At 39.4% G+C, this 144,179-nt stretch overlaps 2 protein-coding genes across 3 annotated transcripts; both read left to right on the top strand.

Annotated features, from left to right (window-relative positions):
- The first annotated feature begins 7,840 nt into the window (after positions 1 to 7,840).
- Positions 7,841 to 10,336, top strand: LOC139450933 (uncharacterized). Its single transcript, XM_071232758.1, has 3 exons — positions 7,841 to 7,861; positions 8,451 to 8,516; positions 9,524 to 10,336. Exons 1-3 carry the CDS (start codon positions 7,841 to 7,843, stop codon positions 10,334 to 10,336), a joined length of 900 nt encoding a protein of 299 aa, XP_071088859.1.
- A 26,683-nt stretch (positions 10,337 to 37,019) lies between these two features.
- Positions 37,020 to 126,314, top strand: LOC139449707 (dachshund homolog 1-like). 2 transcript variants are annotated; one of them, XM_071231218.1, is made up of 10 exons: positions 37,020 to 37,516; positions 69,314 to 69,435; positions 82,491 to 82,683; positions 89,888 to 89,964; positions 90,737 to 90,865; positions 103,177 to 103,395; positions 120,931 to 121,014; positions 121,814 to 121,966; positions 122,525 to 122,590; positions 122,718 to 126,314. In XM_071231218.1, the coding sequence occupies exons 1-10, from the start codon at positions 37,053 to 37,055 to the stop codon at positions 122,831 to 122,833; spliced, it is 1,623 nt and encodes a 540-aa protein (XP_071087319.1). In that variant the 5' UTR covers positions 37,020 to 37,052; the 3' UTR covers positions 122,834 to 126,314. The 2 variants fall into 2 exon arrangements, with proteins under 2 accessions (XP_071087319.1, XP_071087318.1); XM_071231217.1 differs by having other exon boundaries at positions 82,473 to 82,683.
- Positions 126,315 to 144,179: the final 17,865 nt, after the last annotated feature.

The following is a 144,179-nucleotide window of genomic DNA, read 5'->3' as shown; positions in this document are numbered from 1 at the left end:
ACATTAAAATGTCAAGCAACTTCTTTATTTCATAATTAAGGACAGCGTACGTGGTAAAAAACAAAGATAGGTGATAGGTGGCTCCAGACGAAGCTATGGGTGAGATGCTCAAATATGTATCTCGTTTATTCAAAGATTTTCAATTGCTAATAACTGTAATAAAAGCCAATTGTAAGCGTCATTACATCATATAATCCGTTTAGAATTGAACTGTGTATTAAAATCGCAAAGTCATTGAAATGAAAGAGATAGTGCTCTTTTATCACCCAGAATTGTCATATATTGAAATAGATTTGATGAGTGAGGTGTCAAAGTGAAATGAACGCCATAAAAAAGTGGCCATAATTCTCAGTTTTTCTCGCCTCATCTCGCGCATTTGGGTAAAAGATAACAGTTATTGCTAGAAATTTATCAAGAAATCTTATCAATGACTGTGTCCGGTTTATCTGACAACATAAAATCGCGGTAGAAATCTATACAACATTAATCCCACAGTAAGGGAAACCACACGCTTGCCGTGAGGGAAATAACATTAGAACAACTCTTGGTAATGGCAGCGCCATTTACACAAATTGATTTCAGATTAATAAACTTGGGCTGGAATTGCGCACAGGTTATGCCTTCATTTTGTTTTCGTTAGATGAATGCTATAGCCAAATGGGCTCGATTAATGGGCGCGATGTGGACAGTATGGGATTTTGTCGGGTTAAATAACTATTTTCATTTTAATTTCAGTTCTAATGCCATGTAAAATCTGTTCTGTTCAAGTTATGTTATGATCGATCTGGAGGACCAGCTGATTCCGAAGAGATAACTCATACACATCTGTGGGATGCTGGACTTCATCTGAAACTGAAGTCGATGTAAGCAAGGTCATGGTGGTGTTGGAACGACCTTCACCATCGTAGTTGAAATATGGAACCAAAAGCTGCGGTGTGTGATCGAATCTGGACCAGGCACACCACCCAATAGAGACACCTAGTACAATGTCTCACAAATAACGATGCAATATTGAATGTACTAGCAATTTATGAGTATTTCTCCGTTAAACTGACACGTCGTACCTGTATAGGCGACTACATTTGGGTGGTCGGGCTGGGGTCGATCTTGCTATGTCTCATCGTCACCTTTTGGGCGGGAGCGGGGCATGGGCGGGGGGTGGCGGGTGTTTACGGGGGGGGGGGGGGTGTGCAGTCGTCGAAGGCGCCGCGATTCGCGGTGCAGAGTTGCGTCCCTTGGGCACGCCAGAAACCTATGATTGTCGGTTCGAATCCCGGTTCGCCCCGATTATGTTTCTAGGTTTGTCAGCACCATACCCGTGCTCGTGGGTTTCACTGAAGTGGTCAACGTCTGTGACCTGCATCACTTCGGGCTTTCCTCCCACATTAAGCTGACACACCGCGATATAACTGGAATAGTGTTAAAAGCGGCGTTAAACCCAACTCACTCACTCGTCACCCTTGACGTTGTTCATGATATCAACCACTGAATTGTATGGCCAAGACACGATAAGCCAAAGCTTTACGTGATATAGTTGTGATATTGATAACTGCGGCATTGAATAACATTCATCTAGTACAGTACCGGGCGAAAGAAGGTTATGCTTATCCGATGGTGATGTATTTGATACAGGTACAAGAGTTGTGTTTAGACCTCACGTTTACAGTGTTTCAGCCTAGTGACATTTTTATAACGTTTGTAAGTTTTTGATCAAATTCAATTTTCAAATGTATACTTTCTTTTGTCCGGTAGTGTACTGTCCACAATCAGTTGCCATTCCGATCCCCATATTAATCGTATTACAATTATTACGATCCTCATTGGGTACATTCCACAAGTATTCTCATTGTGATGGTATTCAGTATTCAGTAATTCTACGAGCAGACTTCCCTAACATAATCAAGATCTATTCAATTTAATCGTGTGTATCGCCAACGTGAACTTAATGCAGGGTAAGTTGATTGTAAGTGTATATATGAATATATGAGCAAACCTTCCTGACGCTATACAAAGTTATACTCCGCTGATAAATGCACTCTGTGTACCCACGCGTGTAGCTTTTTTAAACAACGAACACTCTTGACGCCCATCTGAGAGGCGGTTGGTCCAGTATTAGAACATTTCAGCGTTATGTATGGAGTCCAAGTAAGGAAATTGTGTTATTGTCGCGCTTTGGTTAATTTAGACACTTTTTGCTTGTTTTTGTAGGGACGACAATACTACGACGCTACAACGATGTCCCAGGATTCCATAGTTATGAAAGCATTTAGCGTTTCTAGTGAGTGAGTGAGTTTAACGGTTTAACGCCGTTTTTAACAATATTCCAGTTATATCACGGCGTGTCAGCTTAATGTGGGAGGAAAGCCCGAAGTGATGCAGATCTCAGACGTTGACCACTTCGGTGAAACTCACGAACACGGGTATGGTGCTGACAAACCTAGAAACATAATCGGGGCGAACCGGGATTCGAACCGACAATCATAGGTTTCTGGCGTGCCCAAGGGACGCAACTCTGCACAGCGAATCGCGGCGCCTTAGACGACTGGGCCACCCGTGCCCCCTTTAGCGTTCCTAAATTTCTCAGATCACGTAGATTTTATAATCGCACTATTTCTCATTTTTAACTTGTCTGTTCGTCTGTCTTCCCCTCTCTCTTTATAGATATATATACCTATCACTCGTGGAACCTATTTCATTTGACACGATGGGCGGTCGGGGAGCCTAAGTTCGAGACCCGGGTTCGATTCCCGACATGGGTACAATGTGTGAAGCCCATTTCTGGTTTCCCCCGACGTGATATTGCTGGAATATTGCTAAAAGCGGCGTAAAAGCACATTCACTCACTCAGTTAACGCGATTAAAAAAGTGCATTAAGAATTAGGAACGCACACAAAAAAATGCGAATGATTTAGTGGGGATCAAACAAAGTTCCACCTGGTCAGTCTATCAGTCAGTGTCCTAGTGGGAGATAATGAATATGTCTGTCTGGTGTAACACCTGAATACTGAATCCTTCTCATGTTTTTTTCAGCTTTAACTACATATATATCACTGACGTAAAAAGGTTCAATAGTGGGTGAAACATTCGTCTTTTCGGGCTCAACAAGCAAACAATATGGCGGGAGGTCTCAATATGATTTCAGCCGAGTTGTTGGCCACTCAACTGGGCTCTTGTCTAGCAATGGCTTCGGTGCGACCGCGCATTCTATTTGCAGTGCTAGTTTCATCTGACAGTTAGCGCTCCTTCGGTTGCAAAAAGTTGTCAGAATCACAATTTACAAATATTGATCTGATACTGAATGTTTCTGAACACAAATATACTTGCATGACACACCTTTTTTTCTACACTGCTAAGTATTAACACACTGAAACACCTTCATGTCAAAGGTCAAAATACCAGAGGGAAAGCCTCCCCACATTTCCATTGTTTAAATCTCAAAATTAATGCGTCTGTATTTCGGCTTCTGAAAAAAGCTTGAAAGAAGTGTTACGTTTCCTGAATATTTGGTAGTTTTTATCACCAAACGTGCTGTTTTATTTGCACTATGCATAAACTCTATTGACACAGAGTGCACAATCCGTACAAATACCTATTTACATAATAATGGTGTGTGATCGTCACGTTCAAAAGCTTCTATATGAGGCTATTGCAGTGATATGCTGTATTAAAGGGGTGATACTTTGACCTCGCCGACCCCGTTGTATTATCGTCTGTAATCGCAAAATCGATATTCCATTGTATCACACTCAAATCATCCATGTGTGATAACTAATATGGTCGTCGTTACGGGTCAGAAAAAAATCAAACTGTGTCAACATACATCACAAATGTCGGATGAAACATTCCAGTCGACTCAATCCTATGTTCACATCCGCCATATTGGATAATCACTAGCTATCCCGCAATGCGCGAGACTTTGCGAGATCTTGAGATGCACTTCTATCTTCATGTACATACCGTCATTGTACAAATAACGCAATGTTTAATACAGTGCATGAAGTACTACATACATGTCTATTTCAGTCGTAACAGAATTATCACCTAAGGTTGGTTTGATATGTTAATGCATGATTTCATACATCAGATAAGGAATACCATTTAACATGTTTTATGTATGAATGGTACTGTTAGCAATGTGTATCAGAATACATTTCCTTAATCGCACGATACCATCATCAAAAGCCAGTGTGCACGCGCGACAGTGTAAATAATCACACAAAGGAAGACAACAATATAATAAAGGTGCGATTGAAGGTTGTTTGGGGTTTGAGAAAGTGTGAATTAAACTATTCTTCTGTCATCACGCGTCAATTAATTTTCTCTTTTGAAGTGTGTTTGTCAATTTTGAAAGTGCGAATCGATAGTGTATTTTAAATATGCTTTTAAGAACTGTGATGAATGAACTAACAACGTAAGCAGTCATTCGTGCCATGGACAAATTAATAAAGAAGATCAAAGGAGATGAAAATATTTAATTAGTTTTTACAAATAAACAGGTACGGTAGGCGTTGTATAGACACATGATCGCACAACGCAGGCTTAAACATTGGCATAATATAACTCCGGTAGATACCCGATATATATGTAATAACTTAAAACTGCAAATATTTCTGGTTTATTTTCTTTCTTGTTATTCTAAATAAGGAACACATTCACATTTTCTTCCCTGAACAATAGACTAAAGCATGGTTAACGCAGACGCGCGTCTGAATTGGCTGTCTGTTCTGTGGTTTTAGAATCATTTAGTTTTTGAAAGTTTTAGATCTTTCCCGTGCATCCTTGAATGATACATTGAATGTTTGACTCGCTGTATGTAGTGTGAGTCAATTTGCTAAATCATCCACAGGTTTTTACATCCAGATTCGACAAAAGCGGCTTGGTCTCGCACAGATTTGATAGATTGCTGACAAGATAGCCTCCAGGCTAAGAGGGATTAGAGACACTTTTCCCGGGTGGTGAATATTGACACCCCGACCCAGCGAGGTAATGATAGAGCGGTAGAGTGAGTTGTCTTTACTGCCTATAATACATTTAATCTGGTTTATAAATCGGTTTACCCTTTTTTCATTCATTGGACAGCACTGCAAAGCTCGTATCAGTGATATCTTATTATGCTTTTTCAACAACTCTCAACTTTTACTTTACTTAAAATGTATAACAGGATGCCTATAAATAGTATTAAGCATCGTCCAACTCTATCTTCCTTTAAAAGTTTAAACGTGTTTAAGATCAGTGACAAAAATTATGTCGGATGCAATTCCCTATTTTGACTTGCACATACTTTCTCGTTATTTTTCAGGTGACCTATTGACTTGCCCTTGCATGTGTTAGTGATAGGCGTCACCCGCTGGGCACGATACGCTGACCTTTTCGCGAACACCTGTATCATTTTTATATGATAAACTCATAAACACATGCTCATCAAAAAGTCGGAATCGTCCAATCGACTCTACTTTTAGCCGATATTTCTTATGAATGTGGATGGGGTTTTGTCGCTTTTAATAAATTTTGTAATAAATTGTATATATGTGTCCCGTAAACCAGGACACTCTTATCTGTATGTGACATTGTTATTGTACTGCTGTGAGCATATTGCAGTACTAGAAATAAACTATTTATCGATTTCTTTTTTATCTCTATGACATATAGGACAAATCCGCTGCCATCTTAAGTCCCAGGTAGTGAACGAATTGATGGCATGTAGCTAAACGCCAGCATCAATGGACACCTACCTGGAAACAGTACATCAACGAAACTCAGAAGGTTGACACAGTCTGAGATCGCTCTACAGAGGGAATATTCCTTGGCATCGGTGAAGATCATATTTACATCAAAAGTGGATCACGGCAAAGCGTCAATGCCGAGTGAGTGAGTGAGTGAGTGAGTGAGTGAGTGCGTGCGTGCGTGCGTGCGTGCGTGCGTGCGTGCGTGCGTGCGTGCGTGCGTGAGTGAGTGAGTGAGTGAGTGAGTGAAGAAAAGTGGTTTCAAAGCACTGTGCGACATTACCAGAGCAGGCAACAGGGGTAAATACATAAGTGATGGACAACATGAGCAACGACATTCGACGTCTGTGAACGATGACATACCATCAGCCAGGTATCATCCGATCATATATAGTCGATTTGTATGACAACATGGGGGTCTATGGAGGCCAAATCTGCCTCAGAATCCAACCGGGGCAATACCGGCAGCACATGCAACGACGTCAATACCTCCGCAGACCCATTGGTGTCTCTGTGACTTATATAACCCTCTCATACCACCCGTCGCTACTCTGTGGGAGATCTACGTCACTGTTACATGACTGCGGTGTCATTTCAATAAACCATCAGACAGATCGGTCGATAGTGTTTTATTGAATAACTGCAATAAGAGAATGCATTGACTAGTTTCACGACATATAGGAAGGCACGATTGCTTTCAATCACATTAACACTTGGCCCATGGGTGAGTAATTATACAATCTCCGTTTGCTGCATTCAGCTCGTACACCAATGTGTCCACGTGGGTACGCCAGGGGATCGAACCCGGGAACCTGGGAACACGACTCTGGCCATTGAACTATAGCATGGTGTATCGGCAAACGGCTGTGCTATAAACTCAAACAGACTTTTGTTTGGTTAGTTTCTCGTGAACGGAAAGAAACTGCCACCGTCAAAAGTGTGTCTGTTCATAAACTGCCGAGCAAAAGAAATTATACACCCGTGTTTGATGGTAGTTAAACATGAAACAAACAAGAAATGGTTCTTCGATAGCGATGTGTTTGATACGGGTATCATAGCTGTGTTTTGACATTAAGATTGCAGTGTTTCGGCGACTGTTTTCAACCTACAGACGTTTTGATAGTGTTTGTAATTTTTTTATCAAATTCAGTTTTCAAGTGTATATTTTCTTTTGTCCGTCAGTTTACTTTATAACATATGACAAAGATATAAAGAAATGTCTAAACATTTTCTAAACTCCTCCTCCTCCTCCTCCTACTACTACTACTACTACTACTACTACTACTACTACTACTACTGCTACTGCTGCTACTGCTACTACTACTACTACTACTACTACTTCTACTACGGCTACTACTACTACTACTACGGCTACTACTACTACTGCTACTACTACAACGGCTACTACTACTACTTATCTTATATTCATCATCGTCGTCACCGTCATGATTAATGCTTAACTCATATTGGCCATAGTTATCATTAACTCGTCATATTCGTCAAAATCGTCGTCGACATCATTCATCATCGTTGTTGTCCTCATCCTCATCCTCATCAATATGAAACTCGTTTCGATCACAAAAGCCGTTAATTTGTCATCTTCTTCCTACTACTACTACTACTACTACTACTACTACTACTGCTGCTACTGCTACTACTACTACTACTACTACGGCTACTACTACTACTACTACGGCTACTACTACTACTGCTACTACTGTTGTGGTCATTATTATTATAATCAATTATTATCATCATCATCATCATTGTTATTGTTGTTATGGTTATTGTGAACTTTTTTTCCATCCCCATCTCAAAGCCTTCAACAACATATCATATCTATGCAAACAAAGACCGCGATAGTCCCTCCTGCTATCTTCAAACGACCATGACATAGTTACAGAAGTATTAACCAACTCCACCATACAGCCTAATATCTTCATTTGTATCTGGCGATATGCTTGCATATTGGACCGACACAATACACACCACTTTACACCTCTGTCACCTGTATCAATGTTTTATCTGTATGATAACCATCCCTTTGTCACAAACTTACAAAATACACAGTGTGGAACAAATAGGGTGATTAGCAAAAGAAACGCCGACATTACACAATGCCGAGACGGATGGGCGAGGTAGGTGATAATGACTATAGCTCTGCTGCAGATACACAGTGGCTCTATCTACCTGTGTTATGTCACGCGGTGAGTACACTCAAGCAGGTACTAGATATGGATCAGGACTGTACATGTAGTACGATAAGACAAATACTTACTGCTGGTATTTATGACGAGGGGATACTTATTGTAATAGTTTTGTTGTTGTTGTTGATGATGATGATGATGATGATGATGATGATGATGATGATGATGTGGTGAAATTTGAAATTATTTACATTAGCGGAACAGATTTAGTTGGCCAATAAATAGAAAAAACGAACGAACGAACGAACGAACGAACGAACGAATCACATAGATCCGACTTTCACATGAATTACTACAGTGAATATTATCAATAATTTAGCATTCTGTAGTTTTGGTTCAAGTACTCAATTTCTCAATTACTCCGTTATTCCTCATCTTTAATGTTTCTAATTGCCTTTTCAGAATCAATTGACCTACCAACAGAAAATACCACCATCACAAAATATCTGTTTCAAATTATTTTGTCCGAAGGATCATGTCCTATGTCAGGATTGTCTGTCAAATCTGTTGTTCCTGGCAGACAACGGGACAACCCCCAACCGGGGAGCGCATCCGTCTACCATTAAACACCAATACAAAACCAGTCGTTAGTAACGCCATGTAGCGAGCGCGGAATAATTAAAGCAGTCGACCCATTTCGAGTGGGACATTATGATTAATAAAATGAATACTTGAGTATCCCAGCCATAGAATTGATTAAAAGACGGGTCTGGGGTGATTTATAAATGGGAAATATGAGATAAACAATTACTGCCAATGCATCTTATCAGAGAGAAGACATGGGGGATAAACTCGGCTTAGCGCCACCCTAGTTTTCCGCTGTAAGGAGTTTTATCTTCATTTGATTTGCACCGGACAATAACGATAACAAACAGGTAGCGCGGCCATCTTGAAAAGACGACCCTCCTTCTGAGCATTGAGAACACATTGATTAAATCTTTGATTTGCGAGCTGAAATAAATAAACACGTGTATCTATTTGACTAGTCCATTGTCGCCTCGCTTTGAGGCCTGGGGCGGCACTGATAAGCCCCGGCTAGTAGCCTTAATTTTCTTCCAGGTAAATGTGATATTGGAGTATCAGCAAACTTAGCGATATGTTAGGGACGGTCTTTATTTGTTATTTGGGACTTTGCGAGAGGCGTCATGTTTAACGCGAGAATAAGACAATCATTAGAAATATAACTTTTGAATAGAGCAGCTGTAAAGGGCCGAATGAGAGGAAGAGACCCTTCTTTATTAGCCTGTGTCTGTGTACATTGTGTATAATATTGTGTTTATATGTTATATGTGTTGTAGGATTGTTGTAGCATCTACTGTTGTCTTAGGGTTTTACGTAAAGCAGTCTCTACTCTCATGAGTTACGTCCTTTACACTACCATGAGCACACATACCAGCACCATCATCAACTGTGCAATCAGCATGAAACAAGATGAGCATTATCAGAAACGGTGAACACTACGACCAACACTACCGTCAGCATTGACATCAGCACTACAACAAACACTACATCAACACAACAATTAACTCCACCACAACACTACCATCAGTTCTACAACAACACCATCAGCACTACAATCAACACTACCTTCAGCACTACAATCAACACTACCATCAGCACTACAATCAACAACGCCATCACCACTACAATCAACACTACCATCAGTTCTACATCAACACCACCATCAGCACTACCATCAGCACTACAATCAACACTACCATCAGCCCTACAATCTGCATTACCATCAACACTATCAACAACACTACAATCACCATCACCATCAACACCACCATCAACACTTCCATCAACCTTACTATCAACACAACAATCTGCTCCACCATCAAAACTACCATCAACAACACAAACAACACCACAATCAACGCTACCATCAACACTACCATATCCACTGCAATCAACACTATCAACACAACAATCAGCGCTACCATCAACATTACCATATGCACTATAATCAACACTGCCGCCAACACTACCATATCCACTGCAATCAACACTATCAACACAACAATCAGCGCTACCATCAACATTACCATATGCACTATAATCAACACTGCCGCCAACACTACCATATCCACTGCAATCAACATTATCAACACAACAATCAGCACCAACATCAACACTACCTTCAACACTACAATAAACAACACCCTCAACACTACCATCAACACAACAATCAGCACCGCCATCAAAACAACAATCCGCACCACCAACAACAATACCTCGTGCACTACCATCAACTCTGCCACCAACACAACAATCTGCATCACCACGAAAACCACCTTCAACACTACAAACAACACCACAATCAACACTACCATCAACACTCTCGTCTGCACTACCATCAACACTATCATCAATACCACCATCGGCACTACCATTAACGTTTAACACTAGGATCAGCACTACCATCTCCACTACCAAGAACACTCCCAGGAACACTACCATCAACACAGCCAACATCACTGATATTAACACGATCACCAACAATTACATGGACTCTTAAAACACCCATGCCTACGAGTACCAATGATTTTCCTGCACTTCTAGTGATGGGTACCTTCCAGACAAATATTAGATTCTGTAACTCCCAGGCCCCAAAACTTAAACACACACTCCTGAAAACCAGGAAACAGATACTGAGATTCAATACAACCAATATTGTTCTAATGTGTTGCTTGAGAACTATAACTGTATTAATCTCGTTCTATGAAAGTCACTCACTAAGTTATAAACCAGTTTTGACACTCTAGATGCAACTAGTCGATGTCGCCTGCTGTAACGGCACGCGCAGCCTAAGCCTCGTTCTGATCTCAACTAATCTGCGGGACTGTCTTTACAGACGGATGCGCCCTCTAGCGCCGGTGAATAATGGCTTTCGATGCTCTCAGTTCGACCAATGTCATTTGTTTTCTCTCGTTCGTAAATTGCCCTAAATGAACATGCGTCCGTTGCATTAGGGTTTATGGACCCTCTTCACAGATTACATTCCATATGCCCGCCATAGATAATGGGAAAATGGCTTGTCAGCCTCGGATAGCCTTTAATACAGGGCTGAGCAACATTAAGAATACAATCTATCGCTGCTCGCCAAGTAATAGGGAATTTCAATTTATTGCCATGTCGACAGAATAACTTCTGACATTGTGGCGTGTACATTAGTAAAGGAATTACACTAGCCAATTGAAGTAGCAGTTTGTGATTGGTAAGACTGGCTTGTTACGGCAGCCTCTTGGTCTGAGCACTGGTTTTTCTGAGAACGTGGGTCGAGTCCCACTTTGATGAGATGGAGTCATTGCCACAAAGGACTGGGTAATGTGGTGAAGGTCTGAAGATAAAAGCTGATCTGAATAAAAGAGAGGCCACATGATATGTTGGAGAGGAAAATTAGGAATCAATTCATCTTTAAAAATGAAATGTCTGGATTGTTGAAAGAAGTAATGAACAAGTCTATTGACAAACGATATATTACGCGAATCCTTGACAAGCGTGGAACGAATTGCTAGCAAGCACGGCTGAAGTCAATCGACATTAAATGAATTATAATGATTACTATCTGTATACAACAAAGCGTAGCTACGCTGGCTTCTGCAGGGGTAATGTAGACGAGTGAAACAGAGGGGAAATAAGTCACGCTAATGAACTGAATAGAGTTGAAACTGACATCTTGAATAGCAGCAAAGACAATCTTGGAACATTCAATCTGATCTGAAGCAACAGTGAGCTTTAAATCAAGTCAATGTCATTGATCACCTTTAACTTGAAATGTACATTAGTGTTAACACATTACATCAACGATGAGGACTGGAAACTAATGACGCCACGACTGCTGCTGAAGAAAGGTTCAACTGTGCAAACTGTAGCATGGTTATAGACAAAGGTTCTGTTGTTCTTGCAGTTAATATTACACGGGAAAATGGGTAGTTGGGGAATGAATACGAGGACGTTCTAATAATGTGCATATTTACAATATGCCAAATTCACACCCAAAACATGATCAATGCATGACATTATAACCACGATCGATGGATCAGTGTTAATATTCTCAGCCCCCTTGGGTATACAACCCAGGCTGTCTTATGAGGAGCTAGAACGTTAACAGTCACATTACCATCTAATCCTACCTGGTACCCATTCAATGGATGGTGAACAGAGCATTTTGTTAACAAAGTCTCTTGCCTAAGGAGACCCCGCGTGTAACGTGCTTCAGTGTGGGGAAGGGCCGAAGCCCTAAAAACGGTCACCCATCCACCTATTCTAGATTAACTTGGCCTGATTTGAGGTCCGGGCGCTGTCCACGGGACCACGTGGCACCACATCTCATTACGTCTGACTGCTCATCTTTCCCATCCTCCCTTCTATCTATCTATCTATCTATCTATCTATCTATCTATCTATCTATCTATCTATCTATCTATCTATCTATCCTATCTATCTATCTATCTATATCTATATTTATCTATCCATATCTATCTATCTATCTATCTATATATCTATCTGCTAGTATCTATCCATCTATCTATCTATCTGCTAGTATCTATCCATCCATCTATCTATCTATTTATCTATCTATCTATTTATCTATCTGTCTGTCTGTCTGTCTCTCTTCCATGATATCCTCCCACTTAACGTTATTCTCATCAACCTCCCTGTTTCATTCTAATCCCCTTTCCTATCCATCTAGCACCAGAACCATTTTCCTACCTATTCATATATCGATCTAACTCCTTCTTTATACTTATATTCTATCCCCGCTCCGTACCGAACCTCCCCTCTACCCACCTAGCCGCCTTCCAACCTATTCGTATGTCCGCATCACGCCCTATTTATATGGTATTGTACCCTACTCATCTACCCGCTACGTTTTACTCACACCATCCCACCCGACATTCAGCTGTACAACCTCCATTCTTACCCGATGTCCATCCCCATCCCCAACCTTGCCCCTACCCATATTACACTCCACCTACTCCCCTCGGCCAACCCCATCGCTAACCCTACCTTCGCTTCATTACACATGAGGTCTTATAATGTCCCACTGGCATTCACTGTCTAAGGCTAAACAGCAGCCCACATAGGTTAAGGCTTTACAATAACAAGAAGCGACGAGGTAGTGTTATGTCTAAATAGACGAGGCTTCATGCAAGGCTAACCTTTCACCCTGAGGCTTTGGCCTCCGGAATATGTTTCATCCTTCGCCTTAGCGTTTAGCCTTTACTTTCCGTGTAACCTTTGGTCGTAACGTCGGTCCATGTCTAGAAGAACGCGTGAGCCAATGGTAGAGATACCTTTCCGTAGCGTCCTTGGAGCAGGAGCTGATGTCCTTGCTGCGCTCAAGAATGTAACCACGGTGTTCCCGTCCATGGAGAGGACGTTTTATATTTCTGTGAACACAGATGGATGATAACTAGGTCAAAAGAGGCACACACTCTGTGAGAATTTGAAAGAATAAATTTACGACAGATGTAGAAATTATTTATGATGGGATAATGAGTGTTTAATGCGTATATGCACTGATGGTGAATTGATTTTTCGTTGATGGATTGGTGGTTGAGGGATTGCGTGATGGATGAATGATGATGTGTGGAAGGATTAGTTATTGGTGGATGGATGGATAGTGGATAGATGTCTGATGTGTGGATTGATGGTTGGTGGATTAGTTGGTGATTGATGGATGAATGGGTGATGGGTGGGTGGATGGTGGATTGATGTCTGATTATGGATAGGGGGAGGGGGGCGTGGTGGTTTGTGGATGATTAAAGGACTGATATATTGATGGTTGATGCATGGATCGATAGTTGGAGGATAGATTTATGGATGGATTGATGGTAGGTGGACGGATTAATGTTTGGTTGATGGATGGGTGGATGATGAATTGATAGTTGGTTGTTGGATTGGTGATGGGTGGATGGATTGAACTGCTGTGGATGGATTTATGGATGGTGGATTGAAGTTTTACTGATGTTTGATTGATGAATGGTGGATGGATGATGGTTGGTTGATGGATTGATGGTTGGTGAATGGATTGAACGTTGTGGATGGATTGATGGATGGGGATTGATGTTTGGTTGATGGCTGGTGGATTGACGGGTGGTTGATGGATTGATGGTTGGTGGATGGATTGATGGTTGTCGATAGATGTTTGGTTGATGAATGATTGAGTGAATGAATGGTGGGTGAATTGATGGATGGTGGATTAATGAATGATGGGTGTGTTGACTGATTGATGCATGGATTGTGGATGTTGGTGGATCGATTGTTGGATGGTGGATTAATGGGTGATGGATTGATTTTGGCTGGTTGATTGTTGGCTGGTGGATTGTTGGCTGGTTGATGGATTTTGGATGGTGGATTGATGGTTGATGGTTGATGGATTGTTGGATGGTGGATTGATGGATGGTGGATTGATGGATGGTGGATTGTTGGATGGTTGATCGGTGGATGGTGGATGGATTGTTGGATGCTGGGTTGATGGATGGTGGATGGATTGTTGGATGGTGGATCGATGGAATTGGATGGATTGTTGGATGCTGGGTTGATGGATGGTGGATCGATGGTTGGTGGATGGATTCTTGGATGGTGGATTAATGGATAACCGATTGTTGGATGGTGGATTGATGGATGATGAATGGATTGTTGGATGGAGGATTGATGGATGGGGGATGGGTTGTTTGATGGTAGATTGTTGGATTGTGGATTGATGGATGGTGGATTGTCGGATGGTGGATCGATGGATGGATGGTGGATTGTTGGATGGTGGATCGATGGATGGTGGATGGATTGTTGGATGGTGGATCGATGGTTGGTGGGTGGATTGTTGGATGGTGGATTAATGGGTGACGTATTGTTGGATGGTGGATTGATGGATCATGGATGGATTGTTGGATGGTGGATTAATGGTTGATGGATTGTTTGATGGTAGATTGTTGGATTGTGGATTGATGGATGGTGGATTGTCGGATGGTGGATCGATGGATGGATGGTGGATTGTTGGATGGTGGATCGATGGATGGTGGATGGATTGTTGGATGGTGGATTGATGGTTGGTGGGTGGATTGTTGGATGGTGGATTAATGGGTGACGTATTGTTGGATGGTGGATTGATGGATCATGGATGGATTGTTGGATGGTGGATTAATGGTTGATGGATTGTTGGATGGTGGATTGATGGTTGGTGGATCGATGGATGATGGCTAGATTGTTGGATGGTGGATTGATGGTTGGTGGATGGATTGTTGGATGGTGTATTGATGGATGACGGATTGTGGATGGTGGATTGATGAATGGTGAATGGATTGATGGTTGGTGGATTGATGTATGGTTGATGATGGATGGTTGGTGGTTGTAGGTGGATTGTTGCAAAGTAATGGATTTATGGCTTGTTGGTGAATAGAAGATGAATAAATAATTAGCATATGCGTTGTGAATTGATTGAAGAGTGATTAAATAAATGGCTTGACGATGAGATGAAGGATGAATGGTTGTTGATGGATGGGTAAACGGATGGATTGATAGTTGATCACAATATCGTTTACGCCAAGCAACATAAAGGAACACGTCATTTGCATCTCATGGCACAATTAAGGAGAATGTTATCTGTAATCCAATAATACAATGAATGGGGAACCTCGTTTAATCAATAAGCACAATTAATGGAGAAAGTCATTTATATATAAATAAATTGCAGGTGATTCCGTGAAATTGGATTGGCTTACCAAGCAATTGTTTTGGCGTTTAATGTTTCCATACACCGACAAAACCTTGATAACATCTACTAACAATCTGCTGCTTCCTGATTAGCTTAAAACATAATAGATGTGGCTTGTGTTGCATCATTGTTGTCATTGTTGTCTACAGTTTTGGGGGCACGGGTGGCCCAGTCGTCTAAGGCGCCGCGTTTCGCTGTGCAGAGTTGCGTCCCTTGGACACGCCAGAAACCTATGATTGTGGTTCGAATCACGGTTCGCCCCAATTATGTTTCTAGGTTTGTCAGCACCATACCCGTGCTCGTGGGTTTCACCGAAGTGGTAAACGTCTGAGACCTGCATCACTTTGGGCTTTCCTCCCACATTAAGCTGACACGCCGTGATATAACTGGAATATTGTTAAAAGCGGCGTAAAACCCAACTCACTCACTCACTCACTCTACAGTTTTGTGTTAATGATTCAATAAGCCGCATGTGAGGGTATTACTCTTGACGCAATTATTTACAAGACTTGACATTTGTTTGTTAATCCGTCCAACCAACCAACCATTCATTCATTCATTCATTCATTCATTCATTCATTCATTCACGTAATTATTTATTGATATGCACATTACCTAGTGTGCATACCGGTTATTACATTTATTTCGCAATAAACGCAAACACTATTTACGTCAATTCTTAACTAAAAGTACCATTAAAGGCACTGACATATAAATCTAACCGAACAATGAAAGAAGACGTTTACATCTAACAACACACTTATAGGAGAACGTCATCCCGGAAAATTCAAACTAATACATAACGTAAATCTCACAACGCGATCCCATGAGAACGTTCTTGAAGCTGTATGTCAGTCGCAACCAGTTCAGCTTGAAAGTGAATTGAATGTGACGTCACCATGAGAGACTACGAGAGCAGCACCGGGGCTGGATATTGATGACGTAGTGCGCATGAACGTAGCAGTGAATCGGATATGATAAACAGAATCATCAAATTATGTCACACGATATGAAATCCATCAACACTCGTTGATAAAGTAATGAAACTCCTCTGCAAGTAGCAGCTTTATTTCTTTTATCTGCTTGTGATGACATGTTTCATAGCAATAAACAAGTTGGAGAGATCCTTAATACAAACAGATGCAACCTATTTGGCAATCCTATTCGGGTCTTTTTTTCAAAAGATTTTAATGAATTGATAAATATTTTTTGAAAGAAACACATCTGCCTTGTGGATCCAAAAGATATATTGAAAACTGACGTTTCATCCCCCAAAGTTTAAGAAAGTATTCCACGTATATTCAAAATATATTCAGACCAGGACTGAATATACTACTCTTGCAACTGAGCAGAAAGTGATGAGAGCAGTACGATGGACAATGCGAATGTTCATATTTCAATGAATAGGAAAATTAATAAAATTATTAACGTTGATCCTAGAATATTCATATTCTTCCCAAGCCTCCACAAGAGTTGGTATTGTCAATTCAATGGTTGATAGAAGCCTTGATATATGTCACAGCCCAGCTTTGTGTTGTAATTCATCCGGCAGGTACCATGTTCATTACTCTCCAGCAACATATATATATCATCCTTAACAACCAGATGCATGTTATCATTAGAATGCAGATGTTCGTTTTCAATGACAATACACAATGTCCAACCTGTCAACAAATGGTGAAAGTGGCGAGAGGTATCGGTGGAGCAGAATATGCGTACCTGTTTCGCGAACACGTGGTGTCATAACTGATTTTCAGTGACCCTTGCATGTGTCCATTTTCACCACGAATTTGCCTTTTACGCCCCTTGGGAACTGTTTCGGCAGATGATCGAGACTGACTATTCTCTGGTGTTAACATTTAATATTTACTTGTTGTCCAAATGACATTATCAAACGAGGCGAGTCCAAACTTGCCACCTCCTTTGAAGGGACTATGCTCCGACAACATGGCAGCCCCAGCATATTCGATTCAAGTCGTTCAAACATCACTTTCTGGTTCCTTTCACTCACATGTTATGATATATGTCATTCCAACTGTTAATAGCTACCCTAGTGACAATGAAGCAATGTTTCAGTTTTACAGAGGGTGCTAACTGCTTCATCACCAAGACTGGAACCACCGCCCCTTTAACGTTGGTAAATAAACTACCGGACAAAAGAAAGAATACATTTGAAAACTGGATTTGACCAAAGCATTATCGACAGTATCAAAATGTGCCTCGACTGAAAACAGTCACTGAAATACAGCGAACGTAAGGTACAAAGGAACTATGATACCCATATTTGACATCACCATCGTATAACCATTTCTTGTTTGTTATTTTAAACCACCATCATGGGTGTTTACTTTAATTTGCCCAGCAGTTTACAGGACAGATTCGCGTCCAAAACTACAACAGCAAACGATTAGCATACAGCGCCATAGGTTTTCAATGAAGAAACAAAAACCTATTTAATGTCTCAATTTGGACGTTAAATTTACCTGAAGTCCTTGACAAGGGCTGATAGAAAATGCATCAACGCCCTGCCAATGGATGGCAGAACAATTCATTTCGCCATCGCAAAGGTCATTCCATAAATTGCAACTCGTGTTCGCCAAACATCGAGAAAAGGCTCGCTACGTTATGATATCAATCATATCTGTGCAATCAGCCGCTTTATTTCCATCGAGCCTATTTCCTTTCACTGCCTAAACGCAATAATTGTCTAAGACAAGAAACCATTTGTATAGTAAATCCACTCAGCACCATACAAACCATTGATGAATTCATCCAGACAGAAATATCCATTTTCCCTTCGAGGCAACAGACCACTGGACTCTGTTAAGTGATATTTGTTCTCTAGGGATGACAAACACTTACAGTTATTTCTACCAATTTCTACCAATTTCTACCAATCAACGCCGCATGAAACGTTGCATGAGACGGCATGTGACGTCAACGTCCTTCCCGTAAGAGGTCAAATCTGCCTTGACAATTGAGATGGAGGAGACTCGACCGCTCTGTTTGTTTTGTATGCAATTATATGTCTCTATCCTGCAATTGCTATCAAGCTTGACAAATCAGCTGTGTAGCGGTTGTTGAGATATCTCTTCCAGTAATTGACCACGATTGGCCTAGCGGATGATCATTGTGTGTTTTGACTGTCTCGAGGCTGGTGTGGAGGTATTGGCTCCTTAATGAGGGTTATTTCAATAACTAAGACGTGGCTCTGTCTTCTGAAGGGTTGCTATGCTCTATTAGCCCTTTTCATATTTGTAGGGAAAAGTGAATTATCTGAGGGTTTGTACAAGGTCGTGTTTGGATAATGTTGATAACAGGACACAATACCGAGGAGATGAATGCTGAGTTAAATACAGCTGGACAGACAGAATGTAAGATGATGGGATTGACAGCCAGACATAAAGGCAGACATCAATACAGTAACAAATATCAGACTTACGCCATACGAATGGACACGCATATAGTTAAAACGTGATTGAATGAATTGATGGTATATGGGTGGATTATGGAATAAATTGATGAATAGTGGTGGATGAAGATATGGAATGTGGATGGATGGTGGGTGGATGAGTGGATGGTAGTTGGATGGATCGATGGTGGATTGTTGGCGGATGGGCGGATGAAGACAAGTTAAGAGCATGGATGGTGGATGGATGGATTGCAGTCCGTATTAATGCCAGTTTTATAGTGCCAGCCAACTGAAACACCAGTGTAACAACAGTTTAACATGGATACTCAGCATAGACAGTATATACCAGGCAGGGTAACAACACGTACCATCTTTTAACCTCGTTTGGTATGACTCGGCCGTGGATCGAACCACAGACGTTTATCATACTGGGCAGACACTCTATCCATTACACACCAAAGATCCACAGTGATCCATTACGTTACAGATGGCCGATTATGAACTGTGAACAATGTCGATATTGACTGTAACAAAATACACATATCTAGATCGATAGAGTCAAGCCAAACGACCTTGAGGTCATTGCATGAAGAACAGTTTTTAAAAATAACCCTTTTAAGTCTGGTAATTTCGTTTTTAGATCGACTGTTATCTGCCTAATGACTGTGTCTGATTGCTCATAATATTGTCTCATCAATATGTCGGACTGTCTCCGGGGCCGGAACCGGAAATATCACTACCTACAATTACTACAGATTTAGTCAGCTGTGAGCAATTCTCTAAACAATTCAGACTTGCGCCATGACGTTTTCGACATTTCAGAATGTTGAGCCCATAGAACGTCTTTATTCCATAAATAGTGTGTCCCACTATTAATAACAAAAATATAAAAGTGTATTACAAAGTTGCATTATTATTCTTCACGTTTCCCTTGCCTACCTTTCAGATCAATATTGGTGGTTCTCAACTATAACTCGTTGTACCAGTGGTTATATACGTGGATGTACACGTGGTTGTAAACGTGGTTGTAAATGTGGTTGTAAACGTGTTTATCCCATGGTCGTAAACTTTATTGTAAAGGTGGTTGTATCCAGGGTACTAATCGTGGTTTGAATCAGCGGTCGTGCCAGCGGTTGTAAACGTGGTTGTATCGGCGGTCGTGCCAGTGGTTGTAAACGTGGTTGTATCAACGGTCGTGCCAGCGGTTGTAAACGTGGTTGTATCAGCGGTCGTGCCAGTGGTTGTAAACGTGGTTGTATCAGCGGTCGTGCCAGTGGTTGTAAACGTGGTTGTATCGGCGGTCGTGCCAGTGTTTGTAAACGTGGTTGTATCAGCGGTCGTGCCAGCGGTTGTAAACGTGGTTGTATCAGCGGTCGTGCCAGTGGTTGTAAACGTGGTTGTATCAGCGGTCGTGCCAGTGTTTGTAAACGTGGTTGTATCAGCGGTCGTGCCAGTGGTTGTAAACGTGGTTGTATCAGCGGTCGTGCCAGTGGTTGTAAACGTGGTTGTATCGGCGGTCGTGCCAGTGGTTGTAAACGTGGTTGTATCAGCCCTCGTGCCAGTGGTTGTAAACGTGGTTGTATCGGCGGTCGTGCCAGTGGGTGTAAACGTTGTTGTATCTACGGTCGTACACGTGGTTGTAAATATGGTTGTATCGATCGGTTCTCGCACCCGTGGTTGTAAACGTGGTTGTATCAATCGGTGGTCATGCCCGTGATTTTAGAAGCGGTTGTATCAGTGGTCTCGCACGTGGTTGTAAACGTGGTTATTTCAGTTGTCGTACACGAGGTTGTAAACGTCGTTGTATCAGTGGTGTCACATGTGGTTGTAAACGTGGTTGTATCAGTGGTCGCACACGTGGTTGTAAATGTCGTTGTATCAGTGGCCGAACACGTGGTTGTATCAGTGGTTGTATCAGTGGCCGAACACGTGGTTGTATCAGTGGTCGCACACGTGGTTGTAAACGTTGTTGTATCAGTGGTCGCACCTGTGGTTGTAAACGTCGTTGTCTCGCACGTGGTTGTAAACGTGGTTGTGAACGTACTTGTAAATGTAGTTCTAAACGTGGTTGTACATATTGTTGTATTAGTGGTTGTAATCTACAACACAGATCAATGTTCAAGCACCCTGTCACTAGTTTCTCCACTCTAGAGGGGCGGTCGGGTAGCCTAGTGGTTAAAGCGTTCGCTCGTCACGCCGAAGACCCGGGTTCGATTCCCGACATGGGTACAATGTGTGAAGCCCATTTCTGGTGTCCCCCGCCGTGATATTGCTGGAATATTGCTAAAAGCGTCGTAAAACCATACTCACTCACTCACTCACTCACTCTCCACTCTAGAATCATGTACAGTTAGTTGGAAGATGACAACGACTTAGATTGCAGAATGGACCTTCGCGCACCAATGCGGTAGCACCAATGCGGTAGCACCAATGCGGTAGCACCGTGGCACCAATGCGGTATACATACTGAGACAAACCCATCACCAGACCTATGATCTATTATAAAGGCGCCTCTGTTTAAATATATCTAAAAGTACTGTATTGCCTTCCGGTGCTGTCTACCTACTTCTTTTAATTTAGAAATTGGTATATCTATAGATTGCCCTCATCAGTATAAGGACACGACTGAATTTCAGCGTCCACGGTTGTTAGATTTTTAAGTATACATACTATAACATTTTTGTTGCGATTTGATATCAATTGTTTAACTTTCATGATACGAGGTAAATAAAAGCGACACAACCATTTTCATAAAATAAAAGACAAAATCCTTTCCATGTTCATGAGAAATCTCTGCCAAAATCGATTGTACGATTCCGACTGAATCATGAGCCTGTGTTAATGAATCATTATCAACATAGTCATGATACTAGCTGTTCGCGAAAAGGTTGCGTTTCCTGCCACATCGGTGGCACCCGTCACAAACACATACAAAGGCAAGTCACTTATTCGCCTGAAAGAACACGGGAACATATGGTACAAGTCAAAATAGGGAATTGCATCGGACATAATTTTTGTCACTGATGCGTCAAATTGGAAATGTCCTCCACATGTCTACCAGAAACCTTTTTGAAAGCTTTACTGAGGCCTTGAATATTGTAACCTTCATCAAACAACTTCAAGAGCTGCATGACTCTCTTTGAAATCTTGGTAGAAAGAGCATGCTCGATTGTACCTCAAAGGTTGTGAAATGTAGACACAAGAGCTGGAGTTTGAGGAATATTGCTGATGCAACATATTGTACCAAATATGCAAAACACCATATGACACAAGTAAAACGCTATAATTTGGTCTGCTGACTGGTAATACTATGCTTGTCCCAAGCAATAACAAAGGTCCTTTGAACTTCCTTGTAAACTCGCGGGGAAAATAGGTTCCCAGTGTCCCAGCTTTGTTTGATTTGCCTTTGTGTCACTTCGTAATCTTGGATTGTTGCACATGCTGCCTGAGAAAATAAAACTAATATGACGAAATTATGCCCTCTTAACCACGCAGTTAATATAATAATAGTTGTCCGTTTTAAAGCTCATAATTCCACAGGTAATGTATACTCTACGCGCTTCATTAATATTAGCCCGGTCACAGGATCTGCGTGCACACGATCTTCATTCTCAGCTCCCTGGTGAGTATACAACGTAAGCTCCTGAACATTAACAGTCACAATACCATCTCATCCTACTAGTTACCCATTCACTGCTGAGCCAACAGGTTATTTCGCCACTAGCCCTAAGAAACATCACATGTGCTGCACGTGCTTCAGTGTGGGGCTGGACCGAAGCCCGAAAAACTCCCAAGAGCTGCCGAACACGGTCACTGATCCACGTATCCCCCAATAAAATATATAGAAAAGATGAATGTCTCCAAAACGAATATATACATAATGATGGATATCTCTACAAAGAAATGTATAAATGGTGTATATCTCATAATAGAATAAATACAGATGATGGATATGTCCACAGAGAATATATGCAAATGATGGATATCTCTGCAGAGAAATGTAAAAATGATAGATATCTCATCATAGAATAAATACAGATGATGGATATGTCCACAGAGAATATATGCAAATGATGGATATCCCTGCAGAGAATATATACACATGATAGATTAACTCAGAGAGACAATATACAAATGATGGATACTTTCCCAGAGTATATATACAAGTGATGGATACCGCCCGGAGAATATATAAAAGTGATGGATAGGTCCCAAGAGAATATATACAAACGATGGATACACCCACAGAGAATATATACAACGATGGATTATCCTCTGGAGAATATATACAAATGATGGATATCCCCCGAGAGAATATATACAAATGATGGATATCTCTACAGAGAATATATACAAATGATGGATATCTCCACAGAGAATATATACAAGTGATGGATACCTCAACAGAGAATATATACAAATGATGGATACCTCCACAGAGAATATATACAAATGATGGATACCTCAACAGAGAATATATACAAATGATGGATACCTCCACAGAGAATATATAAAAATGATGGATACCTCCACAGAGAATATATACAAATGATGGATACCTCCACAGAGAATATATACAAATGATGGATACCTCCACAGAGAATATATACAAATGATGGATACCTCAACAGAGAATATATACAAATGATGGATACCTCCACAGAGAATATCTACAAATGATAGATACCCTCCCCAGAAAATATATACAAATGATGCATATTCCCACAGAAAATATATACACATGATTGATATCTCTACAGAGAGTTTATTCAAATAGTGAATACCCTCACAGAGAATATATTCAAATGATGGATACCTCAACAGAGAATATAATATTTTACAAATGATGAATATCTCTACAAAGAGTATATACAAATGATGGATACCTCCCCATAGATAATATACAAATGATGGATACCTCCCCATAGATAATATACAAATGATGGATACCTCCACAGAGAAAATATACAAATGATGGATACTTTCCCAGAGAATATATACAAATGATGGATTCCTTAGTAAAGAATTTATTCAAATAGTGAATACCCTCACAGAGAATATATACAAAAAATGGATACATCCATAGAGAATATATACAATTGGTGAATACCCCCACACAGAACATATACAAATCAAAGATACCTCCACAGAGAATATATACAAGTGATTGATAACCCCCACAGAAAATATGGAAATGATGCTCCCAAATCCACATAATGACTACAGACAAAATAGTGCCCACTTAAACTTCCCCAGATACACGTTAGAGTCACAGAGACGCCCATTGAATACAGAAAAAACTTCACGTCCACAGTAAATACACAGAAAACGATGCCCTCTTACTACAAAGGGCTCTGGCCCAGCCACTGACAAATTATAAACACTCAGACAGCATGGACAATATATTAAATCTAAATCTAAACCCCGAGCAGTGTGAATACAAACATGCACCATAAAACTTTACACGACTATGTGTATAAATTCGTCATTTTAAACAAGGCGTTTCCGCTACTTAATAGCTTATGAATGAGTTGTATTTATTAAATCAGGGTTTAATTAAATATACTTTGTCGTATCCGGGCTCGCAAAAGAACATAATTGCCCTCACTATTTGCAGATTTCGCTACCACCTCCCAAACCATACAGTGAAAATTCACATATCATTTCTTCAAAGTAAATCATCATATCTTTATGTCCTGAAAGTAAACTAATTCCTACAATTTCCAATATATTTGCAATAAAATGACAACAGTATTCAACTGTCGCCTTCATCTAAATATATAGCCATACCTTAAGCTTTTATTCCAATACTAACTCGTCCTCTACTTATGATTTTGCACTGAAGTGATAACACACGGAGCAAACCAATATACATTCATGAAGGAACAGTGAACGGACGCTATTATTGACCTGAGTAGATATATCAAATGTAATAAGAATGTCAAATAAAAACAGGCCACGACCTTATACCTTTCTAAAGGGCTTGTAATAAAATACCTGGCGAATGTTCTCGTGTTTTCACAGCAATGAAATTAATACTTGATATACAATTATCATTTATTTGCAGCTTATATCCCAGTAATTCCTATCTGTAATTGTGAATATTTCATATATCCTTGATGTGCTGTATTGGTTGGGAAGATCCCAGTGTATCGGTAACACCGACTTCAAATGGAGCAAGCATCGAATTATGAACATAAGTCCCGATTTATCTTCATCTTTAATCAAAAGATTCAGGGTTTACATGAAGGACTCTCCTTATGTTACTGGCCGATGTGCTTAGAATTCACTCGTGTATATAAACAGCGCTTCGCAATTTGGCTTGGTAGATTAAAGAGCGAAAAATACAATGTTTATTTACTAGTCGGAGAACAAGTCAATATTTGTTGAGTGTCGGTGACACGCAGCTCTCACGTTGTCCATGAACAAGGTTTCAAGAGCGATATGTCAACAGTTGAATATACACATAAAAGGTCGAAGGAGTTATAACGTGGGTGCCTCTCTGCTTATAACGACCCTCCCCACCTCTAAACACCCGTCCAGACCCCTGTCCACCACTAAGCACACACCTATATCCCCGCTCACCCCAGAACATTACTCGGCTCTTATATTACAAGCTAGCGTCTATAACATGGGCAGGAAACTTTGGATGTCATCTGATATTTTTACACCAAGATAAACAATTAGATACACAACTACGGGGAGTATGGGTACTGATCGTCCTGAAAGATATTGAGGGAATATAGAGAGAGTATATACACTAAACTAGAGGCAGTATAGACACTAACTTGTGGGAATATATGGATTAAACTAGAGGTAGTCATTTTTTTAAACAAGAGAGAGTATAAAGACTTACCAGAGGGAGTATAAACACTCCACCTCCAAATCCCTCTCTATATCCACCCCAACCGCCCACTCATCTTACCCTCCCACCTCTCTCCATCATCACCCCCACCGCCCACTCATCTTACCCTCCCACCTCTCTCCATCATCACCCCCACCGCCCACTCATCTTAATCTCCCACCTCTCTCCATCATCACCCACACCGCCCACTCATCTTACCCTCTCACCTCTCTCCATCATCACCCACACTGCCCACTCATCTTACCCTCTCACCTCTCTCCATCATTACCCACACCACCCACTCATCTTACCCTCCCACCTCTCTCCATCATCACCCACACCGCCCACTCATCTTACCCTCCCACCTCTCTCCATCATCACCCACACCGCCCACTCATCTTACCCTCTCACCTCTCTCCATCATCACCCATACCGCCCACTCATCTTACCCTCTCACCTCTCTCCATCATCACCCACACCGCCCACTCATCTTACCCTCTCACCTCTCTCCATCATCACCCACACCGCCCACTCATCTTACCCTCTCACCTCTCTCCATCATCACCCACACCGCCCACTCATCTTACCCTCTCACCTCTCTCCATCATCACCCATACCGCCCACTCATCTTACCCTCCCATCTCTCTCCATCATCACCCACACCGCCCACTCATCTTACCCTCCCACCTCTCTCCATCATCACCCACACCGCCCACTCATCTTACCCTCCCATCTCTCTCCATCATCACCCACACCGCCCACTCATCTTACCCTCCCACCTCTCTCCATCATCACCCACACCGCCCACTCATCTTAACCTCCCACCCTTCTCTCCCTCCAACACATCTTAACCTCCCACCCCTCTCCACCTCCAACACATCTTACCCTCCTACCCCTCTCCACCACCACCTCACCACACATCTTAACCTCCTACCTCTCTCAATCACCACACCACCTCCCACTCATCTTAACCTGCCACTCTACTCCATCACCACCTCACCACACATCTTAACCTCCTACCCCTCTCCACCTCTACCACCACCTCCACACATATAAACCTCCCACCTCTCTCAATCACCACCCCACCTCCCATTCATCTTAACCTCCCACCCCTCTCCACCTCCAACACATCTTAACCTCCTACCTCTCTCCATCATCACCCACACCGCCCACTCATCTTAACCTCCCACCCTTCTCCACCTCCAACACATCTTAACCTCCTACCCCTCTCCACCACCACCACCACCTCACCACACATATAAACCCTCACCCCTCTCCACCTCAAACACATCTTAACCTCCTACCCCTCTCCACCACCACCCACACATATAAACCCCCACCCCTCTCCATCTCCAACACATCTTATTCTCCTACCCCTCTCCGCCTCCACCTCCCACACATATAAACCTCCCACCTCTCTCAATCACCACCCCACCGCCCACACATCTTAACCTCACACCCCTCTCCACCACCACCTCCCACACATATAAACTTCCCACCTCTCTCAATCGCCACCCCACCGCCCACACATCTTAACCTCTCACCTCTCTCAACCTCCGCCCACCCCTACACTTCTTAACCTCCCACCCCTTTTCATCTCCACCTTCCCCTTCCACATATCATAACCTCCCACATCTCTTGATCACCACCCCAACACATCTTAACTTCCCACCCCTCTCAACCTCCACCCACACCCCGACACATGTTAACCTCCCACCCCACTCCACCTCCACCTCCCATACATCTTAACCTCCAACCACTCTCCACCTCCACACACCTTAACCCCCCACCCTTCTCCACATCCACATCCACATCCACATCCACCTCCCACCTGTCTTAATTTCCCACCCCTCTCCACCTCCACCACATCTTAACCTCCTACCCCTCTCTACATCAACACCCCACACATCTTAAACTCTCACCCCACTCCACCTCCACCTCCACACCCACCTCCACCACATCTTAACCTCCACTTACCACTTTTCTCCACCATCTTCCCTCTCCTGCTCCCATCCCTCCCACTCACGTTAACCTCCCACCCGTTTCCACTTCATGAACCTCACACATCCGCCCTCCTCCCCCCCCCCCCCCCCCCCCCCCCCATCTCCCCTTCTCCACCTCCCATAACCATACCCATGTTATCAATAACCTAAATGATATGGGTGGGTGGTCATGGAGGGGTGGGGTTTGGAGTGGGGGTTGGAGTGTTGGGTGAAGGGGTTCAAACACTCACAGGTCCGGGTCGATAAGGTTAACACTACTCTCTCAAGTGGTTGTTCATGTAACTGATATATCATTTATATTATTGATAACGTTTGACACGCTACATTTCCTGTTTAAAGACCGGTGCATTCAAATGTTAAAGACTGAAAGAAAATTAGAAAATTACCTTTCTTTAATGTGCCACATTTGCCGAAAGTTGAAGTGAGAGCTGCACCCTCATCGCTCACTCACTCACAAACATGAGCTGAGGAATACCTCTCCCCTCACAATTCAACTGTATTAATTGCCGTCGTCCTCCTTATCATCACGTGTTCATCGTCAAAGTCATCGTTGCCATCACAATCGAGTTGAAACTTGCTATCTTCTTCCTTGTCATCGCCTTTTGATCGTCACAATCATCATCTTATTTATATTTTACCCAATATTCATTACTACTACAACGGCTACTACTATTACTGCTACTACTACTACAACAACTACTACTACTACTACTACTAGTATTACTAATACTACTACTACCCCCCACTACTACAACTACTACTACTACTACAACGGCTACTACTTATCTTATATTCATCATCGTCGTCACCATCATGATCAATGCTTTACTCATATTGGCCATAGTTATCATCAACTCATCGCTGTAGTCCTCATCCTCATCCTCAACCTCATCCTCATCAGTATGAATCTCGTTTCTATCACAAAAGCCTTTAATTTGTCATCTTCTTCAGTCGTTCTTATCATCATCATCAACATCATCGCCATCTTCTGTATCAGTCACCACCGTCCTTTTCATTGTTATCATCATCAGCAGCAGCAGCAGCAGCAGTAGCACCATCATCATCATCATCACCAACAACACCAACAAAGTTATAAACTGGTCATCACCAAATAGTACCATGATCATCGGAGCATTAACTAATCATCATTATCATCATTGGCAAACTGATAATAATAATCAATATCATAACCATAAAAGGGCGTCGCCCTGCTGCGAATATTTTTATTAGGAATTCATTATATTTAATACCATTAAGTCATTATCTTCATCACAATCACCATCAGCAGCAACCTGATCGCAGGTTGCTATTTAAGGAATGCATGATTTTACCATTTTATATTTTTTACCAGTGCAAACAGTGGATGACCTCCTCGCAACATTTCCCAGTCTGTAAGCTCGCCCGTTCTATTAACAACCATGATTTCTTACAAATGTTGCAAAATAAGTGAAAAATAGAAGGGTTTGTACCTAACCACCTCAACATAAACTCCATCCGCCAGTTTCCTCCCAAAGCCTGGAACTGCCTAACACATGTAGCGAGCTTTCTCCCCATGTCGCACAATGGATTCGATATTAATTTAATTGTCTTTTGATGGGGTTTTGACGAAGATTTCCGGTGACGCCGATGAAGATGAATGGTGGAGTGGAGGAGTTTGCAACATCGCTGTGTGGAGTTCACTGGATCCGTTGGGGCGAAGGACAGTTTTATGGCTGTTTATTTTTCGCCCATGAAAGAAAAGTTCTGTCCATTCAGACATAAAATAGAAATAAACTGATCCATCGCGTCAGCTTATGATTTGCCGATGTGACGAAGTGAGAAGAGTCGTGGGGGTTTTGCTCTAAGGGCAGAGGAACGACATTTGTGGTCAATTTATACACCGAGGAGATTTGATAGCGATGTTCGGAGCTCTTTACAAAGCTCGTTACGAGTGATGTATGATTTTGCCCTGACAGGGAAATAAAAAAAACTATCCATAAGTATTAAGATTAAAATGCGCATATATATACTTTCATAAAACGATGTGTTTGTCGCATTCCTCTGAGAGTGACAATACTCATTACCATTCAATCCCAGTCGTTAGCGTAAATCACAGTGAGACTCGGGTGGGGTGCGAGATAAAGGCGATACGGGTGAGTGATTTTGTCTACATTATCATTAGAACCGTAATTATCATACATTCATATTAATTCATATATATATATATATATATATATATATCATTATTATTATAAATATTTCATTCAATGTCGAAAAAAAAACATTTTAATATGTTTATACAAAACTGAAAAATATTTTTTAAAGTATATGATTTACGTTTTATATACCAACCTTGTTGTACAACATTTTACTTGCATTTACAGCTGCCATGGCTCTAAAACATTTGTCAATGTTCTTTTATAATAGACTTTAAAACGGCAAGATACCTCTAATTATCTCATGACATTACAGACAAATGTCATTTTTTACTCAGTGGTCTTGGTTAGAGCGTCCGCCCGGGGAGCGGAAGGTCCGGGGTTCGATCCCCGGCCGCGTCATACCAAAAGACGTTAAAAGATGGTACTTGTTGTCACCCTGTCTGGCGCTCGGCATTAAGGGGCTAAAACAAGGACTGTATCCTATGTCTGAGTGGGATATTCATGTTAAACTGCGGCATGGTATCTCAGTGAGCTACCACTATAAATCGGCATTATTCCGGACTAGAACAAGCAGCCACACACACACACGTGCGTGCACTATAACAGTGCAATAATCTTGGACGCGACGTTAAACCCAATATCACCTCACCTCGCCATTTTTTACTCGCAACCAAATATACCCCTTTTTGTAACCATTATTAATTACATATTGAAGATCACACAACACATGTATATATTATTCATGCATATCTATGAAAGAAGTTAAAGAACATCCGATTCTTTCATTTAACTGTAGTTAATCTGTCATGGCTCGACAAAAGTCAAAGAACACCCGATTCTTTCATATTTTGATACACGAAAAGACCAATTAACTATAGTAATATGAAAGTATCTAGTGTTCTTTAACTTCTTTTGGGTAGTATAGCTTCGTAAGGATATATGGACAACAATACGCTTTTTCAATACACAATATACATCAACAATATATGAGTTTTGGAAAAAAATATATTGTAAAAACATTATGCTTCAGGTTGCCTGATCAAGTATTTCTGTTCCCAATCAATATACTGTAGGAATGTTCAACAGTACTGTGATGTATATTTTTACTTGAAGGTCTGAAAAATGAAACTCAGAGAGACATTGCATCAAAGTACTAAATCAATACAAGATCAATACTCGTGATGCCAATCATATACGGTGGAGTACTTTTATGGCGCATCGGTGAATTGTCCTTTTCACTCTCATTTTCTAAAAAAAAAATGTACAATTATTAGCATATGAATTCATAATTCCCCGATCAACTCGCAAGTTTATCACTTTTGCGTCAGAGGATGGCTCTCGTTAAATACTGGGGTCTATTTTAGAATAATGAGATCATGGCGAAGGCACGTTATCTAAAACGTGAGTATGGAGTTGGTTCGTTTGCAAGTATTTTGTAACAAATTGGCTTGAATTAGAACTTGCACCAGTAATCTCTGAATTATGATATGATACTCTGATAGACTCCGCCCATTACCATATAAGGCTGCTTATTGGTTTCCCGCTCAGTGTGTCCTTAAGCTATACTGAAGCACATCAAATATCGTTTGTTTTAACTATGTAGGTCTTGCGTCATAGTAATTTCTTTTCTTAAATTTACTAGAAATAAATATTTTCCCAGTGTTATGTACTATGGATAGAATTTATTGTGTGCAATAACGTGTGCAGGGTCTTGTTGATTTCATATAGGTATATTTTAAAATAAGGTTCTATGTTTTAAGGTGTATTTAACTGTTTCACTGGGAAACCAAATGATAAATATGCGTAAACAACTTATTGACAAAATATGAAGAAGACGAATTTTAATCTGAAGACAATCCACAAGTGCACGTTAGCTGAAGATTATTTACGCAAAATGTATAACCTTGTTTCTTTAAAAAGAGACAATACAAAATACACAAAAACATAAAAATATTAATCATTAAACTTCAAAATCCATTGTTAAATACGTGTACTAAACCGTATAAATCCTGATATATATGCGCACAACCCATATGATGTCCCATCGACCAAAACAGCCGTTGCCATATTTCAACAAAAACACGACAAAATAATTTCTAAGAAAATAGTATGTATAGATGTTTCAGAATGCGATATTCTTTGCCCCGATCCAAATTGCCCAGTCAATAATTATTTCCAAATGCACTCATGATTGGCATTTTCCTGCTACGTGTGATTGCAAGTGTGTGATTAGAGAGTGATTAGTGGGAGATTAACACTGGCCTATCTATATTGTTTTTTATTGCTATATTGATAAAATATTCAGCAAGTTTTCATATGCTACTAAACTGATAATATTACATATATTAATCCAGATATAATCAGCAACGTTTGCGATTTCAATTATGTTGAGCTCGCAATGTAAGTAAGAGTAAGTATATTGGCAAGTGCAAACATGTTTTTTACATTTTAAAACCATTGCCATGGGAACGTCACGAAATCTCCGTTTTAATACCATTTTGTAAGCAAGTTAAAAGTAAAAATCACCGCTTTCGTCCTCAAGGCATTACAATGGTGGAAACACATGTTGCCGGTTCATAATCAATTCATCGATTGCTCGAACCATGTTTTAAAATTGTTTCTCCAGGACACGACGAAAAAAACAGTCTTAGCACAGACGGGCTGCATGAACTCGCTGCAGACAATGCATGGTCAATTATACATACATCATTAGCATTGGGTAACATGGTATTTAACTTTAATATTATCCGTTCCTTTTCCTGATTGGCCACATTTAGAAAAAAACTTGTACAATTAATGAAGTAAACAACCTGACAAAAAAGTATACACTCATGTTTGCTGGTGGCTAAACTGAAACAAACAAGAAATGGTCATTCGATGGTGATGTATTTGATTCGAGTATTATAGTTTTGTTTAAGGCCTACATGTGACTGTTTTCAGCCTAGTAACGTTTTGGTGGCCTTTTTTTGGTGTCAAATCCAGTTTTCAAGTGTATATTTTCTTTGCCCGACAGTATGTAACACCTCTCCATTTTGACAATTTGTTTTGGTTTTCTGTTGGAAAAAGTTGTTTGTTTTTATTCTTTAAACTGATAGGAATTAACATTGTGTTTTAGAATTAGCCCATTGTGGAAATGTGAGAATACTATTCGTCACATTTAAAATTAGTTGAAGGCGTCGTTTAGTTTCTGATGAACTGATGACTGAACGCTAATCGCCCAGATTATGTTTTGGTTCTGTAACAGAATCATTTTCAGCTTTTAATAAAATCACTGAAGTCTGCCTTTGTAATTTTTAAAGATATTATATGACAACAAAATGGACAAGGAGTATTTGCCGACTGTTTATAAAATGGCTTTGATTAAAAATGGAAAGTTAAGTTTTGATTTGTTTAAAGCAGTTTTTATTAAAACTGTTTAGTCGACGCTTAGAGATTGTACGAAGACAATATCACCGTTATTTCTTTCACATTTGACTTGCATTACACAGTGCAGTCTCTCTAACCTAACCAGGCTTTACAAGACACACACATCATGACTGTGTATATGACGTGTTAATGTGATATGTATTTTTGTGATAAATGTATTGAATTCTGAGAAATTAATATTCTCATATTTACAAATAATCTGGTTCAGGGAAGATGAGCCTTTCGCATGATATACACATCCTAATTAAGGCCTTGATACAATTTTGCTCAATACATTTGAACATATTCTTGTTCTCTCATGACGCAGAGCGTTAGTATATACCTTATTTGTATCCATAATCTTGCATGTAGACTGTCAAATCTTCGATACTATTATCAGAACATGTCAGCCTTTACGGGGCTACACAATATAGTTTCTAAGATTGAAAACTAGCTCTGTGACTTGCTGACATGTATATATATAAAACTGTATTTAAACAGTATCGTCAATTATTATGCTTGTTTACGGTCATGTTTTTTCACAAGTTACAGCGGCAGTTGGGATGAGGGTGGGGATGAGAAAGGGTAGGGGGTGGAGGGTTAAATGGGCACCAGTTTAAACAGACAGGCATGCTGACGAATGTTTACATACATCCTAAAAAGCGGCCACGGAGTCTGAGATGTGATACATTTCAATATTCCAGGGGAAGTGTCTGTGTACCATCGATTTTTACCTCAACTTCGTAATCTGTCAGGACATCTTATTTTAGACAAGAATAATAAAATACACGTACTTGTAATAGCGTAAACTTTGCGATAAATACATGTTTATATTTAGCAATTTTACGGATTTAAAAAAGGGTTAATTGATTCTTTTAAACTTGAATTTATCATGTAATAGCAAGAAATTAACACTATTTTCAAGTGGCATTGCTTTTAATGCATATTTTTTAACGCCGGAGAAATACACAGTTTCGATTATCTGCCGCAACAGATTGCATAATGCGTCAAAGGCGCAATACTGATGAAAATTTTATGAATTGATCAGTGACAAGCATATTGATGACACCTCTATTTCGTGAAAAGGGTAAGCATGTCCTGCTCTACCGGTAGCACCCGCCACTCACACACGTCAGCATGCGTTTGTGTAAATTGCATATTTATGTATTGGTTTTAATAGGATAGTGTTAAACAACGCAGTTATCACGATGTGGATAAATGTCACTAGTAAAAAGAAGCTTACACACCATCGGGACGCGTAAGGGGAGTATTAATCTGCTCTGTAAACTGTAATCAATTTCACGTGCATTTCCTGTCAATCAAATGTCAAACAAGCGTGTCAAGAAATTCATGCCAGAAAAGTTATCTTCGTCTTAAATATAAATCGGGTTTATGCTGTTTTCATGACAGGTGATGTAACCCATCTCAAAAACAAGATACAAGAATTTGATAATCGATCTTTTGACCATTTCCCTGTGTCTTGACGCGGCGTCGGATTAAAGAGGGGCCGGTTGCTCGGGAAACTCCGGAATTTCCCGATGTCGCTTCGGGGATCAGTCATTTAGCTCAATAATTTTTCCACTACGCAACAGATTGCAAAGTTAGATTAACAATATCTTAATTCGTGAGAGCTGGCGCTTGAGAGAAAACCTTGCGCTGTGTTAATGTCGCAAGCTTTACAGCATTAAGCAAGTGAAGGAAATCGAGACTTGTATTTGCAGATCGATTAACCAAATGTTTTCCTTTTTGACTCGTGTTTTGAGACAATCTGTCAAGATCTAAGTTTATACAGCCTTGAAATCAACATGAAATGTACACGTTTCTTAAATATTTTGATAATTTTGCTAGAATGTTGCTCCCTCTAAATCGGTTTGTCAGAAATGTCAGGAGAATAAAAATCCGGATAGGATTCAGACATATTTCAACCACTGTAATTCCAATTGATCTAATTGTGTCTTTATATTCACCGGGCGTTTAACAGCATCTAAAAGCATGATGGAGCACCTAAGAATCTTCTAAAACAGTCACAAACAAACTGCAGCGAAGTTAAACTAGCCTGAAGATCGGACCTGCTACGGCTAAAAAATCAATACGCCGTATTGTTTCATCAAATGTCGCGATTTTCGGTAGGTTTGGGTGTTATTCAACGTATAATTTTGGCATGTAATCAACTAATAAGATGGTTGTGCCTAAAGGACGGTTGGGCATCAGGTAGACTAGTTCAACATCTCTGAGTTGGTTTCTAACAAACACGACACAAAACAAACTATTACATAACTGTGTGCCACAAATGCCGTGCAAACATCGAGCACCGCGGAGACCAAGAGGAAACGTTACATTAAAAGAGAAGAAAAATTACTTATATTGAAATAGAACAACTATTACTTATATAAAAAAGAGGAAAAATTATTGATTTACTTAAAAGAGAAGGACAATTGATCATATTAAAAGGTACAACAATTGATTATATTAAAAGAGAACAATTGATTATATTTATAACAATTACATATTTTTCGTTACTTCACATTTGATTCGATACCCAGTTTTGTCATTCTTGATCAACTTTATGCACTCTGATAGATTTTATGTCTTGCTTTAGGTATGAATCACATATGTTTATGATTAATTCACATATACTTATTGAATTTGTTTAATGTTCTGTGCAACTGGTGGATTCATGTTTATTGTTTAAATGACATGGAGATTGAATTTAATGTAAATGGGAAATATAGACATTTGATACAATTTGACAGACATTATATTTAATACGTCTGCGTGTTCATGGTCACAAGCAATAGTTCCGGTTACATCCTAGAATTGCATGGATTTCAAAGCTTAAATCAATGGTTTAGACGACATTTGATATTTTTGTAACAAATCGGTTTTTGTAGCAATGACGAATTGACATGGCAGTGTATTCTATGGATGCAAATAATAACGCTGAACTGAGAAGCGTTTGTCGAACGAAGGTGATATGTACAACAATTCAAGTCAGCCCTTGTCATCCCTTCGATTTGACGGGTATCAGTTTCCGAGACGAACAGCTGTTGAATTCACCAAGGACGCGGTTGATACTAGAAGGTGCAAAGTTAAATTTTTATTGATAAACGTTTAATAAAATCCAAGAAACGTGAACCTGTTTCCTGAGAACCGACAGTAGAGGAGATAAAATGAACTCGTGAAAATGACAACAAACGACAACATATTTTTCACTGGGCCGGGTAACACATTTCAGGGTTAGACTGCCAGGCAGGGTCGATATTTAATACAGCTCTTGCCGAAACACATTGGTACTGAACCACATGGTTCAATCATGCATTTCACGCGATTTCATTCTGTACCTTCAATAAATATCAACAACCATACAACGATAAGCCGGACAAGGCGCACTGGGGAATATAGCATTTACGATTTGTGGAAATAGCGCGGCTTGAGAGTGTGACGTTAAGCGTGATTGACAGCTAAGCCGCGCGCTGAGAGGAAAGCTCGCTGGATGGGCGTGGCTTAGACGCTAGCCCCGGCACAGGCATAAATACAATTGTATTTATCTTAGTGTGGAATCCCCCTTGCCTCACTCGTGTTGAGGACGTTTTGCTTATGATTGCGATGGAGTCACCGAGCCAGGTCTTACCCCATCAAATGACCACCCAGCCGAGCCCTACCCCCGGGCTTACACCCAGCGGACACAACCCTCTGAATTTGATGAGCAAGCTGCAGAAACCGGGGACATACAGTTCTCCCCCTCCTGTCGCCTGCCACCCCGAAAACAATGTGTGTAAATTGATCGAATACCGAGGGGCAAAAGTTGCAGCATTTATGGTAGACGGCCGTGAGTTGATATGTCTACCCCAGGCTTTTGAACTTTTCCTCAAACACCTCGTCGGAGGACTCCACACAGTGTACACAAAACTCAAACGCCTGGACATTACCCCCGTAGTGTGCAATGTGGAGCAGGTTCGAATCCTACGAGGACTTGGGGCGATTCAACCAGGTGTTAACCGATGCAAACTTATCTCGTGCAAGGAGTTTGATATTTTATATGACGACTGTACGAATTCAAGGTAAGTGTGTGTTGTGGATGTATTGCTGTAGTGTCGTCATAACCCAATCTCTGTGTTGGCCTGCTTCGCTATAATCTATTTGTTTTGATTGACAGAGTCATTCGGTTATTTCGCTGCGTAGTACCACGCCGTCAAGTGGTGTATGAGTTTAAAGTGTGAAATAGACATGTGTTCATTTCAAACTGCTATTTACATGCATAAATGAGTATGTAAACAGGATCATAACAAGTCTCCTCGCGAAACAAAAAAAACCGTTCGTGTTTGATTTATTATTCATAAACAAAGCACCACATGATTTTTTTGAAAAAATGTATCAATATAAATCAAAGTTGAATGAAATAAACACCGTCTTTGATGGGTGTTGACATATGCTTGACACAATACGACAGCGATGAAAGCTATGTCAAGAGCTCAGTAATATATTGTCCAATTAGTGAAATTTGCTCTGATGTAATTGTATCAGGAAATGTTACATAATAATAACCAGTCGTCAAGATAGACGTACTAATTGCCATATCTAAAGCTACGATGTGTACCGACACACACGTCCTCGAGTACATTTCACGGCTAATCAGACAATTAATTCGACTTAAGACGAATGGTATTTGTTTATACCGCGTCGAGATAAGATTGCCATGTCAAATATGATAAAAATGCAACAGGGATTTGTTTGTTGATGAATTACTTTTATCTAAGATAGTTTCCAGATATGAACATCGCTGGAACGCCCGGGTCGTTATTTGCAATATACACAAATCACTCTGCAATCTACACACAGGATGATGTAATGTACATGAAAAGCGAACGGTAATTAATAAATAATTATTTCCCGCATTTCCGTTCAATGAATGATACAAATGACAATTGATCAGAACAGGTAAATACATATTTTCTGTGTAAGTTATATTTGTATATCTCTGATTCATACAGAAGTTGAATAATTAGCATATTTGTCACGCCATTATGACGTGTGAAATAGACAACTGTTCCTTTGTTCTGTTATCAATGAACATCGATGAATAACTCCAATGCAAACCTGTCATGACCATCAGTCTCTATCTATGATTAGAGTGATGTAACACTGTAATAATACAAGTACATCCCCATCCTCATCTCTTTTGTTAAGTTATCAGCAATGCGTTAATCGTTACTGATTATGTATTGTATAATCGTTCGGAGGTATTGACCAAAAGGACAAGCAATATTGATTATTGGCGTGTCTCACTATCAACATCAACACCACATAAGTGTCATGCTGACAGTTAGCCACACAGTTTATATAAGTATTAGTAAATGTATAAGGCACAAGAATATAATTTTTTTGATAGCTTGTCTTTGTCAAAACTCTTTTCATCTGCATTCCACACAGAATACTGTATTACATTTCAACATCCTACAATGCTTAATTGTCATGACAATTCATGTCACATTCAATGGCATGACAGTGACTGGTTAAATTATGTGCATAATTTACATTAACAGATAGCAAATACATAAATCTAAAACACACATGGACATATCAACGTTATACAATTTAAGTATTAATTACAGTTAGTGTTATAAATATGTAAATGTGCGTCCATTCTAGAACATATCATATATCTCTATACCAACGTTCGCAACTGATATTTAACAATTACATCCAGTCTGTTTAATAGGTATTCTAAAAAGCATTTGTCTGTATTCATGAGGGATTGAAATCTTACATTGCTAATCCCAATCAGTAAGAACACATCTCACGCGTGTGATTTGGTCACATGCATCGTGAACTCCTCTAGGACGTGCTAGTCAGTGTAGATTTAAATGTAGCCCCCTTGTAAAGAAGGCCATTCTCTCTGTTTAATGTCCATGGTTGTTCATCTCTGGAGATGTGCGTTTCTTTCCTGCCGGATCAGCAAGTTGTCCTACACGTGGACAAAGGTGTACATTTCATGCAATATGTATACATAGATAAAACTTTTTGTTATATTCACAATGTAAATTCCATTATGACATTGACATAACGAAACCCTGTAAACATTATAACAATTCAATCAATTTAAATGTAGATGGTAAACTGTTCACTTCATACAATATATTTGCAAGTATGAGTGGCATTCGTTGACATCAGTTAAATACTTCCTAAGTATATTTGAACTTGATATTTCGCGCAATATGCATACAAACTTAATCAATATAAATGTTTGTTCTTGACGCTGAATCTCGAATTATGAATATAAGTTTGAGTTGATGTTCATATCACTATGAGGACTGTATATTTACATATGTCCATTTCAAATTGGAAGCAACACCTGATATTAAAATGAAGCAATATGCGTATTCAGATTACATAACACATTTACTCATTCGTGATTATGAAATGATATTTAACTGCATCTTACTGTAATATCAAAACAACAACAAGCATTAGATCCCTAATTTGAACGTCCATGTTTACGTTTGTAAGACATTTGCATTGAATGCGATTCAAACATCCGGGAAATATTGATTCGTATCAAATACCTTTCTGTTTCAATGTATTGATTTTATACATGTATTATCCATTAGGGAAATTATGACAAGCTGTTGTGAGACTGTTTTATAAGTAATTGTATTCTTGATTTAATGATTTCATATCTGACCCTCCATACTTTGCATGTTTCGGACAAGGTCAAATTCAGACAAAGAACATGCCTCAAACGTGTTGCTAATAGCCGAAACATCGTTGATTGCAGTAAACAAATTAAATCAGAAACAGCTCAATTATTTTGAATTATATTCTGGTGACATTCACAGATGTATTATCTGTAGATGAATAAAGGTTTTTGTACAAACTGTTGTTAAAATATTTAACTCCCTTCTGTAACTAACTGGTCCTTACTCCCTTACTTTATGAATATAAAGATGTACTATCGGCAGTTACAATGTTTCGTAAGTATGAGTAAATAATGGGAGTGTTGACTCGAAATTGTGGAATAATTTCAGTATATATACGATTGATGAACGGTACCGTGTGATCTCATTTTTCCGACGTGATTATTTCGTTTCGTTTCTTTTATGAATAATCAATACAGTAACAAAAATATATTCAGATATTCGTTGAAAAGATTCATTTTTGGACAGAATACATGCAAATTAATGTAATCGAACCTTCACACTTGTGACTGCATATCGGATTTAGTAAGAGTTTAGTTAACTGGTGTACCTTTAGTCCATTTTGGAACTATACAAATCTTTGTAACATCATATCATGAGCTGTGTCGTTTTGTTTGTTTGTTTGTAATGTAGAGTTACTTTCTTCGAATCTGTCTCCTCTTCTTTCCCCCTTCTCCCCGTCAGACACACAAAGTAACGCACCCTGCAGCATCACATTGTTCTCCGCAACAGGTATATACCGATTGCTACTCCAAAATAATACACACCGATTGATTCTGCAAAATAAATACAAATCAACTAACCTTCGAAAATAAACAAACTTATCAGTCGAACAATCCGTTGTTCTGTAACGCAAATTCTCTCTGTCTCTCTCTCCATCCTCCACCTTCTCTCTCTCTCTCTCTCTCTCTCTCTCTCTCTCTCTCTCTCTCTCTCTCTCTCCATCAATCAACTAAATAGCACCCCACGCAGATGGTTTACGATCGGTCACTCACTATCAGCATTGCAAAAAGATAGCCATCCCAAAAGTCCTTTAATTCAACAAGCATCTTGCCAACCTCGGTCGTACTTCTAGCAAAGAGACAACCTTTATTGTCTTCACCCACATAATTAGATCACAAGCCTAGTATTAATACATTCTGTAAAATTCCCTTTGAAGAATATTTCATTGCCAACAGAATTTTATTGCAATGAGGGGGGTTTACAAGCTGTATTAGTTTTGATTCTGCATTCTGAGGAAGGGCTTGGAGGGAAACCGATGATTTGGATAACAGAAATAGTTTCATTTTAAGGAACAAGGTTAATACATTTCAATTCCATTCTTTTATAATTTTCATAAATCAATTAAGTCATTGCGCACTGTCATTTTCCGCGCGATCGAAGTTGTCTCTGCGCTCGGCCATGTGTGACTTAAAATAGAATGGGGCAGTTATTAATTTTTCAAATAATGTATTAAAATCGTAAACTATTTAATGAGCTACACACTCCACAAACACTACTTATAGCTTAAGGAAAACACGGCGACCATGGTTATGATCTCTAGTCTTTATATTGGGTCTAAACGTCCATACTATCAATGGCTAGCTCTCTATGCGGAATCACTAGCAGTCATGTACGTATTGTTTGGCGTACAATACAGCTCTGAACAGGGCGGATTCAACACATGTTAGTGTTAAAGAAATTCATCCATGCCTTCGCGCTTGAATACATGTTTGGAGATTATGAATTATTTATTTATTGGTTTTATATAACTTGTGTATCACTTACATTTGAATTATTTAACGACCCTTTTAAAATTTCTGTTCATTTTAATAAAAAGTTCTTTGACGGAGAAAAACATTTTTTATTTGCATAATTAATTAAAAATAATGTGATTCTATTTTTTTGCGATTAATGCGAGATAACTTGACTGGATTTGGCGTTATTTGAGGAGAAGGTATGGTGGAGAGGATTTTAAGTAATCTTTTGTATCTATATGCTATTGACTAAGACTTTATGAATAAATGATGTGATCTTGACGCGTCCTTTGATCAAACAAAAGCTTGTCGATAGATCCCTTGGAATTGAATCCCGTCAAGTGCAACTCAGATCACCTGGCCTTACCACGCTGTTGCACTGATGTTGCTCTCTCCCCCATCATGTCAAAAAAGGTTAAAGGAATAAAAACAAATCCAGCTCTTAATCTTCACAATCTAAGAGTTCACAAATGTATGAAAAATAACTTTTATATAATCTGTAAATATGTATTTACATATATCTAAATAGGAACACCGGATAGGTAACACAATAAAATAACCTTATTTACCATTACTCACAAGCCATGCGCAATTTAAATAAGTAGTTCATTATTATGTAATTACATTTATGTTACGTTATTGTCAAATGGTCATGAGCCACCGCTCCAGAACTGGAAGAGTGAGTATTTAACTTCATAATATAGCGAAATCTTTATGAAAGTACATTAAATGTAAAGGTCGAATGTAGAGAATATAGTTTATTGTGTCCTCGTTTAAGTTAAATTTTCAAATTTGAAGTTGGAACTTGATTCTAGCATCTTATTTTGGCGACTCCAAGTGTCGTCTGCTACCCGTCTTATTGTCGTCTGCTTCGTGAAAAGGCCACTTGTGCGTTCTTTGAAAGAAACAACTCGATATCGTTATGGTCGTGGGCAAAACTGACAATAATTATCAAAATGGAATTTCTATTGTGGCTTTGTAGTTCTTCATCAAATCTTGTAAAGCGAATTGTCGTCTTTGGTTGAAGAAATCTGATCGTTCAGCATTCAACATTTTGGGGGGCTGTCGGTGACGGCCGTTGAGCGAATGCTTCCAAATCATATTACAAAATAGTTACAGAGCTCTTCCCATCAATTCTGTGTCTGAAAACTATTGGGCCCCCAGCGGACAGAGAGGAGAGTAATTGTCTTATTGTAAAGGCGAGATAAATACGTCGGATCAGCAAGCTTTTTCACATCTTCGGTCGACCGTCGCGAACTGTCAGAAACCCTCCGATCTCCTGTTGCGGCAGAAACAGAATCATTATCCATGAATATCATTTTAAACACATGAACGATACACAAAACGCGAGGGTTTCTTTTCAGAAAGGTTTCAAGTTTCTCAGTCAAAGGGTCGTGGCATACTTCATCATTAACATAGGTTTCCCTTTGCGTCTGTGTGCTTTTGAAAAGCTTCACAAAAATTACCTATACACAGTAGAGGTTTGGGACGGTCCATTAATTCGGAAACACTGTCTGAATTTGTTGGGGTTGTAAACAGCACCAGCAGATGGCCCAGGCTCCAGGACACTGTAGAAAGGAAATCTACTCCCCTTAGTCTCCCGTCTTGCTCTCAAACCGATCATATTTCATTTTATGAAGGGCCGATTGCAGATGCACACCAAATAAAATGAAATGTCGCTAAAGAAGAACTTGGTTGTTTTGATTGGGAGATATGAAACAGAGATCAATATCGGCATGAAATGTAGCTCGGTATCATCTTACGTTCCAACGATTACTTACACTCCTATCGATAGAATAATCAGGCTGGATTAACTGAATAAATACGAACTATTAAATACAGGGTAAAGAGCGTGTTGACACTCTTTAACATTTGAAATAGACATGGTTTTTCACTCATCTTCATGACAGCTCTGGACGTGATATGTTCATTAAATACACAGAGATCTGTAACATAAAATTGCATCTAATCTATTATTCATCAGTTTCAATTTTTAAGCAATGGCTTGGTGAACGGATGCAAAAGCTCACATCACAACGATTGCATTACTCCAATGAACACAATCAACGTGTTGGGAGAGACACATACATTTAATTCTATTTAACATTCAGTATCAAGTTTAAACCGATTTTCCACGGCCCCTAAATGAATGAGCGGGTGATTTAGTTCATGTAGATACATAATTTGATTTTTAACAAACAAGAGTTATTTCAAACAAAATGGGTTCGTTAATCCTGACACAGCTTTTAAAACACACATTGAAATAATTAATAAATTGTTAAATAGGATCGAGTTCGTTTGGCTTTGCACCATGCTTTCGAACTAATTCGACCATATTATCTCCAACATTAAGTGCGGTACTCTACCACCAGCTTATACATGTTGAGCAGAAAACGTTGTACATAAAACTTAAAAATTCTCCGACAATAATTGCATGACCTTTTCGGCGAGTTGCAATTCAGAATGCGATGTTTACTTTAAAACGTCAATATTAATACGCGCTTAAAGAAGTGTTTTGTTACGTCACGGATTGTTACGTCAGTGGTCATTGGACCGAATTACATCGTAATTTGAGTGTTATCAAGATACGTGAGCTGTCTACACTATGATCTCATACACACCGTTTGCATACTGCACCTGACATCTAACGTGAGGGGTGAAAAAAACAACGCACATGTTAAACATTGTCATTATACAGTCGGAATCGTACAGTGGAATCGGATTTCAGCAGAGAATGCTTATGAGGGGTACCACTGAGCAGGATACGCTATTCTGTTCGAGAACACCTTGTGTCATCACTGTTTGATTGTGATTCATAGACACATGTTCAAAATATAGTCCGAATCGCACAATGGACAATGGGAATTCTTATGATTATGGAAAGGATTTAGTCGCCTTTATTTCTTTCTTTCTTTCTTATTATCTTTATATTACTATTATTATTATTATTATTATTATTATTAGCGGTAGTAGTATGGAGAGGGTTTTGAGTTTATATTTCTATCTTTCCCACGTTCCTGATGACAAAGAAAAGAACACATATATTAACTTGGCCATAGTTCCTACAGTCACGAGTGTTCTTAATTATCTCAAATTGAGTCAGGATTATTCGGTAGGTATTTTCTAAGACACACATAGTGGTAGCCGAATTTGTCTCTTGAAATAGTTGTTCGCGGACTGTTCAGTTGAATCACATTAAATTTGACAAACGAAGCAACTCACAAGTCGAATAACGTTTACAACATCCAAATTAAACAACAGAAGATCTTACATAAATTCCGACCTCATCTCGGGTCAAGTAACTTACGAATGTATTGACAAACCCCCTCGTCGAATGGTTTACTCTGAAATTAAACCAGTTTATGACTTCTCAACTCCGATGTTATATGGTGTTTTCACATACAAAGTCATCTGCACTGATGTTTAATGAAGTCTCCAAGTTTTATCCATAAAGATCTCATAGTCTCATCTAACAAAGTTTAGTCACAGTGCAAACACCTCCCGATATTTTATCGATGTCAAGCTGCGATTACGAGGCTTTTGAAACTGTAATTAGAGTTATCTGCCCTTGTTCAATGCCAACTGCACTCAGCATTCCACCACAGGAAGTTCAAGTATGCTATATACTCCTCTCGCACTATCTTCGACTCCCGTGACGGACAATTTACAGCACCGTCCACCGAGACAGTTAAAGAGCATAGGCTCTTTACAAGAGCCCTCGACAACCGATATTACGACTCAACACCGTGAACCACCACGAGAGCAACGCCATGTCTGCTGACAATTAGCGCATTACTCGTTCTGTGATAAGATAACGACACGGGGTGTCGGTGCTGGCTTGACATTGCTGGCGATCAGGTGACCGGACCATTGCTCAACTGGTCGCTGGAGCTAATTAAACAACGCCTGAGCATGCTTTAATCTGTATCAAATTATGCGCTGTTCTTGCAACGGTCAGAAGGCATGTTTAAAGGAAATTGTCGTGCGAGGACAAAGGTTTTCCGATTTTGTTGACTTTATTTGATGTGGTGTGAAGCAATGGATCACCCGATTTTTTAAATTTTAATTGAATGGTTGGATTGATGCCGCTTTAGAGAAAGTTATTTTTTCATAAGCGAGCCTGTAGAATTAGTGGATCGTAAACATTTCAATCTTGTTTCGAAGCCTTTTTTCTTTAAATTGAGATCAATTTTTGAGCATTGAAAGAATTTGCGGTTTGAAGTATTAAAACGATTAAGTCGTATTGCGTAAGACGGAAAGATGCGGTTTTAAACTTCCGTCCCATGCAACTTGTGGATATGATTAATCGACTGGTTTTCTTGTGTGACACATATTCCTCTTTGCGCTACTTTGTACTTGTATAGACATGACTCCTTTGACGTATCGTCTGTTTAAGTATGCATGTTCGAGCATTTGAATCAAACTGTTAGATACAAAATAACTGTCCCTGACACCAATACAACAGGGAGTCAAATGCCTGTGGCTTAATGTCAGGGTTTAAACAGCTTATTCAAGTGTAATCTTCGATTATCAAACACTTGTAAGATAAAACAGGGGAGACCCAAACGGTACCGCAGATAAACAAATGCTTGGCTACTCAACTGAGATCCCTTCATATCATAACACTGAACCTGCCAATGATACGTTTGGCTGTTTGTGACACTGAGGGTGCGAGATTATCATACCTTGATTCCGCACAGCGCTAATCGTGTCTATCATAACTCCTCGGGTTAGTGTCAGTTGAATGATTGTCGCAGTCCTTTCAATAAAACGGAATATGGTTGTATGTGTGTGTGTGTGTGTGTGTGTGTGTGTGTGTGTGTGTGTGTGTGTGTGTGTGTGTTTGTGTTCACTGAAAATATTAGCGAAACGTCGCAAAGTGCAAATGTATGCATCTATTAATATCGTGGTACATATGGCCCTATTGTGAGGTTCTCGTTACCATAGTTACCATTAACGCTCTCAAATGTCGCGAGTCACACTGAATGTATGGAGTTTTGATTGCATTTAGGATTGAGACGCAGGTCAGAACTCAAGAAAGTGTGTGGTAAAACATGGTTGATTATTGGATCGTTTGTGTTCTTCAATCAGATTTGTCATTTAGCGAAAATGTTAATACGTACACCCTTGCTCCACCCTCGCAGCCTGTGTTCACTTTGTATTCTAACGATTATTATTAGTCTCGTAACTACTCGTCTGGAAGCACTTTAATCATGTAATGGAATATTATATGAAATCACATGAGCGGAGGGTTTCTTGCACTACAAAAACCTGGAGTTTCTATGATTGTATTACCGTTTTGTCGAAAGGACGTTATAACTGTTTAGTCGAAACCTGGAGATAGCATGACTGTATAACTGTTTAGTCGAACCATGGCGTTATCCCTGTTTAGTTGATCCTTGGAATTAGCAAGACTGTACAGGTGTTTTGTCGAACCGTTGAATTAGCAAGACTGTTTAACTGTTTAGTCGAAGCCTGGAGATAACAAGACTGTATAACTGTTTAGTCGAAGCCTAGAGATAGGAAGACTGTATAACTGTTTAGTCGAAGCCTGGAGATAACAAGACTGTATAACTGTTAAGTCGAAGCCAGAGTTAGCAAGACTGTATAACTGTTTAGTCGTAGCCTAGAGATAGGAAGGCTGTTTAACTGTTTAGTCGAAGCCTGTAGATAACAAGACTGTATAACTGTTTAGTCGAAGCCTAGAGACAGGAAGACTGTATAAAACTGTTTAGTCGAAGCCTGGAGATAGGAAGACTGTATAACTGTTTAGTTGAAGCCTGGAGATAACAAGACCGTATAAGTGTTTAGTCGAACCCTTGAGATAGCAAGGCTGTATTACTGTTTAGTCGAACCCTTGAGATAGCAAGACTTTTACTGTTTAGTCGAACCCTTGAGATAGCAAGACTGTAAATGTTAAGTTGAACCCTTGAGATAGAAAGACTGTATAATTGTTTAGTCGAACCCCAGAGTTAGCAAGACTGTATAACTGTTTAGTCGAAGCCCTGAGTTAGCAAGACTGGATAACTGTTTAGTCGAAGCCCGGAGTTAGCAAGACTGTATAACTGTTTAGTCGAACCCGGGAGTTAGCAAGACTGTATAACTGTTTAGTCGAAGCCTGGAGTTAGCAAGACTGTATAACTGTTTAGTCGAAGCCCGGAGTTAGCAAGACTGTATAACTGTTTAGTCGAGGCCCGGAGTTAGCAAGACTGTATAACTGTTTAGTCGAACCCTTGAGATAGCAAGACTGTATAACTGTTTAGTCGAAGCCCGGAGTTAGCAAGACTGTAAAACTGTTTAGTCGAACCCTTGAGATAGCAAGACTGGATAACTGTTTAGTCGAACCCTTGAGATAGCAAGACTGTATAACTGTTTAGTCGAAGCCCGGAGTTAGCAAGACTGTAAAACTGTTTAGTCGAACCCTTGAGATAGCAAGACTGGATAACTGTTTAGTCGAACCCCAGAGTTAGCAAGACTGTATAAGTGTTTAGTCGAAGCCCGGAGTAATCTAGATAAGTAGGAAGACGTTACATTTATGTTCATTTATCTCGAACTTAATAACGACAAAACAGTCGGAGTATTAGTTTCCATTTTATATTTCTTTAGGACATGTTACTTTAGCAGGCAGTGGCAAAGCAGTTTAATATCCAAGATATACTAAGAATTATGTTTCAGTTAATTGAAAACTGCATGACATCATTCGCGCCTGTACTATCTCACGATCTAACGATCACGCCATTTCAGCTCCTAACGTCTAAGTAAACCTGATTGCAATCCTTGGCGATAACTCAAGATTTACTTTGGCGCTGCGATTGTCCGACTGTGATAACGAAAGACATTCGACGATTTAGATGACCATTCTAATTGTTCAATATTAGTCTGACAACTGTATCAGGTCGTATCTACATTCAAGCTGACAATAGAGAAGGCTCCTGTGTCCACAAACAGAACAGGACTGGAGTCGATCCTCCTCCTCAGAGGTCGTAAATCCCGAACTCCTCCCGCGAACCCTCCACCCTGGGACAGGATAAAATAAACACACATTCAATCAGTCGACAGTCACACAATTAGATACCTGCAACCATGGAAACCCACGACAATTAAGAACATCCATTTGAAAAGGTATACACACTTATCAGCGCGTCTGACCATTGTAATACCCTAAATTTGTAAGTGGTAAAGTTACGAGTACCTTTATTGCTGAATGTCCGTGTTTATAGCTTCTCTATTTGAACAACAGCGGTCTTATCTGTGAAATGGACACATTACTTTACCGACCTGGGAATTAAAATCCTCACACATAATCACAGAACGGATTGGAGGGTAATTAGCACTTTTGAATCTCAACTCCGGCAATCAGACAAATTGCTATGAAGGCCTGAACGAGGTGGTGGGATTACAGTTATTGTCTGGTGTCATGAGCGTATAAGTCACATTCACACCTAATTCTCTCTCTGTTTCATTTGGATTTACTTATCTTTAATTGCCGGAGATGATGGCTGTCTGTAGCTGTGAAAGTGACACTAACAGCCCCTGTTTCGGCGCTGGGGTTGCAAGGAAATGGTGCCATGTCCACGAAAGTTCAAAGATAAAAACTGTGAGAAAGAACAGTCTTTACTACGACAGTTTTATCACTGCTCTCGACACATAACAAGAATTATGAAACAACAAAAATGAACTAAGACCTTTTCCCACCCATCTTGTGAAATGAAGATATGATGTGTTCCACCAACCTTGTTGCATCTGTTCCACGCGTTTAGAACACTCCGAGTGTGTTATAGAGTGTTCTGAGCGGTGTTCTGCATGTCTTTCCTTGTCCTTAACTGCTGAGTTCTGTTCTAATCCCGATGACAAGTTAGACACTTTTAGTTTAGTTCTTTTGATGTAACGTCATCCTACTGTTTCGGGTCGCTTGTGTCACTGGCTATTTCCTTTCATGCTAGCACATTGTGCTGCTCAGGTGCCTCATCATCTGTCCAGAGAAGATGATTAGCAAAATAGGTAAATACAAGCGACAAAACTCTTTCCATATTCTTATGAAATATGTGCTAAAAACAGTCCATTGTACGATTCCGCCAATAGCATAAGTACATGTTAATGAAGCTCTATCAGATAGTGATGACACCAGGTGTTCTCGAAAATGTAAATATTTGCTCTTTTCGGGTTCTGACTTCTGACATACAGGTAATATGTGAAGCCAGTTCGTCGTGTGTCCATCCGTATTGCTGTATGAATATCATTCGAAGTGCATTGTTAACCTTCCAGGGTGTAACAGGCAGTTTGGGTTGTATACTCCCCAGGAAGATGAGAATGATTCTTGATTGCTCATTGATCCCGTGACCGGGGTAAAACAGCGCGTTCAGCATGCCCTGAGTGGTGTGGAAATATAGTCGGGAGTTAAAGTTGCTAAGATGACAATCCACCAGTGTATTGTTATTTTCTGAGAACTAAAATGAAATAGTTTTAATTATTCTTAGGTTTCCCCTTTTGCCACTTTTGTTGGTTAGTACAAAAAAGTTCTGGAGTGGCAACCTTTTGTCTGGTCTGGTACCTTTGCAATGTAGCCAGCCCGGTTGCCTGACTAAAGTTGTGGGTTGTTTTATACACTGAAATGTAACGGCCATCATGGACACCCAATCCTCATAATACCATGGGTACTGGAAACTTTTATTAAGACGATATCATCTTCAGGTGAAGGTTTGAGGGGGAAGGTGGTTAAGGCGTTCGTTCTGTACTGGAAGCACAAGTTCAATTCCCATCAGAGGTAGAATGTATATATAGGTGTCTTGACCGGAAATAGAACCACGCTGCTTTCCACGAATACATTCGTAGAATCCGTACACTCAGCTTGACAGAGTGTCCAGATTGAGCGAGTTCTATGCTATGAGAACATGATACAGACAAGGTCGCCGAGGCTAAGCCATAGTACGAGTCATGATACGAGTTCATGATCCAAGCACTCCCAGATCAGGACACTTGCGGGTGTGTTTATTGTTTAACGCCGTACTTAGCAATGATTCGTCTATATGACGGCGGCCTGTACATATTAGAGTAATCGATATTGTGAGCAACGACCGCGCTGTCGAGTTACAATGACAATCAATCAACCAAATCACCGATACTGACCACCCGATCCACTTAGTCGCCTCTTTCGACAAGCTTACGTTGCTGAGGACCTATTCTACTCCGGTATCCCTACGGGTGGAGGGGGATGGGGGTGGGGGTGGGGGTGTTCATTAATGATATGACTAGCCTCAGTGAGTGAAAATAGTTGAGCAATATCACGACACGGGATACCAGAAATGAGCTTCACACATTATAACCTTGTGCGAATGTTGACTTTACGAAGCGATTTATAGCAACACTACATATATATGCATATGTGATATTGTAAAAATCGATGCATCAAGTTCGCTAATTTTAGGGCCGTTAGGGGGCGGGTGTTTGTTTATTTGGCATGTGAGCAGGAAGGGGTCATGTTAGGGGCAGTTTTAACCATTATCAAGTCCAGGGTTTATTTGTCCTACAAGTCACCGCCTGATCATAAACGTCATGACAATGTGAACCCCTATCGGTAACACCGATAATGGTAATCCACTTATCTGTACATTGAATGTTGTCTTTGAGTTTATAGTTTTAGAAGAATCTGTTTTATTAGTTGGCCAATTTATGCTATGAATTAGCGATTTTTATTGAATGCATAACTAGGCTCAGTAACCGAAGTAAAGTACCCGACCTCTATTAAAACATATTAATTGACTATTTTATTTATCGAAACAACCTTTTGGCAAGTAATAATGTTTTTGAATTGAATATTCACTTGCAAATATATCAAAAGAACGAGTCTTGTCTGAGACGGAAAAACCATAAGGGTATTGCATTTAGAATATTAATGCCTTTGTATTGCTTTTCAACTGATTTGGGTTTTATTGTAGTCAACGGAGACTTCGGGAGGAATTTATATGTAGGAATTATTAAGAAATTAATTTCCACAGAGTCATAATCCATTACAGAATTATCAATAACTTAACTGATTAACATTTCATAACGATAACATTAAAGACCTAGGCAATTAAAAAACTGCATGTTCATATTTCCCAGTCGGAATAGGAATGCATCATAAATCAGCTTCTTGCACAGAAGTTTACAAAGGACATATCTTTCATCATTGTTTACTGTCTTTGTGCGTCTAAACACGTGCAGTAGTGTTATACATCATTTAGAACAGAATTCTGTCAGCTAGTACACAAATATGTAAATGAAATGACTCAAAATCTGGAGATTTGAAAAAAACCGAATCTAAATATTCGAATGCTGCAGTGTGTTTAAATACCAGGTCTTACAAACTCGAATAAGAACATGGCCGTTCGTGTTGAAGGTTTACTTAAACGTATTTATTCCAGTTGTGCTAATTATTTCAAGTGTTTGTTGCTTCTTTGTGTTTGTTTTGTTTTTCATCCGATTTAAGCTATTCGATATTTACGTTCAAATATCGCCCATCTCGTAGATATGCACCGCCCCTTCGTCGCCTAACGTTAGATAAGCATATTGTTACAAAGATGTAAAATGAGGATCGTTATCGAAACGAATACGATCCGTGGTAGTTGACATACTTTGCGATTTCAAGACTTTAGGTTTGAATCAATAAAATAAAGAGTCTTCTGTCTTTATCAAGGTAGGCTTTGAAGACCCTAGATGACATTTTAACTGTTATTTGCGTGAGAACTCTTCTCGACAAGACAGGTAGAGGATTTGGGCATGATAAGAGATACTTGCTACTTCAAATGTTTCTCTGCGTCATAAATGCCACTTTGCAAAGATAAATGTGTCACTCTTGTTCCAAAAATTAGAAACACAGAAAAATGTGATTTTCTTTGTTCTGCCATTTTGTGGTACATGCAGGTGTTAGGGATCCGTTTGTTGGTAGAACATAAAAGGATTGGAAAGAAAAATGTCTAATTTGTGATGCGTGTTTGTTAAAACCGGAAAGGTGTAATGAAAGCTTCGGAGTCTTCCAACCACAAAGAGACGGCGAAACTTCCTTTAATGCGACAAGACAACGTATTCGTGTTGTAACGACGGCGGCGGGTTTAGCAACGCCGGGGCTAATATTCACTCAAATTAATTCCCCTTACTGACACTTTATCAATAGTTCCCCACAATAATTATTTTATTTGGAAAATTGCAATCAATTTTATTTATCAAAGGCCGAGAAATTATTGCGAAAATAGCAGCGTTGTCATCCGGGGTCCACCGCTTAAAGACAAACGCCCTCTGGTGGGGAGGTATGTTGATCCCAAACTCATGCGGATGAATTTGTCAAGATATAGTGGGATGAGCCAATGTACAAATGTCTGTTTGTAGAGATTAGGGACTTCAACTCCGAGTCTAATTACGCTGTGTTTGGCGTTTCTTCCTTTCGCCTCGGAACATTTGGTCTCGTTGTCGAAACAATGAAACGTTATTTAATTGTCGTTACTCCACCGACCTACAGCTGTTAAGAGTACAAAGAAAGAGAGTTGACATGCAAGGAAAAGAAACTCACATTTGCTTGTGATTAGAGTGGCTTGAATTGAGTTGGAAATTTGAAGAATATTAATTTGGTTTGCGATTGTTCCCTTCTTATTCGGTGAAATCTCTCGTGAAGTCTCATTATCGCGTACCCCAGCGAGACCTCCGCGAGACAACTTTTTCTAACTTTGCTACAAAAGATCTCAATTTTGCCAAGAGGGCTGGATTATTTCCGATTTTCTCCCCTCTCTCATAGGAAAGATTAAATGAAAGTGTGATTCTCGCATCTGATAATGAGTTTGAGCAAGAGGAGTTTGACAGCGGTCGACTATTCTTCCAAACACGTCACGGCAATACTGGCCATTGTAACACAGCTACACGCTCTTTCGATTTAATTACGCAACACTCTTGATGCAACTTAATTGAAAACCACCCTTGAATTAATAAGTTGATAGGATTTTAATAGGGCACACATTACAAATATGTTTCGTCGTTTTCCGCTGAGCAACGAAACAAAATTCAACACAATGTATTGCTCAATCAGTGCTGACTGTTTATAGAGAGACTGTGCAACGACCAAAAGGACTGGCGTCCACCTTCCGTGATCTTTAGTACTCCGAATGTCTATAAAATGGCTTGTGCCTTCAATAGAAACGATCCGAAGGCGTTGACAGGTTAGGCCTGAAACCGAGGCACGTCACAATGGTAGGGGTTTCTCTAAAAGGGGACCACGCGCGTTACGCCACACACCTTTCAACATGCCCTCCGTACAGAGTCAAAATCAAACAGATTTTAAGCCCTTAAGTTCCCTGAGTCGAGTCTCAAACGCCCACTATTTACTAGACTACAATGTTGAGGCTGAGAGTGAACGTCTTAAGAAAGAAAGAATGGTCTGTGTTTGGGGTCGTGGAGAAATCGATTAGATAATAATCTAGATTAAATACAACATGTATCATAATATAATTTAATTAATTCCGTTATGACCACAAATTGGGTTATCACGGCATTTTTAAAGCGACCTTACCTTTAAAACTCTGATCTTTGTTTTCTCATTTAATCTCTTAACTTCAAAAAAATTATGTGAAAAAATGTTTGTATTATGACACGAATTGCGTCATGTGTCTGGTATTGGTTGTTTATGCAAATTTATGCAAATAACGATAATCATAGTTACGTAATACACTGATATATATCAACTTTATAACAAAGATTAGGTTGAAAATGACGTAGCAAAGACACTATAATGCCCTCGTAAAAGGCTACATGACTATGTGAAAAGTAATTTGTTTTCTGGATATAAAAGAAGACTTCAATTCACTCTTAGAAGTAAATGTGCTCTGTGCTCTGTACAGTGTTATTGCTGTGAGTCGCAAGCACGTGCAGCCTGTCAAAACCGCCATCTGTTTTATTGCACGCGGACCGCTCGAGGAGGCTCAGTATACGCAGGTTTATAATATCCTGTATGTAATAATATAATTAAATTAACTTATAAATTATGAGCTCTAAACATACCATTAATTTGTGTTGGTGTGAGAGACGAAATCTGAAGCAACTTTTGTCACACATCACTGACATTTGACACTGTTGAAAGAAAAGTTGTCAGTATTCAAGTAACACATGCCATGTGATAACATTTTTTCTAAGCAAAGAACAGTAACTTATAATAGGTTTTCCACCAGTGAAACAAAAACGATAAAACCCTTTCCATATTCACAAGTGAAAAGAATGCAATACCCTATAAAGTATCTCTTTTGTCTCGGGTAGGTAGAAACTTTGAACAATAATACTGCACCAAACAAAAAAAGTTATTTTTAGGAATATTTGGGGGTATATTTTTGTAGTGAATACTAAGTACATAATTTTCAAAAGATATCCCCTAACTTTGTTTTCTTCAGACAAGAATGATAAGATATGTTGTAAAGTAGGATAAATGGGTGTTTATGTTTGCTTGTAAAGGAGAAAGCTGGCGTGAGTATAAAGAGATAGCTAAGGAGAAGTTTGTCCTGTATTCCGTGATGTAAGTGCTGCGGTGAATGAGGGATCAACGTTTACACGAATCCACAGTGAGATGATAATCTGTTAAACTCACGTGAATCATATATACATCGTTGTTACAGCGAACATCTATGCAATAGACTTATATTAATTATTTAAACAGCTATGAATAATATTGTATCATATATACACGTACATACTTGCGTTTATGCTGTCTTTCTCTTTAGGCGTTTCCTATCTTAGCGTCTGAGGTGCGTGTGTGTGTGTGTGTGTGGGGGGGGGGGGGGGGGGGTAGTGTGTGTGTGTGTGTGTGTGTGTGTGTGTGTGCGTTGGGTTGTTGGGCTAGGGTAGATGCAAGTGTATTGGACTCACAATATCTAATGTATGCGTTCTTTCTCACTATATAGTCCAGATACGAAGACGTGGATGCGGGTGTGGAAGTATGGGGGAGGTTATGTTGATTAAGTTTAGGACACCCAATATCCAATGTGTAAGGTCCGTCTCAGAGTAATCCAGTTCAAATACCAGTGTTAGAAGAATTTTGTACCTTATCACATATTTGTGTTTATTGTTAGATAGTTCCCACACCAAATCATCTACAAACATCGATTCACGTGGAAGAATGTTATAGTATTTACTTAAGAATCTTTAATATCGCCGTTATTATCTATTGTTCGTTGGTAGGAATGTATATCCAATACACAGAATACATGTTGGTGATAAATATATTCCTCTTTGAACACTGAATATTGAATAGCCCGTTCTTAGAACCAATTCAATGACTTATTTACCTGTGTAGACATTTACCTGTTGAACGAACAATTAATGTGAATGAAGAATAAGCTTGGGGCACGATTGCATGCTTATCTGAAGTGAAGTATTAAAAATGCATGACATTTTGGTACAATGTGAGTTTAAACAATCATACGACCATCAATATAATGTTTTTTTCCTTAAATTGTTAAATAACAAAAACACACTCAAATTCCTCAATAAACAAGCGCATAAACGAATTAAAGCGAATACTTTGTAAAGCCAGCATTTACCAAATTCTCCGCCACCGTCATTAAAGGGGCAGTTATTACGAACATTTGTGTTATTTGTGAACAAAGAAAGATTACAAGGAAATAGCCAAGTTGGGCTTCGACTATCGATTTAGGAAAGTGTTTAGCTTCACACCGAATATTCAACTATTGTTCACGACATCTCGGGACACGTGTGCGATTTCACACGCGTTCTGGTTGTCCTTTGACACAACACAGCGAAATGGAACTTCCCACACGGCCCGCCTCAATACTGACAATTTAGTAACGTCATTCGCTGATATATAGGCGCAGCGCAGATGCATATGACAAGGCTGTAAACTTTTGCTCTAGCGGTGATGTCACTCTACTTCAGGATGTAGCATGTGGATGTTTTTTCACACGTTTTCGCTAGTGTGCATTGATGAAGATCAAGATAAGGAATATTTCGTCAGTACACCGAAGCTGAAAATAATCCCCGCTTGTGTTGACATGGTGAATATTGCTAATGGGTTTGTGGGGCAGGAAACACAATGTCTTGATACTGTGATTGGTGTAGGTTGAATTTTGGGGTCAACCTGGAGTAGTGAGGAGGCAGGTAATATACAAGCCTTTGGGGTCCTCATAAACTTTCAAATATTTTAATATTTGAACATTGAATGACTTATATTTTATATCGTATCATTTAGATAAAACGATTTGAAAACTTTACATTTCAAAATTTACCTTATATATTCTTGAAAGAAATTGAATCATGAACTTTTTTCATTTAAATTGGGATTATGATTCATATATGTCGTATTCATTAAAATGTTTCAAAAACTTGTTAAAGTGCTTGTAATAGTTTCTCATATATATTACGAAGGTTCAAAGTGCAATTGGGGAAAAATAAATGCCTTTTTTTGTAAGTCAATTATGAGCACAGCTGTCAAAATTTATGATTAAATAGGATGATTTATAAGACCCACTCATAAAGACTGGTTGGGCCTCTGTAAATGCTTTACAGTAAGTGATAACTGCTTGAAAATGAAGAGAATTAGCAACAGGGATAGACTACTGCTTCGTAGAAAAAAAAGTCAATCAATGGCAAGTAACAGAAAATTGCGAAACACTACGCAAATGTTTTGCCAAACGTTAACGATTTTTTTAGCATTATCACTCGGCTTCCGTCCCTTTGTGTTTCTCGCGATAGCAAAAGCGTCGCTTTGTCAGATACCGGCGAGAGGGGTTAAAGGTGATACTCAACACGCGCGGACGTCACAGAAGTCAAGCCCGTATTTTGTAAAACACACGCATTCGGTCACGGCGAATTACTTCGCCACTTTCGTGTCAAATGCTTTGACCAAATCGTCGATTCTCGGCAACCATCACTTGAATGACTAGTACCCTCTTTTAACCAAGGTGGTCACTAGGCTTGGACAAATACATATCTTCAGCTGACCTCTATATCCCTAGCGTTTAATTGACGGCGCAGAGTGAATTGAAATGAGAAAGCTTTCAAGGGGAGGAAAGAATGCGGTGGATATTATTGAGACGTAGGACTAAGCAAATACTTGTTGATGTTCTATTTGGACTTGTGCTTTGGTTAATTGTCTCCCCCCTTTAAGCTTTATCAAACTCTGATCTAATAAATCCAAGATCGGAAAATAAATACACGGGAATAAGAATCCTGCCCTGGCGACGCCAAATCATTTACATAGGTTTTTCTCATGAGTTTGAAATAAATACCGACAGGGCGAATTAACAATTCAAGTGTAAAACAATATTTACAGTTGAATGCTTTAAGAGTTGTCAGTTCAATTTGTATACTTAGGCAAATAAAACTCAAGTATTTGTATGTACCGTTCCCCAGACTCGTAATACCACATACGTGTTAAGGGCTATAGGTAAAAGGACCGTAAGCGTTGCTATTGTTTATTATTTGTTAGAGCCCCTAGAGCTAATTAGATCAATTAAATGGCACTTCCGTTACATGGGCTGGGAACGCCGATTGTAGTTTAATGCTATTGCTCGCGGAAACACGACAAGGAAACAGCTATCCTTTGCATAGGGATAATAATAATATTTAAGATCAAATAATCAGTTTTTCTTGTGAATTCCTTTAAATGTTGTTTTTACGGTTAAGTTTAATTCTTTCAATGTTAATCTTAATCCCAAGTATTTTTGGTTTCCTATGTTGGAGTAACGTGATTGAGCCAACGCTTGGGGTATGTTGAAATTAAACTTTAAATCTGACTTTTTAGTTCATGAAAATAATGTTTTATTACCTTATAAACATCCTCAATCAACTAACAGTTTCAAATCTAACATTTCCCTTTTCTTTCAAACCTAAGTTTTTCCTGACACAGAAACAGCAAGGATAGCCTTTGCTGTCAGAATAAAAACACAGATGCATAGAGAACTTAAATGTGTTTATTGTTTATTAAGTTATCTGACAGACAAAAACATGATAATTTAATATGGATTAAGTTTAGAAATACCTGCCATGCCACCATTTCAATTCCAGTTGTCGCCGACATGGAATCAGACAAAAACAACTTTTTTGTACTATAATGGTAAAAAAATAAACATATGTACCAAGAAATTTTGCCAGACCAGAAGTAATTCCCTGTGCTTCAGTAGGCGCATAGTGTGTTTGACTCCCCAGCACAATCTCTGTTGTAATGGCTCGTGCTGCTTAAAAAGCAAATACCGTTTGTCGCATGCGGCTGATGATTGACTAATAATACGCCAAACTGTTCATTTTTCATGAATATGCGTCTGCATTGTGTTAGCCTTTGTTCTCTACACACTGTTAAAACCCCCCTTTTAATTCACTGCTGCCATGCTCAAATCAAGAAGACAAACTACAAAATGTCGGCGAGATTACTAACAAATCTCCACTGTCGATACAAACCAAATGCAGTTCAAGTCGGAAATAAACGATGTTATCCGGTTGTAACGGGTCGGCCATATTGGTGTGTGTTACTAATTCCCCATTCTCAATAGTCCGGACGAAATAAGACGGATAAATTTGTACTTTTCAAATCGCCGTCATTTGCATGTCCTGGAGATATTGTATCGTGGCTAAAAAGCGCGGCTGATTGTCACCGTACCCGAATCGTTCTTTCCTGTAACGATGTTTCAAGGTAGTCAATAGAAAAATGGGCCTTTATTCACGGAGTCTCTATTTACTTTGGAAATACAGGCTTAGGTAGTTGTGTTTTGATCATTTCAACTGGGTTTCAACATAAACAGATGTGACCAAGACTGTATTATTACTGGGATAGCCGTGCAAAGCGAGGGGAAATACAATCTCTTTCCACAATGGAAAACTGGGATGGCTTGCATGAAAATTCTTTGTTGTCCAGATCGCAGGTATGTCTCTTGACAGTTCGCTGTTATGAAGAGTGTAAATTATACCACGAGAGTAAATGTTTCTTTTGAAGTGCCTGGCTGGTTGATGCAAACCTGGACTGGAGGTGCGCTCGGCCTGAGAACGTTCCCACCTGCCAAGTCGTCGTGGGTAGCGTTGTTGCAGTCTCAACCACGGGAATTAACCCAAGCTTTTCCACTTGCTATTGTTATAACGCTTGTGATAACGAACTGGCGAACAAACACGATTATTGTTCGCTTGGGCGCTATCTCACGCCTCTCGCGTGAAAAGGGTCGAGTTTGTAACTTTTAATTTGAAAGGTAAATATTTGTCTGGCGTGCGGGTAGAGTAGTATTATTTATTTATAACATTTATTTATTACTATTTGTTTATTTTCACTCATCCTTAAAATCTTCTTTTAGTTAACACTCGGTAACTTCGACGCCCTTTTCTCTATCCTTTCTCCTTTTGATCTCACAGCCACTTTCTCCTTCCCACCCGGCTCTTTCCCCTGGGTTTATCACGAGATGAGTACCCGTCAATCAGTTTAATCAGTTTATATTTCCACTGTCAATTTGCGATCACTTCCTACACTAAGAAGCACAAATAACCACATCCCTTTCATCTCGGCTCGTCATCTGCCCGTATCACAGGCAACGTATTTTAATCCGTACCCTCGCTTCCTGTGTCCCAAGTTTTATTCCCGATTATAATATACTGCAGCTATCATTGTCAAAGTAGGGTCGTGACCCCAGGGTCACCTCTCCCCCTCTCGCACCTCCCCGTCCCCCCTCACCCGACCCCCATCTGTCTGTTACGCCCCGATGTGTGAAATTGCTAACCAGAGGACATACACGGACTAGCTTGTTGATAGCCTCGTGGCGTGCGGGACTACTAACATGTTGATTTTAGACCGTTGTTGGATCAGTTTCTCGGTGTCGCTGGCTTCGTATTGTCCACTTCAGGCTCGCTGGACATCGGATCGGACCAGGGGTCAATCAGGTGACCTGCGGGGGAATGAGGACCGGTTCTTATACACCTGAGAATTGATAATGATTTTAATGCTCTTCGGGCACCGCTCCCTCAACTGATTTCTCTGAATGGAAAGTAAAAGTGTAGATGATTCAGACATCACTGCTATGTTAAATATTTCTGTGATTACCACATTGTACGTACGTGGGGAATCATTAAAGGAACATCACACTACCCCATGCTTACATGATCAGACTACATGTACTCGATCTCTAGCAACAAAAGGTAACCTTACCTTTATTCAGGTTATCCCCCCCCCCCCCCCCCCCCCCCACCCTCCCCGACACTCTTGTTCCCCTGGCATATATTTCCCCCATTACATCTGAATCATATTTTGATCTGAAAGCTGTATACCTCTATAAGGAATCATGACATGTTTACATATCTATTTATTCCAAATATATATTGATATACATCTCTTTTTGTATGTATGCATACAGTATTTTCTTTCATGTAGTTATAATGAGACAACCCCCAGGCTGGAACGCGTGAGGTTCTATTTCAAAGTCATCCGGAATTATTTCAATTTAGTACATAAATCAACAAAATTCCATAATCATAAGAAATCTTTATTATACGTTTCAGACTTTATAAGCATGTGTTTGTCAATTATCAAACCGTGATGATATCAGAGCGTATCCTGCCATATCGGTGTCACAAACACATGCAAAGGCAAGATAACTATCCACCTGAAATAAACCCACGGGAACATTTGTTAGTCCAAATGGTGAATATGCAACTTGTATAACATGGTTGGTACCTATATATTCAAATATTTACAAACAAACAAACTTATGTTGATGTCCTGGTGTATTTAGCATTGGATAATAAACACTCTACCCCACATAGGTTACTTATGTTTAGTTTAACAAAATGTACCACGCAGTAACTTTAACTAATCCAATATAACAAAGTCGTGTCTTTGGTCACCATGTCCCAATAACATTATCTAACTTCAATACACCAAAGACGTATATATATATGTCTTTGAATACACACATGCACATCACAACTCCTCTGTTCCCAGTTAATTAAGTATTCACCAATAATTTATTTGTCAGCATTTTTTCACAGGGTGAAATTCTCTTATTAAATGAGAGTTATGAAAAACGTATTTTCAGCGAAAGCCTTCTTTCATTGGACCACCCACAAGCAACATTCGCCACATATCCCTGATGTCGTCAGCATAAAACATGAATGACATTGGATAATGTATCAAGTATGTTTGCCCTTTGGTTGAAAGCCAATCAAACAAGGCCCCACAGACGACCCTGGTGAGCTTTTACATTATGACACACAAAAAACTTCATATACACAGAATTCATTTTTTCCATGTTCCCATTAATTAATCCGATTATTCGACATAATTTATTGACCCAAATTGACAGGTTGATAATTAAAAGCAAATGAGAATGAGATTGGTCGTATAAGAAAGCGGAATAAGATTTGGGTTCCAATTACGTTTTAAAAGGCAAAATAGCTATGTGAGCAATGGCCAAAGCATATTGGGGAGCTCTGTATTACTTTCACAAGACAAAATCAATTAAGTTTACCTTATGGCATTACGAAGTAAAAAAAGGCATTCTTTCTCGATTCAAGCTTCTTATCAAATGGAACCAATGACTTCTATATGCAGACTATCAAGATATATGTGTTTTATTCGTGTTTGACTTTCACAAACTTTCAACGTTTTTAACTAAGGAGTATTTCTTACTTAAACAAAATGCACATCAGGGATATTATGGGTATGGCATTGGTTAGTTTGTGTGATGTGAAACAATTAATCGCACGTTTATTATGAAAATAATTAGATAGTTATGTGCGGTTCTCGTTATCGTGTTCGTTCAAACACACTATTAACCCTTTGACATCTTAAAGTCTTAGTTTTTATGTATTTCTTTTAAACATTTCCTTTCATTTTATTATGCGAAAAAGAAAGGGTATGTTATACAGACGAACTTAACGTAAAGGTTCGTTAATGCAAAATTATATGATACATCTTATCATTTGTATCAAAAGCTGAGCGACATGCAGTACGGTGTGTTAAGTTTGAAGTGAAAACATGTTTATTAGTTTAAAAATAATAAGTTCACTTACTCGTATCACCCGGTACCAACGACGACATGCTTCTAATCCAATGGTACAAGAAAACAATAAGAAAGCACTTAAAGCCAAGAAATAAGACATTATTATCTACAGACAAACGATAAAACGGATCTTCTGTGTCCGAATGAAATGGTGCTGCTATAAACATATCTCTCTACGACATGGGAGGTATCAAATGTTCACCCTTTTCACGTCTCTTTTAGCACCAGCTTTATGACGAAACGTAACGTTGATTTTATTCACTGCATCGGTTGAAGTTTAGACAAATAATACTTGAATATCAATGCTCTTTTCTTAACACGGTTTCTGATAGGTGTAGAGTTTCTAATAAATGCAAAGGGTATTTTAGATTCTGGAGTTTTAATTCGTCATTTTTATTTGAATCCGAGGGTCATTTTCTTTTCGCGTGTTGGTTTACATTTGCAAAAAATGTTTGATATCACCTGAATCTTTCACACTTCAATAAATTATGGAATATCAGGACTTGAACTGACAGATCGAAACCCATTTGGATTGATTGAGCAGAAAATGACGGGGTTGTGTTATCAAGAGCAGGTTTTCTTGAATTCTACCGCTTCCGCTCCGCTATTAATTTGTACCCTGCCCCACAATTCAAGAATTTCATGGGATTTTTATTCCTTTTTCTAGTAGAGTGACGTTTATGTAGGACATTCTCTCTTGTCAACAAATCATAAAACCAACAGTCAAAATTTCAGCCACAAAGAAGGACGGAATAAAGTGTGTACCTCCCACAGTTAGAAGATTATAAGCGTTGTCCCTTGATTTACAATATAGTCCCCGTTTCATTTCTCTGACTCTTTTTAAAAGATGGCATCAAGAATGAGAGTTATCTCCCCTCAGATCATCTCCAAACAGCGACATCCGATCCCGCCGTGCTATTTGATAGCGTTATAATATAGGCGATATCATCTTTGTATCGGAGTGTGAATGAAGAGCTCAACAATAGGATTTCTTTACTGGTAGTTTATGTTAGAGGCGCACTATCTGGCCATCAAATTAGTTTGTTATGGTCTTGTAGCTTTATGTCTCTTGACCCGTCGCATAATACTATATGTCTGTGCGAATGAGTTTGCAGTTTGTTTAAAGAAAAAATGATAAAGAAAAAACGAGTTGCTGCGAAATCCCGTATCCATCTATATGAATGTCGCGCAGACAGTTTGAACTTATCTGATTTAATGAACTATCACAAACAGAATAATTTGGTCTTGGCGGGTATTCGCGATGACTAGACACGTTTAGTTATTGCTTTGTACACACATAAACATTATAGCAAACCTTTTGTGATGGATGTTTATCTTTCGAAATATATTTTGAAATGGGCAGACACCGATTTCAAAGGAAGACGGCTGAAATGAATATTACCAGATCTCATTTGAGATAATCATTTACAAAAACACATTACATTTACATCGCTTTAGATTCAGAACTTTCGCGTATGATTCTTGTGACGTCATTAGTGACGTCATCGGAAATCAAAATGCTTCCGTCACTGACCGTCAAACGATTAAGTGTTCCCAACTGAATATTAGGAATAATTTTTTTGGCATCGTTTTAAAAAGCGGACTTGGCTTTACCACAATATGGAACGTGTACTAGATCGCCTTGTGGAACGTTCCCTGAGACTATATTACCGACTCTTCAGTTGTGCCTACTTGGCTTTAAGGTAAAACGTTTGTTCAATAGACTCTCTCATACAGAAACACCCGCGGTCGTAAGGATTACACGAGGTGTATGAATTAGGTCCCTCCATCATTATGGTCGTCGGCGAAAGTCGTCAGCAACTATTGAATTGAAAATAAATATCATTTTCCCAGCACGACATCTTTAGCAGACCGAGGAAAATGAAATAAAGATAACTAACGCTGTGTTCCTTCTCGCCAGTATTCGAACAACAAATCTATTTGTTTGTTAAAAACTACTCCGAATCGGCTTTCATTTCGGGCCCCAGGATTCTTATTGCACTTAAGTTTTGAATGGGGGAGTATCTACATTTACAAGTCATGAGTGAGCACATCTTCCCCATCATTGTTGTCATCCGTTTAGTTATCATTTGCCTGTTTTGTTGTGATCCCCCATATTCTCACCAAGGTGAGAGTTGAGGACTCGCAGATAACAAAAAAGCTTTAAAGCATCCTTGTCAGTTTCGCAGACCTTTGGTCGAGCGCTGGAGTCGAGCTAAGCCACCTCGAACAACATTGGGAATCAGTGACTAGAACTAAATACGAATCTTTCGGGACGACGTCGGGCTGTGGATCGTAGCTACAGTGTGAATTGATTAAAAGGGTATAGAATCTAGAAAGAGGGCGAGATACGAATGAATGAGAGAAATCTGATCTCTTTACGATACGTCCATTGAAAAGATCTTTGTCCCCCTAGGTCCAATCTCTGCTAAAGTCTAGCTGTGATCTGTGCCGGAGTTTCTCATATTGCTCAGTAGAACAAGTAGATCGGAAAATGTCCTATAATTGGGTAGAAAGAGGCAGGGACCCTGTTTTGTAGGGCTCGAGTTACCTATGCGAAATAAACAGTATCCAGATATACTACAATGTAATTATTCCCCTTGTCGCTAATTAGCCAAGCACCTGCGGAAGACGACTAAGAAAAGAGTTAAAAAACCAGTTTTGAGATTTGACAGCTCGGTCGTAGGTTTTACATTCTATTGCAGGCGCCTTTCAATTCGTTTATGTGAAACGTGATTCTGGCTCTTTCAAGCGTTATGCATGAATTGAAATAAATATAATGATATTTGAAATTCTGGAATATCTCGTTTCAAGCCACTAGGGGGTCCCCCATCCGAAATGAGGTACAACGAGAGGGATAATTTGAAAGGAGTGGACATTCTTGGGACAGGGGCGAATAGAGATGTATGCTGTGTTTAAGGGGCTGTGTGAATGGGTATTCATTTTTAAATCAATAGATACAATTTGTATTAAGTAAAATACGATTGACATACGTGTTAATGAATCATTAAAATACGTTCATGTTTTCCACCATGGAAATGAAAAGGTAATTCTATTATCATGATTATAAATATTTTCATTATTTAGAAGGTATGTATTTAGAACTATAATTAGAACTGTGTTTGTTTCATATGCTTCATTGAATGTTTCTTATTTTGTGTGTATATCAGAGACGAAAATATTATTTCAGAAATGGAATGGTTCATATCTATATTTTGGGGCAGATTTTCTCTTTGATCTTTTCTCTGCTTATGGTCACGAGGTGTCGAAGATATGCTATCTAGATCGAGCAAATACATGATTGCAATACCATGTGCACATATGCTAGCGCTTTAACTGCCTATCCCTCGAAATGGCGGAACCATACCATACCTCATATATGTATTTCATGTGTATTACATGAATACATTTCGAGAACTATTCTAGAAATTTTCAGAAAAGATGATGTAATAATCACAGCGACTGTAAACATGTATTGTATTAACAGACAAAGACCCGGGGAAGAATGTAGCCACGTAGAGCTATGATATTAAATTCGTATACACAAATGTTGTCTTAAACGAAGAATACAAATAGCCATTCCAGCTTGCTGTCAAATTGAAAATCAAGTTGCTTCACACTGTTGACATTTTTACGCAACAGTTCACGCGAGACTAACGAGCAATGCTACAACAAATGAGTGTTCTTTCAAGTCTGATACATTTCTCTCTCTCTCTCTCTCTCTCTCTCTCTCTCTCTCTTGTTAACGACGTCATGTTAATCAACGCTGCAATCGAACCGACTAGACGATTAATATATGATCACTTTTATAAGTGCTAAGTTGATAGTGTTAATGATGTTATATTTTGTTACAAAGTGTTGGATTACATGTACTCTGTTACTTACTTATGTAATTTGAAGTTGATGTGTATGTTATAATTCATAGATTAATGCCATATTAATGATGCAATTAACGGTTCCCTGAAAAACGTTTGTTTAACGTCGATTAATATTTATGATACAGTGATATATATCTCTTAATGAGCGCCTCGGGGCATCCTCGCAATCAGCTTGACGCGCTAAGCTCTCCGAAATCCTGGAGGCTAAGCGATATTTTATAATTAAATGTTATAAAAACTACTTCTCAAACTTTTAAATAAGCTTTGCACTTAGATATGGCAGCAATACATTGTGTTTAATGTAAATATAACAGTACGGGCCTTTATTAGTTAATAATAAACTCAACCCCTTCATATCAATGTCGGCAGAAACAACCAGTACAGCGAATTGTAAAGTTAGCCAGTTGGGATTCACAGCTCGAAAGGTATCTAAATATTATTTCTGTCGTTTCAGCAGAAAAGTGTTTCATTTCATCTTCATCAATAACAAAACAAACATGAAAACTAAATAATAGCATATTGCAAAAGATACCCACTCCGCTTGTATCTGCGATACCATGATTTAAAATATTTCATTTCGTGTTTTATTACACTTCGTCTTTTGAAATATTATGCGCTCGTATTGACCAAGGTATTATCTAAGTAAATAGTTAAATATTTGATGACTGTTCGTGTTGTAAAAATAAGATTATTGTTATCGCAGTCGGTCTGAAATGTATATTATTACAAGTGCTCACCTGGGCTTTATGTACCGCCTAGACACAAGAATCAACAGGTGCACGTTTGAGCATTTCGCTTAACGGTTGACCATAAAACCTCATGGCAAATGAGATTTATTCAAATGATGTGGAGAATACACTGACGACTCTTTGATGTTTTGGTTGCTCACAAAAGTATGGAAACTACAAGATGTGTAAAGGTATTAACTGACAAGTTAAAGAAATCGTAACTGTCGCGATTTGTTACCAGTCAAAACTTCTGTCCCAATCAGCTTGGCAGCGTGGAATATTTTATGCAGATATGGTCGAAATTCAATTAGTGTTGTATTCGCCGACGGTGTAGCGTTTCAATCCAGCTCCGTCGTTTTTTCATGTAGCTGACATTCGCTTGTTTGTCGTTGTGTTCATTTTCTAGTCTCGTGAATCAGGCTGCCTGTGTGGCGGAGGTAGTAAATTAAATTTTCATCCTTCGGGTGTCCGTCACAACAGGTACACTACGGTCGCATTGTGGGCCCCAACGGTTTCAAATTCAAGCCCATAAACAAATCAAAACATTGAATTGTTCAGGGCAAGTTTTATCAAAACCAAACCAAGATATAAGCAAATCCCGGTGTGGTATTTCAACATTAGCGCTCAGACCTCGCATACCAACACACTAGTCTGTCAGTCGTTCCATATATAGTTACTGTCAATGATGCTTTCTAAACATAAATAAACAATGTACAGATGCGGGGAATATATCAAGTTTTATAAGGCAGATGGACATCGCTTCGGGAGGCTAACATGGGCGTCTGTCGGGCAAAGAAGAATAGAGATTTTATTGTCAAGTGTAATGTACCTCGTGGACATCCCCAAGCGGAAGGGGATGAGATATGGGGATTGTTCTCTGAAAAACATCTCCTCATATAGGCTGAATAAATAAGTGACACTCGCCATAGTAATGATACTAATAACCTGTTTCACAGATCGTTGCCATTGGCAAGAATTTTTACTTCTCTTCCCGTATCCACAGTAATGGAACAAAAGCTCTTTCTTCAAAAGGAATATGCATCATTTAGGCCTTGTATGCGGAATCACTAGGGTATATCGCAAAATGCAATTGCTGTTTAATAGAATCCACCTCTCCACTTAAGTAGTGGATATTTTCAATTCATGGATTGTTATTTACTCGTAAACACAATGCTAATCGTCCTTTTCAGATACGTTTTTCCTTCCTTTGAAACTGCATTAATGCATCGACTTCAATGGCCGGGTACAGTTCCATACAGATATCGATACTTCTTAATGCATGTATACTTTAAACCCTGATGGTAAAAGTATTTAATTTGTTTTCCTTGTATTTGATTTCGAAATCATCTAAAGAAGAACCAGTATTTACTTTCCGCATTTCAGCAGATGCTACGGAACGAGTCCATTGCGAATCCGCTTTTAGGAACAAAGAGAATAAAGGATTTGAGAATTGTTCAATACTTTCAAACCAAGATGCTTGAGCATCCTTTAGATACATCTATCATTATTTTCTCGAATTAACATTTCCATGTAGACAGGCAACTTAGTCCTAATTACCTAAATCCATTAACTGTGACAAGACAAGAGTTGAATGGTTCCTTTTCAAACCAGCATCACTGGCCGGAGAATGATTACATTTCGCATCACCGCGGTTATTACGTCTTGGACATTTATTATTTCATTACATGTGTAGACACATTGTTATTTGTAAGAATATTGGAATCTGCGAATTGTTGAATATTTATCATATTTATGTTTATCATTTGAAATGGTTATAGTTTTATTTTTTGGCTGTTTATCTCCATGATGCGTGTTTCAGTGCGCGGCCCGGTCGGCCCCCTAAGAGGTCCCCGTCTATTCATGCTAGCCCTGAGACGATAGAGAAACTGAAGAAGAGCCGTCTAGATGGAAGTGACTACCAGTTCGACCCAAGGCTCTATGGTAACTATCTTATAAAATTGATTTAATTTGAGTATCTACTACACAACGCATATTTGTTCAGACATACTGACATCTATTGATCGGGTGGTCAGGCTCGTTGACTTGGTTGCTGCACGTCATCGTATCCCAATTGCGTGGATCGATACTCATGACGTCAATCACTGGATTGTCCGGTCCAGACTCGATTATGTACAGACCGCCGTCATATAGCTGGAATATTGCTGAGTGTGACGTTAAACAAAAAACAATACTGAATACAGATTTGATCTGATCCACACAACACGCATGGTTACATAGTTTACTGTTATGATCTAATCCACACAATCCAACACAACACACAACACCAAAATTGCAGAACACATCAGAACTTGCAAATAAAGCGACAAAACCCTTTCCATATCCAATAGAAATCTCTGCATAAAGTAGAGTCGATTGTACGATTCCAACTATATCATGAGCATGTGTTTATGAATCACTATCAAATAGTGATGACACTGGGTGTTCGCGAAAAGGTGTTTGCAAAGAAAAGTCAATTGTTCACCTGAAAAAGAACACGGGAACATACAGCACAATTCAAAATAGGTAATAGCAGGGGATGTCATATTTGTCACTGATGAGTCAAATTTGGAAATGCTCTCCACATGTCTACCATAAAACTTTTTGAAAGCTTTACTGAGGCCTTGAATGTTAAACAACTTCAGAGCAAGAGTCGCATGACGCTCCTTGAAATCTTGACACGTAAAGACACACGAAGCCCACACACTGGTCAGCAAACAGTCCCCTTCTGTCCATCTTCCCATCCTACCACCTCACCATCTCACCATCCTACCACCTCACCACCTCACCATCCTACCACCTCACCATCTCCATACCACCACGTCCCAACACACCAGCTCTCAACCTGCCCACCTTCTTACCGACTTTGAACCCCAAACCAGTGTATCGTTCCCAGACAAGGGGGCGTAACTCGTGTGTCGCCTGATTCCGTGTCGTGTAGCACGTTTCCTAGTTTCCATTCCCAACCCGCGTATCAGTTCCTGGTTCGAGAGTAATGGTTCTCCACCTCCAATGATACACAGTGAACCTAGTTTGGATGTTCGCCCCAACGAGACTTCTACATAGCGTTGCCAAGTCCCAAACCCAGTTAAGGGTGCGCATGCCTGGTGTCCACTCTCGGTGTAGACAAATAGTAACATGCGTAAAACTGCAGGTTCACTGAAAGCATCTGATCTTGTCAAGACTAATTAGAGTTTGATGACGTCAATCACGTACAGCATGAACGTAACCATTCGTTGTTTACGCCGCATCCAGCAATATGCCAGCTTTATGACAGCGGTCTAAAAATAATCGAGTCCTGACCAGACAATCCAGCAATGTTATGAGCCTCAATTCACGCAATTGGGAAACGATGACATGCATCAACCAAGTCTGCGAGCCGTATCAGCCGATCCCGTTAGTCGTCTTTTACGGCAAGCATGGGTTGCTGAAGACCAATTCTAACCCGGCCTATCAAGAAATGTTAAGTGAAGGAGGAAGTCATCCACTTTGTAGATGTTTACCAGTTTGATGAAGCTGCCAAGAACTGGGATAGTAACGTAGTAAGCATGTCATTTGCTGCACCGTTTACAACAGTCGCTGCCAGAGTGGTCTTGATTAGGTGAGCTACGGTATAAATCACTGGCAATAGGAATCCACACCTCAACGCCCAGTGACGGATCTTCAATTTCATGCCATCATATTTTCCCCCAATTTTTGTCCGCCCTAAAATATGAATTTCAAATTGGAATGCGTATTTTATTGTAAACTTAACTTGACAGCGTTAATTTTAAATAGTTTGAATTTGTTCCCCATCGCGCTGTATTCCCTGTCAGGCATTGGACACCGACGTGAGCCATACACTCATTCATAATTCAAAGCAGTTCTAAACATGAAAAGACCTTACGGGATAACGTGTACAAAAACCCGCTGAAAATTGTTTTCATCATATTTTTCTTTGAGCATAACTCCTTTGATCTTGAGAACATACCATGTTGCCAACTGCTCTTAACATCAGTGTTAACGCTTACCGCTTAACTGACTGCTTCTGAAACCAGAAATGATTTAAACATTGATTCTTCTTTACCGTGGCTTCAAAAAATCAAAGATAACAGGCAATGTTAGCCTAACCTTATTTGAAGGCAATAATTTTGTTTAGCGTGTAACATCTGTATTAATAAGTTGCATGTAAATCCGCTCCCCTTCTCCTGCATAAATCTAAGCCGATTATCCCTGTAATCCTCGCTGATAATCCTGTACCTTTGGTTTCAGAGGTGCTATACTGCTCTCGCTAAATTTATAATTTCTTTGAAAAATCAATGGTAAGGACTGCTCGGGAGCTGTTAGGAGCTGATCACTTATAGCTGCGGAGCACGAAAATCTATACCGAAATTCTATGAATTCACCAACCACTAATAGCCGAATGGCAGTCCTATCGCTGAAACAATAGACTTCTATGGCACCAACAAAGACGCGATACCTGATCACTCCATCCATTGTTTAGCTCGGTGACTTAGTAAGGAATTGGTCAGGGAGGAGTAAGATTCAGCATGAAGCCCAAGAAATTACTGGTTTATCGTCACAAACTTGTCACACATTGTATTTTTGTTATTGATTGCTAACTACGTATTTCCCTTTCCATTTTGTGATCCCTTCAGAATATAAACGGCTTTGGTTCACTCTCTGAACAAAGAGTCACGTCCATTCATCGCCTGACAGACTTAACAGTTGATCGGGAGGGTCTGAGAGATAATGGGACCAGCCTTTAATCCCTAAATAACTCCAACAAAATACGGTAGCAACAGTTGTTGAATCAAACATGATTAATGACTGGTAGTTTTGAAATTAAAATGCCTTACTGACATGTATTTAATGTGTGAAAATCGGGATTAATCAAACAATTATTTACATTTCTGGCACCAATTAAATAACGCTTTATCAAAAGGTCAAACTAACTTTTTTAATAGCGTGTCAATGGAGTAATTTTATATTTAAAATACATTTACATTGACTACTGTATCAATATTTAAAATAGAACTGATATATTTCTTTTATGTGTATCAATATTTAAAATAGAACTGATATATTTCTTTTATGTGTGTGGCGGGTTACCCTATACTGAGCTAAGGTAATAATGTTAAAACGCCTCTTCGTATGAATTATCGATGATATGAATTAATTTGATGCAATGCATTCAACATATTAATCAAAATCGAAGCCGAAATAAATATGCTCGTTTTTGCTCTCGGCTTTAACAAGCACCATCAAACAATCTTGAGTCATGTTGTGCAACAGCAAGGACAGTGGTTTCTATGAAATTGAAAGTAACACCAGTTTGGAAACGTTTACTTAAATCTTGTTCATGGTTGAAATTGACGCATGTCAATTTCCTTACCCTCATGTAGCTCTTAAAGCTTGCTGTAGTTTTGACGGTAATACATTGCAATTAATCAATTTCACCTGTCCGTACCTGTGCGAGGCCCACCATTCCATTCTTCTGGTCGCTCAATGGAGAGGCTGACATTGTCTCAAATAATCATATAAATACGTTGTAATTGTCCTAATAACTTAAAATGTTGCATTTTATATTTACTCAATGAAACACGTTTAATCTTATCTGTCTGTGGTCCCCTAAAGCAAAACGATGCACTTATCGATATGGAATAAGAATACAGCGTCATGCTCTTGAAATTTCTCATTGTGTTACCTGAAAAACGCTGAAGATGGCCTGGGTGAAACGGACATATGCTGGGGAGGGGTTTTTCATCACAACAAACGTGTCAAACAGACCGCTAATGTAGAAATGGATTGTGACAATGTTGGACAATGGGACATTTGAAAGCTAATTACATCTAATGCAGTCTCGAAAATATCATATGGATTTTCATCAGTAGAAAAAGAATTAATTCATAGGGGACTCGATTCTGGTGTTTCGCGCTGTTACTCAATAGAAGATGACAATGGATTAGTGTAATTGTTTTGCAGCAGTTAAATAGAATGAAATGGGTTGGATTATAGAATTTCTTGTGATTAGAGCAATTTATAGAAACATTATTGTATGGTAGAATAGTCTTCAGAGACTGTCCGACCGAAAGGCTTTGCATTAAACGACTAAATTGTCTACGTTCTTTGGCTGAGTCGTTAGATCTGTACAAGATAATGGCATCATCTATGGGTTCACGTTTGTAAAAACGTGATGTCTTTTTCATTAGTTTGACAGGTAAAGAAATGCACACTAGGGTGGTCGTGTTCTTTGCACTAGGAATTACTTTTCCTGGGGTCGGAATCAAATTAAGCTATGGATTAGTTCCAATGCACAGGTAGGACCAACTAACGTTACAGATGTGTGGGAAGTTATAACATGTCAATTTAACTATGTAACATGAATCTACATGGAGTCGTGTCGATAGCGCAATCCAGTTAAGTATCGATTGGCAGATTTGAAGGATTAAGTCTGCCGGTAAAATAAATTGAAATACACTATGAATGCAATCAAGAAAACAGATTGGGAATGAAATGTACCAATGGTCTAGTTGATTTCTCTCACCAGGGATGTCCTCCACACGAGTGAGTTTCTAGGAAACATATTTGCGTGGTTGAAAAATAAAACATATCGTCTTGCAGCTGAAAGTTTGGAAACAATTTTTGGGTCAAATAGTGCATGAATGTTAAAAATCTTTTTTAACATTCATGCACTATTTGACCCAAAAAGGACAGCGCAGCGTGGTTGTTAGGATCTGAAGTTTGGGTGAGGGGTAATGGTGGGAGTTTAGTGTAAGGATGAGGATGATATGATATCTGCACGAACTTTATCCTTATTGAGAGTTAATTGGGTAAAGGTCCATGTCGTCTTTTCTTTGAATACGTTAACACTCTCCCACCTACACCCCTAGCATAACACGGCTGATTTATCAGTGCACCCTTTTGCTACTGTATGCGAAGGACAGAAGTTCACTCTAGCATTCTCTGTAAGTGTAGAAGTAGACTGAAGACCAATAGAACGGTGTCTTTGTGTCGTTCACATTGCATAATTATTTGCGATTTTATCGACCAAACTCTCTGTCGCTTAAACTCATCGATTCAAGGGGTGAACATCAAAGCGCTTCTCATTGCTCCGCTTTCGAAATAACGATTAAAGCAACACGAACCGTGAAAGTAAAATTGTGTGTGGATTGTTAAAGCACCAGCCTTACAATACCCATGATTATTCGAGAACGAAGCATGAAATCGCCATCTTCATATTTAACTTTACAATGAAACCTCGTTAATCCGGACAATACATTTATACGAAGAATGTCCGGATTAACGGATTAATGAATCTTGGGTAAGGGTCGTGTCCCCTATGGAGAATATTCTGGTAACAATCGTCCGTTGTACTGAGTTTCCGGACTCCACAGGTTTCAGTTTATACGCCATGTCACACATTATTCGACCGTTCAACATCCCCAAAGCCATAGCGTCACATTCCCGATTTTATAGGACAACGCACGACTTGTTACAACACATTCATGTTTCAATATTTATCAACAAGACATACTATCTTCCCGCACAATCTACACCTGTCAATGAATATGGTACTATTAGTTTCATAATCATAATTCATAAGCAGACATAGGAATTGACGTCAAGGAATTGAAGAAATGTAAACCGTAACAATAAATACTAGCGAGCAAACAATGGAGATTGATACAAGTCCCATCATGAATATACAACTTTGAACTCCGCATAATCAGTAGATGTGAGACTTGATATACTATTTGAATATGGACGTTTGTTGGTATTCGAGGTTTACACGGCCTCCTCATATGAGTGTGGTTTCGTTCCAAAATATTTCTATGCGTAATCACGCATTTCATTGTCCTTGTGTCATTACAGCCGACGCCCTGTGCTCTATTTAAATACGGATAAATAGAAAACAAATGCAAAAAGTAATAACACAGCCAGTCACTGTAGCTCACCTTTCCAGATATGAGGATTAGTGAATAGAAGTGAGCGAATTGGGAGGTAAACATACTGTTTTGAAATTGGAGGTCTAATTGTCGATTAAATACCTCTTATTTTAATTTGGGACTGATGCGAGTTTTAAAGACTGTTTTTGTGACGGTGTTGGTGTGTGTTGTACTTGATTGTGTGTGTCCCGAAATAAATTTCATCATGTTGATAAGCTGTTGGTCTGACATAGAACAATTCTGACGGTAATCGATAGTCATTGTTAAATGCATAGTTATCTGCATCGGTGCGTAGGCGATCGATGTTGTCTTACGCCACTTTTTTGTGTGAAAAAAACATATAATTTTGAGTAATCGAATGAAATTAGATACCTGATCATATTTTGACCATTGAGAATCAAGCACTTTTCAGTGCCATGGGCGTTTTGGCTTGCCTATGTTTGGTAGCTTAGTTGTTAAACCATTCGATTCCCCATATCGGTACAATGTGTGAAGCTAAATGCTGATACCACTGTCGTGATATTGTTGAAATATTACTAAATGCAGCGTCAAACCACACTCACTCACTCACTCACTTATAACTGTAAATGTTCATGATCTTTTCAACCAGACGGTGACATCAAATTACAATTTCTGTAAATATTGATGGTAATGGAGAGAGTCAACATTTCGTCAAGATGATACGGTGAGCTACACATCTGTTCAAATGGTGCTTTACCGGTTCTGCAAAATAAAACACCTGCTTTTTGATAACTTACAAAAAACACTTAACGTGATCCGAAATAGCTTTTGCTGAAATAATGTCTTGCTATTTTATTTGTGTTTCCGAATTAGTTGTTTATTTGTTCAGTGGGTGAATGCCTGGCTCATTTGTTCCTCTGAACACAACATACCTTATCAGGTTCGGGGCATGATAAAGAACTAGGGCGGCCCTCTCCATGGATAATTAATCCTTCTTAAGTGTTATGGTATATATGTTAAGTATTTGAGGTGCATTGTGTGAACTACAATATGTATGAATACATTGACTCGGTCGTACACGACATTTACCAAGAAGCTTCACTGAAATGTTCACCCAAACATTATTTATCAAATATGAATGAACCAATATTGCAATGGGGCGGGCCACAATTATAACCTTCACCTTTTAAAAATGACGTTAGCGACAGTAGAATCGTGCGTGGGAGGAACTATTCTCACTCGCGGAAGGACTTTACCTTCTGTATTGTTCGGTTTTTACGTCATATCCTAGTTCCGACCAACGCCACATATTATATGGGTCTCACCACCATCATATATATCGTCAATCACGTGAAGAGTCTGTCCGGAGATCATAAGGTCGGTGGTTCGAATCCCGCTGCGTAAAACAAAACGACGTTAAAAGATGGTACTTGTGGTTACCCTGCCTGCGCTCGGCATTAAGGGGATAATGTAAGGAATGGTCGGCTCGGAGTCAGTATACCTTGCTGAAAACACTGCATCCGTTGTCTCGTGGTAGAGCATCATACCAAACCACTTTGTTACCCTACCGAGCGCTCATCCTTAAGCGGCTAAAACAAAGGACTGTCTGGCTCGGAGTCCGTATACTGTTTCTGTGCGGGGTGTTCATGTTAAACTGCGGCAGGGTGTTTCGATGGGTCAGCACCACGTACATGCACGCACACAACGTTGTCTAGGTCCACGATGAATGTGGTGTTCTACCCGCCTAACACTGTCCACTGTATTCTTACCATATATATTTATTCCCACCACTGACTACACTGCCGACGACGTCAGCGCCGTCTTCTCCCCTCACAGCCATGACTCGTCGAACCAGGTGGTCAGTGTTACCGATACGGCGTAAAATGTCACTCACTCATTCAAGGATCGTAATTCGACCTTCATCAGCAGCGATATGGTGCTCACGACGTGTTCACATTGCTCTCCTTAGACCCCGCCCGTTTCTCAGCACACGCCCACTCTGCTGCCCAGCTGACTCGTGCCATCTGGCATCCATTAAATTGCCTAAAGCTATATCCTCACTTTAGCCAAGTAATGTTTCGTAATGTCGCATATCCTCAAACCGATGTTGGCACTATGAACCAATATCGCATCCCAGATCTCACTCTCCCATCTATCTTGTTCCACTTTACCGCTTCGAGCACCCCTCCCATCTACGACCTCGCCCCTCCATCGGGTTAGAATAGGTCTTCAACAAGCCACGCTTGCCGTAAAAGGCGACTATATTTGTCGTAAGAGGCGACTAACGGGATCGGGTTGTCAGGCTTGGTTGATGCATGTCATCATATCTCAATTGCATGATCGATGCTCATGATGTCAATCACTGGATTGTCTGGTCTAGACACGATTATTTACAGACTGTCGTCATATATATTGCTTGTGCGGTGTTAAACAGCATACAAACTAACAAACACACCCGGCCCCTCCCTTCTACAAAAGTCTACAGAAGCGTCTATGTATGAGTGAGTGAGTGTTTCTTTACGCCAAGTTCCTTAATCGTCTTGTAAATAGCAATCCAGAAATAGCGTTATGAACAAACGATCAACGCCATCTGGGTACGACTACACACAATCAACCAGTCACTACACCCAACCCCTCCCCCTCCCCTCCCCCATCGCCATCAATTCCCATCACACAGGTGAACCCCTCACCCGGTTGACAACCTCCCCTCAAAGCCCCAATCGATGATACCTGCCTATGCAGAAGATACTATTTGTCCGAAGACTGATCCGAAGCCACGTTCATCCGCCGTATTGACTAATTACTTGTTTGGCTTGTACTGCATTGAACCCATATCTGTATCCCACTTGTACCTCTGAACTTCTGTTGTGATGCATTAACCACCCTGCGTCTAATATTGCTGATTACTCGGGCCTGGGGGAAGGAAACTCTACGATTACCGCAGCGATTCCTAGGGAATCTCAGAGCAATTTGCTTTCTTTCCCTTACACTATGATCAAGTAAAAATTCATGTTCTACCGTGGAGTGTTTGCTAACCAAGCTACGCATTGGCATCTGAATAGACGAGCACAACCCATGATGGACTAGTAAGGCATTGTCCTTTAAGAGTTCTCTTCAGAATTTGAGCTCAGACAAATAGAAATGAAACCAAATATGACGTTATTGTTCTACATCTATTTCTCTTGTCGTGTGGAAAACATTGTCAGCGCCACGACAGGAAGACTATTATGGCGTATCACCAGCTCATATGGCTTCCCTTTCTTTACATGTTGGTTTTGCTGCCTTGACAGAGAGGAAATGTAGTTTTCTATTTCTGATCAATTCAACTCTTGACGTCGAGTAATTTTGCTGAAGCACAAAAGCCCCGTAAACCCAAACAAAGGCTATCTTTAAGACAGTTGAAAGTGCTCTTCTATCGGCTAAAACTCAATAAGCCTGACAGGAAGATCGGTATGGTTGCATATGTCCGTGAATTTGCAGGACTTGGAAAGGAGAAAGTCTCAAACGTTTCATCCCTCCAACGTAATCCTGCCACAGTGTCCTGTATGAAGCAGATGCTACGAGACAAATCAAAACGCCAATAGTCTTCTAGTATAGCCAACTTGGGCAGCTGAGATCATAAGCCTTTATACAGAATTACCTGTGTCTCCTGCGTAGGACTATCAGCCGAAGGTCGGCGCTTTTAATCAATATTCCTCTACCTGTATTCCAACTCGCTTAGCCTCCGAGCATACTCGAGTTTTCTATAAGCAGCACAGGTGAAACCAAGGTATCTGCGAGAGTGAAACGCACACCGAGGCAACATTGTTAAAGAAAATACAGACAGATTGTTTGATCTGCTTCATGTTTTCGTGGTTTAGACGCTGTGAAGAGAATAGACCAGGTCGGAGGGTTCGCCTCGTGTGTCTTTCTATAGGTCCGCGCTGCCATGGAGCTTTAAATAAACTTTGAAAAAGTATAGATCTTCCTGTTCCTAACTAAAAACAAAGCGTTACACAAATCTGTGAAGTTAAATATAGTAGTTCTATTGATGGAAAGGTATATATTTATGCAAACTTAGGAATGTGGGTGACAATTTAAAGCGCATGTCGATGATACGAACAAAAGCCTCGAGGAATACAATACATTCGTATTCTTTCGGTACATGCATATATAAGGTAGAATAGCGACAAGATACGAAACCGACTACTACAATGATGTAAATGTAACATGTAAATGAAATTTGAATTCTATTGGCTGACAGTTAACTTATGTAATTGACGTAAAGTAAGTCAGCATGGTTTTACGCCGCTTTTAGACATATTCCGGCAATATCATGGTTGGGACACAAGATGGTATACGTACGGAGAATGGACCGGGTTTTCGGCGTGATAACGCAAACGCTTCAACCACTTGGCTACCCAATCGTCCTTGGGCGTATAGTGTAAAACAGGATTATATTTAACAAGAAAAAACATTTTTTCAGCCTTTGAGGACATAACGGGTCCTTTATCAGAACTTGAAGCGTCCGAAAAGAGACTTATATAAACTAGATGTTCGCAGACAAATATGTTCTTACAAATCTATAACCATATTTTTTTCTGATTTAGGTTGACATTGAATTAATTACATGTCATTTATAATTCACGACAGTGATGTAAGATATTTCATAATGTCCTTGACGCTACTGGCGAGATCACGCGACCTCACCGGCGTGACATTATCCACGGTGCATCTTCCCATAGAGCTACGCCTTGATTAACAGTATAGCGATTTCCCGTCCACCTTAAGCGCAACATTTGGACGACTTGACAATAAAAATATTATTGCTAGTCAGTTTATGTTTATACATGTAACATAAAGAAAGGCCATGTTTAGTTTATAACGATCCGTCAGAGGTATTATTTCCATAACAAATATATATCTTTGATGTAGAAATCTAAAGACGTTAGAATTGTTTGCTTGCTATGCTTTTGTTTATATTTAATTCAGCACACACGGTCTCCGATTCTGATTTAATATTTGGATAACGGGACCCGTCTCATCTAAGATAACAGACATGTTGAATATTACTGGTTTTCCAATAGCGACTATATATTCTGTTTTATCACGGTTGCTATCACGGGCTGAAATAAATACGCTTTCTTAGTGTCATTAAATGCCTATTTGTTGTCATTATAAATGACAGCTTGAAATAACGTTTGTCCACTCGGATGTAAGTTTTCTAAACATCCATGTACAGATGTCGCCATTTAATTCACTTCCTGTTCAGCCATGTTCTCAATTAATCGTGTTAGCCAAAGGGTTATTCGAAAAGCGGATTAATGATCTGAAACGGAAACATTTGAATTTTGAAGTGATACTGAATTCTAAGCATTTAATCAGATAAAGGCTTATTTAGAATTGAGGATATTTGGCTCAAAATAATATTGATCAGATTAAATGCGAAGGTTTAGCGATAACAATAACATTGAATAAGATAATGGACATTACTGCATCGCGTTCAAGATTATTGCACTTATAAAGCGTTATGTGTGTGTGTGTGTGTGTGTGTGTGTGTGTGTGTGTGTGTGTGTGCGCGCGCTTAATGCTGAGCGCCAGGCAGTGCAACAACAATTACCATCTTTAAACGTCCTTTGATATAACGGGGCCGGGGATCGAACCCCAACCTTTCGCTCTCCGGCACACGCTCTCGTTTTAAGTCTGAAGAAACGATCCTTGTTATGAGTCATTGAATCATGCAGAGGATGAAATATCCTACATGACACGTTATGTGAACTAAGGGAAGGGGTACGAGGTGGGGGTGGACTGATCTGGACTGGCCCCCACCTCACTCCTTTTTTTATTTAAAACTTCTTAATGAACTATAATATATGACCAAATGCTCAAAACGACCATTTATTTGAACAAAATATAATTGTGTCAACTCCCGCCAACCCCACCCCCACCCCCACCCCAACCCCCACCCCCGTTCTCCCCTCTTATATTAAGAGTCCCTACGAAATGTACATTCTTGATTTTGTGTACATTATGGGAGTACATTTTAGATGAAGGTGAACAATGAAACCCCTTGTAAAAACATCTATTTACACGAAACCATATTACTCATGCTGGAAATTGATAAAGCTATCAGTTACTGTAAGATCATATTATCTTTATATGGCAGGTGTATAACGTAAACCCCTGTCGTCCGCACTTCCGTCTGAGCACATGGCGACCGCCATATTGGATGCGGCACACTGGGTTAAATACAAATGTCGGAAGGGATATTGAACCGAATTCCGGCATCGGTCAGTCCCCGGAAGTTTGCACTGCCATAGTGACAAATGGGACAGTCGATCATTAAGTCATTTGACAGGAACAGCATAAAACTACAGGCTTAAGTGGGGGTTAATTTGGAATAATTAAATGCCGTGCTTTATAAAATTCAATGATTTGTCGAACGCAACTGAATTAAAACACGACCTTTGCATGACTTCTTCTTTTCTTCCTTTTTGATTAAAGAGCTATATTGGTAAATATCATATAAAATATTTTTATCAGAAGAACTGCATTTCTGATATCATCTGATTGAGTGAAAAGCAAAATTGAAAAAAAAGACATTTTTGTCTCGACAAATATGTTGATTCTGCTAAATTGACAGCATTTTCTCACTTCCTCTTGTTCTAATTTGAATTAAATAACTACGATTTAACTAACTGGGGTTTATAACACCAACCCATCAAACGAGTGAACAGCATTAAGCTGGGTCACCGTGTTGTCTTTCTACATGGGCGAAACTGGTTCGATTCCCCGGCCACTACAATGATGGTTTCCCTGTACCCTCTTATAATTCTGTGTTAGCCGGTGTACGTTTCCAAATATGAGAACACATAACACACATAAAACACTGCATATGTCCATCATAATAATTGTTCTTGCAATGGATACCATATATGGATAACACATTGAACCGTTATTCATGAAAATACATAAATATATTTTTTATGTAATTCAAATTTAATTCATATAAAACCATCTTCAAATGCTTCTTAATTTCTATAAAAATGATTGTGATGTGATTTGTATGTTTGTTTGTCAACCTTTTGATTTCTAATCAATAAATCGATATAGGTCTTTCGTATTTTCCAGGAGACAGGAAGTCCCTACTCAATGGCTTCCCACACCATCCGTATGCCATGGGACCTCTTCCTTTCATGCCCCTCACTCACCCTATGATGTCACCCCCAGTCTCCATGGCAATGGCTCAGCACCTAGGCCTAAGACCTGACGGATCAATCATCAAAGACAGGTCAAGCTCAGAGTCGGATCTCATGTCGCCCAGGTACGTCTATGCGTTTGTTCTTACGCAATGCGTGTGCGTTAATATGTTGTGTATAGATAGTAATGATATTGTCGGTCTGTGAACCGATATAGTTCATCGTGGGTTCTTTTATTATGGTAAATATAAAACGTCAACGCCAGAGAATAACCAGTCTCGATTATCCGACATTGGGCTAAAAAGGCAATGGGAAAAACTAGAAATAGGGAAAAATGTGGAATAAGCAAAATGTAATAGAGAAATGACTCAACCTAGAATTGAAAATGTCGGAAAGGTCGTCAAGTATATGTGTTTAACGTGTAGGTTATTGGTACGCATTCATGTGTGTGATATGCGTTTGTTAATCAATTAAATGTATTTTTCTTCTTTTAATCAGCAACGATTCACTTATGATTCAAAATTGATTCAATATGAAATGGAAAACATGCGATGAGTGTAATAGGAAGCCTGAACTCGAGAATATCATCTACTGTTATCAGTATTTTATTCTTTAAGAGTGAGTGAGTGAGTGAGTGAGTGAATGAGTATGGTTTTACGCCGCTTTTAGCAATATTCCAGCAATATCACGGCGGGGTATTCTTTAAGAAAAAGACATTGTTGCAAAATATATGCTATGTGCATTAATCATTATACACCCATTTTAACTTTTTCGCATGTATCACGGTATGTTGAAATGAGGAATGTGACCAGAACATAGCACGGTTAGTGTGTGATCGCGCTGGCAGTACTGGGAAAAACACCACGAGTAATGATGCGACACAGAATTAGTTTTTCGAAGTCCTCTAAAACCCATTTACTTTGTACCTGAAACGAAGGGAAAACGTTTATCTCGTACGTTGTGAAAATAGACAACCGTGGTAATTGCATTTAGCACAAATGTACGATATTACAATAAACATGAGGATTATGTGTTGATATCTGTTAGAATTGTCATGTAAATGGAGTCAGTGCATGTGTAATCTCTATCTCCCGCCTCGAGGTAAATAAGCCTATATTACGCTCCGTGAATAGAAGTGGATAGAAGTGCGTTGTACTTTGTAGCTCGAAGATAAATATCTAAATGTGTTTTTTCTTCAATACTTTTGGATTTATAATGGGAATTCCTAATCTCTGTGAAATCTATACTTGTCATAAACCGTACAGAAAGATGTGCCTTAACTTTAAATAATTTATCAACTTCTACGAGGTTATAAATATCAACTTTATGAGGTTTGTAAAGAGATGCTAAGTTCAAAATGTTGAAAACAGAAATTACGAATTTAATTTATGCGGTCTGGATAAATAGAACATTTTCAGAGGGTATCATGTTACATTCAATTAAAGAACATTAATGATTGTTTCATTCAAATGGTTTTAACCCCCAAACATTCTTAAAACGACCACAAAGAAAGGAAGCGGATGAACGGAGCTGCAAGTACTGTTGAAGTATGGATAAGCGAAGACGTATCCTAATTAAAGCGGAATATTTTGAAAAAAGAAATGTGTGAGAGAATGACAAAGCAAATAAATATCTAAACAAAGAAGTGAATGTGTGAGAATAGTAAATAAAGTACAGACTGAAGATAGTTAGAGTAACATATAAATAATCATTCTGTATTTATTAGTAAGAGCGGTAGGTCGACGAGTTCACCTTGTCTCAAACCTATATCAAAAAACAAATTATGAAATGTCAAAACTGAGGGTATATGTGACGGTTCCTCATCCTTCTGATATAGAAAGTGTTATCCACTTCTCATTCTCCCAATGAATAAACCGTGAACATTCGGTTGGCCCCAGTCCAAAGAAAAAGTAAATATATGCAACCTTTCAAGTGATATGTTACACCTGGGAAGCTCCCTGGTGCTTCTTGTAGAAGATGAAGCACATGCGGCAAACAAATTATTTGTCAAGCCCATGCTTGAGGCACAATAAAATGTAAGATGCAGATTGAATCCCTACACACAGTACTTGTACTATCTTGATTTACTAAAACATCTTGCTATGCATAATGAAATAATTAATTATGATATTTTCGTCATAAAGCAGCAAGAATCCGATGGAGGCAGCTGGAGCCTCGTCTTGAAAATCTATCAAACACGTGAAAGTGTTTAGAAACCTATTTCTGATAGAAAATGACAAAATAATGAGAAAAACCCAATTTGTGGTAAGAAAATTATTGCTGACGATTTGATGACAAATCATTTGTTTCTTTGATCCCGGCTTATATATCAAAAACGGAACAGAACTCACAAAGAAGTTGGCCATGTCGGGCATTGCGAGATTTCCTCAAACAAAACTGAGGTTTGTATGAAAACGCCTGACGTTGGTGCCCGCTATGTGCGCTGTCTTGAAACTATTGGCTTCTCACAATTCTGTAATTAATAACAGATTGTTGTAAAGTTTGGCAAGCCGGGGGAAACATATGTCCCGCTCTCTCCGTCAGTTTATCTGCAGTACTCTCACAGATGGTGTGTATATTGCCATTAAAACAAGAAATTGTTGGGCAAGTGGAAAAGTAATTTTGTTAGCACCCTCGGCCGAGTAAGGGGATCTGTGGAGGGGGATACAGGGGGATAGAGTGAGCACTCGGTGAACCCTGGGTCCCTCAAGTACAATCGTTTCGTGTATACCCCTCGCGAATGGCTTCACTTTGGTTCGAGCACCGACGTTGTTACCATTAGGAGCCGGATAGATATCGTGTAGTTGGAGCGGTTAGTACAAGGCTTATATATCTCTTGCGTTTGGAACGGTTAGTACAAGGCTTATAAGAATTCTAGCTTTGCGAACGGTTAGTTCAAGGCTTATAGATCTCTCATGTTTTGAACGGTTAGTACAACGCTATTACATCTGTAGCATTTTGGACGGTTAGTACAAGGCTTATATATCTTTAGTAGTTTGAATGATATTACAAGACTTATAATGCCTTTTAGGTATTTTGAATGGTTTGTATAAGGCTTATAGATGTCTAGTATTTGGAGTGGTTTGTACAAGATAGCGTAGATAGATTTGGCGGATGTGGTTGTCAGTGCAAGAACTTAGATACATGTGGCTGATGTGGTTGCTAGTGCAAGAACCTAGATACATTTGGCTGATGTGGTTGTTAGTGCAAGAACCTAGATACATGTGGCTGTTGTGGTTACTAGTGCAAGAACCTAGATACATGTGACTGATATGGTTGTTAGTGCAAGAACCTAGATATATGTGGCTGGTGTGGCTGCTAGTGCAAGAACCTAGATATATGTGGCTGGTGTGGCTGCTAGTGCAAGAACCTAGATATATGTGGCTGGTGTGGCTGCTAGTGCAAGAACCTAGATATATGTGGCTGGTGTGGCTGCTAGTGCAAGAACCTAGATATATGTGGCTGGTGTGGCTGCTAGTGCAAGAACCTAGATATATGTGGCTGGTGTGGCTGCTAGTGCAAGAACCTAGATATATGTGGCTGGTGTGGCTGCTAGTGCAAGAACCTAGATATATGTGGCTGGTGTGGCTGCTAGTGCAAGAACCTAGATATATGTGGCTGGTGTGGCTGCTAGTGCAAGAACCTAGATATATGTGGCTGGTGTGGCTGCTAGTGCAAGAACCTAGATATATGTGGCTGGTGTGGCTGCTAGTGCAAGAACCTAGATACATTTGGCTGGTGTGGCTGCTAGTGCAAGAACCTAGATATATGTGGCTGATGTGGCTGCTAGTGCAAGAACCTAGATATATGTGGCTGATGTGGCTGCTAGTGCAAGAACCTAGATACATTTGGCTGGTGTGGCTGCTAGTGCAAGAACGTAGATATATGTGGCTGGTGTGGCTGCTAGTGCAAGAACGTAGATACGTTTGTCTGATGTGGATGTTTGCACAAGAACAGCCACAGGAAACCTTCACGTATACGGCTAGACACCATCACTTTTACAGTCATTAAACCCCTTTACTTATGCAGTCACATACCTTATTCAGCCAGGCGCCTTAACTTATACAGCTAGACACATTCACGTACTTAGCCACAAGACATCTTCACTTACACAACCCCTGGGCACCTTCACTTATACAGCCACTAGACACCTTCACTTATACAGTCATAAAACTCTTAGTCACTTATACAGCCACTATACACCTTTACTTATACAACCTCTCGACACCTTCACTTATACAGCCACTAGACACCTTCACTTATACAACCTCTCGACACCTTCACTTATACAGCCACTATACACCTTTACTCATACAACCTCTCGACACCTTCACTTATACAGCCACTATACACCTTTACTTATACAACCTCTCGACACCTTCACTTATACAGCCACTATACACCTTTACTTATACAACCTCTCGACAACTTCACTTATACAGCCACTATACACCTTCACTAATACAGACACTAGACACCCTCACTTATACAACATCTTGACACCTTCACTTATACAACCTCTCGACACCTCCACTTATACAACCACTAGACACCTTCACTTATACAATCTCGTGACACCTTCACATATACAACCACTAGACACCTTCACTAATACAGCCACTAGACACCTTCACTTATACAATCTCTTGACACCTTCACATATACAACCACTAGACACCTTCACTAATACAGCCACTAGACACCTTCACTTATACAATCTCTTGACACCTTCACATATACAACCACTAGACACCTTCACTAATACAGCCACTAGACACCTTCACTTATACAACCTCTTGTCACCTTCACTTATACAACCATAAGACATCTTCAGTTATACAACCACTAGACAACTTTAGGCGTATGTTTAATGTACATCTGACGCAAAATTGATCATAAGCAACAGAGAATGTAACAGATGCAGAAAAGCTAATGTTATTATTGACCCCTCATAGATACCTTATCTGCGCAGTATAAAGTTCCGGATCGATAATAATATTTATGAGATTTTGTTTCAGCTGCGAATACCATATAAAACATGTTGCATAACGCTAAATATCCAAATTGACCCAAACTGTAGCCTATGAGAATGATTGATACCGTAATATGAACAAAAAGATTAAGATGTTTAATGATTTTGAAAAGAAATATTTTACTAAGCCCACTTAGTCACTGAGTTGTGACTGGGTTTAGAAAAAATATGTACATGTATGCGGGATAAGCGTCCCTGATCGATCAGAAACCAGACACAGTATTATAACAAGACTTGATAGTCATCCATTCTGTACAAAATAAGCGTTCAGTATTTCTGATGCCCTCAAGACAAAACCATCGAGACTCAAGAACCTAACACACCTTCTTGTTCATGGTACTTCTCCCACGAACATATAATCGCAATTTGGCTTTCTTTATACTTTTGTTGAAAGCAGAAAGGAACTCACTTGAAGTCAAAAATAAAGAATTTTCACAAAAGACAATGCATCTCACATATGTTTGTCAGGGTTTTTCTCAAAATACAACATGCAACTGATTAACGTTCGCTCACGCATCCAAAGAAATTTGTTTCCAATTGTTAAAAACAAATGCTCCACACGCCCTTTCTTTATAAAGTAATTGTCGTGTCGCGTTAAGCACAATCTCTTTACGGCTATTGGCATCGATTGATGAAAACAACACAGTGCTTTTTATCTTCAAATGAATTTATTGTTTGGCTTGAAACTGCTTTCCGTGACTGTTGTTTTGAACAACGGTAAGGACGTATATGAAAATCGTTTCGTATGCCTTACAACGCGTGCTTTTCACTTGTATTGCAAATAGATTTCAGCACAATACTTGGCTTCGACCTGGCTTCCGTTTCCATTTGATAATGGCGGTGGGATGATGGCTCTTCATAGACAGACGAACGTTGCTGTAATGCCATCGACATGCGGATTCAATCCCACACGTATTAAATCAACGACGATTAGAGCCAAGTCGTCTTGCTTTTGTTGAAGTTCGCTCAATTGCACTATTGCTGCGAACGCATGAAACAAAAGATAAAATATTGACATGTGCGCCAAACCTGTTTTGCGCACTCCAACAGGTATACTCTTAATTGAAGAGACAGGCTTTAGAAAGAGAGTAAATGTGCTTCCGCTTTCAGAGGTAATTTTCAAATACCAAAGATTTATCAAAGGGAGATAACTATGTATCATCTCCTCAGAAAAGGAAGTTCAAATAACTTGAGAGTTATTTTTGTTCTATAATTCGTCATAGAAGATGATTTCTTTGTTTGGACTTGATCAAATGATTCATGGCAGCTAAAAAAAAGTTGTTTTTCAATTGGATAAATATTTATTGCAAAACACAATATGCGTCAGAAATTTGTATCTAGGACTTCAAAGTCTCCTCATATTGAAGAACCTAAGCGTCATCAACCAGACATCTATATATACGCACACAAAACCATGGTAATCAACTAGGTAAAGCTTTAATGCTCTCATCAATGAGAAAGTGTGAAAGGCATGTTCTGTAAAAGTAGCACAATATTTTCTTTATCTGAATGTTTAACTTACATACTTCGCAAAAACATGGTTAATATTTTTTATCTCTTTAAATTTTTTAACAGAGAGCATGATTTGCATCGCGGAAGGACGTAAATACTAGGACGAGGATATTCATAAAAACAAGTTTCGTCCCCCACAGTTTCTAAACTAACAGAGGTTTAAGCACATCTTAGGGTTGTTATGTTTCTAAGTGTGTTACTTAAATGACGTCGGTGTATGCTAAATCATTTCATCAAGAGGCTGATTAAATCTATTTATCTATTGATCGGAATTTCTTTGGTATTTATGACTAATCCTTATCTGGCGTTCTTGAGAGTAAAGCTAATATAGTATCCACGGTCAATGGTGTTAGCCTGATGGAGGAAAATAAGGAAATAAAGAAATTAAAGCAAATGCACAACCAGTGCATCGGTGATTGTGCAAGGGAGGTAACCCAGTTACACTATCTGAGATACAAGCGTTGTCTTATATAGTCCAGTGGTTAAAGCAATCGCTATAGACGTCGAAAATCTTGATAAATAAAAGAGTAACGTTCCTTGTGTCCTTGGTGATACTTATAATTGGAGTGTGCATCTCACTCACTTACTTCAAATGATAACTTTATCTATCTTATGTTCGGTGGGGTAGTGTTTGCTCGTCACGCCGAAGTCCCGGGTACGATTCCCCACATGGGTGCAATGTGTGAAACCCATTTCTGGTGTGCACAGCCGATGTATTCTGGATTGTTGCTAAAAGCGGCGTAAATCCCAACTCATTCACTCATTCGCCTTGTTATGTTTTTCAGAGGTCGCGATGACGGTATTGGCAAATCCCCCTATGACACTGACCGGAGTCATCCCCGGATGATGGACAACGATTCAAGTGAGCGACCACTATATCTTTAAAGCGCCAATAAAAAAGGCAACTGCTCTGAGTAGCCTTTAAACCTCTCACATTCTTCACAGTTGCCTAGTATTGTGGCTAAAGCGTTCGTTTGTCACGCCGAAAGTCCGGCTTCGCTGTAGAAAACACATTTGAGGTGTCCCCCGCCGTGATATTGCTGTAATAAAAGCGGTATAATACCAATATCACTCACCATCTTTCACGATAATGTATAACAGACGGTATGTATAGGTATGGTTGTTTTAAAAGAATATTTTTACTTTTATTCTATTTTCCAATGTCAAAACATTCAACATTTTTGTTCATCATAGAGTGTACATTAAATTCTTAAACAGACTCGGTCGGTGGGGTAGCCTTGTGGTTAAAGCGTTCGCTTGTCACGCCGAAGACCTGGATTCGATTCTCCACATGGGTACAATGTGTGAAGCCCATTTTTGGAGTACAAAGCCGTTACGTTGCTGGAATATTGCTAAAAGCGGCGTAAAAACATTCTTACTCACTCATTATGCAGACTCTCCCTCTCTAATATTTTCTTATAAAACAAAAATCACGATTTCTTTCCGCTGCTATTAAAAGGCAGCATAATTTATTTCACCTATTAAATAATCCCAGTCTATTTTTCGGATATGATGTTAAGTCGAATTTCTTGGTATTAACAACACATGGCTAAAGATCCAGTTTTCACATCCCTTTACCTTTCGAGTCTCAATGCGACAAATGTTTGACCACATTATCGGGTGTCTTGTTTCAGACAAACCACTCAACCTCCACGTCAATGGGCACCTTAAAGATGCTTATAAATCAGTCGGGCCCCTCAGAAGTGATGATGACGATGACGACCCGGATGATGACAAAATGTCAGAGGATGACCGAGATGACGGTAAGAAGAGCTATCTGCCCTTGTTTCTTGATCTTACCGCATGGGGGCGCATACATCGTCACATGACCTTGTGTACAACAATGGCGGTTGGGAAGCTTTGTTAGTTTTATATGTGTATTTGCTTCCATATATTTAAATCTCGACATCTTTGAACAACGGAATTAGGTGCAGTAATTTCATAGGTTCGCATTTTCTGAAGAACGTTATGAAATCGCTAAGCGGGAAAGCTTGATACAAAGACAGCCAAATGCGGATTACAACAAAACCTAACCAAACAAGCTCCCAAGAGTCCTTCGAAGTGCATTTTAATCCTATGAGTTCCTCTTTAGTTCGCACACATAAAATTCATATTTCTTGTCTCGTCTCAGCGATTCCCCCATTTGTATTGTACCCGTCCAGGTGAGATGGAAAGGGGGGAGGGACCAAGGGGGGTCGCCTTCCATCCAGCTTCTTGCACGAGACTCGTAGGTCGCTTTTGTCCTGTGACAAGATTAATGCTTCGCGGGTCAGAGGCTCGAGAAAATGGTTCCCCGAGTTAAAGCATTCGGAAAAAAGGACACACTTGTTTTCATTTCAGAGCTGAGAAACACACTGGGTAGCTAATGAGACGTGCTGTAATATTTAACCATTTGAAAATTTAATGGCCTATAAACTTATTATTTAATAGTTCGAAGTATTCCATTTTAATCGCTTGTATTATAAAACAGGCAGACAGAATGTGTTACAACAGAAATGCGTTCTCGGGCGTTCATAGATTCGGATACCTTTCCCCTTACAAAAGACACAATAGTCGCCTCAGTATACTCATGCATAGCTAATCTAACAATTTGTTTTCTTTAAAACGAAAAAATATTCTTTTTCCATCTCGATTCTAATGGGGGTTTATGTGGATAATATGACGTCTTAACGTTGATGTTTCTGTGGATTTATTTGAATCCAGTGTGGGCTAGTTGTACTCCCTGTCCACAATGTTGTACATATGAGTGGCTGTTTGATCCACGTAATGACACATCGCATGTAGCACCACCTTGTTCCTTCCGCGGAATAATGGAACTATTTCTCGATATAATAGAGGTGTACATTTGGTGCACTCAATGATCAACTAAAATGCCTTCCACGACTCTAGTTTGTTGTAGAAACAAGGCCTTTCTCCGCATGTTAAAAAAGACCTATGAAAACATATTGCATTTATCAAATAATCCCCATTTATTTTGCAGATTGTTTAAATACACCCAGCTTTTTTGTACGTCTCGTGGCAAAAGCTCCATTGGCCTTCCTGACAAATTGGCTTTTGCGATCACAATTTTCTCACCTTGTGACTAGGGCGAAATGTGGCTAAAAAATTAAAACAAGTAAAAGACCAGATTTTGACGCGATTAAAACATCTTTTAATCGAAAGTTGATATCATTGTTTGAATGAACCAATTCCCTTCCTCTACATAAATGTAATATTGTACACGGGTATCATAAAGCGATATGTATTAACAGCTATGGATGACTGTTTGTCGTAACGTTGCATAATAAGTGATATGTTACAGGAATAGTTGTAAAAGTTGCAGCGTGTTCGACGGTATTGACAGGACAATGAAAGAGGTCTACTCGCTTCATAATTTAAGTGTCTTATTTTCCCAAATGTTGCCGGGTGGGCCAACTTTCCAATTGATTTCAAGTTAATATGACAAGCACACTAATAAAATTTATTGTCGTGCAACACGCTTTGAACATATAATCTATGTACTGCCCCCGGTGCAGTGTTTTATGTAAATATTCTTCCAAATTTGACATGCTTGCCTCAGGCTCCTAAATCTCATCTGTATTAATTAAAGGATAACAGCCGGTATTGACAATTTGACGTGTTGGTTTGGTCACGTATCATACAAATGACGAGATTGGTCATGTGATCTGTATATACAAGTCATGCATGTATGCGAAATATGTTTGATACTTTTTAGAATTTTTGTTTGTTTTTAGTTGTATATTTTGCTTTTTGCGTTATATGGGTGTGCTGTGGTACTTTAGGCATCCTTTGAGTGTTTGTTTACTAAATGATTAGAAGAAAATGCATTCTGTTCGATATTTATATTGATAAGGAATCACACTCTAGTTTTAATCAATACTCGTCAGCTCAAGACATTTAACCTAATCGACATGTGATGAATAACGTGTGGTTTCCAAGACTACTGTTTCACCCAAAAGAGCAAATAAATATTGATTCTGGCTGTCTTACCCTTAAATAAATTTCGCTTGTATGTAATTGACATAATATGTTGCAAGGAAAACATACGATTGACAAGTGTTGACTGCTGGTACTTTCATTCTCGTATGTAAGTAATAATATGATTCAGAAATGGGGGGCACGTGGAAATTCAATTATCTGTACTTAACATTGCAATGTACGCTTTCTGTGTGAAATATACGTTATCGTGATATAGCTCCGCCTAGCTGCCAAACTGCAATTGACATAACTTGTCTAATGCACGGAGTGACACAGGATTAAATTACATCAACATGTCGCCCAACTGTATAGAATTAAACGGCTGCGTTAATCAGCTTTCATAATTACACCTTGATTACTATGGTGCTTTCTAATTAATTTAGTATTATTGGGCGATTGAACTTATGATCAGTAAAAAGCTTTCATCAGGTTGTAACTGTTCGACCCTAAGTCTTGCCAAGTCTGAACCGGCTCATGTTTCAAGTCTGTTCATATGCGACCTGACTCAATCTCCCTAAATGAGCATTATAATTACGAAGGTTGTATTCTGGGGGACAACTCAAAGCCTTATTTATTCTCATAATACGGTGAAAGCTTTGATCTTTGTGGCATTCGTTCATTTCAATTTCTGTTTCCCCTGGGTTTGCCGTTGTCTCTGATTTACTGGGTCTGCGTAATGGAGGTTTAATTTGGTTTTCCCCTTGACCGCCTGTTTTGCAAATGTTTTGATTATCGAATCCCGTACAATTCAAAGCCACGTCGTCTCGGAATAACATGAGCGGTAAACCGGCAACTGTAACGTTGTATTCATGCGCAGAGAAATTATTTCAAAAATAGACATCCAAAGCGAATGATTTCTCTTTTTTCCACAATGATATTAACTAAGAATATGTGGAAATGACGAGGGGACTCGTCTCATTAGCTTAGCGAAGAGACGGCCTAAATATCAATTATCTCAAAGGCCACCTGAGCCCTTTGGGAATTCTGTCATTTGAGTAATAAACATTACAGTCATGTGAATTTAGCCAGGTAATGGGAATTTTCAACCACTGCAATTGAGTGATTAGGCAAACTTCTATAACCGTATTTGCTTTGAGAATCGGGAGTCGCAGAATAATAGGAACAAATAACTGAACAAAAATACGAATTTCGACTTTTGACTCCGGGATGAAAGAGCCGCGGTTAATGCAGTATAAACAGGTATCAGGAAGATTGTTTGCCATATCAAAGAATAGAAAGAAAAGAAATCATTAAAGATGAAAATACGACTTTTCTTGGACTGGATCTGGTCAGGTTATGGAGCAAGCTGCCTCAAGCCAAACAGGGCTGGCTACGTTATCACTAGCGGTGTGCTTATACATACATGCACATAATAATCAGACGTCGATGTAATCATGCGATTAATGAATTTCCCAATATAAGTAGATGCTAGGTTTTAAATGGATGTATTGTACCCCTACAATTTGCATTTTGTGCGTTCTGGCTGAATGAGAAGTATACTTATTTTTAATATAGAATATTATCTCGTTATCTGGCGCGTGATTTTTCTATTTATGTGTTATAGCTAATTCCGTGGGTATTGAATTGCTTACATTCCGATAGGCTAAATACGCCTCGAGATCGCTGTTCGTACGTTGAATCGCACAGGGGATAATTAAAGATGTATCTTATGCTATCTGAATAGGAAGGATTGATTGATAGGAATAGTGTTGATGGCCATTGGCACGAAACGTGTGTTAATAGGAACGGATTTTGTTTGGAAGAAAGCTCATTATGATGCACAAATGAGATTTTTATGATTGATAATATGGATTGTATACGATGTATGCGAAGTTTTGTTGTCCATAATCAATACATGCTTATAACAATAATTATATAGAGTGGGCATAGCCATTTTGCTATCGTGATAAAGTTTTGTTTAAAAGTTTAGGATTTGAAAAAGAGAATTTCAAAATGTATCCCAAGAATACAGTTCGACAGGTTCGGTTATTATTATGCGATGTAATACAATAATAATCATAAATACAAGTGTTAGCCATCATTATGGGAATAACATGCCGCTTGTCAAATGATATTTACAAGTTTATTGTTGTTATGCATTTTTTTACGAAACTGTTGCCATGTGGGTGAAAAGTAAGCAAATAATTAGTGGGAAGGAAACTGATATTGCTAACAGTAAACATGAGTGCGAAACGGTGTTCAACCCATTCAATACAAGTGCATTCTAAGCTATTATTGCAAAGCAAACACACGAAAACATATTTATTTTCAATCAACAAAACGCCTTCACAGTTAGAGAAACACGAACCCTCAGCCATGTCGGATCAAGCCATATGTATCAACTTATTCCGTTCACACTAGTCCGAAAAGCAGTTAACCACATCGTACAAAAAGAAAAATAAACTTTTCTGGAATCCTAAACAAATATGACTAAATGATTACTGTGATGCCAAAGAGAAGGGAACATGTAGATGCGTATTTGTTTATACATATTAGCACGTGAGGAAACATCTGGCGATTTGGTAGGATTCGCATCATATTACAAACTCCTTACAGGTCAGTGAGTGGAGTTTACAAAGTTGAGTGCAAAACGGAGTCGCCTATGGTATTGGATTGTGCACATCTCTGTTTGCACCATGTTGCATGCTGCGTTCCAAGCTGCATGCGTTGCAAAAAGACATTATGACATTTTAAGACATGCACCAAATGCACGATATCACAACCGCAGCTGCAATACCAATGCTACTGGTTGTACGACTTCTTATACGTTTGGTAGTACTGTTTCCCCAACAACTGATTGTCAAGCTCAGTTTCGATTATGAACACACCGCCGTCATATAACTGGGATATTGCTGATTGCGGCGTAAAATAAACAAACAAACAAACATAATGTTATAGTAACGACTGCAACGACGATTACATCAGCAGCAGCAACAATGGTCGTAGAAGAGCGACATCGGTGGCAAACGCGGCCACACCCGTCAGGCAGGCGAGCAAGCGTTACATAAATTCTTACATCATGTGATTTGTCGCTTAAGTATTAACCCTTGTCAAAGCCTGCGTGACACGTTTGTCCCCAGGCACAGCGCTGTCAGGAGTTTACATGATAGAGCTATCAATAGTGGTGTGTGCTATCGCTCCTAACAGTGCAGGACTAAACACTCAAGTGAGCAGGCTATATCAGAAGATGTTTCGGCATTTCAAAACTAATATTAACACACGGAATGAGAATGCGCGGTTGCTGTTTGCTTGCAATAATGCCCCATTTCACCTCACATATACATGTACATGTCTAACATCTTGTTGCGTATGGTATGCTAGGGACTGGGCACCCGTCTTTTGCTGTCAGTCACATTCTATTTACATGAAGACATAAAGTGATTTTAATCAAAATTAATCAAGTAATAACAACATGATTAAGGAACCAGTAATTTGTGTAGCACAATAAAACAGCACAAACTGGTTTTCAATGCGGTAGGGAGAAATGCTACACGAAACGAAACTGTAAAACTCTCGTAAACCCGGCAGATACGGAGACAGTAATTTGTATTTCTGTTTAGTGTGTAGGATTGTTGGGAAAACGTCCTGGGGGCTGGCGGAACACGCGGGCAGGGGTGAGGTCGTGGGCACGGGGACGGGCTTCAACGGGACCTGGGTGTTCGGGTCCACATCAGTTTATGGTTGAATGGGAATCAGGTGGTTGGTGTGTTTGGGTACGGATCCTTTTAAGGTTAGGTTGAATGGGAACGCGGAGGTTTGTATATCTTGGTTTCGGATCCATTTAGGTTTGAGTTGAATGGGAATGCGGAGCTTGGTGTGTTTTGGGTTCGGATCCATTTAGGTTTGAGTTGAATGGGAATGCGGAGCTTGGTGTTTTGGGTTCGGATCCATTTAGGTTTGAGTTGAATGGGAATGCGGAGCTTGGTGTGTTTTGGGTTCGGATCCATTTAGGTTTGAGGCAGAATGGGAATGCGGAGCTTGGTGTGTTTGGGGTTCGGATCCCTGTTAGGCTGAGGTTGAATGAGAACCAGGCGGTTGATGAGATTGTGGTCGCCGGTGTCAAGTTGAATGAGAAAACACATGGTTAATGGTGTGTGGGTTGAGATCAATAAAAATTCAAGGTTGAATGGGGAAATTGATGAGATTCGAGCTGAAGATCAAAATCTGTTTGAGCAGAATGAGGAAATTAAGAGGTTAATGGTGTTTGGATATTGAACGGAGTGCGAAAAGGGTAGATGGGGAAACGGGTGGTTTGCTGTATTTTAGTGATGGGGTTGACACTCTGATCGTCATCAGTGAGGTTAAATGTAGACATGTTTGAGTTGGAGCGAGATAAACAGGCGGTTGAGGAAAGGGTCAGTTAAGGTTGTGATCTGCCAAGCATTTTATGTCTCAGATTCCATTAACGTCTGCGACAGAAAGTTAAAATCACAGTGTCTTGGAATGTACACCCCCATACGCGGTTCCAGAGAAGGTTACTGGGGTGCGTACCCACCATCACCCACCATTTTTAAGCAAACTCCTACACTTAACCTGTTTTTACATTATACGAGTGATCGGGTATGCAAAGTGAAAAAAACTATAACCGAATTGGTAATATTTTTGTAACAAAGTCACACAAATACCACAAAAGAAATGCAAAATTACAAAGTGCACCCCGCCCCTTACTTCCCCCCCCCCGTCCCTCTCATTTTTTTTCTTGAAAAAGCATTGTCCATGCATGGTATCCTCGTTTCAAGCAGATGGATGCAGCGGCCGGACTGTGTCATCGCTTCAAGCCTGACAATACCACGAAACGAAACCAGGACGAAGCCTTAGATTATTAAGATGGAATTTCACTCGAAGCTCCACCGGATCGAATCCTCTCTCCATCCATCATGAATATTTCAAACCGAGTTAAAGAACAAAAACAAATTTATATCAAATCTGTACATGCATTTACGGCATGAGGGTGAAGATTTGGACGTGGGTGGGAGGGAGCGAGAAACACCGGGAGAGGGGGGAGGGAGGGTAATTTCACTGATTGACTAGTCAAGCTGTGGTGTTTGACGCAGGGCACATGACAGTAACGCCGCAGGTTTATGGAGACGCCAGCCGCGACAATCAAACCTGTCAATCAATATTGAAATGGACAATCAACACTTGTGTGTTCAACTGCCTTATTGTTGCGAAACGATATAATCTTCTACCGCTGTTTTCTGTTAACTGTCAAATGATTTAAAATTGGGAAATTTTAAACACTGAAATTCTTTAGATATGTAAATGTTAACATTTTGAAAAATTTCCAGAGGTTTTTATTATTCAGCTTTGAACGAAAATGAATTTTCCTTGCTCGAGTGCAAGGTGCATATACCCTTAGGTGATGTAAGTAAGCCTTGATTATATGGGCGCTTCGGAGAGTTTGTAAGCTACACGTTGGGATTTATGTTCTTTTACATTTTTTGCTTAAACGTAACTTTTTTTTACTGTGATATGATAGTCAGATGAACAATATTTACATACGTGCAATGTTTATGCATATAGCTATGTTTGAAGGTCATATATTTTCATATTTTGAAACACGTGATAAAAGTTGTTTTCATTTATATGTATATATGTAGTCTAGCCTCATTCTGCAAAATCGTTTCGGTAAACGATATATTTAAACCAACAGCAAAATTAAAGTATTCAACAGCAAATTTCTTTTGTACTTTTGTACCGTGTCATCTGTAACGTAAACGTTCGCTGCTGGGGGTATGTTTAAATAATTTTTGAGTTTTTGAAACCTGGAACAGAGCCCCGCGTAAGCAGTAAAGCTAATTCATTGATGGGGTTCTTGTGCACAAAGTGACAATTACTTCTTATTGGAAACAGTCGTGTATTTGATTTTCATATCTATGATTACCGTATAAACCTATCTTAAGGAGGGTCTTAATGAGAGAAATGTGTTTCTGATTGAAAGATGAAACGCAGGAATATATGTCTCGTAGATACAAACGTATCTACAGGGATGGGAAAAAAGGGTGTTGGAATGGTATTAATTATACGAATCGCAGCTCTCGCCGATGTAGGCAGGGAAATTATGTTTTTGCAATTATTTGAAATTTCTGAAAAGTAATCTAGGAATTAAAGATGACAAATTCTGATGAAAGGGCACCGTGATGCCTTCAGCGCATGTACAACTAACACGCCATGAACCAGTCCAACTGAGTCATTTGGGGGGTGCTGCGTTACCAAAACCAAAATATAACGCCAGCCCCCCTCAATGATCAAGGATGAATTATACGGAAGGTCAGTGGCTATGTCAGTGTGGGTGGGAACGGGAAGCATGTTAAAAGAATACAGCCACTTTGATGAAGGGATGGAAAAAATCGACCTTTACCGCAGAACCAAAATAGATTTGGATAAAACTCGGAACTACTAATTAGCATCATTTAAACAACATGGTATTATTTATCTTTTTAATATCTTATTTGATCTATTCCTTATACTAAGGATTGAGAAATATGATCTTTTTTATACGGCTGATAAAAATAAGTGAAGGAGATTACTTGACTATTAGTTCAAACCCGGTTTTCTCGAAGTTACGTGTATCTCACATTGTGTGCTCGAGATCTCTCGATTCTTTGCAAATTTGAATAACACAGCTACTTTTAACGCAGTTATCGTCGTTGTGTATTTCCCCTATATACTATAACCTCGTTAATACAGACGATTCACGTTTATCAGAATCAACCGGATAAGCCGATGTCCTCGTGATCAAAATTGTGAAAGAACCAGCTCCATCGAAGTCATTGTTTAAAATCGATACAAACTCTTTCATACAACTTTTGGTGTTTTAGGTATTTGAAGCGGGGTTCCGACATGCGCAAGCTACTGTACAAAGCAAGATCACCCTGTTCGGAGTGCATAACGTCCCCATTATAAGGCTATATAAACTCTACCACACTGCGTGTCCCACCCTGCCTCACCTAACACGGAAAGCACGTGCAAGTCATTCACACGATCTTTTAAATATCACAGGCGTTTTACGTCAGGCAATAAATTCTCCGAGTTGGCAAGTCGAATATTTCCCCAGCCTATTTCCACCAGTGTCAAAAGTCCTCTACGTCTGCGAGACGGCCAACATTGCACATAGAAACGGTTTGATGGATTACGTTTGAAATTTTCAAAGACGTGAAGTCCGTCTCGAGATGGCCGTAACCACGAAATTACTCCCACTTTGCAGATGGCCCAAACAGCAAAACTTTCATCTGGATTTGAAAAAAGTTGGCAAAGTCGTTTCAGATGCGGCACTCCATAACTAAAAGAAAATTACATTTTTTATGAAGATATGAAAAGCGCCCTCGTTGGAAGCAAAGTATTTAAGCTACATCTGTCCTGCTATAAGGGGTAACACAGATGGCGGAGTAATCTTTGAAATCCCTCCGCCTCAGTTTGGTGGCGGAATAGATAATATAGTTCTTCGTTCTCTTTGAGAATCACATTGAGTTCAAAAGTAATTACGAACAGGCAACTGGAGTGAAACAGACAGATCAAGCTGCGGGAGGGTGGTATTTTCACAGAGAACAGAGGGACATGTTGCAAACACGGTACACAGTTCAAGAGTGCAGATGTTAGTGTTTTCCTAAAGCTTGTAATTGCATATTTAGAACTGGGTGCAACACTGGCCTTATGTCCTAGAAACACTAACATGCATACTACCTCTTAAAATGACCCACTGCAACAAGTCGACACAGACGCACACGCACACGCACATGCACATGCAAATGCACATGCTAACACTTTATTATTCATGCCACTAATTACATTACAGGCCAAGTGTAATTCGATTTTTGTTAAGTTATTTTCAGGAATTAAATGAAAAGGACTTTAGCAAAATCTAGTTGTTTCCAAGGCGATCTTCTTAACGAAGGAACAGATAGCTCCCAAAACCATTATTGTGGAGAGCAGATGAGCGTTTGATGGGCATTGATCTGATTTTGTCGAATCGACAGTGTTCCATCTAATGGAGTAAATGCTAGTATTTATTTATTTATTTATTTATTTATTTATTTATTTATTTATTTATTTATTTATTTATTTATTTATTTATTTATTTATTTATTTATTTGGTAATTATATTTTTAACTGATTCATAACTTTTATCGATATTTAGTGTTGCTATTCCATAGTCATATGCGGTCAACTATAATAACATGGCATAACATATAAACTCTGACAGAAGCGGACGCGATTACGAAATATACAGGCCCTGAATTGCATAATTAGAACACTCCTCTCAGGGCAGTATGGAGGATTCCCCTCCGACTTGCCTGGTAATCTGAGGGGCAGCTCACCCTGTTGGTCCGGTGATAATCTTCCTTTAGCGGCGCTAATAAAATGTACATGTTTCCCTGTATACCCTGGGTAATTATAGAGAGACTCAAGTTGAAAGTCATTTTAAAACGTTATTTCATTTCGCCACGTGCAACATTTTTTTCTCATTTTGTCCCTAAACTTGTACGATTTTTCTGAAGATCTGTTCAATTATGCCTACAGTTATTTCTTCGTTTTGCGTGTTTCTTGCATTTTCGCTGTGTGATGCCTCTGGGGTTTTTGCATATGACACATGCAGTTTGTAAACATTCAGACGCCAGGCAAATTCTACATATCTTGACTGTCTTTAAAGTTTCATTATGCCGAAAAGATGAAATAATCTTTCTACTGACTTTTCCACATGATCGAGTTATGGAGGAGAGGTTGTGGGAAAATCATGTTTTCGAAATTATGTTAGTTAATGCGGGAGAAAGTACAGCGTCAGGTGCTCTCTCCCACTGATACAAAAACAAGGGATGCATTTAAATTGAATACGCGCTACTGGTTTATGAAAATGTTTTGAAATTAGGGGGTGTGTTACCACATTTTACATCAGTTAAAGTATATTTGAAATAGATTAAAATATTTTTCTGAAACGGGCGTGTTATTACAAATGTCAAATGGGTGCAGATTGAATACCTTTATAAATTCTGTTGGAGTCGGATGAGTGATTATCCGGTTGTAAAATGCAACTTCTTTCCAATAATATTTGATTACTTCAACAGCCATTTCACTTTATAAAATGGCTTCAGTTAAGCTGCATTGCATATGGCCGACTTCTAGACTCAAGGTACATACCGAGTGGTCTGCCCCTGATTTCACATTTTCATAATGTTGCACATGTAATCTATTGAAATTTAAGTTGCTTCACTTGATGTGATAATATCGTTTACGTTTATTTTAAACGGAATCTCAATCAATTTGATAAGACGATGAACGAGTTAGTCCTGAGTTTTCTCCCTTGGTTTTAGTGGGCGTAGCCATTGCAACTCTCACTGATTGTGGAAACATTTTATTATCCTCCCATTCAGCGGGACACCGTTACTCTGTGCCCTCATGCCAAGAAGTGAGTGAGTGAGTATGGTTTTACGCCGCTTTTAGCAATATTCCTGCAATATCACGGCTGGGGAAACACATTGTACCCATGTCGGGAATCGAACCCGGGTCTTCGGCGTGACGAGCGAACGCTTTAACCACTAGGCTACCCGACAGCCCCTTCATGTCAAGAAGGCTGTTGATGCGATTACTGCCTGACCACCCGATCCATTAAGTCGCCTCTTAGGACCGGCATCGGTTTTTAGGGACCAACTCGAACGCGGAATCACTACAGGGGTACTGTTGTGAAAGAATATATATATTGAATGAACATGACCACTTTATGATTGACAATAATGCCGTAATCGAACCCGCTCCTAGGACTCACATGGCCCTTAGTATGAGTGAGTGAGTTGGGTTGTATCGCGGCGTGTCAGCTTAATGAGGGAGGAAATCCCGAAGTGATGCAGGTCTCAGACGTTTCCCCCCTTGGCTTGCTGACTTGGTTGATGGATGTCATCGTGTCCCAGTTGCGTGGATCGATGCTCATGATATCAGTCACTGGATTGTCTGCTCCAGGCTCCATTTTTACAGACTGATGTCATAAAGCTGGAATATTGCTGAGTGCGGCGTTCAACAACAACAAACACACACATCTCATGCACATACGTATTTAATACGACGTGTTTAACTGTTTTAACGAACAAGCGTTGGTTAATTGCAGATTTGGACGACAGTGTTGACATCAACGACTCTTTCCATGCCCCGGGAGAGGTGGGAGAGAAGGTTGTGGGTGGGCAGCATGGACACGCCCCTCAACTGTTGAACGGAGAAGCGACAGGGATCTCATCCATTGAAACGCTCCTTCTCAACATCCAAGGACTTCTCAAGGTCGCAGCAGAGAATGCACGTCATCACGAGAGACAGATAACGCTGGAGAAAGGTATGTTGTTTGTTTTTTATCTCAACAACAAAACAGTTACCTGCTGGTTTGTGCCAAGCCATTTCTACAACCGGACAATGCAAAAAGTGTATTTTACGAACATGTACTTATTCCCACGACAAAAGGGGAATGGGTTATTCTTGAAAACAACCAACAAATTCGATACCGGAAAGATAGAAAAATGTATTTTTATAGAATAAAGTATAATAACATCGGTTGGGCAAAAACTTACTATATGAACTGAAAAATACGTGATAGTCTGTATGATAGTTAGGATACAAATACCATGTATTCTATCTGAGCTGTTGTCTCTAATCCACTTCACCTCAGACAGGCAATAGTTTGGCCTTGATTATGAATGTAATAAGGCCAAGTCTCTAAACCGACACGTTCCCCATCACCACATGGTACTCTTGTATTAGAGAGATGCTTCAGTGATTTAGGTACTCTCTCCTCTTCGTTGCTACAACAACAACAAACGTTTATCATCAAGCATCCTCTTATATATGACTGAGGGCATGCATACAATACCTCTGAATACTTTATGGCGATTTATTACCATAATGGCTTATGACCTTTGCATTCGCCCAAAAGGCTTATTGTACTCAGTCTTTTGCTATTGAGTGCGTTGTTTCAGCGCAGTGCGCTTCAGCTTTGCTTTACGAGAATACATTTTGGCAGATAGAAACCGTCTGTTTCTTCCCAATGGAGAAATTAAGGCTCGTTTTTTTCTGTCATTGATCTTCCGGGGCTATTGTTTTTCGTGGACGCAATTTGTAATGTATCCTGACGAGCAAGAAAGATGAAAGGGTTTGCGGAGGCCAGCAATTAATTATGACGGCTTGGTTTGCTTTTATTTGCACTTTGTTGGATGGATTGAGACACTGAGATGGTTACATGTCTTAGTTTCATATGTTTACTTTACAAGATGACAACACCCTCTTGTTACAAGGAAAACACAAATACTGCTAAATATTTTCAACAACTTTGACATATGGTATTTTCAATCGATTAACCATTGGATAAATTGTGGAAATGTTTCAGTCATACTGTTTATTTGTGTATATCATGCCAATTCAAGATACGCTTCTACGTAGAGTTCCTTTCCAGTACTCGTTTTGTTCAAAGTATTCATCAAATGGTTCAAGTTGTTTTTCATTTGAAATGCCCATGTGCAGGAGATTACAACTGTATCTATCTTAACAACCTTTCACGCCAAGCAAGCACAATGGATAACTACACTGACTAAATAACCGCATGTTTTATGTATAAACCTATCTATAGAGAAACTCGACACAGTGAAAACACCAAAACAACGATAAACGAGCAGGGAGCGAAATAAGTAAAATTTATCAGACGCCTCCCCAGTGCCCTCTTCATCATAAATCATATCGTTAAGCCTTGGTGGTAGACGTAGTGGTTGGGTGGCTATTGCCGCTCACGTTGAGCTTATGACGTGACAATGCCGGCGTCGGCAACGTATACGCTGTTACAATAGCAGTACTAACTGAGAGCCCTTTGTCTCCTCGTGCCTCGGATGGCCATAACCATTGTCACTTTTGTCTTCACGAACGATGACCCTACCAGAGAAGAAACTCAACATAAACAAGTGTAGAGACTGCGTTTTATCCATGATGAAATTATATAAATGACATCTGTTATCTTTTAAACTTTAAAAAACAACAACTTAATATACACACTATTTAAATATTGAGATTGAATTTTGTAATTAATCGTTGTTGGTAATGCAATTTCACAAACTCTTTAAAGAAATTGACATCTGTTTAACGTCCCTCTGCCAATAATATATTTTTATCCCCCGAACATAAATACACCTGCTGCTTATCAATACATTGTCAGAGGTACATTTTCACAGAAAAAAAACTGTCATGCAAATAATCACCGAGGCCAATTTAAAATGAACATTAGGGTAGGAAAAACACTGATTCGAACAACAAATATGTTTAACAAAAGACATTTCGTTATACAAGTAAAACTACAAATCGATAAAAGTGATTGGGACTTTTACTCTTCAAGATAGAACAAACTTCTGTGCTGTAATAGATTTCTTTAACATTCGGTAAATGGCGAGGCTTTACCAGATGCCCATTAGATAAAAGACAGTCTTTCATACAGTGAATGCTGCTGAAAGATGTATGACTTTGTATGGACCAAACGTAATGTGTGCTTTATGGAATATGAGGTTCTTGTTGTCGGTATTGTTAGGCGATATTATAACAGACAGCTGCTGGTGGCTATAAGCTATTCTGTTCATGTCCGTCTTGTTAGCCACTATTCCCAAACAGTCGGGATGTCACAGACCAAATAACATTGCCGTGGATGACAGACGAAAACATGCACATTCATGATAGATAAAACAGAATCATCTCTCTCAAAGTCTATTATCTTTATACATAAATTTCTCTCAATGTTGGACGATAACGCTGATGATGACGTCACAAATTACCACACTCGTGCGCATAAAGAGATCTGCGCATTTGTTCCTTTGATCGAAAAACCATCAATTACCATAGATCAACCATCTAAAGCAACCCCGCCGAAAATATTACCGATTTATGTATCAATATTGGCTCTATCATTATGGGAAGTTTTACAACAGGTACAAGGGAAACCTTAAAACAGCTTTCATTATCAGCCGTATCTCATTGCTACCGCGTTATCCTCTATCGCCAGCGTTTCCATTTCCAATAAGTACGAGTGCTCATTTTGCCAGATTTGCGTACAACTGATTGCAAGATATTAATCTAGCTATGAAAATTCTGTCATTTCCTGATGCCTACGATGTCATATAAATGGCTCTAAATGACACTACGCTGCTATCAAAAGGAATCTCAGCCGGCAAAATGCGTGTTTTACAGTAGGAAAAACAGACATCAAAAATTGAATGAACCTTCAATTTTACGAGTGAATAAATTAGTTTTGTCTGACACCATATTACTGCCTCTGACAACTCGGCTTTTTTTTCGTCCGGCGAGACCACTCGAAGGGGAAAAGAGAGCGTTACGTTAATTGAGAGAAATATCGAGGAATGGTTCGCCTAAGGAATGAGCTTCCCCTCAGTGCGCTATTACAGCTGTAGAGATTCGGCGATTTCCGTGTTAAAATCTCCAGCAACCACTCCATCCATTTATTCTCTCAATGGTGAAAGATTTGTATCGGTTGATGAATCTGATACGAACAACGGGCAGCGTGCCGCATGTCGGCAGCACATCTGTAATGGCAGTGTGTTGAAACACTGTTTAGAATTATTCTCACTTAGATTACTCCACGGCTGTAAAATTGCACGTGTTTCGAGATTGTTGTCGATTTCAAGGCGATTATGCTGCCGTGCCTGTTGCTGCTGCTGATGATTATTTGATGATGGTCACCATTGGTGTCATCATACTTCATCGTCGTCGTTGCCGCTCTGTCAACCGTACATGCATGCCTACCATGAGGCAATCAACAATCATTATCATCATCAGCATCATCATCATCATCATCATCATCATCATTTTGATTGCTGTTCAATATAATGAATTGACCGAATCCAGAATACCTGCACCACGGGTGAATGATTACCCTTAGTTTTCTCAACAATATGTTCTCATTCTCTCTCAAGTATATCAACTCTGACCTCAACATCTCATCAACGTTACGACGTTGTCGACGTCGGTCCATTCAACGTAGCCGGAGGAACAGAGGCCGTCGATGAAGATGGCGAAAAGGGAAAAGATTGGATTTTATAAATAATTAAGCGCTTGCCAGTCAAACTCGCATAAATCAGGGACTAATTCAATTTCATTTCGGATTTTGATGGTTATCGTTAAGAATGGCTAGCATGCTCTTCGTCTCTATTAGGCCAGGGACTTTGGTCTATTGATCTCGAGCTAAAACAATGAATTGCATTTGGAGAACACATTAGATGAAAATGTCATTTTGCAGGGACATTATATCATTAGCACATTTCTAAAAGCTACCGTCTCTTTGTTGGACTAATGATAGTAGGAAGGCTATGTGAGGACGTACGCCGAGAAATACCCAACACGATGTCCATTTGGACCTCACAGAGAAAATGGCCCCCTAAGGCAACTTAAGAAAACAAGACGGAACGGCCAGATAGATAGATAATGAGATTTGATTGGGTACACCATCTGAGATCGCGTTTATCAAAAGATAGAAGTCCGATTCTCTTAACATCGGTTGAGAATTTACTAGATGTACAAACTCAGCATCAATAAGGGCTTATGTTACAGGTTCTCCGGCCTTTTTTACCTTCTTGAAAAACGCAAGAGATTTCTTCTCATGACCATTATGGAGGGACAGCTACAATATTTATGCTATAAATCGCTTTTCTTTCCTGTAAATCAAAAGCAGCGTATACGGGCCCAGTCGGCTAGTCTGCGCCGCTCCGGCTACAACTAGAGAAACGATAAGAGCTCAGAGCTCTTGTAATTACATAACGAAAAACAAAGACGCTGCTATGCCATCTAACCATTTTCATTTGTCATATAAGTAATTTACGAGCATTAAATGGAGAACAGATACTCTTTAACTGTCGAGTATAAATCACTTTAGCTTTCATTTAGCTTAGTCGATTTCTTTTCAATCTCGCCGCACCATTAAAACCATTACACTAGCTGTAATTGCGAAACCTTTGTATTTTACTCCCTGATTTAATGGAGGTCAGAGTGAAGGGGATTTAAGAGACTTCTGATTTTGAAGAAAATCTTTCGATTCCAAAAAAATCTCATTAATTACTCAGGTTTTGAAATTACAAAAAATCAAAATCAAACATGTGACGAAATAACTTGAAAATTACAACGTAACTTTAACCTGGATTCCTCGACTCAAATGACTCAACTGGTGTTGAAATGAGGTTTAAAGTGTGTACCTTGTATTAAGAAGATACAAAGGAAATGCAAGCCTATCCTTCCCAAATAGTTCAGAATTAAAACCTTGTTTTCTTTTCCTTCAAAAGATAATTTGTATTTCGATACGTCTCCGCTTGGAATGTTAAAGAAACGCTTCTTCTATTGAAAGTTAAAAGTAATATGCGCGCTCCGAATGTCCCCCCATTGAAGTTGTTCTTTAGAGAATCTTCCGGCGTATCAAATACTGCTTTTTAACAGCGAATATAACATTTCTTTGTTGTTTGAAATATCTTGAAACATTTGATACAAGGCATTTTTCTTCCCACAAAGAGAATCCTTCGTGCGATATATATGGCCTATCATGTGTCCCCAATTCCGTTCATATAAATTACAACATAGAGAAATCACAATACAAAACCATATAGCGATTTATAAAACATCTCTGGCTCCTGTTCAGCATCCATCGGTATATATTAACTGTTGGTCGCACTTTATTATCCCCAAAATGCTTCGCCGCATCTCCACAAAGTGAATCCGGATCGTTTTCGACAAATTTACATTTTGTTGATTAAGCAGCCAACAGGACTGAATACGGGAAAATAACGAGGGTGTAGCTAAAGGAGTGTTTCGGAAGCCCAAAGGATTGTGTGGTCTCGATCCGATTGTCCACAAGTCTCAAGCAGACAAGATAGCCCCCTCTGAGAGACGATGAATAGAGTCGCTCAAGCCATGGATGAAATTTTGCATCCAGCCGGAAAAGGAATGACATTTCCTGAAGATTGTCATTACTGAGACGAAATAGAGAAATACCAACATTTTAACCAGGTCGCTTGTCTATGAAAATACGTCCTTTCTAAGCGGCTACTTAACTTTAATATTGCCCCGCGGGTCCGAGATCCCTGTTACCAAATACTGTTGTTAAAAAAAGAAAATAGGGAGGAATCCAAATGTAGAATGTAATTACAGGTTCTCGTTAAACATTTCCGTGCGTAAGGCGATCGAAATCGACATTCCCTGTATCGTATTTCGTTAATAACGCTATGCAAATTTTTAAATTAAATGTTTAAATTTCATTGTTGATAAATCGTTCTTAGTACACACTTGCATCGTTTATTCATGATTAATTTGTAATTATGCTAAATTTTATTTGAATACTCAAATCTAACAGGCTTGACAAATATTCGGCTAACGATTGTTCGTTTGTTACGTGATACATGCTACCTTGTCAGCCATATACCACGGTCTATATTTACGTCAGTGGTGTATACAAGCGTGTTTTCCAAAACACATATTGCACGGTATTTTTAAATGCAAAAACCGATTTAAGAAATACAGGTGTTGCTTTTGTAAACTTGACATCAGTCGTCTCCCTCCCGTCGTGTTTTTTGTAAACTGTTAAAAATATGTTTAGTAAAACTCTTCTCTTATACTTGATCAGGGCCAGTCGGGGTCAAAGCACGACCCTGTATATGTTATTATTCGCGGCTGTTGGTATGTTTCGCTTCTAAAGCCTAAGCTATTAAGGTCTTTTGACTGTGTTTTGGAAATACTATATTTTGAATCGACTGCCAGTGCTTAGCCACAGAATCATTTTAGACAATGCGACCGCTTTATGCTTGGTCGGGGCTACAAGACAATTCAATACGACCCTTTATGTAGGATATGCCATTCAACTACTTATAAGGCACATTAAGCACGCATCATCACTGGTCAAGTTATGCTTTATATACTCTCGGGGTAGTGTGTGTGTGTGTGTGTTGGGGGGGGGGGGGGGGGGGGGGGGGATCAAATAAAGTACAGGGTGCACCAAACACCCAGTATTATGGTCAATTTGGCACAGATGATCACTGGGCAAGTTAATAGAGACGTACCCTTGGGGTGAGGGCGTGTGATTGGAATTTACAGGATAAAACGCTTTGTGATAATTCTCGGACAACGTTTAACCAAACATCCTGCCTGTGGCAAACTGTTAGAATTTAGAAAGCTGCTGGATATAGCTTTTAATACAGTCAAATCTTTTCATATTCAGTTTGGCAACTTTTGTTGTCAACTTTAAACGTTCCATCGTTAACAAGGCCGATGGAGCTATCGGTGATGGAGGCTACAGAGGCGGGTTGCGTTGTATGGGGTTTATATAAAACATATTTACATCACATTAAATAACTATTTTCTTCAGTCTTGACAAACAGACGTGGTGCTCTTAAGGTGAAATAATAATAATAATAATAATAATAATAATAATAATTTGAAAAAAAAAAAAAATTTCCATATTCACAAGAAATCTCCATTGAAAGCAGAGTCCATTTTACAAATCCGACCATATACCATAAGCATGTGTTTATGAATCACTATCAAATAGTAATGATCTAAATGTTTGCTATAATGGGGCTAACTGTCCCCCAAACACATGCAAAGGCTTGTAAATTGTTCTCTTGAAAAGAAGACGTTGTGATGAGTGGGCAGTATATCCCCCATGTATGTGGTCAGTTTATAACAATGACGCACTGGTCAGTTTATTCATTTCGAAGATGAGAAATAAAATCGTGAAGGTTTTTTTTAAAAAAAATAAAACGTGAAATAACGTGGTTATGTTAGATTTATGTTACGCCGAGCAAAATAAGACCACGGCCGTTTCTGGAAATATTTCAAAAAAGAATTTCAGCCTGGAACCAGCTCAACATCGCCTCGCCTACTCTAAACACTACATCTGTCGAGTGAACACTCTAACATGCACACAAACATGCACACGATTTACCAAATGACATGTTGTGAATCACGATCGAAGATGGGTTGTCATATTTTTCTAGTCGAGAAAAAAATGTTTTATTTTATTCTCACAGTGAAAGTAATTGGTAATTCGATTTATCATTCACATCAAAAATTTCCCTTTGAGAATAATAAATTAATAATTACTGCAACGCATTTCTGTTTCCGCCATGTGAATTTTTCACTCAATTTACTCGCCATTGATTTACATTCGTATCGTATCTATGGTTAAATATATTTTAGTGTGATAGAAAACAGACTTTGTAGTCTAGTTAAGGAAGACGTTTAGCTTTCAATGGAGTGAAGAATGATTGATGAAATTTTGACTTTTTACAAGGCTTTCCAACTGATGCTGTTGTTTAACACTACCCAGTGGCTACCACCCGCCTCGCACAGCTAATGACGAAACCGACCATTCAAAGTGGAGTTTAAATAACATAATCCAGATATATTAATATTGTGTATCTAATATGCCGTAAGTATAGGGTGAAATTTCTATTATGGCAGGAAGTTTGTGGAGTGCTGTTTTCAGAACGGATGAAAAATGACAAGGTTTGAATTAGTTTAGACTGTCGAGATTTATGACCGTGTTTATCGGGTCTGAGATTGTTTGTTTCCTTGTGTGCTTAATGGAGAGGATGGGATACAGGCTGGCCTTGAACTCGGTGATGGAGTGAGATGGAATATATGGATAGAGAGATGGATTGATGAAGAGACAGCATAGATGATGAAATGGACCCTGGATGGGGTTGATTTTTGGTAGTGAGTGAATATATCACACAGGGGTGTATTAATTGAGGAGAGGAAGAAAAGAGGGTGAATATATGGCGAGATCCATAGATAGTGTGAGTGAGTTTAATTTGATGCCGCTTTAAACAGAACTTAAGCGTGACAGCCTAATGTTGAAAAATACATAAGGATGTATATACAACAGTTAGGGGTAGATATAAAAACACATTGGTGCATCTGTGGTCTGGTGGTAAAGCGTCCGCCTAGAGAGCGGAAGGTCCAGGGTTCGATCCCCGGCTGCATCATACCAAACAACGTTCAAAGATGGTACTTGTTGTTACCCTGTCTGGCGCTCGGCATTAAGGGGCTAAAACAAGGACTTGTCGGCTCGGAGTCGGTATACTGTGTCTCAGTGGGGTATTCATGTTAAACTGCGGCATGGTATCTCAAGAGGTTAGCACTATTAAGTCGGCATCAGTCCGAACAAGTACAAGCAACCACACACACACACACACACACACACACACACACGTGCATGTACGTCGCTATGTAAGTGCATAACCCCATTTCATCTCACCTCACCTACGTATGTCTGGAACCCCCCTTAGAGAACGATAAATACTGGGAACCTATCAAGAATGTATACTACTAAAAAAAACCACTTAGTTTTTCATATGACAGATTAACTATCCTCCTACTAAAAAATCGTTCTCTTACTTCTTTTGAGCAGTATACAAACGATTATCTCTCTATAACCACAATTCGTTAAACCGAAAATTCTTTTATCCGGACGATCTCACGAGTAACGGTTTCGTTTTGATTAACAGTCTCTCAGTATAATTTATACATATGAATAATAATAATGATAATAATAATGAGAGCTAGATATCCACATACATAGATGTACAAGTTAGGTTAATGTATGTATTATACGTATCGATACATGCACATTCATATAAATGGTTATAACCAGATATAACAAAATCAATTGAAGCGACAGCTATGTCGAATCCCATTTGAAATCAACATTACTACGAATAGCGACCACGGTTATACCGAACTGACTCGAACCCTCGAGTTCGTAATAAGCAGATCCGGCTGCAGACAGATAGATTCGCATATCTTTTATCAACGTATACAAGTTCTAGCTAAACATACATGTTTGGTATTTTTGTACACGTTTGAGTATATTTATTTTGTTTTCTCACCAAATACTCCTCCAACTTTGAGTACCGGGAAATGGAATGCCGTGGGTTTCTTCTTGGTGTTGAAGAATTTGTTTATTTTTGCTCTATTTCGTCGCTTGTTTATTTTGGTGTAAGCAAGGCTGTGTACATCAGAGGAGCGTGGGTTCAACCGTGTGCGTATACCACGCTGTTCCCAGTCAAGCAACATCTGGATTTTTCTGAAATCGCAGAACTGCGCTGTGGTACGAATGGTGACCCAAGGATCGAAAACACAAAATGATGCAATTACATCTTTGGGTTTACCTGTCAAACATGAAATAATAGTCGAAACATTTTCCAAAATCTTATTACAAAGAAGCGACACTAATCTGGTTATTTCTTTAACAGTATGTGCTTGGTCTGCGGTAGGACGAAGTACGACTGCTTACCACTAAAGCCATTTGGTGCCCGGTGGAAACAGAATTATTTCTTATACTTGTTTGGGGCTGGTGATGATGAGGTAGGGACGTGAATGGGGATAAAACTCTCGTTATGAAAAAGGTGCGTTGACCTTTGTCGGAGTCGACGTCTTCATTAGTGTTAATTGGGTGCGTTACGGTGCCACAGCGACAAATCAGGAAGCGATGACGCTCGATGAGGCGAGTTCACTTGAAGAGGTTTTATCCTACAGTGCCGTCCAAAAGTAGAATATTCACTGCTTAATTTGAAGAATGCTTGAAACTGAACGAATCGCATGCTCACTAAATCAAATTCTGATTATTTGATATTTTTTTGTGTAAAATACTGATTATTTGTAATATGAGGGAATTACAGTTTAGTTTTCACATCGTGACATTGAAAACATATAACATGCACTAAAATGTTGATGCTTTTAAAAAGTTAACTCCAGCTGATGAAATTAATATTTAAAAATATTTATTTTTACATTTTTTTATATGATGACATATATTTCATATTCTAACAATACATTATGTTTGTGCATGGCGCCAAAGTAGACGCGTTCGAAAGCTTTACAATTACCTGGTTGGCTTTTCGTTATTGTTGAAAGTAAAGTTGTTGGTTGGTAGTTGTTTTTATTTTATTAATATCGTTTTAAAAATCGTTCTGTTTTTATCATGAAATGTCACATTTTCATGCATGCATTTAATTTCATGCATGCATTTAAATGCATAAATGCAAATGAAAGTATGCACCCATATTTGATGGTGGCTAAAAATGAGACAAACAAGAAATGGTTATTCGATGGCGATGTATTTGGTACGGGTATCATGGTTGTGTTTTGTCCTTACGTTTGTTGTGTTTCGGCGACTGTTTTCAACCAAGTAACTTTTTGATAACGTTTGTAATGTTTCGGTCAAATCCAATTTTCAAGCGTATCCTTTCTTTTCTCCTGCAGTTTAATAATAAAAATGATTATTTCGTTGTGGCTCGTCAAAAAAAAAGTAATGTGTTTTGCCTGTTATAAGTTAACACGACACTGCTTGTCTCGGTGATGGACTACAACATGACTGATGTTATGCCAAACCTTTATTAATCCAAACTAATACGTTTCCGTCACGAATGTTCGGAATATCAGGTTTCCGAAATAATGGAGTTTAACAGTAATTACACATTTTTACAATGGATACAAAAGAATCCCCAATAACGAGGTTCTGTTGTTAACAGATATATGTTCAAAATAATTACACCACTATCGTCTTTCGGGAACACATGTCCATTTTCATCATGTGTTTAGACAACACATTAACACAGCCACAGTAATCCGTAGCTGATTAGGTTTGGTGGAGATATTCAGAGCATGTGTGAAAATATGCATAAGCATAGTGTTAATTTCAACCCTTGAGTCTCAATTCACTCGTTCATCCCCCTCTAATCTCCAGTGGACATGTTTTGTGCGTGCAATGGTTTCTGGTCAACAGGTGCTTCGCGGAATGTACACCGAAACATAACAAAATATGGCGATAATTGAGGGCACGGCTAATAGTTGATGTTGTTAAAACCCAGCACGGGCCTAGAATAAACTGTTGATACTGGTAGGATTAACTGTCAGAGGTAAGGAACAGCCTGTTCGGATCCTCTACCTTTGCTATGTACATGTGTTCTGGCGATGGATCCTGAAATTGACACGTGTTCGTTTCAATCTTTGAAATGTCGTAGAATGAATATATTAATTATTTTGAAATAATCAAACGGCTTGAAATGAAATATACTAATTATATTCCAATAACCAGATGTCATGGAATGAAATATACTAATTATTTTGAAATACCAAACTAGAATTGATGCATAAACATCACACTTATGCCAGGGATAAGAAACTTGTCTATATTTGTCAGTGCATGAAATTGACATGGGATAAAACATACATAAGATTATTGTCCTTGACACAAGAAGATAACTTTGAAAGTAATTTCTTACATACGTTTTTTTAAAATAATTAATAATAAATAAAAAATAAAAATACCAAAATACTACACCGCTAATTATAACACACTTTACAAGCTTCTAACCCATTAAAAATAATTAACTGTTTTGAGCTAAATTGTGTTTATTAAAGAACACAAGTAACCGCTATAAATGTCATTTTTTAGCAGCAAGAACAGATAAATAAATCACACACGTCATCTCACACTGTATATTTTACGTCTAAATCGAAAGGACAACACTCAACACGAAACTTGGAACTGTTTTTTATAACACTTACTGCAATCGGAATTCAAATATAATTGCTTTAATCAGCGGTAGGCCTGACAGGATTGAAAAGTCATTATCCGGAATATTTATGGTATGGGAGAAAATTTGGCAGAAATATTACAGTCGGTTTCAAGCATGCAGAGATTTACTATAGGACGTCTGACAGTTATCTGTACTTAGAGCCACGATGAACTCGGCGGTAGATGGATGGCGTACCACACTGGCCCGAGGATGAGGGAGGGGAAAATGAACCCCCCTCGAGTCAACATGATACCATTGTCCCTTGAGACAGCCATTGTAACACTCGTCTCGATTAATGAAAAGAGGGCCTCAGTTCAAACCCGGGTACTGCTTTTCAATGTAGCATGAAATGAAATAATTTGTTTTACCTATGCTTCGACTCATTCACACAGAACACGGCGGGATCGTATTTCGTGTTTCTGGCTTTCTCATGGTGTTTGATTCGTGTTCTCATTGTGATTAGGGATGCATTTGCCCCCCGCCCCACCCCCCGGGTTTTAATTGACCCACCTGACACTCTATCACAGTAATGTCCGGCGTGACCTGACAAATGTTTTCAGATTCACAGTCCCACGAGTCTGCTTGGTCTGCTGTGGTCGTAAAAACCCGCCTTTCCCATGTTACGGATGTACATGTTTCTAATTAGTGGTCACGGCGATCGCGTTGTGGTCATCCCAACTGACCCTTGGTCAGTGTAGAGATTAGCACAACCATCTCAGCATCGTATCACCCTAGGTGAACCCCATGGGTACCCCTGCCCCCCTTGGTCTGGCCTGACCCCCTTGCGGCGAGCTTTGACCCTTACGATTGTGCGGTTCATCGAGTCGGTGATAGTCTCACTAGGAGAGGTGCACCATAGAATCCGCTGTGTCGATTACTCTTTTAAATAGAAGTATTAATTACCTGACAGCGAGAGCAAAAAGGTGCGTGAATGGTTTGTCCATCATTTATCTTGTTAAAGGATGTGAATAGATCTGTGGAATACATTTTATACCCCTGTTCCATCGTACCCATTGCTCCGGAGGAAGGGAATAATTGGTAAACCGATTTATACGACTCTTTTGAACATTTGAAGTTAAATAAATAACAAAACACACCTGAAACATGTTTTTTGCAGTGCAAAAACTGATTTATTCACGTTTGCCAGCAACAGAAATTCATGTTTTTACTAATTCTAAACTTTTTAAATTTCCCAAACGTAAAGAGTTCAGGAATTTGACGGATGCATAAATAGGCATTTACTTTTAACTCATGTCTTGTTTCTTGTTTCATGTTATAACTGCCAAGAACCGAGGGAAATGAAGGGTTTGCTATTTGGATTTGATGACCGTTCTCAATGGCAAGCCCTCGTTTCTGAGGGCATAACTAAAGGAAACAATCCCCTCAATGCTCCCCCGTTGAGATAATCACAAGCGCCCTTTATTTTCCTTATTAGGAAACGCAATTTGAACTCCGATTCGTATCAAGCAGCTGATTTGCAACAATTCACGACCATTACTCAATCATAGGTCCATTAACCCACACCTTGCGGAGTCCAACTCCAGAAGGAATCTATTATTGTGAACGACACCTTGTGTCAATAACATGGTCTTGAATATCGTATTTGCCATTCCTTTCTGATCCTGTCACCAAAGTCGATCGGTCTCAATACAAGAAGCCAGATAATGATGGATGGCTCTACCCGCTCCGACCCCAAAGACCTGATCTCGCCTGTCCACACCTGGTTTGGTGGTTCCATGGCTCCTCACAGCGTCGTCACTTGTCCTTACTCCGTCGCTGCTCCAAATTCCGCCTCTATCACAGAGTACTCAATGTAGAAATCATTTCCTGGGGCCTTTGTCTGAAACTAGCAGATTCAATCTGCATCAGTCTTGCAGTGCTTAAGGAGTCGTGATGGGGCTTTTCATTGTGAGAATTATTGGAAAACCGTCACGTTACTCTCGTTTATTTTAAACATTTTATTACATTTTTCCTGGTGAGGCGTCGGGGTTTGCTGTGACTGAGACGGAATGAGAGAAATTGCTCATTAACGCGGTGGATAATGCTTTGTCATTATGACCAGAAGGAAAAACAGTGATTTACTCCTATTCCTGATTCTACCTTCGTTGGTCGTTCAATGGGGGTGACGAAGCATACAAATCTATCATCGCTCGAGCGCGGAATGTGAAAATTTCTCATTTCTGTTTAGCCTCTTCGTCATAATCCCAGATCGCCGCCGAGTCAAACGTACTTCGAGGAGTCTGATTCATCTCAAAAATAAATTAAAGGCCAATAAATAAGAAAATGAGGAGATAATTTAGTGTTCTGTAACAGAAGATAGGGCTCCTGGTCCCTGTAAATCAAAGTCTTGTATTTGGGTCTTGACGTGAAGAAACAATAATATTTCAGACTTTGTCAAACGACCCATTACGACGGCCACATGTGCATTTGCTTTGATCAGTCGTTTGGAAATCGACGTTTATCGTGTTTTCAGAGTTGGCTTGCGCGAAAATTCAAATCAGCTTCATCTACGTGTGGCGTAATTTCGCCATGCCATCAATAATAGTGCGGTTTACTGATAGGATTACGATTCGGCCGACCGCTATGTGACTCTGTCAAATGTAACATCGGGAAAGCCTGAAGACAATAATTTAGAAAAATCCATGGATCGCGATGAATAACAATAACTGCAATTAGATAAAGATAGGCCTGGACGAGGTCTCAGTTATCATTGGGGCTTTTTCTGATTCAGTGATTGAAGTAGGTGGGATTACCAATCAGGGTGACTCTACGCAGACTGCCAGATGCTGGGAATATCAGTGATAAGCATGCGGAGACTTCACTTTTCGTTCGGAGCCCAATGAAGCGCTTGATTCGCTGTCCTGTCGACTTTCATGTTAGGTGTAAATTTGATTTTACAGTCATTTCTCAAGCAGAGTTGTAGTTTTTTGTAGATTGAGGGTTCCGATCGTTTAATACGATTTTGATTAAATTGCATCAAATGAGGCTTCAATCAACGCACAATTGTACACATACTGGCCTTGTTCGGGTGAACATGACTGGGACGTTACACACGTCACTTGGCACAGAACTTACTCGGAGGTACTCGGAGGGGGGTGACGGGGATGGAGGAGGGGGTGAAGGGGGTTGAGGAGGAGGGGGGGGGGGGGGGTAGGGGCAGACCGAAGGTTGGGATTGGAGGATTGGAAGAGGTGACAGGATGTGGTGATGAGGGTTGGTTAGGATGAAGATCTGAGGATGTGACGGTGGTTGTGGGGGTGGTTGTGTGATGCCGATGTGGCTGCTAGGGTGGTTGTGTCATGACGCCTGGGGCCGTTAGGGTCTGGATCTGATGTTAAGTGGATGGTTAGGGTGGAGATGTAAAGTCAAGGCATGGGTGGGGTGGGGTTGGGTGGGTGGGTTGTGATAATCACTGGTTACGGTCGGGATCCGAAGACAGGGCGTGATGGTTGGTCGGAGTCTTTCATGTTTTTTTCTACCTGAGCTAAATCAAATTCTGTGCCTTCCTGCCTTTTTCGCCCGATGTCATCTGTTCAGACAGAAACTCGAGATTTTCTCTTTCATTGACGTTACATGTTTTGTGGACACGAAACAGATTAAGGACTACAGACACCGAATAATTGCACACTACGGAACCATCAGTACAGTAAACTATGTTTATAACGAACACGCTTATACCGAACTGATTGATACAACGAACAGTTTTTTATTGTCCCGGCAATTTTAAGGTATGCTTAAAATATAATGCAAACGTGCCGGAGGACAGCCACGTGAAACGTCCACCTGCAGTAAAACATGGACGAATCCTATAAAATGTACAAAAAACGAAGGCCAAAGATTAATTGTTATCCTTTTTCGTAGATTAATTGTTATCTTTATTCGTTTATTATATTAAATATCATCAATACATAGAACGCATGTACATCAATGCTGTATAACAATGCAGAAACAGTGGACGTCGTGCACAATTTGAAATCTATAAACTTCATGGCCAACAAACATGTTATTTTCACAAGCTGACACATAACAAGCTTACATTATAAAACTACAGTTTAAAATCACAAAGATATATAAACAAATACTAAACTATATTGATGTAGAAAACCAAAAAAAATTGCAATTGTCTTGCTCAAGAATCAAATGAAAGATTAAAATTTAAGTGATCGAGAAACGTAGTGGGTTTGTTCTCGGTTAAGGAATAAAAGCCTGGCTGTGTTATTGATTTATCAGAGACATTGAGAAATGTAGATTGTCTTCAAGTGACAAAGGAGAGAATAATAGCAGAGTTGCTGGAACAGACGACGGGATCCATCTCAATCTGGTTATAGTCGATTGCTTAAATGAATAAAATCCCCTTCTGTTTCACATAGCTGTCTCCTGCAATGAAACGTATTCAGTATAACTGGATTGAATTTACAAGTTCTGTTTCCGAGTTTAAGTCGGTGTGGGGCTCTGATCGATCATTGAAGCGCTGTACAAATAAATGCATTGCAAAGAAGCGTTGATATTGGATTGTTTGTGGAACATCTAACACGGATGTCATTCAATAAAAAGTGTGTGGGTCTTTAAAGACTGCTTTTTGAGTTCTGTGTGACTCGGTGCATATTTATTAAGTATTAAATGCGTTATTTATTGGCCCGTGGTGCAGAAGGATTTCTCTTTGTAATAAACATCGGAGCTGGCTGCAGACGATTGCTGATGAATTATGTAGCAGTGTTGTTCAGTTCATTCGCTGTATAATCTAAAACAATGATCAAATCTCTAATTGTATTTAGGAGGGAAACAATTAACCTTCAATTGCCGCGATTGCAGTCGATATATATTGGTGAATTATATTGCCTTTCCGCTTTGTTAACGGGGGTAGACTCTGTCAAGACAAGTGTGCAATGTCAAGGTCGTTTGCTTTGGTAACGTTTAAGATGCAATACTTTTCTTCACGTTCGTTAAAGGTTGTGGAACACGGTCTTTCTGTTTACCTTCTTCATATACGCGTTTGTGTATTTGCGAAATATTTGAGTAAATGTTCATTTTGTTTGTGATAAAGTGTGAGGTAATTTAAAGCCAAGGAAACTATTTCACAAAGCGATTTTAGCGTAACGACTATCTGTAACGATACCTGTGTTTTACGACTGTGTTAGCACTGAGGTCGCCTTGTTGAATGGTCCATTCTCCCGGGGTGTATGTACGAAGGTTGTGACGTGATGTCCTAAATAATCCTGACGTTTCTCGCGTGATGTTCTAATGGTGTCGTTGCTCTGTTACAGCTGAGCTGAAGATGGAGCTGTTGAGAGAGAAGGAAGCTCGTGAACAGACGGAGAAGCAGCTCATGGACGAACAGAAGAACAGAGGTGAGCAGACACGTAGACACAGAAAGACAACACGATTACTACGGAATCCGTTAAGGGCCATTTGCTTTTTATTTTTTCCTGGACATTTCAAGTTACTAGTTGAAATTTCAGGATGCTTTGTTGAAACATCAAGATACAAAGTTGAAATTTCAACATACAAACAAAGTTGAAATTTCAAGACAATGATCTTGAAAACTTGATATAAGTTGAAATTATTTAATTTTATCTTGAAATTTCAATGTATGTATCTCGAAATTTCAATTTAGTATCTTGATATTTCAACATATCATCTTGAAATATCCACTTACTATCTTGAAATTTCAAGGGAAAAATAAAAACACAAATGGCCCTAAAAGGCTTCCGTACTATTACAGGAGTCCCAGTTTAGTTTTCTAATCGGACACGACATGCGTTGAATAACAGATGCCTTTCATGCATTCATTCTCTGTATCAAATAAGGGAAGGGAATCATCAACGTTAATTAACAGCTAATTGGTGATTATCCCTAAACTTCCCCATTATCATACAACGGCTTCCCGTGAAGTATTGAAATGACCTCTTTATAGTGATCCTTATCTGATCTAAGGAGCTGGAATTCAGAGTTGTGTCCCTTGGTTGTCCTAGGATCTGCTGATGTTAACTTTCGGCTTCCCCCTTCATCATGGTGTCATGCGGTTAGAGAACTGCAATAATGTCCAAAATGGCGTTATTCCGCACTAACTCGTGATTCTTCATATACAACTTCTCTCCTCTGTTTCGATCTTCCTCATCATATACAATTCTTTCTCCTTTCCTGTAGTGATCCTGCAGAAGAGGCTGAAGAAGGAGAAGAAAGCTCGGAGGAGGATTCAGGAACAGTTGGAGGTTCTGGCCCAACAAGGAGGTCAACCCGGAGTACCCCTCGACACGTGCAAGGCCCCAAACAGCCCAGAGTCTACCAGAAATAACGCAGGTGAGTGTTACATATTCCCGTTTTAAATCATTATGACGATGTCATGCTGTTGTTCTTGCAGTTGATTCTGCGTCAGGAAATCACTGGTCATTCTCAACATGCATTTCAAGCAGGCGAAACTGATGCTCCTATATGTCATTACAAACAATTGTATCGAAATTATCTATCAGCCATAACATGGATTAAAACCCCCCACGATTTCGTATCTACGAGCTCAATGGACGGTGCATTCTGGACATCTTGTAAAAGTTATTAAAATGAAAGAAGCTATGCTGAATAACATACGATAAATACGAACCGGGACAAATGCAGTTGTTTAGTGTACATTAAACTTGGCATATTTTACAACGACAGGGGGCGGTGGGGTGGCCTAGTTGTTAAATCGCTCGCTCATGATCTTGGTTCGATACCTTACATGGGTACATTGTGTGAAGCTCATTTCTGGTGCCCCCCCCCCCCCCCCCCCCCCCCCCCCTCCCTCCCGCCGTGATATTGCTGAAATATTGCTAAATATTGCTGAACAAGGACTTCATTGCTAAAGAGAGAGTTATGTTTCAGATTCAATCGACCAAGACTCAGACGGCGATAAACACAGCCAGTGTGACTCGGGAAAGAAGACACCAGGTGAGTTAACACCATAGGATACATCGTCATAGCTGTACGAACTTTCTCTGTTTATACCTGATCTTTGAATGTTACATGTTGAAAATGGTTACATTTTGTATTCAATCTTGTTTGTTACTTTTTTCAGATCTCTCTGACGGTCGGTCAAATCATCGAGACATCTTTGAAACCTTCCCACCACCCCATACTCTGAGCAGCGCCCGCTTTCCCTACCTCCCAATGGTGCAGAATGAAGTCCAGTGATCGTCACCATAACAACATATCTAGTTGTCATAGCGACAGGTTGTCACGTGACAGCCCGCCATCTTGACTCCTCTGACACTGTCAGAGCAATGTCTCAGAACTCAAGGTCTCAGAAAACGTAGAGGTCATAGTTGACCTGGCTTCTGGATCTGCATGGAAGCTACCCTGTCTCTAATGGTACTAGCCTCCCGTTTAGGGACGACTGTAACTACTAACTAAGGACTTAGAGTACCACAGCCCGACCTAGATAGGAGGCGGACATTGTACATATGCCTCCAAGAAGAAATATTGGCTTGATCATATTGTTTAGAACGTGCAGCAAGCGCAAAACGTGGCATACTCACGAACGGCAGATTTGATGCAAGGTCAAGGTCAGGAAGGCAGACAACTGAGCAGGCCAGCTGCACAAGCGTACGAGTTAGGTTAGAAGAGGGTTGTTCATGTACGTACGACATTAGATTAGATTTCACTACACTTGAGATGTGTGCGCCCTTGGTGTGTGTGGTCTGTGTGTTGTACTTATAAAACACTGGCGGAACATTTGCCACTACTTATGATGGTTGTGACAAATACAGCTCAATCTCTATAACAATGATGAATGTCAAAACTTGGATCTACCACACGTTAGATGTAATCTCAGACGCTTAGACGGAAGTGTTGCTTCATATTGGTATAAATGCATATATTGTATGTCTGCTAGAATTGTAGGGCGTGTTCACAGTACATGGTGCGACGCGACGGAACGGAATTCAAGTGGCACGATCGCATTCAAAATTGCTTTCAGTTGGCGATATACAATAAAATTAAAATCCAGAATACGTATCATAATATTTCCTGGATATAAGTCAAAATGAGTAAGTGTTGCGGCTAGAATCAGAGCACTGATACTAATATCATATCGTATTATGATTAGCAACATGGTGACATATTATTGTTGATAAGATAAAGGCAAAATGAATTCAAAACGAACACGCCGATGTTTCGCATATCATCGCGTCGCGTCGCACCTCATTGTTCACGCGCTCTTGGTTACTGACATGGTGTTCATATTGTTGTGTTTTCTGCAATATAATTACAAATGTTGGGTTTTTTATAATGCCTGTATAAACCACTGACGTTACTAAGTCGGTTACTAAGATTATACCACATTCAGTATATCGCATACAACGTGCGCTACGGTGAGAAAGGTCATCAGAGTCGCCAGTATCTGAATGCTGAATAATAATTAAACAGAGCGTCGTGACTAATTTAATCAAAAAGGAATCACCCAAACCACAGTGTCCCTTAAATGCATAATATATGCTACTCAACGTTCATAGGGATAGGATATATTTCCTATTGCTGAGAAACCTCTTACAATGGAAATGTGTATGCGAATGTCATGAAGCATCCAATATAAACGCCGACACGAAGGATATCGCTATGAAAAGTTGAGTAGGATATATATACTGAACAAAAACTGTTAGGGATCGTGCATATTTTTTGGGTTATATTTTTGATGTGACACAATTTCTTAAATATATCCCTAAAAATATTCATGTTCACTCACTATTTTTGGCGGTATACTTGCATACTAATTGTTAAACGTTTAACGTAAGCCAGCTTTTACCATGTTTTCATATTTAACTCTAAAAAATATTTTATCACAGACACTAGAAACGTTTAGCTACACTATGGTGCTCTCATTGGTTCAACCAAATATCTAGTATCTAGTAGACGGCCAAAGATAGAGACTACTCATAGTCAATAGCGTTCTAAATTTAGCTTTAATTTTCAAATTTAAGTGGCATAATTTTAGATGGAATTTGTTTTGCTTGGTGTTCAAGCTAATGACATTTTACATTAGAGTAAATGTCTCCAGCGTTCATAATGCAATGTCATCCCTAAATCTAGTCGATTAAAAACTGCCGATTGCTGTACATCATTGAATAATTCACTTATGGTAGATTTCATATAGCTGGCGTAGGTATAAAAGCTCATATTCACGATAGTCAGGGAGGCGAAACAAAAAATAAACTGTGGGCGAGATGGTTTTAGACTCGGGCATAAGTACTTTTAATGACACATTTAAAAACATGACGTTACATACCCGGATGTTATCCCGTGACCATTAAGATCGTACTGAAAAACACGTAGTAATCAAGCCACGAAAACATCCAATCAAAGCCCCCCCCTCCCCCCCCCCCCCCCCCACACACACACACATACGCCCACCCCATCCTCATAATCATGTCTTTTCTTTAAAATGTGTAAACAAATATCATTCACAAATTGCCCGAGAAACGTTTCTTGAATTTTCCGAGCCAAATCTTACACTAAATATCTTTTCAAGTATTCTAAAAGAAGTATTATAACTTTTAACACGATATCATATAATATATTCCGACGCTTATAACTGTGCATAATAATTGTAGCAACAATTAAGTGTTTTTTTCTGAATTATTAGATTTATGTATTGAAAGTTCATTTGATAAGGGTTTCGTCAAACGTCCATTGAAAAATATGCCAAGGTTAAGAACGTTTGCAGAACGAACACTGTGAAGATTGCCTGCCTCTTTCACGGTGCCCGGATGACAAAGATCGATGAAGGGAAATGCTTCACGCTTGGGTGCACACCGAGCTCCAATAATGAGCTATTCCCAATATGGGTATTGACATGAAACATTATCCATAATTACTACCTCTTCAACTTGTTGATTAAGGATTCATTTCAACGGATCTACTTATTACTGCCGAAATCTATGAGATATGGTTTATTCGATAAAGCATCACACTATATATAAAGTATTATTGTCCTTGAGCTATGATAAATATATCATTTGTTTTTATAATATTTTTCATTTTTCATATCATTCTTGTTTCGGTCTCGTCCTATCGTGTTCAGATTTTGATGACGTAATTTAGTGACGTCATTATAATGGCGACACTAGATAATATACATGTTAGTGAAAAATGACTAACAAATGTGAGATTCATTTTCACCATTTCTCCACCCAAATGTGATGGATAATAACTCGTTTGAATGTGAATATTTTGATAACGTATATATTTGTATGACGATGTATCACCAGCGAACACTTTGTCGCCATATTTCCCCCATCTACTAATGATTTAGTTGTAGTCATTGTTATTTAGATTTTATCTAAATCAGTTTCAATTTTGCCACTGTTTGATTATTTTCATAAATTATTCTTAAATTTTGAAATAAAACGTGCCATCTTTTGTGCCATGTACATCATTTTAATCAAATTGATAAATTTGCCATTCTCGGAAACTGCAAAATTGGTCAGATCTTTAAAATCAATGGTTTGGTGGAAACTCTGTTGTCTGAAGACTTGGTCTAACATAGAAATTTCCTTCTGCGCATGTGTAACGGAAATGATGTCATTTTACCCTCGGGTTAAACAGTGTATTGCTATGCGTCCTAGTGGCCTGTATATTTTGTGTCACTTTTGCAATATTTCGTGGAGACATTCCTATTTTGTCATCAATAAAAATGTAAAATATCTGCAGCCTTGTCTTGTACGTTTGTGATCCGGCAGTTATGTTCTAGTTATTTCCAGTTATGTTCACGTTATATCGCTGCGTGTCTGCTTATTGTGGGAGGAAAGCCCGAAACCATGCATCTGTCAGACGGTTACCGCTTTGGTGAAACCCACGAGCACGGGTATGGTGCTGACAAACCTAGAAACATGATCGGGTCGAACCGGGATTCGAACCCACGATCCTGGGTTTCTGTACCCAAGGGACGCAACTCTGCACAGCGAATTGCGGCGCCTTAAACGATTGTGCCACCTGTGCCTATAGACGTGTTGTGAAGCGATACCCATTCAGTTGATATAGCCGAGACGCCTGTCCAGTTTTAACACTATATCTCACTGAACTATTGCGTATGGTGCTGACTGTGGCGTAAAGAAATATTCACTCACACGTAAACACACACACACACACACACACACACACACACACACATCATCGATGGTGATGTATTTGATACGGAAACCATAGTTGGACTTTGGACCTTAGGTTTGCAGTGTGTCGGCGACTGTTTTCAGCCTAGTAAGGTTTTGACAAGGTTTGTAATGTCAAATCCTAAATGTATACTTTATTCAGGTCGGTGGATTTTATCGCCACGTTTCATTTGAGGAAAGTTCGAAATAACGTCTGTCTAGACGTCCCACATTACCTACATTGGAAAACCCAGCGGAATGGTGCCATCAGAGTAAGAATCAGAATTGGGTAATCCCATCATCGATCATATATGTTGTCCTGACAACAAAAGGGAAATAACTGAAAGCCCAAATTCGACCTTGATTCTCAATTCGAAATAAAAGTAGCACCTCCACTATCAATAACACTGCTGCTACTTTACTATCACTGTTTGTTTGTTACATATAATGCCGCACTCATCAACATTCCAGCCATATGACGGGTGTAAATAATCGAGTCTGGACCGGGCAATCGAGTGATTGACATGAGCTTTGATTTACGCAATTTACAACAACTACTACTAGTACGACTACTACTACTACTATTACTACTACCAATACTCCTATTGCTACTACTACTACTACTACTACTACTACTACTACTACTGCTGCTGCTACTGCCACTGCCACTGCTACTGCCACTGCCACTGCCACTGCCACTGCTACTGCTACTGCTACCACTACTACCACGACCACCAATGCTACCCCTACTACCACCACTACTACTTATGCTGCTTCTGCTACTGCTACTGCCACTGCTACTGCCACTGCCACTGCTACTGCTACTGCTACCACTACTACCACGACCACCACCGCTACCCCTACTACTACTACCACCACTACTGTTGCTACTAACGTTTAGTCTCTGAAAACACATAATATTGTCATTTGATAGAAACAAGTTAGTACATATAATTGAAATGAGCCCCAGTGAGGAGTGAACCTGTGGAAAATCTCTACTTGCTTCACTTGGGGATGAAGCATTACAGTAAGGGCTGGCCGGAACGTGAAATACTATAGACTGTGAGACACACTACTACTGACTACTACAACTACGACTACTACTACTACTTACTACTACTACTATTACTGACTGGGGGCACGGGTGGCCCAGTCGTCTAAGGCGCCGCGATTCGCTGTGCAGAGTTGCGTCCCTTGGGCACGCCAGAAACCTATGAATGTGGGTTCGAATCCCGGTTCGCCCCGATTATGTTTCAAGGTTTGTCAGCACCATACCCGTGCTCGTGGGTTTCACCGAAGTGGTAAACGTCTAAGACCTGCATCACTTCGGGCTTTCCTCCCACATTAGGCTGACACGCCGCGATATAACTGGAATAATGTTAAAAGCGGCGTTAAACCCAACACAATCACACTACTACTGACTACTACTGACTACTGAGTACTAATGACTACTACTACTACTACTACTACTGACTAGTACTGACTTCTACTACTACTACTGACTACTACTGACTTCTACTACTACTGACTACTGACTACTACTGAATACTACTACTGACTACAACTACTACTACTACTACCATTTGGTTCCGCAAGAATCTTTTGCACTTGATCTACTACACCCCACTTCTGCTATATTTCAGTTGCCTCGAGAATATCGAATCCCTCCATCACCTCACGAAATGCACATGCACGGATTCAAACTGGTTATTTATTTTCTAAAATTCAAAAATACATCTCACCAAGCGTATCACATTAAATATGCACGATAACTTTTCGTATTTTTATCGTAGTTCTGTAAAATTAATAGTCTCAATGACGCCTTACTAAACTCTGTAAAAAGACCCGTAATTGCAAATGGACGTTTGCATTGTTCTCCCTAAACTACCTGATGACCCACTCATGGGCAGACAAAAGGACATTTCTGATGTTGTCCTCGAACATTTTGGGTCTTCCCCCTCTTTCGACCCTTCTGCTTTCTGATGATCCTTTGTATATTTTGTTTATCCCATTTTATAATCTAACCTGTGATTTACCGATTGAGAAACGGAGGCCAATGAAACAAATTAACCAATCATTTCTATAGAATCAACTTAATGAATTAAATGGCATTACTTCTGTTACTCGCAGTGCGGACTGCTCTGTGCATGACATTAACTGTTGCGTGTATGCTGCTGCTCAAACACTTGAGGAGTGAGTGAGTGAGTTGGGTTTAACGCCGCTTTTAACAGTATTCCAGTTATATCGCGGCGTGTCAGCTTAATGTGGGAGGAAAGCCCAAAGTGATGCAGGTCTCAGACGTTTACCACTTCGGTGAAACCCACGAGCACGGGTATGGTGCTGACAAACCTAGAAACATGATCGGGGCGAACCGGGATTCGAACCCACAATCATAGGTTTCTGGCGTGTCCAGGGGACGCAACTCTGCACAGCGAATCGCGGCGCCTTAGACGACTGGGCCACCCGTGCCCCCTCAATACTTATTTCAAAGAAAGGTGATCTGATTGACCCTAAAAACGTCCACCCAAATACTTGTTTGAACACACAGTACAAACTATTCACAGGGTGTCTTACAGATCTCGCGTCATCGTACTGCGCTTCGAATGACATTATCTACATGGAGCAGAAATGAGCCAGAGAGGGATGTTGGGGTTGTAAGGATCAATTGCTGGTTCAGAAAATGATCCTTGAAGAGACTAAAACTTATCACCGTAACATCTCGATGTGTTGGATAGACTACAGAAAAGCTTATGATTCTGTACCTCACGAAAGGATTTTGAAGTCACTGGAATGTACTGACCTCCCCGAGCAACTACTTGTTTTACGCAAGTCTTTAATGAATTTCTGGTCAACTTAACTTGAGATGTATTCGCAGGGGCAGGTGGTGACTTCGGAACCAATTTCTATTTGAAGAGGAATATTTCAGGGCGATTCTTTCAGTCCTTTGCTTTTCTATTTGTCATTAAATGCTTTAAGCTTTTTGCTTAGCAAAGAGGAAGGTTATCATCCTGGACCTCTACAGCACAGTTCCCCAACACCCCTTACTTGCCTCCTTTACATGGATGACCTTGAACTTATTGCAAATGGAGGATCCACACTCAAAAAATAGATTCTGCTTGTCGAGTTTTTTTCTAATGATTTCGGCATGTCCTTTGGACTCGACAAATGCAACATTCTTCATCTGAAACGTCGCAAGGTAGAAGGGGGTGGATCAGTCAGTTTACTTGGAGGAGGAATTATTGACCGTCTCGTGGAAGGTCAGGCCTCTACGTACTTAGGGATGCAGATTAGGGACAAACTCCAGAATGCCCATATCAAGGAAAAACTTCGGGCAGAGAACAAATGTAGACTAACAAAATCTGGAGTTCAGAGCTGAACGCTCGCAAAAAAGTCAAAGCCACAAATACTTATGCTTTGCCCGTCCTTTCGTATTCTTTTGGTGTTGTTGATTGGATGAAACAAGAAATTCAGGGAACTGACACCCTCACACGAAGAATTATGTCAGACAATAGATCCCACCACCCTTGATTAATGTGGAGGCTCTTCATGATAGACTTGTTTTGTGCACTTTTGCACACATTTATTTGTCTGATGATTCGATTGTGAAGCATTTTAAGATTCATGATGAAAACAAGGCATTCCACAGTTTTCTAAAACGAGCCAATGATGCGGGACATAATCTCAATGTCGGTGTAGATTTTGTTGATGGTTCTGTACTGCTTGACGGTACAGAAATGAATGTCAACCAAGCGAAGTGCCATATCAAATCGGCCCAGGCTTTCTGGAAGAACACTGCATCGATTTTATGTGCAGTGTGTTGAGAAGTTCAGCAATCCTGCAGAGTCCTTCGCTTGGATGAAGTCGTCTGGCCTGAATAGTGAAACAGAAGGCTTTCTGTTTGCTGCTCAGGACCAGTCACTTCCAACTCGAAACCGTCAATGTGTGAATGCAGATTATGTAATGAATTTAATGACTGTACAACAAATTGTGAGTGGATGCCCAGCTTTGGCACAGACACAGTATCTTAAGCGACATGATGGGGCGGCTCTGTCATTTTATTATCGTCTTCGCCATGCTTGTGGTTTTGACACAGAGGTCCATCCATGGTAAGACCCGGAATATGTAGAGAGCTGATGATGAGCCTAACCAGCTTGACTGTGCCAGGATCACCCAAACCCTCTTTGCTGTATTGTTTATTTTAATCTGTAAATATAAATACCAAGTTGTCCGATTCCCCATTGTTCTCGGTGCTTTAGGTTTGGAACCTCCCGATCTGTTGACTGACATCGGGAGAGTACACGGGTTTTCTACCAGGAATACAGCCCTTCTGACAATCTGGGTAATGCAGAAGGCTTCAGTGTTGGGGACTCTTCACATTCTCCGAAAAGTTCTGGGTGGATTGGACTAGGCAGTGCTTCCTGGGTGAAGTCTCATTCGCTGTCTAGGCTGTGTGTACGGGGGGCAGGGGCCCTGAGCTGATGATGAGCCCAACCAGCCTCTTCATCATCATCATCATCATCATCATCATCATCATTAACAAGATGAAATGTTATCTTGCGACTTTAAAACGGATTTTTTTCTCATCTCATATTTCACTTAGTTCGCTTCAATATTACAAAATTATTTTAAATAGGCATGTTTAGAAAACGCCACATATTCTTATGTTTTCTCATTAGTAACAGAAAACACCGCATCAGTTTAAACTAGATTGGGTTCATTTGAGCAAAAAAATGTTTAGCCAATAATTCATTCATATATCAAGCTTTTGAGTTATATATTGCAAAACATGGGGATCAAAGGGATGTACATACACACAAAAACATTTTTCCATTACTCTTCATCGTGGGTATAATTAAACCTACAAGTATTGAATTCAAATTCTCAGCAGGGGAGACAAATTTACAAGAAATGAAATGGGCACTCCCGTAGTTGACATTTAAATACAAATTACATGCGTTTCAAAATTGACCGATACTAAATCTTTCTCATGTAACTAATTAAGCAGCCGTTAATAAATCAGAATCCTGCTTGTAGGGTGTATTTGCACCAGTGCGTAACACATTATTATGAGAATGTATTCCAGTTGAGAGATAATTATTGCTGTTTGAGACCGAACCCAGTTCATTACTTTAATATTTTACGCCATTAGATTAACAGGGACGGTTTGAGAACTGGCGTCAATCGCTGCGCCGACAGTAAAAAGTTCCTTTCAATTGGGACGATGTCAGTTGGTTGGCGTACGCTGCTTGTGATTCGTGGGAATATTAAGAAATTCGGAAACAAACCGTAAAAAGTTAAACATTGGATGTATTTTTGTATTACTTACATTTGACTGGCTTTATGACTGGGTTCGTTACGTATGAATAGATAAAGTTGTGATATATCAATCATTAAACGTCCAAATGTCAAAGTAAGTACGACTGCGCTCTGTGTGTGTACCACGTTGGGGGTCCGCATCGCTCACTGCAGAATTTGAGTAAAAAACGTGCTGTTGTTTTAGGAAAACTTTAAAAAGAAGTATAGAAGCTTATTTGTGCCACATTCTAATAATATAGCATCTGCGTAGATGATACTTACATCTACGTAGACCATACTGTTATTTTCGTAGATGATACTACTCACATCAACGTATATGATATTATAATCCGCGTAGAAGAAAGTATCATCTACTTACGAACAATATCACTGTCTGAGTAATGATACTCACAATTATTGTATCATATACGTAGATGTAAGTATCATCTAAGTAGATGTAAGTATCATTAACGTAGATGTAAGTATCATCTAAGTAGATGTAAGTATCATTAACGTAGATGTAAGTATCATCTAAGTAGATGTAAGTATCATTTACCTAGATGTAAGTATCATTCACGTAGATGTAAGTATCATCTAAGTAGATGTAAGTATCATTTACCTAGATGTAAGTATCATTCACGTAGATGTAAGTATCATCTAAGTAGATGTAAGTATCATTTACCTAGATGTAAGTATCATTCACGTAGATGTAAGTATCATCTAAGTAGATGTAAGTATCATTTACCTAGATGTAAGTATCATTCACGTAGATGTAAGTATCATCTAAGTAGATGTAAGTATCATCTAAGTAGATGTAAGTATCATTCACGTAGATGTAAGTATCATCTAAGTAGATGTAAGTATCATTTACCTAGATGTAAGTATCATTCACGTAGATGTAAGTATCATCTAAGTAGATGTAAGTATCATTTACCTAGATGTAAGTATCATTCACGTAGATGTAAGTATCATTTACCTAGATGTAAGTATCATTTACCTAGATGTAAGTATCATTCACGTAGATGTAAGTATCATCTAAGTAGATGTAAGTATCATTTACCTAGATGTAAGTATCATTCACGTAGATGTAAGTATCATCTAAGTAGATGTAAGTATCATTTACCTAGATGTAAGTATCATTTACCTAGATGTAAGTATCATTCACGTAGATGTAAGTATCATCTAAGTAGATGTAAGTATCATTTACCTAGATGTAAGTATCATTCACGTAGATGTAAGTATCATCTAAGTAGATGTAAGTATCATTTACCTAGATGTAAGTATCATTTACCTAGATGTAAGTATCATTCACGTAGATGTAAGTATCATCTAAGTAGATGTAAGTATCATTTACGTAGATGTAAGTATCATTAACGTAGATGTAAGTATCATCTAAGTAGATGTAAGTATCATTTACCTAGATGTAAGTATCATTTACCTAGATGTAAGTATCATTCACGTAGATGTAAGTATCATCTAAGTAGATGTAAGTATCATTTACCTAGATGTAAGTATCATTCACGTAGATGTAAGTATCATCTAAGTAGATGTAAGTATCATTTACCTAGATGTAAGTATCATTTACCTAGATGTAAGTATCATTCACGTAGATGTAAGTATCATCTAAGTAGATGTAAGTATCATTTACGTAGATGTAAGTATCATTAACGTAGATGTAAGTATCATCTAAGTAGATGTAAGTATCATTTACCTAGATGTAAGTATCATTCACGTAGATGTAAGTATCATCTAAGTAGATGTAAGTATCATTTACCTAGATGTAAGTATCATTCACGTAGATGTAAGTATCATCTAAGTAGATGTAAGTATCATTTACGTAGATGTAAGTGTCATTTACGTAGATGTAAGTATCATCTACGTAGACGCAAATCTGGTCTACGCAGAGGACATTTTTTCAGAATGTGGCACTAATACGCTTCTATAAAAAATACAACTTTCGATAGTCACTGTTTATATATTTATCATATACTGTCAAACACCGCTGTGTCGAACTTACGGTGGTCTCGAAGAAAAAGCATGGTTCCCAATGTATTCCTTCTTTAATCATTATTTTCGGTTCTGACGAACCTCGAATAACTCGACGTAGGTCCCTTCACCTTCGACACAATGGTGTTTGACTGTACGTGTTTACAGAGATGATGTGTTCATTGCGATGTAGGTGTGAAGCAAGTATATACCTACATTTAAACATAGGTGTGAATACAATACATTCACTGACTGAATGGAACATAAAAATACTAATGAATATAAGGAAACATTGCATTGAAATGGGAGCGAGTAAATTGGTTCATTTGGACATAGAATTCAACCATCGCATCTCGGCTGGTGCTCCAGGGAAGTCACAACATCGTACTCGAGCTGACGTCAATACCTAACCATCCCTATTCGTACTCGAGCTAACTTCAAAACCTGTGCACCTCTATTCGTGCTCTAGCTAACTTCAAAACCTGTTCATCTCTATTCGTATTTGAGCTGAGATCAAAACCAGTGCACCCCTATTCATAATCCAGTTGACTTCAATACCTGTTCATCCATATTCGTACTTCAGCTGACTTCAAACGTGGTCATCTCTATTTGTACTCTAGCTGACTTCAAAACCTGTTCATCCCTATTCGTAGTCGAGCTGAGATCAAAACCTGTGCAGCTCTATTCATACTCGAGCTGACTTCAATACCTGTTCATCCATATTTTTATTGTAAAAATGTCCATTAGTATTGAATATGCTAGGTAATCACATGTTGTTTATTAACTGCCATCTTGTCTGCTTTTTGTACATATACATAATTATGTATTGTAATATGCTCTTGTACCACCTTTTGTGTTTTATGAGAATGAACTGATTCTGATTCTGATTCATATACGTACTCCAGCTGACTTCAAACGTCATCATCCCTATTTGTACACAAGCTGACTTCAAAAACTGTTCACTCCTATTCAAACTCGAGTTTACTTGAAACCTGTTCATCAATATTCGTACTTCAGCTGACTTCAAACGTGATCATTGCTACTTGTACCCTCGCTGACTTCAAAACGTGTGCATCCCTATTCGGGATCGAGCTGAGATCAAAACCTGTTCATCCCTATTCGGGTCGATCTGACTTCAATTGTGCATCCCTATTCATAATCGAGGTGACTTCAAAACCCTTCCACTCCTTTTCATATTCTAGCTGACTTCAATACCTGTGCACCCCTATTCGCACTCAAACATGTTCAAATCGTGCTCATTCCAATTCGTACTCGAGCTGGCTTCAAAACTTCTGCATCTCAACTCACTCCAGTTGAATTCAAGCGGTGCATCTATATACACTTGAATAATCCCATCCTCATGTAAGGGCGCATTTGCCCCCTACCTCCCAGCTAACCCTGCAGCGATACGTAGTTGGCGATTTATCATAAAGGGTTTAACATTACTGCTATCGCATTATCTAGTATTCCTATCATTGTATAAATAAAAGATGAATTCAGCCCTCCTCAGCTTCAAATCGGTTTCCTAGCTGAACATCTTTAATACTTTTATCCTTCTTTATGGGTATCATTGCATTTCACATTCTTCAATCAATCTCTCGTTAATTGCTTCATTATTCCGCCAAATAGTAATTTGGTCGACCAAGAAAAACCTAGTATTTTGATAACCTTTTCCTATTTAGAAAATATGCGGATGATTTGCAGGTTTAACGGTGGCATCCAATTTGCAAATCCAATAAGATTAATTTCTTTTTAACAGATCAGCTATTTGATATGTGGCTGGCAGAATCGTTTTATTCACGTGGTTATTCCGAGTGGTCGTTTAATCATTGTCCCTTTCAAATCATTCAATTTGTTAAATCTAGTCGTTTATCCCACCGAGTTAGAAAAATGACTGCCCCTTTCAAAACCACCCTATTGTATTGCCAAGATGGTGTCACGTGACTGGTCGGGTGTCATCGTTGATAGACACGAGAAATTGACAACATATTTCACCCGTTTCATTTTCCTTTGACAGGATTGGCGTTTAACTGAGATTTTGCTCCGTGACAAATGAATTTAAATGATTGACTGTAATAGCTTTGAAAGCTGGTCATCCCAAAACCAATAAAATCTATTTCACAAACTCGGGGAATTAATGACCGCTTCGGACTACCCAATGGCGAAATTAATACCCAGATCATGTGCAAGGTATTTTCCGCGCTGGCGACCATATTGAATGTTTCTCTCTATACTTAATGTGTCTGGTGTTCGATCAATACAATCTTTAACGATTCATTGAGTCTATCATAACAAAATATCAACTTCTTCGGAATACTGTAGTCATCAAGCTGTCATAAAAGTGCGGTTCATTTTGAGGGAAAAAACTAAATAAAGCGATTTATTTATTTTGCAGTCCACACATGCCAGTGAAATATTGACAGAGTTCATATTAGGGCTAGAAGTTCCGTCCAATTCTCGAAATCTCGTTCCGCGGTAGTAATGACGTTATTATATTACATCTGTGGACTCGGGGAATGAATTACTTGTCGTTTCTATTCTCTGGGAGAGTAATAACTATTTAATAGTGTCCGCCATAAGGGCATGAAACCAAGAGATGGGTTTTTTTGTTTGATGTAGGTGGATAATAGGAAAATACTATACATTCCTTTTTCGTTCTTGTTATTCCGACTTTTGTATGTCTCGGAGAAACCCCGGTATCCAGTTACCTCCTGACTGTATACACGCAAATACAAAAGAAGTAATTACAGCAAACATGTCGCCGAGTAATTAGATCTCTCTGTATTTTAGGACAATGTCGCGAATTCTTAGATTCTCGTTATAACCGTTTGGAACACACAACGCTGAAGATTAGAATTGGTCTGGTAAAAACAGCCGTTTTTGTACAGAATTTGTCTTAATTAATTGCACATTGCGAAAACTTTTGTCAATGTTTTTTGTTGGGTTTTTTTATCTATTGATATTGGCTTTCTTGTTCTTTTTCATTTTGTATTCAAGAATAGCATCATACCTGTGTGTGCTGATCATGTTATTTGTGGTTTTATTCCCGCCATATTATTACCATGGACTTAGTGGTTATATAAACTTTAATATCTAACATGTCATATTTCGAAAACATAACATAACATACTTAAACCTGCAAATGATAATTTTATTAAGTTACTAAAAGTAGATTGTAAATAATAATGTTGTAAATTTACAGATGTGTCTTTGGGAAATTGAGATTACAAATGAAATTCGAATAACCATTGGAAACCATTTCGTATTTTAGATTAAACAATAAGACAGATTACGACCTTTAACAAATGGCAGCCGGAAATGCGACGAATTACAGCATGTTTACAAGATGGCTACTCAAGACATCACAAGTGAGTGTTTCTAGTAACTGGAACTCGCGTGTTAGATTAAAGCAAATGTGGTGAGGACCATGTTAGCGAGTGTTGTGGTAATTTGATAAACTTCTAGTCCCCCTCTCGCCTCGAGCCAATGGATTCCATCACCATACTTCGCCGTCCGATTGCGGTGTCCGGTACAATTAGCCTGATAACTGGGGAGGAGACGGCCAAGCGTCTTGGTGAGAAGATCAGTGATGGAGCTACTCGAGGCACGCTTTTGCTTCCTTGAGACAGAATATTTGTCATCGTGCTATGGATGGATTGGATTGATGTGTGGGTTGGTGAAGGGATGGGTAGATGGATGGTAGGAGTTATTAACGAACGGATGGATGGATTGGTTGGCTGGTTGGTTGGCTGAGGGATGGTTAGATGGATGGAAGGAGTGATTTAATAACGGATGGGTGGGTGTTTTGGTTGGTTTATGGAGGGATGGGTAGATTAATAGTACAAGCGATTACCTAATGGATGGATGGTGGGTTGATTGGGGTGGAGGGATGGGTAGATGGATGGTAAGAGTGATTAACTTATGCGAGGGATGGCGGGTTGTCTGGTTTGTGAATGGATGGGTAGATTAACAGTACAAGTGAATAAATGGTGGTTATAATGTTTGCAGAGGTGATTCACTAATGGATAGATGGGTGGGTTGGTTGCAGTGATGATTAACTAATGAACGGATTGGTTAGTTGCAAGGATAATTAACTAATGAATAGATGGGTGGGTTGGTTGCAGTGATGATTAACTAATGAACAGATTGGTTAGTTGCAGGGATAATTAACTAATGAATAGATGGGTGGGTTGGTTGCAGGGGTTATTAACTGATGTATGGATGGATGGATGGGTTGTTTGCAGGGGTGATTAACTGTAGAATGGATGGGTTGGTTGCAGGGGTGATTAACTGATGAATGGATGGATTGGTTGGTTGCAGAGATGATTAACTAATGAATGGGTTGATGGGTTGGTTGCAGAGGTAGTTAACTAATGAATGGGTGTATGGGTTGGTTGCAGAGGTGATTAACTAATGCGTGGGTTGGTTGCAGAGGTAATTAACTAACGAATGAATGAATTGGTGGATATGTTGGTTACAGAGGTAATTAACTAATGGATAGACGGTGGGTTGCTTGGTTGAGGGATGGGTAGTTTAATGACACACTTGATTTAACTAATGAATGGATGGATGGGTGGGTTGCTGGAAATTGGTGGCAGGAGTGATTAACTAAACGAAATTATGGATAAATGGATTGATTGGATGGATATGTGGATGGTTTATGGATCGATGGTTAGGTAGATGGATTCATGGATGGACGGGTAAACTGCTTGTGGATGGATTGATGACTGGCGATAGATTAGTTCCGATTAGGGGAGGGATTTGAGGATTAGTTGAAGCTTTGTTTTGTGTTCTTTGTTTCAGAATCTGAGACTTTTTGTTCTAATTGGTATTAATCAAGCAGGTGAATGTGTGACAAATGATGGAAGAAAGATGTTAGCTGAATAATAGCAACCATGCAGCCTTCTGGAGATAACCGGGGGCACGGGTGGCCCAGTCGTCTGAAGCGCCGCGATTCCCTTGGGCACGCCAGAAACCTATGATTGTGGGTTCGAATCCCGGTTCTCCCCAATTATGTTTCTAGGTTTGTCAGCACCATACCCGTGCTCGTGGGTTTCACCGAAGTGGTAAACGTCTGAGACCTGCATCCCTTCGGGCTTTCCTCCCACATTAAGCTGACACGCCGCGATATAACTGAAATACTGTTAAAAGCGGTGTTAATCCCAACTCACTCACAACTCTGGAGACAACCTACAACCTACAAAACCAAACTGACTTTAAACCTCAATATTGCTCATTCAATGTGATGATGGAATATTTGCTTGTATTCTAATTAGAAACGTGCAAAACCAAACTGACTTTAAACCTCAATATTGCCCATTCAATGTGATGATGGAATATTTGCTTGTATTCTAATTAGAAACATGCCTGCCTCTGTAAAAACAGTACACGGAGAAGCATCATCTGCACATTGATGCAACTCGTACATCTGCCTCTGCCACTGTGCTCCGGGCATATGGAAGGCCGGAAAAGAATATTTTGTTTCTCGTTTCCGATACTGTCACTTTCGATTTCAGTGATCCATTCATATAATTTTTACCGTTATGTTGCCTTTCACGCCCGATGGAATCTTTTTCGGTGGATAATTGAGACGGGGTTAATCTCTAGCGTTGCCGTTATATTTTTACTTACAAGATGTGGGGAATGATGCATGTGTTGCTTGTGGGGGCATTCTCTGGTGTTGAAGTTTAATAAGTATTTTCCCATAATTTCTGTCATGGTGGGACGGCATCATGTATTTCTAAGACACGGATCTGACATAACTGTCACCAGTGTGCATAGCTTCATGAAGATATTTTTGTTCATACGATTGTTTGTCACTGATGATGATGACGATGACGATGGTGGTGGTGGTGGTGGTGATGGAAGTTATCTCTCGCAGTGTGATTTCTGGAATCAAACACGGATCTTTTGTGTACCAGGCGTACGCTTATACTACTAAGCTATACCACCCCCTTGAAGTAGAACTAACAGCACACGCGTTGTCATTGCGTAGTGATTGCTCATTTTCTGTGTTACCAAGGTTAACGAACGTTACAGTCATCCAGTCCTGTATGTTCGGTAACATTGCCAAGCAGCAAAAACATCCCTCATCCGTCACATGGTCGTCCTAAATTATTCACAGGCACACTTTGGTTGAATCTCTGTGTGACCTGCAATTGTATATTCAGACAATTAACTTCCCAGGTGAGGCGTTCAATGACCTTTTACAAAGCAGTTTTATTTTTGGGAGAACAATTCATACAAAAGTGTCACACCTATTTCCATAATCATAAGAAAGTCCATTGCAGAGTCCATTGTACTATTCCGATCATATCAGGAGCGTCTGTTTAGGAATCACTATCAAATAGTGATGCTACCAGTTGTTTGCGGAAGGGTGAGCGTATCCTGCCCCATCTGTGGAACATTAACAAACACATTTAAAGGCATGTCAGCTGTTCGCCTGAAAAAAAAAACGGGAATACATTGTAAGAGTCAAAAAAGGGAATTGTATCAGATATAATATTTGTCACTGACGCGTCAAATTTGTAAATAACTAATCTGATATAGTCACTATTTTGGTAAAAAATATATAAAATGCACTGACATTACCTTAACTGAAATCCGTACTTTTACAGCCCTCCTGTAAATTTAAATACATAATCAAAGCGATTGTGTGAGTGAGTGAATGCGCGAGGAGGCTTGTAAAATTCTGTTCATTTGATGAAAAGAATCCCATCATTTTAACAGTTAGTGTTCCATTGAGAACGACATTCTTAAAGGAACTGAATGGTTTTGGCTTACCTCTTCAGTATGTGTTGACGTTATTGTTGTCAGCAGACAATTTCGCATAAGTGATAATGGGACTCCACAAGTCGAAAAGTACGATTTATATTAGACTAACATCTAGTCTCTGAAATGAACATATTTTAAAGAAAAACACAGTTGTTAAATTATAGTTATAAAATATAATAAAAAGGAGCCCAGAGACTTCCTTCATTTACTGCAGTAATCTAGACTTGCCAAACATTATAGACTTGCAGGGGCGGTCGGGTAGCCTAGTGGTTAAAGCGTTCGCTTGTCACGCCGAAGACCCGGGTTCGATTCCCGACATGGGTACAATGTGTGAAGCCCATTTCTGGTGTCCCCCGCCGTGATATTGCTGGAATATTGCTAAAAGCGGCGTAAAACCGTATTCACTCACTCACTATAGACTTGCATGGGCTGTATTGGATATATTTATTTCAGGGTCTGTATGACAGACTAGATTTATATCAAAGTGAGACCAAAGAGATTTATAAAATTACGAAGGATGGGCAAGTGAATGGTCAATTTAAATTTACCCTTTCGGCAATAAGCGTTTTCAAGATTATAATCCCAGGTCTCAACGTAGACAATAACACTTAAATACAAGCTTTGCGAGTGGGGCTCTGTGACGTCATATCTGCAACTTCTCGCATGCAAATTGTATATGCAGATGCATTTACACAGATGCCGCGCCCTAACGGTAACAAATGACCTAACGGTAACCTATGGAAACGACAACATTACATTGCCTCGTAGTGCACAAGCGCATGACCATACCACATACACATAACTGCACACATCAGTACCATACCGAGCATTCAACAACACAAATGTCCCCCATGGGCTGCCTACTCTGATAATTTTATAATATGTGCTGCGAAAATACACAAAATACTTTTCCATTTTAAAAACCCCAATAACCTTCAAAACCATAAAATAAATGTCAACCCTCCGCCCCTCCCTCCCTCCCTCCCTCCGTCCCTCCCTCCCGAGTAAGTCCGTCTCTTCGTTCCAAGCCTTGTCATGCTGGCTAGGTTTCATTACCTCGGGAATTCTTTTTCGTTGTAAAAACTGCTTCACAGTGATGCCATTCGTCTGCGTTCAAATCAACAGAAATAAGATGAAAGGAAAGTAAATTAACAAAATAACAACAAAATCTACAGTATAAACATAACTGTGACTCATTTTCCCGATGCTAACATTCGCCAAATAGCTGACAATCTAGAAACCAGCATCCCCGAATTACATGTTATTACGCCTGTTCCCTCCATCTTCTGGAACCGACCGCCTGCTTCATCATGCGCCGCAAGATTACAAAGAGCGCATCTTAATTTGAAACGGGAGATAGTAAAAACAAGTGCAAATGATTTTTCATTACTTTCGAAGAAGCCAGCTTTTAAACGCCAACCGTCGTTATTCAACCTATGTTTGAGGCGGAGGAGCGATCCGACTCTGCTTTCGTAATTTATAAGAGCATTTCGCTGCTTTAGCCCCCTTGGGGGATTTCAGCCAAAGAATGTTTACATAATTAGGCAGGGTTAAGAAAACTGATGATTCTCACATTTTCTCCTAATCTCACAGCCGATGTTTACTGATGAGAAGTAAGGAATCAGCCTGAGTCGTTTGAGGTTAGAGGTACACGGTCTCTGATGAAAAAATCCCAAATCTTGTGTATGAAAAGCTAAGAGATTTGTCCGGACAGTAAACAAGATCAATTTGACAAATATTTTTTTCTGCTTACCCCGTGACAAAAAACGGCACCCTGTCGACTTCCAATTGTCTCGGAGTTTTCTGGAGATAACGTCGGCCAACACAGCTCTTAGCATGAAATATTATCTTTTTGCAGGAACAAGTGTGTTTGTAGAGTTTGGGAAAATAGCCCGCTACTCAAATGCCTGCAACGGCTTCCCGCGTAACTTGTTTTTGTGTAAAACAATTACTGTAAAACCCTTACTAATGTTTAAATCATAACATTCAGAAAAAAAAGTCAGCGAAAGAGGATAAAAAAATTGAAAATGGCATTTAAAGATTGTAACGGTGAGACTTCGGATTGTGTGAAATCTGGCTATGGCAAAAAAAACATGGCGGCAGCTTAGTTTGAATATGAAATTGATTCACGATATACATATGTACTCCTCATCATTAAGCCGACTAATATCCCTTGCGCGCTTGCAACTGCTGTGATATCATTTTAGGAAATCTGTTATGATTATATAAGTGTATGATTTAAGTTCTGTAATGATCTATACACAGCGTGGAATTAATTACCTTGTCGTCTCGCGAATCCGTCGCAGGTGCTTTGAGCGATATAAACGGGCTTTCAGTATGTACGTTAACACAGTGACACGGATCGATAGCTTTGTTTAGGCTAGTTCTTGAGCGGGGATATGTGAGAACAGTTCATCAATACATCGAATATAGTTCAATGCGTGATCGTTGTTTGATCAGGGTTACAAAATTGAAGGCCTTTAAGGCTTTCAAAAAGTTTTATGGTAGATACGGGAATGTTATTTCCAAATTGGACGCATCAGTGACCTACATTATGACTTGTACCATATATTCCTGTGTTTCTTTTCAGGTTAACAATTGAATTGCCTCTGCATGTGTTTGTGACAGGTGCTACGGCGGTGGGACAGGATACGGTCACCTTTACCACGCACACCTGGTAACATCACTAATTTATAGTGATTCATAAACATGTTTATGATATAGTCGGGATCGTACACTCGACTCACCTGTCAAACGATATTTCTTATGATTGTGGAGATGGTTTTTTTTATCGTTTTTTGCATCACTTCCGGCTTTCTTCTCACTCCAAGTTGAAACGTCGCTATATAGGTGCAATAATCTCGGACGCGACGTAAAACCCCATTTCACCTCACCTCAAGTTGAAACGCCGCCAATAGGCTGAAATACAGCTAAAAGAGGCCAAGAACACAGATCACTCTCACTCTTATTTTACCCTATGTATTCTACATGATTTCTTTAATATTTAGATTAAAAAACTGATAGAAAACTAGATTAAGTACGCCGACCGAAGTACGCCTTCACTCCCTGACGCACTTTATTTTCATAATGGTACCGTTCTAAATGATATCATCCATTTGATTTTTGTGGGAGTGGAAGATTTTTTAAGTGAATAGTTAGAAAATATGCCCAAAATTAATAGTTCGTATGTGGAAAATACCAACGTCAGAATGTTTGTGTTAATAGTGAAAAAAAATATATTGTTGATGGTGCTCAGTAAGTAAATAGTTTGTTTGATAAAGCTGGGAAAATAAGATTTATCTCTCCCAATGCAACTCTCCCTTCCTCAAATATATGCTCCC

Source organism: Haliotis cracherodii, unplaced genomic scaffold (genome assembly GCF_022045235.1).
Source record: "Haliotis cracherodii isolate W230 unplaced genomic scaffold, xgHalCrac1.p SCAF_8, whole genome shotgun sequence".
Taxonomy (NCBI): Eukaryota; Metazoa; Mollusca; class Gastropoda; order Lepetellida; family Haliotidae; genus Haliotis; species Haliotis cracherodii.
This window is presented reverse-complemented; position numbering and strand designations above follow the sequence as displayed.

Excerpts from the sequence above, each read along its gene's own strand:
- LOC139450933 (XM_071232758.1), top strand. The coding sequence starts at position 7,841 with ATGCCGAGACGGATGGGCGAG. Across the intron at positions 7,862-8,450 it reads TGCCGAGACGGATGGGCGAG|ACAACGGGACAACCCCCAAC; the intron begins GTAGGTGATAAT and ends TGTTCCTGGCAG. Across the intron at positions 8,517-9,523 it reads ACACCAATACAAAACCAGTC|CACTACAATCAACACTACCA; the intron begins GTTAGTAACGCC and ends CACTACCTTCAG.
- LOC139449707 (XM_071231217.1), top strand. The coding sequence starts at position 37,053 with ATGATTGCGATGGAGTCACCGAGCCAGGTCTTACCCCATCAAATGACC. Across the intron at positions 121,015-121,813 it reads GGACGAACAGAAGAACAGAG|TGATCCTGCAGAAGAGGCTG; the intron begins GTGAGCAGACAC and ends CCTTTCCTGTAG. Across the intron at positions 121,967-122,524 it reads GTCTACCAGAAATAACGCAG|ATTCAATCGACCAAGACTCA; the intron begins GTGAGTGTTACA and ends GTTATGTTTCAG.